The sequence below is a fragment of the Galendromus occidentalis genome, unplaced genomic scaffold, assembly GCF_000255335.2.
Source record: "Galendromus occidentalis unplaced genomic scaffold, Mocc_1.1 scf7180000077460, whole genome shotgun sequence".
NCBI lineage: Eukaryota > Metazoa > Arthropoda > Arachnida > Mesostigmata > Phytoseiidae > Galendromus > Galendromus occidentalis.
Window position 1 is genome coordinate 22,963 of NW_003805448.1, and position 109,945 is coordinate 132,907.

Genomic DNA, 109,945 nt, shown 5'->3' on the forward strand with positions numbered 1-109,945 from the left:
GCCAAGTGAATCAGCGCCAGACGGGAAGAATAAATAAGGTCCGCCGCTAAGTCCATCCGTCGATCCCCCGGCGACCGACCAGCCGGCGACTGGTTGGTTGGTTGGCTGGCTCGTTGACTGGCTAGCTTGCTCACGAGCTGGGTAAACCCGAGGAGACCCATTGAGTAACCGGGGTCACGGAGACGAGTATTGAACTTGGTTGTCATCAGAAAAAGCACCAAAAATAATATTCTTCACGAATGAAGACCTGTAATTCCGGAACAGCTCCCAGTCGAGTCACTTTATCTGTCGACGACGTATCCCGATCCCGAAGGATGGAATTCCCAGTCCGGAGTCTCGTGATGAGGTCGCTCGGAATCGAAGCGACGAACAGCCTTCATTTCATGTGTACACAGTTCGTTGTCCGATATGCGACCCAGTGGGGTGATCACGAAAGCTACACGCGAAAGACAACATTGACGTCGAGCAGGAGGCGTCGGTATAGGTGTTATAATCTGACAAACCATTTTGGTTCTTCATTTTCTTGGAACATCCGAATGATCTATCGCTTTAGCACGGCTTAACATGGCGGGAAAGCGCTATTCAAATTTTGCTGACCTTTGGTTGCGTCTTCGGTTGCCCCACGTCGTGGGCGTATCTTTTCATCCCGCAAATAATGGTGAGAAATTTTTCGATGTCTAAACACCCATCCGCTGCTGCTGCCCCTTCGGTCTGACTATCGTTGACGTGTGTCCCCTGACTTTGAACATTACCACAATAATTCTGACTGACTGAGCTTAGTACAATCACGGTTGAGCTATTATTATTCGAGGAAATTCACTGCTATTCGGCAGACTGCATTCGGATTGCACTGTGGCATTCTCTGCAGCCATTTGCGCTTGCTTCAATCTCTGCCAGAAACTTAACGGTTCTTTTTTCAGCGGCGTTTTTTCTGTCTTTCTTCTCAGATTTTTCGTTCGAACGATCAAAAGTACCGTCCCCCGCATACGTCACCCATTGAAGATTTCTGACCGATGGGTGCAACGGAAGAAAAATCGGGTAATCCGTATTTCGGAACTGCCCGTGAATCTTTTCACAGATACCGCCCGATTTAGAATGTCTCGTGGTACAATAGAAGTGCCTCGAGACTTCGATCAAACGACGATCGAGCCCACTGGCTGCCGAGTACCCGGTGCGCATCTCTGCACGACATCCTGCCGTCTGAGACGTCTTCCCCCATCACCCCCTACGAATATCATCGTTGGAGGGGGGCGCCCGAAATACACCCCCACAGGAGCACAAGGAGAAGGGGAGCGCGCACCTCCGGTAGAGGAGAACATTCAGATCCGTTTCGACAGAAGCCGGAGTTGCACGGAATCGATAACGTCCCAGCGCAAAGTAACCGCAGCTTGAATCGTTTGTAGGGGACACACAAAGAACATTCGACGCTTTGTGTCGACCGGCCTATACGATCCGAAACATCAATGACAGGACTCAAGTATTGAAGACAGCAGAATCCTTAGGAGATACTGCAGCAGTTCTGACCGTTCTACTCATCAAACTTTCTGACACTTCTCCGGAGCGTCCAGCCTCGCGACGCAAGGCTCACTGTCGTTTTTCCATTCAAAAATTCAGAAATCCGGACACCTTCGGAGAGAATTTGAGGGCTCACACGACGAGGCTGTTGCAGAAGTCCGAAGGCCCCCAGGAGGCGCCAATGGTGAAACGTCCCGAGTCCCGAGCCTATCTCGTCAACCTCTGAGGGAATTCACAACTCACGCACCGTGAACTCCCACGGAGTTCACACACACTTTGACCAATACAAAGTTGGTTTCAGGGCACTCACAAGGGATGGCGTGTTCCGAAGTACAGGTATCCGATCCTAAATCCAATAGGCTCAAAATGATGAATAAACACGTTCAAATCGAACAGAAATGTTTGCTAAGCCGTTTCCACAGAACACTCGTGTCCATGCACACGGACGCAGTTCATCAAGAATGTTCCCTCTGGACCGTTGGGGTCGCCGGTCGGCATTGGAAAGGGTCCGGCAGAGGAGCAACATTGCCCTCTCAACCCGCAGTCATCGTGCTTCTTGTGGGAAGGTTCTTGAATGATCCGGATTCTCTCTCAGCTCACATACAGCATGAAGCAGGCCCCTTCCGACGATTTTTCGGACTGCTATAGGTCGATAGATCTCTCGCGACTCAGAAGGGGTGAAATCCGTACGCTCACTTCAATCCCACCTCATTCGAACCACCTGCTTTAAAGAACCGCTCCTCTGGGTGGCGGGGCAAATGATGTCAAAGGTTTCCGTCGAAGACCGTTACACCGGGGAAAGGGTGGCTGACCGGTTTCCCTTTCTCGACAACACACGGTTCTGAGGCACGCGTGATTTTTCCGCGCGGAGATTCTGGATCGGATTGTTTCCAACACGTTCCGTTAAACTTCCGTTCGAGAACTCAAGGTCAATTCCTTGCTCGAGCTCGCGACTGCTAACGCCCCTCAAAGACATGGTCGGTCTCACAGAGATTCCTGCTGCGCTGCGAAGACCGGCACGGAATTGATCGCGTACTCGAGGAACATCCAGAAATCGTTTGAGGAATGGAATTTTTCCTCCGCCTCCTTTCAAAAACTGTTATTTCACCGCACGTCGCGGATAACTTATCCGAGGCGCATGCTCGTCTGCCGAATGCGGCGGTTCGTATCCATCTGCTCGATCATGACATTGGATAGTTCCATGGATAGGAGACAATCCTGAAAATTCATTACGATTTCTGTCGACGCGAGAGCGAAGGCCGATCGTCATCATCCAGCTTGTTTGTGGGGAACGATCTCCTTCTGGGAGTTGACGTCAGCTAGTCCAGGTAAATGCTCCGACCTATTCAATTGACTGATCGATTGGGGTTTCGATGCTTTTTCTCGAATGACGCTTAGCAGTCCAGAAATAATTCTGCCATTCTTGTGAAGAGGCCGTGCGAACAACCGATCCATCGATGACAGCGCCCATGATCATGATCTACGGTGACATCGACATGACGCCCGAACCACCTCTTCTCGCTGCTGCTGCTGCCGTCGCCGCCCGGCGTTCGACATGGCCGTCATGACCATAATAAAATCATCATTCCTTCCACTATCGTATGCGGGTGGTCAGATCACCTATATAATAGGGGAAGAAAAAGAAATTTCAAAAACGAACGATCTCAACTCAGTCAGTCACTGAGAAGATCGATATGCAAACGGCCCTGACCGCCTTCGCACTCTCAATCGCTGTCGTTGTCATCGGATCCGCGAACGAACGGAATCCGTTACGAGTGATTGGCCTGATTTTTACGGTGTTGTCGTCATCCCGCGCAGGAAATCATCGAGGCGGGCGGAGGTTTCTTCATGCACGCGAGATGATTGAATGGATGGAAAAATCTCTATCTCGGGTTTCGACTCGAACCTAATGCTTCTAATGAACATACCAAGTGTAGATTGCGACGTCGCGTCGGCTCTGGCGCCTTGGATCCGGTCGGAGATCGCGCGCGATACAAACGCCAAAGCCCGGGGTGTGGGTTCATCGCCATCACCGCAGAGGGAAAGCGTCAATCTGTTGCAGCATTCAACGATAAATTTAGAAAGACTCGCTCCGTGTACTGAAGCGTAAATTAAATGTACAGATCCATGCAGCAGATCTAGAAAAGGAAAACAGCAGAATGGGAAGCTTTTGTGATACCTAGCGTGGGTGAAAAATCGTACAAGCTATTCGTATAATTTTTTTCAAGATTCTCACTGAGCCGAAAGCATGTCCGATCGCAGTGCGAAGCATTTCGTAAACCTAAAGTTCACAGGCTTTCCTGTCACAATGGTCTGACCGGCAGCGAGAGAAAAACTCGAAGCGCTGAATCAGAACATCGAAGAAGAAATGTGCAAACAAAACGTATAGTGGAATCGCAGTCAGATTCGAAGGTCAAGTGGCAGCTTGTTGAATTGCAGGCTTTCCAAGATCTGTCCGTTCGTCCGTCCGAACATTGTCTCGGTGCATTGATCAAATCGAATCGACCATCCGTCCGGCCGCCATCATACCAGCCGTCATCACATCGGAGAATCGACGGAGGGCCGTTTATCGATGGCACCTTGACTTTTCTGAGCGGAGGAGCTTCATTTACGCCCAATCAAAACGAGCTAAACTGTTAAGCGAAGCTTCCAATGGAGGTTACGCGTCACAGCTCCGTCGCCGGTCGGAGTGGCAGCGGAGAAATCGGGAGATATCTCATCCTCCGGACGTCGACTTTGTGATTTTACGCTCCTCCATCTTCATGGAATGAATTCATTCATGAGAAAATTACTGTCAAAACCCTCCTGAGGCAATGAACATGTTCTGTCGTCCTGCGTGACCTTTCCCTTCAGCCGTTCCTTGCGTGCCATGGATTTCCAGCTCCGAAGCGCTTCGAGTGAATCTTGCTGAGCGATTGGAGATTGTAAACTCTGCAAGAATCGGGAACTGGACCGATGTACATCCGTGCTCTCCTCGGTTTGAGGCTCTTGTATTCTAGGGTTCGGGCCGGCTTCCGTGGATTAGGAGACTTCGCGGCGATCGCTTCGCACGAGACCCGACTCATTCTCTCGTCGTGAGCTCTGACTCGGCGTGGATGCTTCTAAACGTTACAATTCTCCTGACCACGTTTCCTGTTCAGGCCGAACTTTGTGTGGTGATAAAAGAATTGCATCCCAATTTACTCGCCTCGGCAGACCAATTGCTGGGCGCTCAGGACGAATTTCCTCAGTCTGAAGTAGCGCTTCATTCTTTCGTGACGAGCCACTTTTGACGAAAGCTTTTGGAAACATTGTCGCCTTATCAAATCTCTTTCATTTTCACGGCGGTCATCCCCGCCGCGGTGGATCTCGCTCCGCTGCCTCGAGTTGTAGGGACTCCCGACGCGACATATCCATCGGAAGCCCACCAGGAGGGCGGCATTCGAACTCCATGGATCATTGACCACGGGAGTACCTGCGATTTACGAAACTGCAAGAAATCTCTGTGTCCCTCTCTATGTTGTCAGCAGCGGCTCATTCCGCATGCGAACACAAGGGCGGAGACTAATTACAAGCAGAAACTTTTCTCGATCTCGAGGATTTTATAGTCTTATACTAGACGTAGGCCGCGCAAGGAAACGCTAATCCGTTTTTAATCGTCCATTATGTTAGTTTCCAGGGTTTGTCCACGATTCGTCCTTCAACTCTTCTCCGCGACTAAACCTCTCGATACGCATCAGCCGGGGTCACGGAACCGTTATTTTTTCTTCCCTTTTCAAATAGAAGACGATGTCCGACACCTATCTTAATACTTCATTACTTGCGTCATGATAATGTGTTTTCGCGTGAGCAGGTATCACTGCGCTCTCGTAGGCTCACCACCACTTCAGAGTCAAACTCCTTCTCCGGAGGCTTAGTGACGGCGGCAGCGGCTCGGCGTTCTTGGCAAGACCGTCAGGCGTCAAATTAGGAGACGACTGTAGTGATGCTTCCGAGCAACGGAGACTCATCCTTAATTCGCTTTTCTAGACACGTCACGGTCGAACACATGTGATAGATACCGCAATCTGACTCGATGGCGGTAGCCGCAAAAATGAACTTCCTCAAACAGTTTCTGGAGCCATTTCTGCGAAAATCAGTTTTTGCCTTCTATTTCGCCGGCGATGAGAAGCCGAACAATCCTCCGGAACGCATCTACCGGGGAATAAAGAGACAACTTCGGAGTCCAGAGAGCTTAGAGAGAATTCTGATCAACCACGCGAAGTCGTCTCAGATCGTCACCCAAGTCTTCTCGAACAGACCATTCTTAAACTTGCGTATGGGTCCCATAGAAAAATGTCAATCCGTCGGAATTCCTGTGCAAGAACAGAATGAGAGTGGAGGAAACGTCGTGGCTGCTTCGGTTGCCCCCGGCTCTCGTTAGGAAGCCCGTTCATCTTGGATGGCTCATCCTTGCCGTGTTTTAAGGCCAGAATTTGGTCACACAGAAGTGCAGGGACGTCGGAGCTACTACGACAGCTGCCGGGATGGATCTGCCGACAGGGCACTGTCACAATGGAAGACATTTTTAGTCATATTTCAGCCGGAAGGTATTTTGAACCTCGACTCCGCTGTACATGGTGAATTGCACATGCCTAAGACGATGCCTTCCTGGACCGTGGGTGCCATTGTTCAACTCGTACACCGTTCCCGAAGTTGTGTCTCGAAAGGAGCCCAGAAATTTCCATTTTCAGGGGATTCGAAGGCGATATCGTGTGAGACCGTGGAGTGGTCGAGAGTCGTCACTCATTGCCCGAGCTCGAAATTGACTGAACTCGATCATATGTGCATTCCGTATCTCACTCCTTAGCGGCTCTGCTCCGGGTCTGGTAGGGGACGGGTGGCCCGAACCCTGAACGCGGGCAGGAACGCATGTCGCTCGGAGGGATTCTTCGTCGAGTTCAGCACCGCGTCTCGAGTCGACGCAGAGGGCGTCGTGAGGATTTCGCGGATCGCGCGATAGGATTCTATGAACGAGAAAGCTAGCATTGATCCAAAGACTGTCAGCGTCGCCGGTGCTCGAATCGACCGAGACGCTGTGAGCATCAGCTGCTGCAACACCAGGAACCGCCCTTTGACCATAAGACCACGGCCACTAAAACTCGCATTCAAACTTAACGCTCTAAGTGCGAGGGGAGCGTTTATTTCTGATGGAGTTCCCACGTCGCCAGAAGGATGCCCGCCGACCGTCTTCGCGTCGGTGGCAAAACTCCACGGCGACCAAGCGATTGAGCGGCCGGTCGGTTCGTTTGACTTTCGGTTAGCCAAGGAATGCCCATAGCCCAATCGCAGTCCCGTCCACCAAGCCATTGTCTTCTCAGAAACGACGGAGACGACAACATCAGCGTCGACGGCGACGACTAAACGTCACAAGGATAGCTATACCCGAATCGTGACCGATCAGAGGTCCCATTCGCCATTACGGGCATCGAGGGACATTATGTAGCGCGGCGGCCACTTAGCCTTTGAATCAGGGTCCGGTTAGTGAGGTCTGGTGGTATTCACTGAATCTGGGGCCGAAACGGCCGCCACGTATTTTTCCATCGTACGTACAGCTGCCGAGATCGACGAAATCGTTCAGTCGACTGTTCTAGCGGCTCATCCAACGCGATGACTGATCGCTCGCAGATAAGCTGCAGCCCGGGTCGCGAAGACGTCGTTGACGAAATATGTCATTTCGTCGTTTCGTCTTAACCGTGAAGAAATTAAAGCGGTGAACTCTCGTTGTCGCGGACAATGGGCTAACAGTAGCGCTGGTCCAAATTTGCATCAAAAAAAGTGGACACAACACCAGATGAAGCGTCAAAACCGTCCGGGAGACAATGAGCATTTATAAACAGGAACTCACGGAGTTTGAGTGGTTCGAATGGAGGTAATTAGGTTTGTTCTTCGAGACGGTGGAATCGGGAGAAAAAAATTGTCTCGGTACCGGATGGGAGAACGATTCATAATAATTTGTCGCGGAGCCGCGGAAGAGCGAACCGTCCCGCGAACACCTGACCGCGGTGACGTCGGACTTTCGCTCAACGCCCGCGAGTCTGCGGGGAAGAGTCCATCCCCAAGAATAAACCCATGGATCGACCACATTGGACCCAGCTCGTTGAATCCCCGAGTAATCAGAGAATTTTTGAGACTTGCAGAATTTCTAGGCGCATCCCTGAAACCCATGACGACCCTGTATCCGCGAATTCATCTTGAGCTTGAAGGGTGTGCACCATTGTTGTCCTGTTCTGCATATTTCCATCATCAGAGAGGAGGAAACTTGTTCACAGGAAGGAAATTACTGTCGGAATGTTCACAATGATCAAGATGATGATCAAGACCGGTAGGCGCTGGTAAGAAAGATGTCACTACCATGTTGTCGGCGGGAAGAGGCCTCGCAGGAGCAAGGCCAATGCAACCGAATTGGAACGAGCAGCGACCACTGTAAAGGTTGTCCAGCTTGCACGTTGGTACTTTACTGGGATTGCGAGTTAAGACAGGCAATTGCGCTATGCGCGAAAGTACGTGATGTCTTTAAGGGAGATGACCGGCGCGAGGAGCTACGAGTACTCAATCTGTGCTTTAATTTCTGTGCGACCAAGCACGTTTCGCCGGGAAAGGCTCAAATTTTCTGACGAATGGAACCTCTAACATTGACTCAATGATGCTTTTTCGTGGGCTCCACGGCATCCGCAGGTCGCTATCCGGACGATCACATCAGCGAAGCGCGCCCCGCGAGTCTTCAGTCGAACATCGAACAGAGGAATCGTGTATGATCTCATGATTATCGGGGATGTGATTTCAGAGATCGTAGGCCGAAACGCGGCAGAATTTCTGCGGTGTTCTTGCGGAATTGCAAGAAGAAAGCTCCATGGTCGCTGTCAGTTGGGCTTCTGGGAAGGAGGGTGACGATGCATAAAAACAAAAGCTGTCCCATTAAAACGTCCGTTCGTTGTCGCTAGCTTGGTGACGATTCGCCCAAAAACCAACACTGATTCCTCCGAACTTGACAGAATGACTGACTTACTGCACGTGGACGTGGACGCCAACCACGGGACGCGGGACTCCTAGGCATTAAGGCTCGCCGAGCTTATATTATATTTACTTTTCATGAACTCAGAGCAGGTCAGATCATTCCCTAATTGTTGTTTGGTTCCTCTTGCGGGCATTGTCGTATCCATTGAGTGGATGAGAATCCAATCCTTGCTGTTGCGAAGATCGCTTCCTTCGCTCGATACTTCAGCGGCTGACGAAATGATTCAGCCTAGTCGCCGGAATCGGCTTTCTGGTGGGAAATCTCAATGCCCTAGAGCTCAATTGGAGCACTCTCTGGATTTTCCTGGAAAGAGTAACTCAACTCAAGACCCCAGGTGGGAGACCCCCGGATTACTCCTAAGGGGCAGCTGATCGGTTTCCTTACGTTCCGCTCCCGTAATAATGGAGAGCTAAGAACATCAGATGGTTCTTCCCCTGTGTTCCTTCCTTCTGAATCTCTGCCTCGTCAACGCGGCGTCGAATTCTCCAGCAGCCGGATTGGCTGAGTTCCAATTTCGCTACCAAAATTAGTAGCAATCATCTTCTGATGAGGGTCACTCGGGTCTTCGCGAAGTTTGGCAAGAGATGATAAAATCTACTGTCCCCGTCTCTTGCACTCCCGCATGCTCAGATGGATTCGGTGGTCTCTGCGGAGGACGCAACGCCAAGTTCGCCTGATTTCCGGTATTTTCTCGAATGGGAATCTAAGCGATGATTTCGTTTCTCTGATTCATTGGCCGTATGAATGTATAAGTGAGAAACGACGTTGTCGAGCTAGGGAGTTGAGTTCGGAATATTTCACTATATTTGCTGAAGACGCTTATAGAGGAACGATTTGTGGTGAAGCCTTACGAGAGATTTTCGCCGTTTTTTATAGAGTGACATTTTCTGTAAATAGCTGATCCATGATGATCCGGCCGCAGACTTACGTTTTCGGCGATTTCGCTTTCGGTTTTCGCATTCCATTGTTCGATTCCTCGCGTGGCTTTTCGATCCTGAATGTTCATGCTCAAGCAGAGAAAGCCGTCGGTTCATCCAACAATCAAGCAGACCACCAGTGAAGAGTGCCGCTCTGAATACAGTCGCAAATCACCATTTTGGAACGCGTTGTCGTACCTTCGGTGCTGGACAAAATCGTGTGTATTCAAGGAAAGAATGCAAAGCGGTCATTATCGTGCGACATCATTCTCACAACATGCGACCTTGTCAAGTCATCGCGATCAACAGTTCCTCGGTCACGCTCTTTCGGGGGAGTTCCAGCTTCCGGGAGTCCACCCCCCCCCTCCCATGAGAAAGAAAGTCTTCTCGACCGGCGAGACGCCGCGACCGTGACTCTGGAACGAAGACTGTCAACTGCCCGAGTTTCCCCGCGAAGCGACCAAGCTTGAGGAATCGGACTCCAGCCGTCGCTGACCGGGTGATAAGAGCGCTGACTTGGTGGAAAAGATTTCTTAGCCGCTCATCCTTGGAACGGGCGAGGTCGCTCGTTGCAAAGTCATTGCCGATCCCCCCCGTCTGAGTCACGACATGTACGAACGTACGCACGACTCGGGCATTGTACCTTTGGATTGGGTGGTAGGGTAAGGAAGCAGGCGGGGAGGCTGGCTACCGATGGATCGATTGGTTATTGCATCCAATGGATGGTTCGGGACGCGAATCAAGGAACCAATCGATCTACCCATCAGCCAAACGTTCGATCAATCGATGGCTGTGCCGTCTTTGTGTCTCGTAGGGCTCCCATGGGTTCGTTCCAAGTATGCTTGTCCACTGGCTACTAGCTTTATGGATTTCTCGGTATGATTGAATCTTAAAGGGCTAGCTGAACGATTCTCTGATGTTGATGATTGAAGATCTACGATAAATGATAGCATACAATTCCGTTTGACTCGGGAATCTCGTCGGAGCTACCGACCCACCCCTCAAGGTGGGTGGAGGGCGAGAGTCTCGTCGTTTCGCACTTCTATAATAGAATTGCAGAGCTCTTAATAGAATTCAACTGACTAATAAATCTCCTATTCCCCGTGGAAGTCCTCGGAGGATGGGTCAGAGAGCAGCGGCGGATTCCCGATCCGAATGTCATGAGCTCGGCCGGCGAGTAGGCTCCATTCGCGTCTCCAGAGCGATGGAAGCATCGGAATATTTTCAAGCTTGTGACACTCCCAAGACGCTTCAAGCCGAGCACGCGAGCCGACCGGGCATCTTTCCTATTCCCCAGAGTGACGACTGCGACAGGGACATTCCACAAGCCGCGGCCTACACCTATGCAACCGAGTAGCGACCTTCATGGAATTACTGGAATGGATCTGTACGAAATTTATGAAATTCTCTTCAAACAAATCAACGCTCGAACTGCGGGAAGACAATAGATCCAAGTGTTCTTACGCAAAACCTCAACCGATCGGCCGAAGCTCGGTCAAAGTCGCTAAGAAATTTCTCGTGCAAGGATTTGGGTGATCTGGTATCCCAATTTTTGACATTGGACGCAGAATCGGATTTTGGAATTGGGTTTCTCAAAGAGAATTTACCCCGGGGAACTGACACCGTGGAGAATGACCAGACAGGCATCTGTAGAGGAAAGGAGTATAATAGATGCTCGTTGATGCGATGAGGTGTATCAATGAGCCGAACGCTCAATCCAGAGACAAAAGCAGGTAAAATGATTTCTGCCCGATCCTTGATGGATGCATTCTCGGGAAATCACCGTTTCGAAAGCGTCCGACCCCATTAGAGGGAATCCGGAAATTTTGTGTGGGCGGCAGGGTATCGATAAAGCTCTCAAAAGTTTCTTTTGTTTTTCGTTGTGATCGCATTGTGATAGCGCGCGTACGGATACGGGGGGAAAGGTCGACCCAGGTCGAAGGTCTGCCTGCCTGCGAACTAATTGCATGCAAAGTGGGAGCGACGCCCACGAGGTTCAAACTTAGTGTGGTGGCAGAAGGAATTCTGGTGGCCGACCGATCGATCGGCTGCCCAGCGGGTCGTGAGTTCCAAACGTTGAGGTCGAATAACAGAGAGACAATGGGACATTTGAATCAATTGCTTTCTGTGGGGGGCTGCCGGCCGACCGATCGACCGCACGAGCGTCAGTCGACCCACCATAGACTATCCGGCGTCTCGCTCAGGGGCTGCCTGGCACTCGGCGGGAGACCAAAGTTTTTAGTTCGAATCGTCCGGAGCAGCTGTTCGCTTTGTGATCGATCCCGCCGAAGAATTGTACCTGTCGCCTCGCACGCTTTCCACGCCATCAACTTACGAGCAACGACGCTGACCGACAGTCGTTCCGTTCGCAGAAGAATTAGATCATCGCCGCGCGGACGCAGGGCTAGCCACCCGCCCATTTGCCCGCGCTTCTTCCCGTGATGATGGCTGCTTGATCCAAGGTTCTTTCTGATTCTGTTCCTTCAGCTCTGGCTCCTGTCGGTCATCAGAGAAGAGAAAAATGGTGGCACTGGAAGCGTTCGGTCCGAGTGGTTTCGTTCTCTCTGAGAAACTGATTCTCGGACAACCTTGTCGAATGACACCGAGTTTTTTTTGTTGTGGAAACAAATTATCCGCTCAATTCTTTGTCGACTCACTTACATTGCTCGTCACTTGTCCGCTCGCGCCTGTCTGTGACGGATCACGGGGGCAGGAATTTCTAGCGTGACTTAACACAAGTCCAATAATATGAGTGTTTCCGCTTTGACAAGCATTCGACAAACTTAGACAGATGGAAGAACCAGCACAGCATCCACATGTCAAAACCTGCTCACAATCCAGTCGCCAAACCGGCGGAAGATCCCTCACGGTCATCGTGGACTTGAATGAGGTTCTCTCATCCTCTCATCTACATATTCCGCGCGGATTCTGGATGTGAGGGGATTACCTGACATTTTTCTCGAGCTTCTATCGCAGAATCCAGGATTGATCGCGACTGGGAATCAACCCGCATCGAGCGATGCGAAGATTTGTGATTTTAGATCCTCCTCCTCCAGATGACTTTGAAACGGAATCCGGGAACTGTCGAAAGCTGCTGACAGGATATGTACATCGGTGCGCCGCGCCGTCGGTCTTGACAAGAGATTCCACTGACTGAGTGAGTCAATTGCTCACTCAACGAGCGGCTCAGACCGCGAACAGCCGATGAAGATGCTTACCGGGATGTTGAAGCCATAAAATTAAGAAATGCTCAGCTCTGACATTGAAGCCCGACTATGAGAAGTAGAAAATCTTCGCTCGGATTTACCCACCCCGAGTGGGAGGGGGACTCTGCCCGCTGAGTCGGCTCACGTTGTTCCCGCGGCAGCCCCGGCTCCATGGCAAACAAAGACAATGATAGCTGTGGTCGCTTCCACCCAAAAGTGTCCCGGGCAATCCATTAAAATATTGTTAATCCAATGATGAAATATCTCAGAGCATTTCCCGTCCTCAACTACGAACGCATGAGCCTCATCGGAAAATCCAGTTCGTCCCTGATGCACGCATGTTTCGAGATACACGGTCTAGCGCTTTATTTTCCTACGTTCGGAGCGCGCAAACGACGTGCACTTCTCGGCATCGCCCTCTCGCTGCGGGTTCCGTCCCAATTCGACCCTAGGTCTCCCAGAGGGGATCGGCAGTCCAGTCCAGCTTTCGCGCTCTGTTGCTCCCATCGGCAATCTCTGGAAAATTGTGGTCCCCTTCATCGGAAAGATAGATGGAAACATCACTCCGCTTCGGACCCGCGGGCATACTCACTGCGCGAATTTGATTGAGGAGCTTTCGTTCGTTTCGTGATTTTTCTCTTGTCCGCCGCCGCGGTCAAAGGTCCCCGCCGCGGACTCAGGAACCGCGGGAAGATTTTGCACGCTGACCACAGAAGCTCTTGAACATTTGCATCTGACTACTATTCGCCAGATAATGATCGGTTTATGCGGCACATCTCGGGCTGCCGTGCGCAGCCGTTTCCAATCAACTTCGTCGAGAAAGCGAAAATTGCCTTAGAGTGATCTTCGATTTTCTGTTCGGCACTCCTGATGTTTTTCTCGCGTCGGCATCGAGTTTCTCCTTGATCGGAGTTATTTTCCTCTGCGAATACAATCGGAGAGGCGTAGACAAAGTGAATCTGGAGTAGGATGGAATTGCCGTGATCGGAGTCTCCGGCCTCAATTTTTTCTATACTGGAAGTTTAACGATCCTGAGCAGTCGTTGGGAGGCTGTCTAGAATCTAGAGGAGGTCAGGTAGAATCCGGGACCGAAGTCCCTTGGAGTACGTGACTGTGTCCGACCAGGTCGAAATCAGAGCTGATTCTTGGGAGCGTTTACACATTCGGCTGCATCAGCGTGATCAACGTTGCCAATAAAGAGGAAAACGTCAGAATTTCTCTCCTGTTTTGGTTTGAGAAAAATTGAACTTCATTCTGTCGTGAGGTGTTCAGGCAGAAAGAGCACCGCCAAGCGTTTGTCTCTTGTTGAGGTCACACTGGTCATGTGCAACATTCTTGCAGCGAGCGATAGCAAATTTTGATTGTTCGATTCGATGAGGCCGATTCGCCTGTTCAGCAGGTCACCCGATTGGTCGATTCGTTCAAGGGGTATCGCGTTCACGACGACGACGACAGATTCTGCCAAAACCATTAACATTCATCATCACCGCTAGGTCGACCCCTCAACCATTTGCCGCTGACTCCGACAACGGCGTAAGAGCAAGCAGAAACGCTTAACATGCAGATATTGGAACTCGATTAGGTATCAAGCGTCCAAGGTTCTGAGAGGGATTTGAATGCGAAGCTTATCCTTCGTTTGTCGGCCCAATCATGGGAGATTCCCAGCTTACTCGCTATTCACGGTGTAGCTTCCCCTCCCGCGGGGCTATCACTGTGCATCGTCGGCCATGCGGAGCAACATCGGCAGGTCGATTCGTTCCTTCCGGGCGAGGACTCCCGCCGAGGCTTCTCTCTGGGAAGCGTCCGCTGAGGCATTCCGAAATATCCGGGCTCGATGCTCTCTAGGCGCTCTCTGAAGTGGAAATTCAAGTCAGAAGCGGGAGACGAGACCGGTCCCCTGATGGTGATGCGGAAGTCGAGGCGCAAGGATCATCGAGGCTGCACCAAAATCAGTCAATAAGCATACACCCGGAACATACACCCCTCGCTCGACATTTCTGCGTCGGTCGATGTCAAACAATTTCCAGGGACCGAACGGAAAAAGGACGGAACGTTCGTGACAACAATGTTCAATGGAGGCACGCAGGACTCAGCAGCCTCACCAATGAACCGGAGATATAACGACGATCTATGTGAGATCTCTCTGTCTTCGGACGACGTGGGAAGAACTAGGATAAGAATGCCGCAATTAGATCTATCCTTATTCGAGAGTCGGAAAATGAAAAGGCCCGGGATTTAGGAACTCCAATGATGAGGGACTACCCTGCATGGGCAGCGCTCAAACAGGTATTCGGATCCGACAGTCAAATTGGTCCTACCATTTGTTGAAAGTCTCCACAGTTGAAGAGCATGTAGGAGACGTTTTGAACCAAGATGTGAATTTATGCCTATCGTCACCGAAAACATATTCGTCGACCTATCAAGAACCATGTTTCCAGTTGATTTGCACAGGACCTGTCCTCATAAAGAGTTTTTCTCTGAAGAATTCACTCCATAGTCGCTGTTTCGTATTTATCATATTGAGAAGTTCCCTCAGCTATCGATGTAGGATCCCTATTCATGGATGAACGCTCTTGCTATTCCTGAACGCTTGCTTTTTCAGTTCGTCTTGAATTCCCGAGAATGGATCTGATCTGATCCCTTAGCCTCGGGAAAAATGACGAAAGCCAGGTCCTTCATCCGGATTGCACAACGCTCGAAAGCGGTCTGTCAGGCAAGCCGCGAGATGAGCCTCGTTATAGGATCCGGAATCGTAAAGAGGGCTCCGAGTTGACCCATGGAGTACCAAGCTCCCTTAAGTCTTCGTATACTCGAGGAGGTAGGCACCATCGGCGTTTCGCATCTCTCGAGCCGCCCCCTACCCGCAGCGGGCGGAGTCGGACATGGAGTACCGAGTCCCCGATTCCTATCCTGATACTTTGAAAAACGTCACGGAGAAGAAACGAATAGAGACTTGATGAATCACAGCGAGTATCCCCAGCCTTGAGGGCTTGCTCACGAGAACGGAGAAAAAACATCTTGCTACTGGTTGACGACCTAGCAGCACAGATATGTCGACTGGAGCACGATTGTGCAGTGCTGAATGCATGGATGATGGCTGGAAAAGGAACGAATGAATGGAGAATGTTTCCTTTCCAAGAACGAATTGTGTTGTGCTTTCAATGGAACTGTAATCAAATGCGTCCGGTCTGGGTTCCTGGTGGTAGCGGCGGCGGCGTACGTGACACCGTTTGAATCGAATTCACCCGAGATCCACAATTCATTATCAAAAGCTTCGGATATGTATCTATGGCCGTTCTCCTCCTCGAAAGCGCTGCGAGAAAAGATGACGTGGACACAAAATTCTGGAACGATTCTGAGAACTACATCGTCGCTCTACATTGCTCGCTTCCGAACAGCGTCTGACAAAACACGGGAGTTCAGTGGGAATAATGGAGTTCGGCAGTCGCCGACCGCGGATGTCAGTGGTGTAAATGTCCACCATCAGCTCGACTGTGCTTCGAAAAACAATGCTTCCTGCGACAAAATGATCGGTTGCGCATTGGAACCTTCCGAAAACCTCTCGACAGAAAACACTCGCGTTGATGATTCGTCCGAAATTCCTGTCATTCTGAACTGCAAACACGATTGTTGTTGACCTCGTCGCTATGAGATTCCCACACCCGCTACGGAAGAATTTCTAGAAGCGAAAATGAAAAATCAACTCTTAGGAAACCTAAAAACACTGGTCGGTGTCATTGTTTCTGCTCTGTTCTCATCCAGTCCCTCATGTTTCTCATTCGGTGAAAAGATGAATATTCTTCATCGGCGGACGGCGGACAGCTCTAACGGGAATGGAGCTCAAGGGCTTCCATCTCAGCAGAAGTTCGACACTGATTCAATACTTGTCGGCCTTTGAGTCATCATCATCATTGATGCTGCTTCTACTCCTCAACCAGAAAACGACTGATTCTTCTACCTCTAACGCGCGCGCGCGTCTCGGACGTCTTCGGTGGTCGCCTCTCGAAGTGTTGGCGGTGATATTGTTGCTGCCGCCACCGCCGCCACCACCTCCGCTACTACGACCGTTGTTGTTTCGATTCGTGATGTCGGTGAATGCGATGAAGACTTTCTAGCTGTCGGTGGTGACGAGGGGCTTGTGCTTACTGTATCGCCGCAGGTGGTACTGCTCTACCGAAAACAGTCTCAATTGTCATCTTAGTTTACGCTATTGTTGTTGAGGTATGCTGCCGCACTCGTTGATTTGACATAATTGCCACTCTGAAGGTTGTCCAGAATCAGAACATCTTCGGACTGGCACAACCACAACGCCGGAACGAGGTCACAATCAGGCATAACTTGAAACACGTCCGGAGCATTCCGTATCATCGCAGGACAGGAACCGCATCCTGCCGCCCCGCCACGGGGGCGAGAGGGGAGTTCTGGCTACATACCGCGCCTAGAATCATCCGATTCTGCTCCGGAATCGCGGCAGCTCATCCGAGCGAGAGAACTAAACCTCGAATGGGAGTTTCACGCTTTATTGACCCTCTTTAAGGAGCACGTGCTCCCGTCTTGAAATCGTCGTTGTTCGGCGTTTCAGCATTCAGCACCACGAGTGTTCGGGAGGTCATCGAATTGTCTGTGGTCACATCGCCGACGGCAGAGAAATAGGTGCGAACAAACTTGACATCGTTATAGGTAATTTGATGGTAAGTTGGGTCGCGTGGTGAAATGGTGCCCGAAATCTCTTCTGCTGCGACGGTGATAATCGAGTCACTGCCATCGCGTTTCTCCCCGCCGCGAGTCCGCTCATATTCGTGGTCACAGAGAAGAAGTTTGCACGCGAGCGATTCGAATCCATCTATTTTCGTCTGACATTACTGTCACTGCCGAAACAATCTGCATGCCTTAGCGAAGGTTAAATCGTAGGGGAAGAGTCGGTTTTCTGAGGGGACGCAGGCTACACAGGATTATTTTCTCTGCTCGGAACCGGTCGAAGAGGTCAGACCCGACTAAGTGTTCCTGTTCGATCCCGGGAACAATGAAAGTCACTCATCAGGAATTCCAATGACACCTTCGGCTCAAGCTTCAAAAAGAAGCCCTTCCCCGTCCACTGGCGTCACGGGGCTTCCGAATGTTCCTTATGGACGACGACTGCTGACTGAGTTTAATGGTCCCCTCGTTTTGTTAATCTCATCCAACGGATCCGATCCGGCTTCCTTTGTGAAGGGCAGCTACCGCACCGATCACTTCGTGTGCTAATGAGACAACGTGGGCATTGATGTCTACTGGAAACACTGCGCTTTCAATTTCCGTGGGACACGATTACGCAATCAGTTCCTGTTACGTGATGTACGGATCGGTTTCGCGGGACTGTTGAATTGTGTTTGAGTGACTCAGTTCGCGAGCGAACATCACAAAGCTTTGCTGATGACCGTGGTGACAACGGAGGCGGCGACGGCGTTAGCGCGTCGTTTGTTGTCAATTAACTGAATCAAATATGAGGATCCTAGAATCGCCAGGTTCGTTACGGGAGCGTGTTCATCCTGGAGCTGCGCAATTGCGGGTCGCCTCGGACGTGTGCTCGATTGCCCGAGCGGGGCAATGATAGAGTGGGGGAGGAGGAATCCTCCATTTTTCCCGTCTCCATTGACGTGTGCCGCAGGACCGAAATCTCCGATAGGATATCCTACATCCCACTCCGTTCCCTCATTCCCCGCCATGATTGGGATACCGTCCTGGAAGCGCTAGAGAAATTTTATCACTCCCAATAATTAGCCGAAGCAGCTCCAGAATAATTCATCTGCGCTGAGAGCGACACATATCTCGGCAGATGAGCGACGAGTCAGATATGAACTTCCTGTTACAGATTATCCGCGGCGAAGTATAGCTCTGCAAACAAAGATGCTCCATGCCATGGTGGGAATTTAAAAAACTGGATCCCGTCGCCGCTTAAATCAGAATGACAAATACACGGATGGAACGCGCAGTGTCGCCAACGTCGCAGTGTTGCTCATCTCGGCTTCCGTGTGGAACGTTTCAATCCTCGGCGTAATCTATTATTATCGATTCGGAGAATAGTCAGGATCTTGATAATTCCTATTTTCGAATTTTCGCATCTTGGTACGTCACCGTTATCCGATCGGTGACGATAAAACTGACTTACGAAATTCATGCGTCTGACCTGCGCAAGAATGTACAGATGGGGCCTGTGCTGCCTCTCAGTAAATGCGCGAAGAAGATCCACACGCGCCTCGATCCTATCGGCGCGGTGCAGCCTCCGATTAATATTTCACTTTAATGGGCTGCTCCTTCGCAAGATCGAGGACATCGGTCAAGCTGCCGCATCGGAATCTGGGGGGAACCCGATAGAGAGCACCTCTTTCCCGCCCCAGCTCATCGAATGCTCCGATCCCGGTCGCACTGGTAGGGGTAGTCAAGTCGAAAACCCTCAGGAATGATGCGAAGCGACTTACGTTGGAAGAAATTCACCGAGCGCTTGCGAGAAAACCTGTTCGTGGAGCGGTGTGAACCGAAAGAGTGCTACCCGACTCATGGGAGCTTTCGAGTCAGAAATTAGGGTTTATCGGAATTCGTTCCTCTCGGGTAGGCCTTGGGGCCCTCCAGGAATGAGACTGGAAGTCAGCAGAATGTTATTCTCATCACGGCTTGGCCGTTTGCATGACAATCACTGGAAAAAAAGCGTAACGATGCGATATACGTCACTCGGCGACCACAGCAGAAGCGACGATGGCCACAGTTCCAGCCAGCTAAGTGAGTAAAGATGCTTCTGACGTAACCGATTTCGGTACCACCGAAACCAGGCGGTTGGCCACGCATTCAGCTATCCAGCGGTTAACCGGTTAGCTTGGCCGCGAAGAACATAACAGCTCGTAATTAAGAAGAAAGTTTGACACAAAGTGCGAGCTCAGTCTTAAGGGCCAATGTCTTACGTCGGCGTCGGTGTACGCAACCGCGACCGTGTTCGCAGGCGAGGACTTCGGCAGTTTCGCTACGAACTTGTTTGATCCTTCCCTGTGTTCGTGCCCAAGTTTCGCCCTTCATACTTCTGGGGCTCTAGCAGTCTGATGTTTCCCGGACTCGATGAGATTGGTCCGAGCAAATCACGATTTCGGGAAAACCCGAAAGTCGTCCTTGTGCGTTCTCGTGGAGGGAGACCACTAAATTCCAGCGACGAACGTGATGCGGAGTCTTCTAGGGAGCGGCTCTCCGGAGATCGCCGGACAGGTTTGACTCAGTGCGGCTGAGTGGACGGGAGGAAGGAGATCGCTCCGGTCTGCTGAGCACCGCGTTGGAGCTGTGTGCTGATCTCACCACTTTCGGAATTCAATTACTGAAGAGGCGATGATGCAACGACGATGGTATCAAACGAGCTTTTCGAATGCTTCCTTCGGCGGTGCCTTTCTTCAAAGCGAAGGCTACAATGTGAACGTCCTCGCGGAAGATTGCAAAGAGTGGTCACCGATATGAGAAGAGATCAATTTTGATGCTTGCCTGGAGAGAAGAATAGGAATCGCGCTCAAAAAGCAGTCTTCGAAATGCCGCAGCGAGCGTTAGGTGTCACCAGATTTCACAAGTGATGTTCGATCTATCGACGGACGAACGAACAAACGATGGAAAAGATGTACGTTTAGTGAACGCCCAGTCGATAGAGCTATCGGCCTCACCGCGGTCAAAAGATGCTTGTTCCTCTCCGTTGCGCACCTCAGATGGCATCTGAAAGCTTTTCACTAAGTTTTCCCAACGCCCCGTTCGGGCGCTGTCTTCACCCACTGATCGGTTCCTGCAATGTTTTGCAGGCAGACCCTAAGGGACAAAAAGAAAACCCTTCAAACGGTACGCGTTTCGGGGTGACAGTCGCTTGGTGTTTCTCCCGACTATGTCCGAAGGATCGGATGTCATGGTCTTGCATTTTGGCACATAAGCTGGAAAGAATTTTCAGCCGGGAAAAGTCTGAGCGGGTCGCTGTCGTGGCTGCCGAGTTATGTCCGGGGCTCGTCGGTCCAACTAAGGATGCGTCCTCCGGAATGAAGGCGAACGATATTCCGGAGGATTATTAGGCGAGCTTCTGCTTGAAAGAGAAACAAAGGTGAACTCATAAGCTGCAATAGCCTCCCGAAGATCCCAATCAGAGAATTCTGTTCACGTTACGTATTAGCGATGCAAATGAAAATCTTCCCTCCGGATGAAGCAGAAAACCTCAGGCTCAGCATTTCACTTCGGTGCCGCAGTAAATTAATTTGCGGGAAACAGGCTCGCCGGGTCAAGGGGTCAAATCCAGCGGTAAGAAATTTCCGTTTTCTCCCACATTTCTCGTTCCGGTACCCGCGAAAAGTAACGGTCGGTTGCCGCCGAAGTGACCGGCTGCGCTACCACAGTTCACCGATCACAAAGCTTATCCGTCCCGGCTCATACAGAGCCTACATTGGGTCTCGGCGAGCCAATCGTCGGCGTGGAAGACAATATTCCGAAATAAACTTTGATTTGAGTGATCGAATGACGTCGTCTGGGATAGATCGTACCGGAGATAGCCTGAGATGAATTTATTAGGGTTCTGACCCTAGCGAGTTTGTATCTTCTTGGCTTCCCCCCGACTCCTCTCCTCTGGATCCCTCATCCGAGCATCCGAAGACATTCGATTTCGACGCAGCGAGGGCCGGGGCTGATGTTCATAGATATGCCTCTCAGGTGATTTTGATCGAACTAATGGAGTCCTCTATTGAGCACTAGTATGGAGTTGCTGGGATGCCTTCTTGCCGCCATATCGAGCCGAGGTGAAGGGAGTCCCGAAAACACCTCTCGGCTCGTTTGCTTGATCGTTAATCATGGGACCCGCAAGGCGGCCGTATGGACGTGAACTTGAACCGTTGTGCTGCAGATCGGATCCTCCCTCAATTTTGACCTTTTACAAACTATCAACCTGCTACGCAAGCGGTGAGCGTTGCGCGTCTCATCACTTTCTCCCGATTCTCCATTGATCCATCTCAGAATAATTCCCTCCCCTTTCCGAGTTTCTTCGACGAGAAAAAAAAAGAGAGTAGATAATTTGCGAACAGGCGAAAACCGTCATCACGAAACAGGAGTATGGAAATTCCAATTGAGGGTTCCACCGGTGCTTTCTCGAAAACCTAGACTTCGATCACTCCCCCTCGGGAATATTGCCGTAGCATCCGATTAAATCACATCAAGCGATAATTCTGCTGATGGAATCATGTCAACAGCATTCGGTAGAAATCGAGTCCATTCCATAATTTTTTTGAGGATTTCTCGCTTCGATTCGTCATTCAGCACCCTTGATCAATCGCTGTCTAGTTCCTTCCCGATTGTTTCTGTGTCAGAAATCTCCTTGCGCATTATTCACCCTTTCGGAAGACAAATGAGCTGTATTACCTCACAAAATGGCATCATTGAGAAACATCGTGGTGGTATGATCAAAGTTTCCCTACGACTACAGATCGAGTCGCTATTGTCGATACCGAACATTCCTCATAGGACACGAAACCAAGAGGCTTCCGAATTCCGCAAGAAAAAGCGAAGGTCAGCGAGTGTCGACGCGATAGATGCTTCCATGTACACAACGGCATTTAGAGAGGATTCAACCATTCGAAATTCCTCTCAGACTTCTTTTCATCGAATCTTTGGGATTTCTGACTAGACCGTACCAATCCTCTGTTGTGGAGTCACCCTGGATCGTTTGGAAGTTTTATGGGCGCATGAGCCACATTGAGAGAGCCCCCGTACGGGGAACCTCGGGAATCTCCATCATAGTGCCATAGAGTACTTTCCCTGGTGAGTGCCTCGCACGGTAGCCTCGGATCCTCGACAGCTCCTCTAGGTCTGTGCCGAGCTGTCGTGGGAGCAGCTCAGGGCGAGAGTTCGTCTATCTAGCTCCACCAACAATCTTTGTCACAATATCCTCAATCGCTGTGGAGTTGTTTCCTTTGAGATCGATCCTCTATTGTCCGGACATCTGATCCTCGACCGCCACTAGATGGACCCGTGTATTTCTTTCACCGAGAGACAGAGGCTCTCGTGAGAGTCGGTGAATCTGGTCGTTGACGGCTCGTGAGTCTTACTCTCTGCATGATTTCACGACCAAGCTATCCGAAAGCCTTCATTGCCTTTCTTGGCAGTTCTTCTGCGATGCACACCCCATCCTCGACCGGGCATATTCGCCCTGCTCCAGAGGAAGAAATTCTTTACGGGCGCGCGGAGCCTCCGTGAGGCTGTGGAGCAAGTGGATCAGATAGCAAGATCAACGACGCAGCTGATGTCCTGTGAGCCCAGGACCAAGGGTTCCGGGCAAATATCCATCTCATGATCATGGAATCGCGCAGACCACGACAGAAACTTCTCTGGTCAGCTGCGCCAGGATCGAATGCCGAGTGAAACCCCGGAATGAGGAAACGCCCGATTCGCATCGGGCTGCAGGCAGGGATCATCATTACCTCCGACTGTACTTCGCAAATCCGAAGCCGCCGCGCCGATAACTAGGACTTCGGATCGAGTTTCCCGATGCCTTTCTCTGCGTCTAGATTAATTGTGTTCACCCATGCAATCGGCCGGGGAGCATTCCGAGTCTATTTTGCAGAAGTTCCCTTCGAATCCCTTGTCCCGCTCTTGCGTCGGTCCGACAGGTGTCCGACTGTGATTCGGGGACTTCCCCACCGACATCATTTTGCCTGGCCCATATCGCTGCCTCCACCGGAGTGTTCCTGAATACTAATTAGAAGGCTCGTTGAAGGACATGGTATCGATTGCGAATTCCGGAGCGGAATGAATGGCCACTGCAACGAAATTGGGATCCCTTACGATGCGGAAGAAGGTCACGGTCATCGATAAGGGAACTTCGCTTTCCAGACGGGCTTCATGTGGCTCCCGTGGAAACGCTCCCGAATATAAATTATATCGGATGGATTCCTGGAGAAGTTTCCTCAACACTGAACTCCCAATCCCAATCGACTCCTCCACTCCTCCAGAACAGTGATCTCTGTGAAGGGACTATAGGCAAAGCGTTCAGAAAATATTCAGGGAGGAAGAATCGACATGGGCGCAAGACGCGGGGGAACTCCGGGGCTGCCTTCGAGCCATCCGGAAGGCCTCGCGGCATAAATTAAGTTAGTGATGGCTCAAAGTCAGGCTCTGCGATGCGCCTTGAGATGCTTCCAATGACTGATTTGGCTGATGGACCTTCTCACAATACGATGGATTCCTCAGATTTATGAAGGTCAGAAATATATTTGATGATTGTTTGATTGAAAATGGGCCGCTGCCATTGTTCGGCAGAGACAGAAGGATGCTGAGCCTTCTCCCAGAAGAAAACTCGTTCCATGCAGGTGTCTCCTATGCACAAAAAAGTGGAGCATCCACATTTCTGAAAGCTCCGATTTGCAGAGGGTGTCCTCTGAGTGGAGCCTGACAGCTGAGCAGGACTGGACTGACAGCGAGCTTAACATCTGAACCTGAATGATACCTCTCTCGTCCGTCTCGTCTCCGAACGAGTCCCTTGGATCTTCGCGAGAATATTCAGCACAAAGGCAGAGAACTCGGAAGATTCCGAAGGAGTTTTTCTTTCGAATCACAACGCATTAGAGCCTTCAAGCGCCCTCGGCATAGTCGCTCCCAACACGCATCGCTTGCCGGGAAAGCTGGGATAAAGTGAGCGCGTGGTACGACCCTCCAAGGTCTCGGAAAGTATGTTTCCTCTTTGTCCCGATAATGATATCGACTTCCGAGTATAATTAGTCATCCGTCATCCTCAAAAAAGTGCGGTTAAATCTGAGTGAGTGAGGTTCGGAGGAGCTCGATAATCGCGCCGGAACTTTCTGGGACGCGAATATTGCTGAATATTGACGGAAGAGAGGTCATGAAGTCGGAGCTTGCATGAATATTCATTTCGTCCACCGCTCTTTTTGTTGACTCTGATTAGTCGTAGCTGAAAGAAAGAAACTTCTTCTGCTTAACATTGCTTCACCGCTCCTCTGGCGATGGACGAAAGTACTCGTCAAGGTCTCGGCGCTGATCAACAACTGATTATGTTGATCGAACTGATCAGATAAAGGGATGAGAGCGAGTCTTTCAATCACACATGGCCCGTCGGAATGCTGACCACAGCAAACTTCGATCTAAAAGTCGACAAAAACTTATTAGAATCACTGGTCATCCGAAAGTCGGTCTTATCCCTGATGTATATATTGTGAGTGAACCTGCATGGGGCTGGGAAAAGAGAACAGAAGCGGAATTCTGCTATGATATATAGGTATCATTTGCCATACTGATTTATTTGTGAATCTTCTCTGATCCTGCGGGTTCATCATACCACGCTGAGATCCGCTTCGATAACTGCGTCGGACCGAGTGATTCATGCGGCTTCCAATGGCTGCACGCTAGAAAATCCCGTTCCACGTTGGGTCTCTTCTTTCGTCCTCTCTTTCGTGGCGTTCCATCATCTCACGGATCCATTCCATGTAGTGGGGCACATTCGAGAAGACATCAGGGAATCCCCGTTTCGCACATCCGGACCCGAAGGATGTCACTCCTGCCAAATACCACCGCCCATCCTGCAGACGACACATGAGAGGACCTCCGCTGTCCCCCTGTAATGTCGATTCGGATCAATTTTCGACAAATCAGTCGCTGATAGCTCTATTTACTTGCAACTAAATCACCCTCGGAGTATCATGCTGGAGAAACGGTGGCGGTTGCCCTGAGCTTACATGACATGTTCCTCTGCCGCCATCTAATGTTCCGGCGCACATGTGGTGTTTCTTGATCCCGATCTTGAATCTGGGTCGGTAGACAGAATCGCAGATTGTGCTCTCGAATACTCGGACGAACACTTCTTGCAGGACGTTCGACGCTTTGGCATCTGGAATCGATCGTTAGGATTCAGGCATAAGCTCTCTCAAGGATGTACCGCAGTTTTCGACAGAGCAATGAATTTCAAGTTCGCTGAGCTAAGAAAGCACTTCCAAAGCGGGGATGAGCTACTGACTACTATCGACTTTGCCCCAGCCGGTCGCCACACAAGTAAGACCCTGGAAGTCATCATCATCATTGGGGAGACAAACAGGTCGTATGTAATTCGTCCAGTTTGCCGGTGAGTCCAAACGAATCAGCGCGATGTCCTGGTCGTAACCCTTGTACCAAGGGAAGGGGTAGATATGCGAGACCTGCTTCAGCAAAAAGAATAACCGAAATTAGCGGAATCCGTCTCGATGTGCCCCCTCGATGTGGCGAGGGAGCTCCGAGTCTGCTTAACACAGATTAATAACAGATTCATCGAATGATTTAATTGATAGATAGATATATTTGTCCTTGGTTGACCTTGATGGTTGCCTCAGTTCCTTCTGTTGTTTTGATCCAGTAGTCTCCAAGACGGACAGTCCAGAATGTTGCCTGAGGTAGGGCGAACATTTGGCTGCAAGATGAGCAATTCCTGAACGTTGAGCTTCCGGTTACGAGGAAAGATTTTTATACAACGTATATGTACATATATCCGAGCTCGACGTCTCACTGCCGCTATTCAATGACGAATGTATTGGCGAAGCAAACGTTACGCGCCATATGCTTCTGCTATGATGGAGGAGTGCCCGATGTCTTTTTCCGAATCCAATCCTGGCTTGTCCGACGATTCGGGAGTTTCCGTCGATCGGAAGATTGACAAGATCCGGGACAGTTATGACTCCTTATGAATATCTTTCGAGCGTGAAATACCTAAGCGACATTTTCCCCTCCGTATCCTGTTCACAGTAGTTTCTTCAGATGAACAATTCGTCCCTTTTTGCAAAGCCCGTATGCCCTTCCTCTCGCCTCAAAACTCCGAGTTCGGCGGAATGTCCCGATTTCCGCGACGCGAGTGTTATTCAACGAACGAGATCGATATCTAAAGTTAGGACTGGAGGGTGGATATAAGCCTAATGAAAATCGCATCTGGCGTTAGGGAGTCTTACTTGACTATACAATGAGCAGCGGTTAAGATCCACCTGCGGTTGACGATGGCACCTCCACACCAGTGACCCAATTTCCCAGCGGTGGGATGCCGCAGTCGGATCGAGACCTGCCAGGGCCATTCGCCACGGTCTGCGTCGCGTCCTCCCACTATCCGGAAGTCCGGCTCATCGTCAGGGAATGCGCTCACACCACAGCCAGCTTTTTTAGAAAGACAAAGCCAATCACTCTCTGATATCTGGTGTGGTCGAATGAATTCTTAGCTCCGGCGTTTTGTGTTCCGCGTCCCGAACTTACCCCGAGGAGCTGGAATGTCCGTGTTCGATGGTTCATCTTCGGGCTGTGAATCAGAGGGCATTTCGGGCGGCATCGGCGTCGTACTCGAGAAATTTGCGGCGGTACTAGCAGTTGTCGAGAGCGGAATCGTTGTGTTCGCTAGTCCGACTGACGGCGCCCTGGTCGTACCAGGAGACACTGCAGCGATTCCGTCGGTCGTATTGGATGATGCTGCGTGCTCCACGGAAGCCGTCGAAACTTTTTTCACTGGCGAAACAGTGGTCGTTCCCACCGAGTCTCTTTGTATCGAGCCCGCGGTCGTTGCCGTCGAGGTTGTCTGGGACGTGATGTCCTTCGTCCGGGGGATTTCTGTGATCGTTGTTCTCGGAGGCGATGTAGGACGCTGCTTGAGATCGACGGGCTCCTCGGTCATCGGTCTCCAATCATCGTGAACTTCGTAGCCGACTCCATCGAATATAACTTCCTCACTGTCTATGAACACTTCCGAGCGCTGCCGGGAATCGCGCGCCGAAGTCTGGTGCACGTGAAGCAGGCAACACAATGATATGGCGAAAAATGACCTTTTCACTCTGAGTTTCATTTTCCCGTGCCTCTGAAAGTCAAAGCTTACTCCGCGCCAAAATTGCCGATTGCGCGGGCGCTATCGATAACGATGTAGGCTAGTTGGCCATCTTCTGACGCTCGTGGCTCCTTGTGTCAACTACGCCTTCATTATCAACACGCACGGCGAGGCAATCCGCGCGAAGCAGAAATTTTTCTGTAAAGCGTTACAGTGATCAAGTTCCGAAAAATTCGACTTCTCCAGCGAAGTACTTGTTAAGCTCAATGAGCATCCGGAACGAAACTATATGGAAATAGCCAGTCTGGTATATCGAGACAGCAGTCTCTTAGTACGATCTCATACGACGCGGCGTGACTTACAATTCTTGCCGGGACAACACAGCTCTTCGCAAAAAAACCGTCGGACGTCTTGTGGTGATGGAAATGCCTCAAAATTTGATCTGCAGTTCGGATATCAGGCCAAGACTCTTGGAGCCAGAATTTCGCGAACGGGAAGAAGGAGGCGAGAAGACGCTGAAGATCCCTTTCTTCTACGCGACATCGAAGTGAAACGTCTCCAAGCATGGGACGACACCACCCGACTGCTCGAAGCGTAGTGACTTCTGACTATGTAAATACTTTTACTTCGACATTTATTCGAGCTTTCGCTGTCTTGTGTTTTCCGTCGCCGTCAGTTGGGAGCTCATGCGGAAATACCTTTGTTCTGTTCGAATGTGGAACCCCTTCTCGAGTGGAATCAGAAGCGGGAGAATATCATCCTGAATGATAAGAGCAGCTCTGGAGGATCCGTGGGGGAAGTCCCCGCAACAGGGGGGCGAACAAAAAAGTTTTGTGAGAACTTTTCTCGTAAGCTATCTTCTCCCGATCAAACAGGAGTTCGTCTTCGAGTTCACCCGCTCTTTATTGACTAATCTCTAATAATGAAGCTGAACTCTTAGCTTCAACCTGCCCTCGAATACAGATTTACCCGAATCTAGGAGGAGCATCCAGTCAATTTTTGCGTATATTAGGTGGATGTGACTGCATCATTTACCTCAACATTCGGAGTACATATGTCAATGGGCAACAAGAAACCCTGCCCTCGAATATTATCCTAGACCCCCCCTATTGCCGCCGTCCGGCGCCTAGCAGCATGATATTTACAACTTGAGGCGAGGTGCGTCGCGCCGCGCTTTGCAATTTCCCTCGGAAGGAACACAGAGAGCACTCGTTGCCGCACACCTCCTTGACTTTCAACTGATCCCAGCAACTCACGATCAGTGCGTCTCGAAGTTCCTATGCTTCCTCCGCCTCAAATTCCGGCTCCTGGCGGTCTCCTTGTAATGTGTTGTCTCGAATGAGGTGGCTTGGAATAGCTCCTCGGGCGAGATCGACTGCCAGTGCTCGTAATCTTTGAACATTTCCGTTTCTGGAGCTTGAATAGGAGCCGCAACGGATTCGCCGTAAATCAGCTCGTCGTAGCAGCTTAAACTTTCGCCAGGCTTGATCTCCGTGACGTGATCAATGAATTGCAGACCTTCACTATTGCGGCAAATCTCGCTCAGCTCTGTTGCTTCTATAATCTTTTCGATGGGCTCGGGGCTCGCATCCGACTGACTGCTCGAGCAATTGACGTTTTCAGAATCGAGTGGCGGCTCCACAACCTCAACAGCGCTGCTGTCCGATTCGCAGCCTCCGCTATCGGTCGGGTCTTCGGAAATCAAATCTCGCTCGTCCATCATCTCGGTCTCTGGCTCTCCCTGCACTTCTGGCTGTCGATCCGCTCCTGTTTGCGCCTCTGAGTCAGGTCCCGACTCTTCTAGCGGCTGAGCCTGAGGTTCCGCCTCAGCCCCAGGTTGGGCGACATATTTTTCACCTAACATCCGCTTTATCTGAAAAATGATGGAAATATATCGAGAGTCGCTGATGACGCCCGCATTGCGGAGCGCGTTCATCGGAGGGCAAGCACCCCGAATGGGGAGGGATGAAGGGACTTATCGAGCTTATTCACCTTTGCCTCTTTCTCAAGGATTTTATCCTCAATTTGCTGAGACAGCTCAATAGCCCGTTGGTACTCGGCGAGCTCGTGTACCACGACGTTGAGAGCGTCCACCATCTTCTCTCTACCATAGGTTCTCAGAATACGCTCGGTATTGTTCAGGAAGGCTGCAATGTAGATAAGTGTCAAGCGTGTCCATGGCTGATCAGACTATTTCATCCCCCTTCTCGGTCCATCTTACCATCCCGGAGATTCTTGCGATTCCTCTTTGGACCCTCGAAGTTATTGTTCTGTCCAACACCATCCGAAACACGCTGCCCGGCCTGGTTCGGAAAGTCGCTAGGTATTCTGCAATTGGCAATGAGCTCACAGCCAGAGAGACATGGAAGTAATGAAACTCCTAGAGAGCTCTCTCGACACGAAGCGGATAAGGCTAATAAGCCGGAGCCAGTCGGGACCGTCCGTCTCACCTTCCGTTTTCCGAGCGGGTTTTCCGAGAACTGGATCTGGATATTATTTTGAAGATCATGAAGACAAAAACCAGAATCATGACCATAGTGTACACCGGCATGAAGACGTTGAACGTGGAGGGCGCTGGATCTTTGTGACGACCGCGCATACTGGGATTGGGGATGCTCCTCCCGTTCTCCGCCAGCCGGGCTGCCATCGCGCCTCTCGGGGGTCTCCAAGGTGGGAGACCGGCTGTATCGTCGTTGCGACTAGAAAAAGGGTATTTTTTAAGGCCTTCGCTCGATAAGTACGAGAATGCGTCGGAGAAAGTCACTGTCCAATACCATACTCACTTCAGAGCTGTCAGGAACATAGGATAGAAACATTTCGGCCATAGCACCGACAGGCAGATGACGACCGTGGCGAGGATAGCCACGGTCTTGCCGGTGGAGAGACCTTCGTTCGACATGGCGGTCTCGGACCTGCCGAAAAAACCGAGTGTGCGAAATTTCCCTTCTGTTCACCCATTGAAAGATCCCACAAGCATGCCGGGATTCTCTGAGATCGCGTTTCATTCTTTGAAACCGAGGTGGTTTTCAGGCGAATTCTCGGATGGAGCATGTTCGCCATCTATTGTTACTGAATCACAACGTGCTCGAACTCTGAAAAACCGTCGCGTCCAACTTTTCCGCAATGCTTCATGGCGCGAGGACTCACCGATTACTGTAGCGGAATTTAGAGGAAAATGAAACGCTCCGATGGGAGATATATCAGGATATCTCGGGTGTTCGAATCGACTGTGCGCGATGTTTACGTTCATCCTAGACGACTAAGATGGCGGAGTGGAGTCCTTTCGCTTCTCCTGTGGTCGTCTAGCTCCTGTGCTTCTTTCCGGTCCCCGATCCTCAAACGAGAAGCAGTCGCATAGTGCTACCAGGGCATGAGCCGATGGAGCGACCCATATTCAGATGCCACTGACAGGATCATGTCTTCGAGATATAGTGCTTCCACCGATCCGGCTGGTTTTGAGGAACTAACCAGATCTGACGATTGATTTCGGATCAAAAGTTTCGTCTAGAACCCCGACCTCAGTCTCTCTACTCGATGGGATCTGAAATTGTCCGAAGCAATAAATCAAAATTCGTCAAAACCGGTCACGCGTCGGTCTCCCGCATGAATTTCGCGTCGTATGAGCAGGAAGCTATGCTTAGCAAGCAATCCTGATATTTTTCGATCCTGCTGCTCGAGAAATGGTTTATCTTCCTCCAGAGGATTATATCAATCGGGAATGAAGACCGAGACATCTGATAAGGGAACAAAAATGCTGAGAAAAAAATCATCACTGAATCATCCATGGCTTCACATGATCAAAGTGGAGCAAAGGTAGAGTCTTGTGCAGCCTTCCGAGATTCCAGATGTGCTTCTTTTGGAAAATCGAATCGCAACATATATTTTTTTCCTCGTTCGCATCCGATACGTTCCTGCTGCCGCACGGCACATTCGTCACAGACTCGCGAACGCCATTCGACTATGATATTCATGAGTTGAAAAGACCCTATGGTTAAACCGAGCAGTTGGCAGCTCTACTCGTACTCCAAAAAGATATATCGCATAGGAGCATGTATTTCCCTATCCGACCGAGAGTGAATTTTGATGGGAAGCGAGGAAGCAGACTGAGATCCGGAGCTCACCATAAGATCTTCTCGGTATGGGCGGGGCAGGATCCCCATCTCATGCTTCCCCATGTTTCTCATGTTCTGTCCCGCCAACAGACGCAGATGCAGACACCTATAAGGTCTCCACATCCGTGAGGAGGGATTCCGCAGCTGACGCTCTCCAACGTCTGGCAGCTCATCGTCCCTCCATACTTTGAGGAATTTCGACATGTGTTCTGCTGTAGCAGTGATGTGCGGGAGGATGGTCCTACGCCCGCAAGTGTCCAGATCCGCCCAGAGCGACTCGATCCCTGATTAGGAGGTGAGTAACTGTCTCGAACTTGATCACAGAGTGGATCGAGGCAGGCGCAACTCGAACTCCGTCGCGGAGATCAAGCGAGAGCTCTGTGACGTTTGACTCGATTTAAACGAAAGTCAGGATCTAGCTTTCAAATCGACTGCCGGCAAGCTACCCTTGAATGATTCCCATCTTCGAGGTGAGACAGGGACGAATTTATCGTTTAATCTTGGAAGAATCGATGATCAGGCCAGGCATCTTCCCCTCTCCGCGAGAAGTACGCGAGATCGGTGACTGGCTCATATCTGGAAAGTCTCGCAGTGGCCGGAGGCAGACGATCGATTCTCGACCAGCATCTAGGACGGGCATGAACTATGGTGCCCACGTATTGTCCGGATCGCGGGATCATCGACCAGACTTAGACGGTCGGAGTCCTTGGTTCTTATCCATGGGTACAATCCACGAGAGAGTGAACGAATATAATGGATATACACCGTTGTGGTTGATTCCATGCCTCTTTTCTTGGAGCAGCACAATACTCCGAGACACTACTCCGCTGTGATTTCTGGGAAGCGTACTGCGAAATCGAAATTAGATTCGTCTATCCCAGCTCGACGGCGGGTGACATGCTCCATCGATTACGCCCATCGCCAGCCTTCTCCCTCTGTTAGGACTCCTAGGCTACGAACAATGCTGACATTATTCCATCTGGGTCAATCCCGGTGGAGATCGCTAAAAATGTCTGCTGTTCGCGATAGCTAATCACTTTTTATAGCACCCGCACGCCAATTCGCTGCGGAGAGTAGGGGCTCATCGACGCCAGAATCTCATAATTTTTCTTAGCTTGTAATAGCATGCCTCCTGCGAATCGAATCAGTCTTGACCGGGGAGTCGATCGCGTGACACGCATTTGTGACAGTTTAGAGGTATTGGGAAGTGTCGCGTGTCCGATCGTAGAAAAAGACCTTCCGGAGTGTCTTCGAGTCAGTCCATTCTATCGAGATGTTTGCTATCGTATCTCATTTAGAGCTCGGACTATCATGCACCCAAAAGAGCGGGAATATGCACTGAAAGCAGGTAAAATGAGCATTCAATATGGGCTTTTGCACCTAAACCAGGCGGACTGAGCTCTATGGCGTGGAAAACTAGCTCGAGCGACAGTTTTGCTCGGGGACTCTCGGAGCTAGGACTATGCCGTCGATCATAGGTTGGGTTGTGCTCGAGTGCCCGCATGTTGAAGGAACTTAAAACCGACGACACACAAAGACCCAAATCGTGCGGTTCGCCATCGAGGTTGGGCTGACCCTACCTGAGGTTCAGCGATGGCCATGATCGGGACTCGGACTAAGTAGAAGCAGACAGACACTCGAATAGGACTTCCTACTCTTTTTGACTTTGCTTCATGAGGAGAAATCTGGAAAATCCGAGAACGCTGGGGCTCTGCGCGAGCGGGAGTTCTCCGTTCTCCGGTGCCCCTATCAGACAGTCTTAGCGATGCGTTCGGGCGTCGCAATTAGGACTTTACACATGAAGCCTCGACGTATATGTACATTTTCAGCAGAGAAATACCCCTTCGATGCATATTCATGCAAGGCCCCTCTTCCTTCTTCTCTCAAATTTTTCCAATCATCTTCTCCTCTTCAATTTTTGTCCTTCACACTCCGAGCCTCTCCTCCGTTATGCCAAACCTCAGATCTTCACCCGATGCTCTTCGAGTCCCCCTTCCCGTTCTTCTTTCATTCACCCTTCATTTTCCCCGTTGTCTCCGTAGTCTTGATTCCTCTCCTTCTCCCGCTACCCCTTTTACCCTTCTAAGCCTTCCTCTACTTGCCTGACTGAGTCCTTTCCTGTCCCTCCTTACTTTTCTCGCTCAACCGCCTATCCGCCAGCCCCTGATTCTCTCGTCTTCCCGTTCCCTGTCTCGTAGCCTGATCTCTCTCTGTGTCTCTTCCCGCCCGGATCTCTGATCTTTTCCCGTTCCTATTCTTTCCCCGGTTCGAATCTTCTCCCGTTATTTTTCGTCTACTCTCGATTCCTCTTCTTCCTTCACTTTCTCTCTCCTCTTTCCCGTCTTCTCCTTTTTTCCAGGTCATTCCCTGCTCCCCCACACTTTGCCTGTATCTGTTATTTTCCTCTTTTCCCCTGTTTATTTTTCGTCCTCCCCCGCATTTACCTCGTTTCTCTTCTGCTCTCAGATGTCCGTATCCTACCATGGCTCCTGTTCCCATTCATCTTTCCATTCCTCTTATTTCTCATATCTCTCCCATTCACTCCCTACTCCCCTCCTCGCCTGCCGTGTCTCATGCTCATGATATTCTCGCAGCTTGCCTCCTCTCTCCCCGTTCTCATTACTCGCTGTCTCACATTTCCCGATTATTATTTCCTGCCTGTTCCCGCTCTCTTCCGCCAAATCTCTGTTTTTTTCCCGTTCCGATGATTTTCCACTCCTCCCTTCTATTTTACCGCCACTCTTTTTACCTCGTTTGTCCGTTTCACCCGTTCCTCTCCTGCTCTCGGATCTTCTCACATTTTTCCCATTCTTCCCAATTCCCATACACCCCCATCCTTTACCGACTCTCCCCCTCGCCTCCCAATCCTAATTATTTGATTATCGTTCCCGTCATCCATCTCATCTCCCACTTCAGGAGTCATTTCTGCGGGAAGATAGCTCGCTGGTTCGCCACTATATCCGTGGGGAGCGATCGAAGACGACTATGTGTAGCAAAACGGAAAATAAACGGATATCTCAGAGGAATCCCCGAGCTTCAAGGAGATATCCCTCCTTGAAGAATAATGAAACCCTCCCACAGCTGGGGCGGACAATTATGCCGGAATCCATAATTCGGCAGCTAATAGGGTCAGGCAGACACGAAGTGTACTTTATAGATAGACTAGCAGAGCCTGTCGCTTCTTCCCGGCGACCGAGCTCCTAGAAGCTCGCTCTCTGATGGTTATAGATTTTTACTGAATCGCGTTCGAATTAACGGTGTTCGCTTTCTTATTCGGCTTCACGATGCGCCTCACTCCTCGATGCTCGTCGAGCGCGCTTCTGGCGGCCTTGACGCGTGACACGACTGAGTGATCGCCTTTCGGGTGGCATCTCTACCAAATGGTTACCTGTCGAGCAGTCCCCCCCCTTAACAGCCAAATCTTCAATGAACCCTCACCTCTTCCTCGAGGAATACACAGGGTACAGAGGAACACCGATTCAAAAAGCTATGAATGCCGATATCACAACTCTAGTGTCTCATGCACTTTTCGGTGACCACAAATTCACCGCTCCCTTGACTCAGCTCGGAACAATGATGTGAGGTGAGGAGCGGGAAAATTGAACCACTTTTGAGGGAGGAGTACGCAGAATTAAGTCGTCAATGATCTTCCCCATACTGGTATCGCTGTGCTTGCGAAACTTCAGGGTGATCCTGCGTGTAGTAGCCTAATGAGGACGAACATACAGACGGGTTTTGACTTTTATATATAGAGAAGATAAAATCTTGCGGGAAGGAGCAAGCTCTACGCAATCATGGTGTCGCAGCGTCCAGAGAACTAACAAAATCCTCAGTCTCATCTTCTTCCTCCGTTGAGGTCGGGGCGCTTCTACCTGGGGTCCGGTGATGACCATGATCGAGACTCGGACTAAGTGAAAGCAAGCAGACACTTGAATGGGAATTCTTACTCCTATCGGGCTATGCGTCATGAGGGGAAATTCGAAAAATTCGAAAACGCTGGGGCTTTGCACAAGCGGGACTCCTCCGTCTCCCGTTGCCTCTATTAGACAGTCTCAGCCGCAAGAATCCGACGACGCGTCCGGGAAATTCACAAACCCCTCATTCCTGTTTTTTTCTCCGCCAGACCGAGCTGCGCGCCTCGAAGTTGGACCACGATCGTGTAGATTGGCGCTGGCATCGGACAACCGGCTCATGCTGCTCTTCGGGAAAACACCTCAAGCGGTAAGCAGCGATGAGCTAAGAGCGAACATCGTCCGTTTCACACTGACGAGCTGAGGGGGAGTGAATTCGACTGCTCCTTGTGTAGAGATGTCGGCGAGTTATTGCCGCGTGCTGGTCTTGCTGTCATGTGGATATATCTACGGTATATCAGACGCAGATTTTGAGATCCGCGTGCCGTGTGGCCCCTTCCTCAGAGTTGGACGTGATGCAGGACGCTCCGTTCAATTGAGAGGTCTCTACTACAATACTTCCATCTACGATCCAAACACCCAGGATTCCGTCGAAGCCTACCTCGGGATTCCTTTCGCTACGAAACCAGTCGGCAAAAATCGATTCAGAGAAGCCTCTCTGAGGCCCGTCCATACCTTGGGTGCGGAATTCGACGCCACGCAATGGAAAGCAGGTTGCATGCAGCAGCCCGGGCTCTTCACGAACGATAGTAATCTATTCAGCGAGGACTGTCTCTACCTGAACGTCTGGAAACGACGAGGGACGGAGAATGGCGATCTCAGACCCGTCGTATTCATCATTCATGGAGGCGGCTACGTCGCGGGAGACGGCCACGAGTTCGATTGGCGAGGACCCCAGATGGCTTTTTTCGAGGATCTCGTCGTTGTGAATCTCAATTATCGATTGGGAGTTTTCGGATTCCTGGATCTGGGTCTCCCGCACGCAGCGGGCCATCAGGGTCACTTGGACCAGGTGCTCGCTTTGCGCTGGGTCAAACAAAATATCCGATACTTCGGAGGGGATCCGGATCGAGTGACACTTTTCGGCGTCAGTGCTGGATCCTTCTCGATTTCGTGGCATCTACTGACGGGCTTGTCTGCGGGTCTGTTCCACGCGGCGGTCATCGATGCGGGAGTTCTGACCCTCACACATGCCGAAACTAAACGAGACCACATCTTGAGAGCACGCCAGATGGTGCAAGCGAGCGTTTGTCCGAACTTAAGAAATGACTCATCGAAGGATCAGCGTAGGGAAATCCTGGATTGCCTGATGGGAATGGACGCGAAGCGATTGGTCGAGCTCCAGAACGAATACGGTGTGAGTCAGACTTACACGTTCCGGCCCACCTTCAACAATGAAAAATATCTTCCACGGTCGCCTTCATGCATGACTAATGAGAAAGCCTTCGCCGTGAATGTCCCGATAATTATCGGCGATACCACCAATGAGGGTTTATTCCTCCTCTCCAAAAAAGTACATGGTCCTCTGCCAAGTTTTCAGAACTTCGAGCAAGTTCTGGAATGGGACATAAACATTTTAAGAGGTCACCATGCCGCCGATGCTGCTCAGTACGGTCCAGAGAACGAGACTATCAGAGATATCTACCATGGGAGGGACGGAAATCGAAGCTCCGCAGGGGAAACACTCTTCAACGAAGCTACTCAAATAATAGGCGATGCATTATTCGTGTGCCCGGTGATGAATTTCGCCAATCGCTACTCAACGGTTCAACCGAATGTCTACTTCTACCGTTGGCAACGCCTTCGGGTAGATGAGACCTTTCCAGGTGAGCGGGAAAAAGGTGCCTACCATGGCTTGATGTTCTATACGGGAGCCGGGGGTCAATATCTGTCTTTGTACGGGCAAATGGCCGATGCAGACAAACTTTACATACAGAAAACGATCAGAATGATTGCTGATTTCGCGTCCGATCCCGATGGGGCGCTAGAATTTAATGGGACGAGACTCGCACCACATCGGGCAGACGGCGCCGTGAACAACTTCGATGCTAAGGGTCTAGAAATTATCGCATCCCATCCGAAGGCCCGCACTTGTCGGACAGTTTGGCCAATATTTGCAACATCTGGATGCTCGAAATCTCCCTCTCCTGAAATAAATTAACTCCGAAACTGTGAACCCTCTCGAATTTGTGCTCCAATGATATCCATGGGAGCGACGCTCTCCTTTGAAAGAGGGAATATCGGAGAACAGTTTCTGCCAGCAAGATACTCGGGACGATTCTGCCGTACGGAATTCCGATTTCAATAGACAGTCAGTATTATTCGCCGTACTCGGGAAGGGGGAAAAAAGCATTCCGCCTCCAATATCCTGATTCTTCGAGGAGTCGGCCGGGAGTAATTTTCGTCCTAAGTCCTAGCGACCCTCGGAGTGCCTCAACGAGATTTTCCGTGGGAATCTGCGACGTCAGACTCGGCGTTGCATGGGTGACGAACAATAATTTCAAAAGAGCTGAGGAATCTTGAGCGACCGTATCTGACTGAGATCACTCAGTTAGTATTCAAGGGGTATATGACTTGATCATCCACTCCTTTCTCCCGTATCTCATAGGCTGACTCCTGCTCATGACCGGTTTGCGGATCACTTGATATCCGATTGGTGGTCAGGACTTGCGAGTTCTCCGGGACGATGTGCAGATGGCGCCAGCGGTCGCGGGAGATCCGCTGTGCCTCTCGATGGTTCCGAGCGGCACAGCGGATCGGCGAGTAGTCTGAGGAGTCTGCCAAAGAGACCGGCAGGCTTCTCCTGCACTCGGGAACGTGTACGAATCGGGATGCCCAACAATGGTCATCCTTTCAAAGAAGAGAGATTTGACATCTGACGCTGTGAACCCGATATGAATCCACTCTGGGCCTCTAGGGTTCTGACGGAATCGAAATACAGACAACAATCTTCAGCAGAGCTCGCTCCTAGAGGTCTGCGTAAATGTCAGATGCAGACCGGCCGTCTTCGAAGTTCTGCGATAGGCGATCGAAACCGCACGCTTGTCAGGAGCTCTCTGCCGTAGGCGCGCTGACACCTTCAGCGGGACCTCGCAGCAGTCTCTCGATTCTTCCCCTGCGAAAACCAAACGCGTTTATCGAACCCACATGAACATGATTCAATTTTTCCCCCTCATCCCCGTGAATAGTGCCTCCTGGAGGAAGGGCTTCGCTTAGGCTCATCGCACGGAGCCAGGAGGAGGACGATCCCAAATACTTCGTCCCATATGGAACGAGGGGAGTCTTGGAGCGCAGATCACGACTTGGCGCTAAACCGATCAGAGGAAATGAGAATGGGTGGGGTTGCGTCAGTGAAGATATCAAGGCGAATGTGGAGATTTCAGCTCATAATGGCCACCCGATGGGCTCTGGATCATTTTTGTCTGCCGCGAAATCTCGAATTCAAATTCACTGGCGAACGGAACAAGTAAGCCGACTTCCACTGCCGTGCAAAAAAAAAAGATCTCTGAGACTGTCGTCCCAAGCGAGGAGTTCTATCCGAGCCGCGGCGACTCGGAGTGGAAGACGAGACCGCAACTTATCGACAGCATTTCGACTATGCTCTGAGGGTTTTTATCCTGAAAATCTTCGTTGCAGATCACGAGGAATGTGATATCTTTTTTTGATCCTGGTGGCAGAATCGAGAATCTCTCGCGTAGCTGGATTGAATTGGAGAATTCTCGCTGACGGTCGATAGGATTCACAAATGACTTGTACAGACGAGCAGCGACTCGGGTTGATGCGTTCCGCCAACAGAAAGCTACGGCGCGAACCCAGCCGAATGCAGCGCACATGATTACTACGCCAGCCCATTCGGTGGCGAGAGTGGTAAAAGGGGAACGAATCGAGGCCAGCTGCATCGTCATTCGATTGGCCCAATTATTCCGGATATTAACCAGGAGCCTTTTTCCCGTGAAGACCAGACTACGTAATGAAGCTTTTCATCTCTTCGCTCCGACCGCGACTGCAACCAACATCAGCGCTGCTCACCTCGGCTTCGACACCCCTTACTCTCCTGAGCGGGTTATGATGTCTGACGTGAGCGTCAGGTCGGAACGATGCACCGAAAGAGAGGGTCGGCTTCTGAGTGATGGCCGATGATGATGATTGGTGCCGATCGGTGCGTGCAAATGCGAAACGGGTCTCAAATCGACCGGTTCGTGTTTTCATTCGAGCTCTGGAGCCGCTCTGATCAGTTTGCTTGCAGTGGGTTAGGGAGCCGAGTCGCGACTATCTGTCTACCTTCCTCGTGCCTCTCAAGCGGATCCTCTTCGTACGTACGTACACCTGCATCTTTGCTGTTGTCACGTGTAAAAACGAAGCTAGAGTTTACTTCAAACGACTTCAATGAGGACTTGGAACATCGGCTCCCCTGCAGCGACACGGCTTTCACTGGTGGAGAGCATTTCGATGTCGTTCTACTGCCACGCCGCCGTCGTCGGCGCCGAAAGCAAACTTCGGATCAACAAGATCACCAGCGGAAATAGTGATAAGGAGTTTGGAGTCTGTAGCGAGAGGAATGAATTTTCAAGGTGGTCAAGCGTACGACGCTGGCGCATCGGATGAGTTATCCGCGCTTTCGCACCAATTTCCTTCTTATTCGACCTCCGCTGGCGAAATCGGACTCTCAGTGGGGGGAGCTCGTGGTTTCAGAGAAGTGGATGGGGAGAGATTTGGTGGAGAAGTCAGGAGGCCTGAGGAGGAGAAAGCGACCGAAGATGAAAGACCAGCTGATCCGACCGAGTCATTCCTCCTCCGAACGCTTTTGAGGAACTGCAATCCGTGTTTTCACTACCGGGTCCGGACCTACGAGAGAAAACAATATCCTCCTAGCACTTTCTTCAATCTCTTCCGTGGTTGACGTGGGTCATTCTCGGGCAATTTCTAAGGATTTCCTTCACTCCACTGGAGGAGTCCGAAGCCTCTGCTGTGGAGAAGGGGAGTCGTCCATCTCTCCACGTGGTCAGACCGGCTTGCTTCCTGCTCGCTGGCGAAGTTTCTCGTGGATCGAGAATGAACGCTGTTAGAAAAATAAGAGGGGAAAAACGACGAGGGATCGGAGAGGCAACCGGGAGAGAGTGGAAAAGTAACGGAGAGCCGGCGAGCGGACCGACGCGACGGCTCCAGTAGGGAAAGTCGAAGAGGATTTTGAAGAATGCCGTGACGTGAATAAATCATTCGAAAGGAACCGCGTCGACCACGACGACGACAACGACGACGTTTCGGGGTTATCAATTTGAGAGGGCTCGAAGCGCCGATTGAGTGGGGGGAGCTGGTAAAGCTCCCGTTTCCCTCGGAAGAAGCCAAATGTGCCGGAGCAACTGCGGGTATTCTTGACAGGGGAGGTATCACAGGGAGGAACGGAGGGAGAGAGAGAGCGTAGGGTGGAAAAAGCATAAAAAATCGCAGGCTGCGAAAGTGAGAGCGTTCGATTGTGGCTTGAATCAAAACATCCATTCCGCTAAGCCCCGAAGAAGAAGGGAGATTTCAGAATGGGAACGAGGGAGTGAGGAAAAACACTTTCAACGGCCACCATAGAATTATCTTACTACTACCTGAGCACGTCGCTCACTGTTCTCGGATTCGGAAATTCTCGGGGCGGAGATCCAAGATCGGAATAACAAATAACCATCAGAATCCCAATGAGTTGAGAAGCGAATCCACACAGCTAACGAACACCGACGCGACGAGAGGCTCGAGAAACACGGACTGACGTGTGAGAGGTCACTTTCTTTTTATTCTTCGGCACACAGCCCGGCTCGCCACCTCTGACATTGCCAGCTCGACTCCGAATAAGATGACGAGATATCGTCGCCAATGCGCCCTTGTTCTCCGCTGATCGTGAATCCGTTTTCGAATGGGGGGGGGATTAACCCAAATTCATCATCATCGTGGACTCCTGGGCGGGCTGACGCGCTTCAAGAGGGAACCCGAAGGTCGCGCCGCACATAATTTGACATAATTTGTGGCGGCGTATCTGTTCGAAGTATATGCGTAGGCGATCTCCAGAAATACCCGCTCCGAAAGTATAGGATTTCGCCGGGTGTCGAAGCGTCGAGGGAGAGGAGGTTTTCAGTCTTGGAAAAAAAATGATCTTCTTCGTTAGCTCCAAGAAACAGCGCCCCGAACAGCCAGACGGGCAGATTCGAAAACAGTGGAACACCTCTCCCGAATTCCCCTTTACCTTGAGTGAAGTTCCACGACGCAAAGAATGGTCTCGGCCGGTGACGGACAAGGGAATATGAAATGTGAGGAACTGATTGAGTTTAGGCCCTCAGGGTTCGTGCCCCTCCTCAGAAAGAGAGACGGAGAAAAAAACCTGCAGGGGTGGAACATGCAGACAGATCTGACAAGCGAGAGCTTCCCTTCAAGACCACTCGCTCCTGATTGTAGTTCACTTCTTTGAGCAAAACTCCCGGACCTTGAGAAAAACGAGTGGCGCGCAGGGATCGGGAGCGGAGTCGGATGTTCACGCGGAGGAGAAGATTTTCTTGTAATTGGTATGTGAGTCCTGTCGTTTATTCTCCTCCATTTCGTGCTCCGAGTCGATCAAACGCGGATTCCACTGGAGCTGTTTATCGTTTCCGCCTCCCTGGAGTGACTGTGTCTTGTTTTGAATGAGTCCATACTCTCGCCATTCCTTAGGACGAGTCGTTCACTTCCGAAGAGGGAGCGGCTGGTCGGCTAGCGGCAGGCTGACAGGGTGGCGGGCGGGCGTCGCTCTGCAAGACTGCGAGCGGGGAAACGGCGGGTGAGCGGGTAGGCGGCGTGCCGGCTGCTTGGTCGAGTTGGGTGACAATTCCCCGGTGTGATACTTTTGTTTTAAGAGGTAATTTTAGGCCGAGCAGAGCTTGCCTTGTCTTCCCTAAGGACGCTCCTAATAAGGATTAATACAACTTGCCCCTGCAAGGCCCGTTGCGAGCTGCAGACCTCAACCTGAAAACCTGTCGGCTCCGTACGACAAGCGCGTGCGAACACGCTCACCTAGCCCATCGAAGTTTCTCAATATTCGTCCGGGGGAATTCCAAGGAGGTAGTGGACGACGCAGGCGGGCTACTTTCTTAGATATAGGAGATTCGGTCGAGAAACGCTCTGTTGTCTTCGTCATCGGCTCACGGACTTAAGCATCGGGGAGACTCCGTCGTACTGGGAGCCGGAGATTCGGACCGTGAGCCACCGTTTCGGAAATCGGGCGTTATCGGAATTTCCCTGTCAACTTACGAACTGAACCCTCACATTCCGAAAAGGAAACCGCATAGGCTCCCAGAGGTTTGCTTGAGCTTAATAATTAGCTCCCACGCGGAGGTCAGGAGGTCACTTTGGCAGCGATTCCTTGTCGCGGCGGCCGTCGAATCGCGAACGGATCTGGGGATCCTTCGCATGCGGGCGATGAATCGGAGCAAGCTGCTCGCCGAAGGAGATATCCGGAGCGACTCCTGGAGGCTTGCAGCGAGCTACCCGCATAGTTCGAATGACGTTCTTCCCTCTACGGATAGAGACACTCTAGGGGGGTGCATCACTGGCGATGACACTGCGGCTGGCTGGATTTCGATTCTCGGCGGCTCCATTGACTATCACACTATCACTACGTAGCGGTACTCGAGCGCTCACACGCGCGCGCGTGTACGAGCTTCCGGGACTTCCACGGAGTTTACGGCTCGACGGCTTCAGTGGACCATAACCCCGAACTTGAGGGTCTCTCCTGCAAATTCCTCCGTGATCCCGCGCTCCGGGAAGCGCTTCGGACGTGAGCATCGGTCGCCGCCGCCGCTCAAAAACGGCGACATAAACATGGAAAATATAGATTTGGCCTTGAGGGCATTGTGCTGAGTAACAGTTCCGGGCTCGAATCTCCTCCCAAGATGCTTGCTGCAGATATCGTCGAAGGTCCGTCCGGCGACAATGGCCGTATCGATTCAGGGTTCTGGCGGACATTCATTGTTGTTGACGCCACCCCCGTCGTTGATGTGCTCGGGTAGGGCTGGCTTGTTGTTATCTCGCCTGACGAACGAAGGATCCAGCCGCTGAATGACCGCACGAGAAGCTGTTGAGAGGGAAGAATGAAAGGAAAGACAAGACGCTGCTCCGGAGCCTTTTTGTTGGAACCTGATATTTTTGTGCGCGTCGTCGACGACAAAGATGGTGATAATGTCCTCTTCAAGGAGTCGTGGGGAGGGAGAACTCGCGTCGCTTTCCGTCGCCGAGATAAGTGACTCACATCGTTAACGAGTCATAAGCTGAGGGACTGTAACGTGGTCAGGCGAACGATTAAAGAGGAAATCGAAAGGAATGACGCATGGCAGATTTCTTTATTCGTGCTTTCGCTCTGATGACACGGGGAATTCGAGACGACCGGACGCAAGTCGCTCAGCATTCGGCTTGTTGCTGAGGGTTCGCAGGGCTGAAGGATACGCTTTTTTGGAGGGAGTCCGCGGGGGCGAGGTATCATATGGTTGGCCACTTTAAAAGCCATTACGCCCCGAAAGCCGGGGATCCGTTCGCGGGTCAATCTGTTAACCGGAAGTCGGGCCGGAGGTGATCATGAAGAAATATGATATGTAGCAGCCCCGCCGAATATCTTGAAACGAGGGTGTGCCACCGGCTCGTGACACCCGCTAGCTCTTGACGAGATGCATCGAGAATTTTCCGAATACGGATATTATATTCGAATTTCATTTGTTGTTCTCGTTAATAGTTTCAGAGCTCGAGTCTTCTCCTTCGGAGAAGTTTCGGGCGCAAGCCGGGAAAACTATTCAGCTCGTCGTTACCTTACCCTCGACAATTTTTCCGAACGTCCATTTCCGATCGCCGAAACGAGGACAACCTCGCCGTGAGTCGGACAGCGGATCGGACGTGGTAGATTGAGGACGGCGCGCGGCTGCCGTGGTATCTGGCACGAGGGACGATTGTGCTTTCAGATTTGCAAACACCATTTTCGGTTTGCCCACGTCGACTCGCGGGCTCGGTTGTTGTTGTGTGCCAAATGAAATTCTCCATCTGCCGATCGACCGACGTATGGATAGGCGGACAGGCAGGCAAGCTGGCCGACCGACCGGCTGGCTGGCTGGCTTGCGGGCAGACAGACAGACGTGCGAAGCGACGGACGGAGGATCGGGCAGACGTTTGAGCCGCGGAGACGGACATCGGAGCGATCGCATCAACTCCGATCGCATCCCTCCGCCTCGGGCAACATCAGAGGCGGATGCCATTCGACCTCACGCACGTTGGGATAATTATCCAAAATGATGATCTACAATAAATTCATCAACACCACGCTGGCGGCCTCCGGGCGAGGGTTCGGATCGCCATTTGACATACGCTAAAACGAATTAGGAAAATCGATTCTAAGGCTTGGTCTTAGGGCTTTCCAAAGGAATCTGGAGCGTCTAGGGAAAATTCCGATCGAGGCGGCCTCTCGACTTGTTGTTAGCGGTGTTATGTTTCCGAGTCGATTGTTGTCGTTTCTTTGTATCTCTCCGTCGCTGTTGGACGAAACATCGGGCCGACATTCTCCTGATGATCGGCCGCTCTTGAGGCATTTTGGTGAACTTCCCCTTGACCTGGCTTCGTTGCAATATCCTGTGTGTTCGCAGTACGGTAGATGACCACCCGTTCTGCCATGGGGGTGGGCGGTGGTCCAAGCGACTACGACGACGCAACGACGGCAGCCGGTGATGGTGGCGGCCGGGCGGGTGGTGGTGGCAGTGGTGGTGTTTACCTGGGTGACTCGGGAGATGTTATTAACTACCTTTACGAAGCTGAAGCACCAGTGACGGCGGCTGGCCGGACGGGCAGACTGACGGTGAGCTCGCCGGCCGCTCGGCGAGCTGTGTTTGTATGCCACACGGCGTCTCTGTTGCCTTTGATTTCCGTCCCGTCATGAGTTTGCAGCCGGGCATGCGGCAGCTTCTATGAGCACATTATTCGCTACGCCCTCATTCACTTCGGCCTTCTTCCCTCCTCTTGTCTTATGCGATGTTAGTTGTCGTTATGCGTCCTCGGAGATACGACGATGACAGTGCGTTGGTGGTCGAGCGCGATCGGTCTCATGGAGCGAGGAAGTCGGTGGCCGGCAAGGAACCGGGCCTGTGAGGAAATTAGGGAAATAATGTGACGCCGGAGCGCTCGGAGGACCGATCGCAGAGGTTCCTCGAATGAAGATGGAATCATGTACCGAGCCATCTGCGGCGGAGCTCGCAGCCCCGATCACGACGGAAACATGCCGTAGGCATCGAGTACATAATGTGGTGATCGGAATGGTCGAACAAATAATGTTGGCTCGAGCCGTATTCGACAGGATTCCAATCATGAGCACGGTGAGGAATGTGTGCGCGCCGAGCGAGACAAGGAAAACGAACACGTCGGATGGAAGTCGACCTGTGGCAGATGTATACGGTGGATGTGGGAGAAGCCAGCTGCAACCGACTGGATCTTGCTGTGGGGGGAAATGAACAAGCAACTTATTCGAATGGACTCGATTCATGGCATGCTGTTTAGCATCCGTGGGTTTAGTGTTGTTCGCTGCGAGAGCGCTCGTGCTATGCGTTCGCTCGCGTATCCGGTCCGATGGAGGACCGATTCAATTTCCAGCGGACACGCAACACGAAGCTTTATTTTTGACTCTGAAAAAAAGAAACGTGCGCTCCGACGGTAACGATCGAACTGCCAATCGATTTTTCCAGACCACTTCAGAGAGAAGTTGACTTCAATGAGAAAACAATCAATTACGCCTTTCCCGCTTGTTCCTCGTAGGACTGTGCGCTTCGTGTCAAATACTCCCGATTTTCCGCGCATCGGGAAAACTCGGAAATGATAGGAGGAACGCACGGAATTTCCCCGCTCCCTGCAGATTCGCAAGGAAATTATTCCTTCCCGGATAAAATCGCAACATTTCCGGAGGAAGCATCGGAAATGAGATGTGAAATTCATGGAAAGCACCCTCTGAGAGCTCGATTCAGTTCGCTCCATGCCGTAGTCTCGGTCTTGTCTGCTAAGCTATCGACCATCCGTGTCCGTGGATAGGGGGAACCCGGAAGGAGCCACAGATGGGCAGACGTGCCTGCGGACGGACGGACGGATGGATGAATGGAGTGATAGATGGATGCGTGAATGGTGGGTGGCGGCGGATGAATTTAAGAAAGAACGGCGCTGAGTGAGCGAACTAAGGTTGTCCTCCGCCGCCTTGGGGATTCGAAGTCCATTGTTATCCTGAGCCAATTAGCCACTGCCATGCGAGCTGCCGCACAAACCGCCGCAGTCTGTGCAGCTACCGGTACCGCGAGCGAGCAGCCACCACAAACGCCGCCGTGGTTGCAGCCACCGTCACCGCGGCTGCGGCCGCGAGAATCCTCTCCTCCGAGTCGGCTAACGCGGAGAGGAACAAGGAGGACGAGCGAGATTTTAATTTTGAACACATTGCATGTTCGCTTCTACGTAACTCACTACACGTCGCAAAATTAAAGTCTCACTCGTCTCAGAGCCGCCAGACATCGCTTGTTATGTCGCTTTCCTTCTTCCGTCTCGAGAACGCGTGGGCGTTCCGTATGAGGGAACGACAAAGATATCAACATCGGTTGATCGAGAAACCACCATCAATTCATTAAGAAGACGAGACTCATCTCGACGGATGAACATCATAGCGGTCATGGCTACGAGCTCTCGGTCGGGGAAAACCCCACAGAGGTAGGAATATCGAACCCCCCGGAATTCTCGCAGCTCTCGGAGAACTCGATTTGTTCCTTTGGGCTGTGGGCCGATTTTCGCGAGGGCAAGTCGAGGGCGCTTGTTGATTCTCTGGCGCTTTTAATCTCGCCGAACGAGCTCCGCTGGTAACCGCTGCATCACGACGGGAAAAGGGGGGGGGGCGGGCATCGGTCGGACGGATGGGCAGCAAACGAAAGTAGACCAGAACAGAAAGAAATCTCTGTTCATTTTTCATTGTCCTCTTCTCTGTCGCCGACGCTCCTCTGTTTGTTCATCGTCGTCTGGTGTTGTTTTTTTGCACGACCGAAGAAGCGACCAGGCGCTTGTTCGGTCGCTCACTCGCTCCCCCGCTCGGAGGAGAGACAGACCGAGCGACCGGACGGCCGACCGCTCGCCGAGGCGCCCGGCTCGCCTCATCGCGATGCATCTCTTTCGCAGATGAATGCTGATAGAGGGAAACCACTGCTAGCTACCGCGAATGAACATACAGAACGAGCGGGAATAAGCGTGCCGGGCGAAGTGACAATTTCGTCGGGGATCGCCGGGGAAAAGCTCCGCTCCCACGACCGCCGTGTCTCCGCGTCTCGCGGCTCGTCCCCGTCGTCGTCGCCCTCTGTCCCGTCTCGAAGGAGGCGCCGGCGAACAACAAGAGGTTTTCCCCATCCGCGATCCTCGTCACGAGCGGTCCACGATTTGCGCCCCCCACTAACTTCATATCATCTGATTAGAGCTCCACGGGAATCCGACGAGCGAGGTGCTTGGCTCGCGGATCGCTGCGTCGAGCCGACTTCATTTTCGACGATATATCTGGCGGAAGGACAAGCAACGCCAAGGTCACCGTGTCTGAGTCCCGGAACTCTCAACCCATTGAACTGGACCCAGATTCCTCTTCCCCAGTCGGGCTACGATAGATTCAGCGACACGAGAAGCGTCAAACTCGATGCGGAGCAACAGGAGAGCCCCCCAGGATGATGGCGAGAAAACCCCGTACGGACTCCAACGGCGCAGTAGGTCTTGTCGTCGACTGACAGCGAACGGTAGCTCTCCGGCAAATGTTGAGCTTGCTCCCTGAGTTCTTCTCCTCAGCATCGAATTTGCATAGCACGAAAAACAATCTTTGCAAAGTGGACACTGCCGCTGTAGAGTCCCCCTCATCCTCCCGGTCAGCCGGTCTACCGCCTTGGTCCGGTCCATTCGGACCCGCCGCGTTCTCCAAGCTCCGCGGCTTTACGGATCGTGCCCGGATGCATTCGGTCGCACTGCTTCTCATGGAGATTATGGATACTCCGGAGATTTTGAGCATACGTGAGAAAAACTACGCGGAAGGAGCAAGAAGTCGGTGGTGGCATCCCGCGGATCGAAGAGCGTCTCCAGTGTTCCATCACTCGACAATGGCGTTGGCACACGTTCCTTCAGGAGCGGCTTGGAGCATAACAGGCGGTCGGCCGTGGACCGCTTGCAAAGGATGCAGGTTTTGTTCTGAAACAATAGACAATGAAGAGTTAATGCGAGCGCGCCAGCAAGCGACCGACCGCCTGCCTGCTTGCCTACCTACCCGCTTCTCCGCCTCTTCATCCGTGGGTGTAAAAGGTAGTCGGTCGCCCGCTCTCTGCCGGTCTTCATGCCGGCCGACTCCCCGACAGTTTCGCTCTTCCCCCCGCTTCAGTTCGTTCGTCTCTTGGTTCGTCAGTCGGGAAGGAGTCTTTTCCTGGAGTCAAGCGAGTGGCTCTGAGCAACAAACGCCGGAAGTACGCCCTCAGTGCCTCCGAATGCGGAGGGAACTTTTAAAACATTCGTTTTCTTCCGCTCATATCAGTCGACTCGATCTCGACCTGGATGGACGTCAAGCAATAAGCACGACGCGATTAACACTATCTCGACGACGGATAAGATTTCGGCGTTTACGTGGGTTCGATCCCACCACCTCACCTCGTCTGTGAATCCATACGGGCTTGAAGAATGAGTGCCAATGGACAGTTTCGTCCATCACGATAGAAGTGTCGAGGACTCGATGGGAACAGAACATGCCCGCGGCTTGAAAACGCCGGGTGAACGCAGCGAACAGATGAACTGAATATCCGCAGAACTCGGTGCAGCGCAGACCCTCAAATTCGCTGTTCATAAAAGAAGGCTCGTAAATTTGACTTCCCGGTGATACTCAGAGAGCATATGAAAATATCGTGCAAGCCCAAGCAGGAGACGAATGTAATTTGGACGAAATCAAAGTTTATTCCTGCACGAGCCGAGGAGAGTCGGCATCCCGCCTATGAGGACACGGCGATCGTCAAAGTCGCGATTCCCGAGCGACCGTAGAAATGCAACAGCCGAAGCGTCAACACTGAAGCGGAGATCCGACTTTCACCACACAACGAACGCGACGAATCTCCGGGCTTGACCTTTTTCTCTCAAAGTTTCGAGTTCGCAGAGAGAGAGGGAACTCCGAGAATTTTTAGGTCGTAGCATTTCAATAATAGCCGAAGTCGGATGTTGACAGCCGACGCGGCTCTTCCACTCACTCAGCCGGTCGCAGTCTTCCGGCCTCGAGCGAACTCCGAGTTTCGGAAACACAAGTCGACTTCCAGGGAAGGCGTCACTCTTTCCGGTCTCTCTTTTCCTTTTTCCCGGACACCCTCCCCCCGCCCCACCTCGGTCTTGCCGTCCTCGTTTCTTCCGTCTCTCTCTCTCGCTCATTTCCTCTCGCTCTCATTCTGAAAGAATAAATCTTAGCTCAACTGGCAACGCATCATTCAGGCCACGTTCTTGCGGCAGAGCAAGAAGTTATCTAGCGTCTGGCAGACCGGTTCGCGGAACGGAAAGCGTTTCACTTTGCAATTCCAACCATTTAGGCTAACTCGCAACGCTAAAGCCACTTGAGTGGGGCAAGTTCCACGCGCCTGCCTGTTGAGCGCATGGGATCATGTAATGCCGCCGGCTCCAAACTCCGCGTTTAGATGTAATATGCTCGCACAACAATTGGGAATTAGAGCGTTCCGGGAGACGTGATGCTCAAGTTGTCGAGGTGCGCCAGACAGGCGTAACAGACTCGGCTAAAGCATCGAAAACTTGGATTTTTAAGGCGGTTTTCGAGCACGACGAAGTCTTTCCCATGTCCCCGGGCGCCCAGAGGAAAGGAGCACACATGCATGACAGCAAGCCGGCGCACTCTATAGTGCTACTACAAATGGAATGGGCCCTTCGTGACCCCTCATAAAGTGTCGTTGTTCTCAAACTCACTTGTCGCCTCCCTTCGGACGGCGGGCCGCCTCGCGTGCCTCCAGGAGTGTTCTGTATTTACTGCAGAGCTGAAAGTCCACGCTCAAGGTGGCGTCACTTTGGAGAGAACGAGCATCCGAGCTGACGCCGACCTGGATGCTGTCGTTTCGCGACGGAACCCGCGACGGAAGTCGCGCCGGAACCGAATTCTTGAAGAGCGACCGTGTCCATCGAGAGGGAGCTGTTTCGTTCATGTAGTCCCCTCCACTTACTCAAAAATTTCTCCATCGCGGACCGATCGCGGGGCCAGGTGGCTCGAGCGAGAGGTTTTGGTGTCTGCCGTGAATCCGGATATCCTGATTGGTCATCTCCGCGGAAAGGATAGAAAGATGGACCGACGCAGTTGGCACCATCACCTGCAGTGCCCGGGGAGATGTCTCCGTTTAGCGGAGGCGGCGGCGGCGACATTGGCAGTCATGACGTTAACGAGTTGGGACAAAGGTTCGTCCTCATATTTGGCATCTTGGGCAGACAGATCGTATCAAGAGCAGAAGAGCGCGGGAAGGAGCGACAAAAAGGGGCTGAGAGGAAGAATCCTCTTTGCGAAATGGACTCTGACTCATTCAGGTGGCGGGTGGGTGGATTCGCAGCCAGCCAGGTCGACATGAGCTGCGACTCTACGAAGCAAAAGGAAGAGGCGGGCGCACTAAAGGACTACAAATGTCTAATGTGTCCCTGATGTCCACACTAACGCTGTAAAGGCGAGTCGACTAGGGCAGTCGGTCAGTCAGTTTGTCCGACTCTCTGTCCACTGTGCGGGTTGTTGTCGCTGCCCCACCACTCCCTCCCCGTCCCTTTCTCATCGCTGCGGTCCGCTGCTGTGGGGGAGATCTATTCGATCGGAAATACCGAAATTCCGTCGGATTCCAGATCGGCAGTCCCACAGCCATGACGTCATACTCGTTCGAAGCGCTCGCCGAGCTCCCGCGCTTGCACATCGGCCTCTCTTCGCAGACGCGCAGCGTTTTTTCTGCCCCGAGATTCAGCTCGTAATTGAAATGGGGCGGGTCTTGACCCCCATCCCGTACGTGCGATGTATACGTGCCCTCGTCTGCGCGAGCAGATATTATGCGCTTGCGTCGAATGATTCGCGCAAAAGAAGCCGACTCCCATCTCCGTTGCAGCGAATCCTGCGAGTCTAGGTGTGTTTATAAGCGGGCTCCTCCAGCGCCGCTCGCGTCTCGGGGGAGTTGACGAGCCCCAAGAATTAATCGGGGTGACTCAATTAGTGCAAGTTATCCTACTCCGGGGACTCTCTTGAGCGGTAAGCTAACGAGCTATTTGCGAATAGCCCGCCCCCCCTCCCGTCTGAGAGAGAAGGACCGAACATAAGAAATGGAACAAGCCGGCGGACGAAATCAGGGGGACAAGATAAAGACCGGCGGACGTGTCATCATTCTGTGCCACATCCATTCAACTATCCGGGTATACAGCTGTCGGTCCGCGGCAGCCAATAAGTGAACCCGCTCTCCGGGTCCGAGAGTCGTGGAATGCGTTCCGCCAGGAGGACTTCAAGCCCGTGCTGGTCCGAAATCTACTCGTTCGATTTCTACGAGTGAGTGTCAGTCGGTGAGCTGAAGACGGCACACCACGGCCGTTCCGTCATTGTTACGCATTAGCTACGACGACATGAATATCGTGTCGCTTGACGTTCTTGCGAGCGCCCATCTCCGCGCAGCTATGGAATTCAATCGACGAGCCGGATCCGAGCCACGAGCACCCCGGCCGCGCAGTGCCCGATTATTATTCGGCGTAATGAAGACTCCGAACTCCTTCGAGTGGGCTGCGCGGAGAGCAACCTGACAAGCTCGCTTCAGAACCGAGTCGAGAGATGCGGCTCACGACCCACGCCGTAATAAAATCACCTCGATTACCAAAGCACTGCGGTTACAACTTCACGGACCACTGGTCCCGTGCTCGACAACTTGATCCGAACGCGAGGAAGGAATAACTTGTTGAACGAAAGCCTCTCGATTTTCGCCGAAATTCGCTCTCATTCCGTCGCCGAACTGCTCTTCCCCCGAGCGAGAACGTGAGCCATCGGACTCCTGGCCCATATACAGTACAGTACGATCGAATCGATCAGTTATCAGAACGAGGGAAAACGTCGAATCGAAAATGATCTGGCTCCATATTATTCGGCGGCATTACGAATTCGGTTTCCGTCAATCAAGTTCGGGAAGGTAGTCCAATTTTTCAGGAACAATCTACCCATTTGGATATTTGCATTTCGAGACAAGTCGCGGATTACGGGGCCGACCGAATCAAAAAAGCCTATTCGAATTATTCCGATTCAAATCGAGTCAGCGAGCGAACGCTTATTACGTAATGGATTCAACAAGTTCGCAGAGCAAACGTACATAGGCTTCATATGGATTACACCGATCTCGACAGCCTTGTCTCTGATCATCGATCCGGTCGACCGAACATCAGAAGAGGGGACGAACCCGCCGAAATTGAGAGATTCGACGTTACACAGAGACGACGCGGGTCCGGAGGGCGATTCGACCGTGAGGGGGTGGGGGGCGTCGACGACGACGGACTCGATGAGAAATAGGCCGGGCCGCAAGCGGTCAAAATGGCATCACTAGGTCGATATGCGGCTGTTGATCTGACCTTATGTACAATATAATCGATGATGGCCGATCACGATTGCACTGCTGATGAGAGAGGATAATGCGATGCACGCCAATTCATACATCTTACCATCATCGCTGGAGGCAAATCCGTCCAATGCCGACCGAACGTAATCCCTTCTAGGGAGGCAAGGGTGGAGGACCACACCCTTGTCGTCGCCGGAGCAACAGCGGACATATTGCAAAGACAAAGACGGATGTTCTACTTACTATTCGATACTTGCACGTATACTATAGACAATGACCATGCCAAACCGATAAATTATTCGCAGTGCCAGATGAACAAGGATACATCTGCCCCGTTGTTGCGTCCAGGACCGCATTCGAGAGCTGCGAATTATTTCTTCGGAGGAATCATCAGGAATCACGTATGCGCATTCGATGAAGCACGACTTGATGCCGTAAAGATTCACCCGAGGAACGTCGATTTCAGTCTCTCAGAAGCCGAGCGCTATCGCGATCCGGGTCCCGATGGGACGTAGAGGGGGGAGGGCCGATCCTATCGGCCACTCCGGATGACAGACTTTGATGAGGTTTAAATTGGTACTTGCGGGATTGACAAGGAACGCGACTCGTATCCGACGACCTCGGAACGAGAGTCGGCTGCTGCATTACCACAGAGTGTAAGCTGTGGCCGCCAAATCGAAACGTCGACGCCAGCAGGCGTACGCAAATCCAGTGCGTCATCCTTCCTGTTTTGATTCACGCCCGTCCGTCCATGTGTCAGTCAGTTTCATCTTTCTGGCACAGTTCATTGAAGATTGCAGACACGTGTCTTTCGCCTGTGCTGAACGTATCGAGCTCCTGCACATTGTCTAGACGCGGGGCTTTGCTTTCGCACGGCTCCGCGAGACTCCTTGACGGAATGGTGTGACTCCATCGATTCACGTGCTTAAGCTCTCGTGGCAGATACCTAAACGGTTGCTTTTGTGAGCACCGGACGCACCGCGAGCTTTCTAAAGGTCACGTAGTACGCGAATCGTCCAGCTCGGGTCTCCCGCTACCGTCTGGTGAGGTTGACGTCCGTTGTCTGCGGCAATAGCTGCGGAACGCGACGCAACTACAACAATGCGATGAGCGAGTAGCAGGTAATAATAATTAGCTCACGCGACGTCGATCGGTGACGGAACGTGGATGGCGTCGGAATAATTAAGTTATGAATGGATTCCTGCGTGATGTGAGAGTGTAATATTCTACGCATGTTGAACACTCAATGCCCCGTGACGCGACGGTCAGCCAATTGCTTTCACGCCTAGTTCCCCTCGTAGAGCTTATCGGAGCCTCTACGACATTATCTAGCTAGCGGTTCACCGTACCGTTCGGAGGGAGTCTTTTCGAGCTCAATAGACCGTGCTCTCGCGCGCCGGAAGCCGCGCGGTGTTGAGACTTCGGAGGATCTAGACAGAGCGTCGGGCTAGAGGCAAGACATTGACGCATTCGGTAGGCGACTGTTCAAGATGAGCTCATGAGTCGCTACCTCCGACTCACAACGCTGTCGAAACAGGTGACAAACAGAGGAAGCGCCTCCCGGGGTTCGACATTGGCAGGCTTCAGCTCCGATCAGTGGCTGAATGAAGCGAAGACGGCTGTCGACCCTTCAAGGAAGCATGATTTTAATTAAAATCGCTGTTTGCGACGACGACGCAAAGTCGCCAACCTGCGCCGTCAGGTGGTGGCTCAAAGGATGCTTGAGAATCCCCGCGCGCGTCTCTTTTGTTTAAGTGCACGCCGTTGTTGCACTTTTTCCTCCTCAAACACGGGCTATCATCCGCAGCCTGTGATTGACGTCCAGGTGAACTGGAGCTCACACAGATTTCCGACGCTGAGCCGTCGCTTGCCGCCGGACGGACGGGCGGGCGGGCAGACGGAGGATCGGCCAGCCCGCGACAGCGATCGGGATGGACTGTTCGGCGGCGCGATCGACGACAGATGCCGGAACGAGCTAGCTGACTTAATGAGTACAGAGTATCGCCGTCGGAGAAACTTCTCAAGTTTTTGAGATACCCAAACCCGGCAGCGACACTGGCAGACCGCAGCCACGTCGAAGATGCGGTACCGCGCCGCCAAACATGCAGTGAGTCCGAAACGAGAGCGGATGAGCGGTCGCGGAGGCGAGACGGGGGAAGCTCGCGAGAAAACGTCGCGGAGAACATGCGCCGAGGAAACCCGAGGAGTTCGGGCGAGCGCTTTCCCTTGACTCTGTCAGCTCATCTTGTTTCATGCGTTAGCTGCCCGGCTTTGTATCTGAGTCACCTCAGAGGCTGTTCTCCTCTCGATCTTGCTTGTCCTCGCGTCCCCCCCCCACTCTAGCGTCTTCCCTCGTGTGACGGTGAGCGGTGGAATAATGAAAACAAATATTCCCTCAAGAGTCCTTTTTGAAGAGTGCTCGCTCGCTGGTTCACTCATTGCTCGTCGCAGAGCACTCACTTATCATCGGAGTCACATAAGTATCGAATCATCGGATCGAAGCATCTTATCAACGGGCCCGTCCTCGCTTTATGTCTTTCCCCTTCCTCCCAACGAAAACGGTCCCCAACTTCTAGAGTGAGACTCGCTCAATCTCGCTAACTTTTTGAGAGGAGACATATTCTTCCCGGTCTTCGGGTCGCGATTCGTAGCGTGTCTCGGATCCCGTTCCCTCTTATTTTCCCGTCGATTCCGTTCGGTCCGTGATTGATATGGAGGACAAACCTTTGTGCGTTCCACCCGGACTGAGCTTCCCTCTCATCGGGAAAGCGCAGGCCCTGTATTGTGGTCGTAACTATTCGCAGGTTCGTATGTATTATACAAAGAGAGAGAGAGAATCGAGGGAGATCTGCAAGAACGATAGAGTGGGGATGCGGAGAGCTTCGGCGCGGTTGGAGGCGTTTTGGCGGAGCTCCCTCGACGCGGAATCCTGGTTCCGTGGTTCACCCGTGTGCCGGCTCACCCCACCCGAGCATCGCCGACCCACCTTGGACGGGCACATTTTCATCGCGGGTTCCCCGGAAGACCTTATCGCAGCCGTTTCCCTGATTCCGTTGATTTGTTACATCCCGCTCTCCATCCCTTTGTCGTATATCTCTCGTTCTCTTGACTATCCGAGCTTCGGAATATTTTGTGGTAATTTCCCGCTCGATTGCTCGCTGGCTGAAATACCCGCATTGGAGGTGAACTGTGCTTTCGTCTTGCGGGAATGCGGGTCACAACGCGAGCTCAGGGTCCGCATTCGAACGGGAGGAGATAGGAGCAAAAGGGGAACGGATTGGATCCGCGAGTATCCGTCTGTGCTCGCGCGAAAAGACGAACGTTCCACCTTTGAGCTCGTCGTTTTTGCTTCCACTTGGCCTCACACCCCCTAATTCCTACTTCTTTCCTGAGCCCAAACCGCCGTCGTCGGCCTCGTCGATTGAAGCCTGTGCAGCGGTTCAAAAACTAAAAACAAAATTTAAATCAGTCCCATCCTTGTTTCGGAGCAAGGTTCAGCCGAATTCGATCCCTTGTAGCCTGTTGCTCCGTTCATGCGGGTGGCGTTGTCTTGGATCCCGAGGTGCCGCTTGGAGCTTCCCCTCTCCAGGGAATGAATGAGTTGCGAATTCACTAGATCGGAGTTCTGCCTCTCGAGACGGGAGCTGAGCTTCGAAGCTCGGGTCCGGAATACTGTATTTAAAAATACGACCAAGTATTTGCGTACGCGCGAATTCACTTGCACATATTTCTGAGGGATGAGCATCTCGACCTTGGAGACGTGGTTTCTCGTATCCTGGTCGAGCGTGTCGATCTCGCGGGGCATGTTTCGAGTTCGATTTTCGTCTGCCGAGCATGCCGGCCGGCTCGTAGACGTCGACGACGATCTGCTTTTATGAGGGAGTAGCTTTGCTCTTCCACGCGCGTTGCCTCGCTCGGTATTATTCGCTGTTCCCGGTGTTTATCTAGAGGGTGTAATATGTATGGGTCAGCTCCGGTCAGATCAGGTCTCCAAGGGTCTCTGTTAGGTTAGTCGAATGAACGGACGCACGGACGAACATGGCTTATTGACCGGCAGTGAGGACGAGCAGCAGCGGCGGCAGCCACTGTCTGTTGGCGGGCAGACCGGCGAAAAAGCCGGCGCGCTCTTTGGAGGGGCCGGTCGTAAGATTAACTCCCCACGGATATAGCGGCAAACCGGCGGAAAGAGCGACGACGACGACAACAATGGCGGCGATGGGTGGCAGTGAGAGAGGTTAAGCCAATAAAGATTTGCATGCCTAATGCCTCGCCGGCGGTCTATTCAAAGCGCTTCTGAGCAGCGCCCTGGGGCAACTTTGCAAACTTGCACAATCGTTCCCCGTTTGAATACATAGAACATTGACAAGGTCGGCGAGACCGATCGTGTTTATAATACTCCGTGTTGATAATTCACTCGCGCCCGAAGTCAGGCGCCTCATTGTGGTCGAATCCGCTGATTCCGTGAGATATGCTCGGATGAGTGGAGGAAGGGGCAACGCCGCCGGGAGATTCCTCACCCGATGTGGCTGAAGCAGACCTCGATCGTCAAAGACAATGGGGACTCGGGAGGTGTTGCGCTGGAAACGGGAAAGAAGACGGGTGGTAAACTTCTGCACTTGAGCCCTCGACCCCAGTTTGGAGGCGATGATAAGCTACCTAGAGGTGCGCTGGTCCCCGGACCCGAGTCGTTGGCTCGGCCGGATCGAATCCGCTACGGAATTCGTTTAAAAACGTTCAAGCCTTCCCACCTCTCCTCTCAGAGAATGAGATTCGTGTTCTTTAACGATGTCCCATTGGAATCTCGAGACACAGCATGTTTTAGATTAGGTCGCCGGTGCCGAACGAAGCCAGTAGAGGTGTCTCCTCTCACAACGACAACCTTCCCGTGTGTCGAGATCCGAGACGTATAAATAGACGAAGCAAGCAAGAACAGTTAGATTCGTCTGGTGCCGCCGCCGCCGCTGGATTCTGAGTGGGTCTTGAGCGGAATTCCTCCAAGACGAGCGCGGGAGCATCTCTTGTTCCTTTGGCTGCGGCTGCAACGACCGCCAGCGCTACTACCGAAACTACTGCCACCGTCGCCGCAGCAAGCGCCCCTTCCTTTTGAAACGCCGGGCAGGCGGGAGGATGGTGTCTCTAAAATTTAAGGAATTCGCTTAGCCAGCTGACTAAGGTGCAGTTTTGTTCTTATTGCATGTTGTTGCTCCGTTCCTGTTACCGGGAACTGCCGCCGCCGCCGCTGCTGCTGCCTCTCGGCTGTCGGCTTCAGAAGCCCTCCTTCACAACCAGACAATGGAGTTATCCGAGAACCCTCGTGCGAGAGCGGACTTTGAGCCGTTCGCCTGTCTACACTTCTTCATGAAAGATTCTGGAGCAACAATCATTGCGTCACTTCGAGAGCATTTCGGAGCTATTCCACGAGTTTGTCACGCAAGATTAAATTTCGTTCCCTGCTGTGTTCGACTTGTCCGGGAGCTTCGGCTTTTTAATACTGTTTCGGTGTTCACTAATGCGCGAGCTTTCAGAAACATTAGCGCGACTTCCCCGGCGCTGATCGTGTGGGAGATTATCGCGGACGGAACGGAAACGCAAATGGACGTTCCGTGGGAGATCAGCGGTTCAGCACTCCGTACTACTGTCCGTTCCACCTCGTGGTCGTGTCGATGTGCTCACATTCGGTGTCATTGAGGTTGTTGAATTTCTGGCACTCATTCTCCCAATTCTCAGCGGCGAACTTTTTTTTCGATGGCCTTTCTCCCGCGTGATAACTCTTGTCTGGTCGGCTGATTCCTCGCCGCGGGAGCCGGGGCTTTCGGGCAGGCGCGCGATCTTCCTCGGACGTCGAGTCACAACTGAAAACTCCTTAAGAGAAGAAGACGCTTGAGTGAAAAAAGACTCCATGGGCAGATAATGTATGGAGATGAGCCGCTGATGACCGTGTTTCGTTCTGAAGGACCAAGATCGGTTTCGCTCCGCCACCGCTCCTCCTCCTCAGTCGCGAAAACCACCACCTCCCGCTCCCATCTGACCTCTCGACTCGCCCCTGAACCGCAGGACGGAGCGCGCCTTGGAAATACTCCGGACGACCTCAGAGACACTCACAGTGAAGACAGCGATGTCGAGAATTCTATCAGCATTCCCTCGCGATATGCCCTCTGACTCCACGTGAGTTTGAACGTTTGAGAAATTAAGCGACCGTCTGACGCAATGACTGAAACAGTGGGTTCGGCTGAAACTGCTCGAGTGGAAAAGAATTCGCTGTGTCATGGAGAGCTGTTGATGCAACTGGGACGATAACGCTAAGTATTCGTACGGATGCAGATGCGGACCGTCGAAACAGCCGCAGTTGTCACGTACATAGACAACGCAAGGGTCCGACGACTCGTTAACCTCGCTAACGGAAATCACGTCTTGTGCACAACGACCTTCTTCCTTCAAGAGCACATAGTCCTCTCATTTGTATAAATACCAACCGGCTGGCGCACGAGCGATCCGGGCGACTTGTTCTGCACTGCGTCGGAATCTCTTCTACGACGACCGGGACGATGACGACAGCGCGGCGGCGGCGACAGCATCAACGTCGAGCCCCGGCACCACACCTTGGGGTAGGCATAGCGAGATCTTATCGAGTTTTAAAGCGTCTCTGTGGGAGTGTCTCTAGCTGTCCCAAGCAGGCTCGCTCAGGGAGCTAGCGAAGCACCCTTGCTCTATATGAAACAATAACTCCTCGATGGTTGCAGACGACGTGCTAGGAATAAGAGAAGTCTCGGAAAGGAGGGAGAGGCCTCCGCTCAGAGTCGCATCAACCGATCTGCTATTGAGATCAGTTGTGAGCGGAGAGGCCTATGAATAAATGACAGCTTCAACAACAATAACGGCGACCGGAGCGACGCAAAGCCAATAAAGCAACACCAATTAAAGGAATTCCTCCCATGCGTCGACTTCCATGCCGATTCGAGTGGACTCCTCCGGAGTTCAGTTCGTGGGGTTTGCCAACTGCTCTCGGTTCTGAGGGTCACCCGGTCCTCCATCGTATCGTAGTTCCCTCCGCGCCGGATGCCGGTCGCTGTGGAAAAATTCCCGCCGCCACCCCCCCCTGGCTGCAGTCAATAAATGATTTTTTGATTAATGTTTTCACAGTCTCGACCGAAATGACACGTGTGTCTCGCTCGGAGCGTGACATCGACCTCTCGACAGTGGACGATCCGTCCACCGAGTTGATTGGGTGTGTTCGTGTGTTGTGGGAGATCGCTAAGAAAAACAAAACCGTTGAAAAAAGGATTAACTCAAGAGCAGTCCTGCGAGTGACACCAGTCAGTTCGAAGATAGGTAGTTTGCCTTCTTTTCCGAGTCCGCTCGCTGACGGCTCGAAACACGGGGGCACTCCCATGTTTTGTCCGGGACCAGGATCCACGTTTCTGTTGAACGAGGAAAAAATAGCGTTGTCAGGTGACAGCGTGATCGGGGACTTTTTACTTCTGTTCTTAGCCGGCTATGGGCGACTCGGAGTTTTATCGGTATCGCTCACATATACGCCGGGCAACAAGACTAGAACCTCGCATACGTGTCCTGATTCGTGCTCTCCCATACAATACCTGTTGTCGGCAGAGTCACGGCGCTGGTCACGCCCAGGCACGCGTTCGCATCTCCCTTCAACTGAAGCAATTAATCGTAAGCGTGATGCCGAACGCAATCTACACTACAATAGACGATGTTTAAAGAGTCATGACGATCCGAGCGTTCCAGAGGCATTTGGTCTCCTCGATCAAATCATTAATTCCGCTGAAAAAGAATTGTCGTAATTCAGTCGAATACTCGTAGCTCTCGCCCGGGCTTGCGAGTGGCCTTCTCGCATAATCGGGCAACATGTTCGAATCGGGACTGCGATCACTCACAGATAGATGAGGATTACGAGCGTTCTCATCGAATCGGTCTAATATCAATGCGAGCTCTTCCCTCCTCGGAGCAAAGTCGTTCCGTTGGCTTCGAATATTTGTTCTCCCCGTCTCGTCGCAAAACCGAACAGATAAGTCTATCGGACCGACGCCCACCCATTTTGCCCATTCGAGCAAAATATGGCCACGGTCGACTCCGAGACGATCCGACAGCAAAATTTTTGCAAAAAATAGCCGACGGCAGCCGAAACAGAGGAGATTCAGATCGGCGAGCGGGTGAGCTGCGGGGGTCTTCGAGGAAACTGCATTTCCTGGATGAAATCTCTCTCCGATACGCAACACGATCCCCGCGGTCGCATGTGGGACCTCAGTGTACGGGAACCAGATTATTTGGAGACTCGGTCGGTTGGCTCGTCGACAGCGCGGCGTTTGCAAATAAGCTCCTGTAACCTATTGTCTTCCTAATCCAGGGTTCGGCTACTTTTTTCTACGGAGACGCCGGAATCCTCGGACCGCTCCTGGATCTTCGGTGGATGGCTCTGCCCACAGCGACAGAATCGGATTGAGGTCGCGCGTCAAGTATTCGCCGCGCCGAAGTTTGTTAGGTATTTGATTAATAGACGCGCGCTCCGTAGAGCAGTATGCCGCGGCAATTTCTTGCTTCAGAAGTTTTTCTCGCCAGGTTTGTTTTCTATCGTCCGGATCTTCATCAATCTCCGAGAGTCGGCGACTTCCCTCTTCGGTGCATTGTCGACCGGTCTCCTTACTCACTTTGGGCGTTCCGTTGTGCTCTTCTCAGTCCTGGTAGCTCCGAGGTGGCATTGCGGCAAGTGAAGCAGCTTATGTTTGTCGGAGAAGAAGAATATTGCTTGATATAACCTCGGGATTTCAACGCTCGATCATTCGGTGAACCTCATCGAGAACAGCGCTCGCCGTAAGCGATTCAGAAGCTCGGGTCGCCGTTTCACGGAAGCGCCGCGAATTCCGGCTTCGTCCTAAGGACTCAATAACTACGATCCCCATGCCTCGAGCGGAGGCGCCGAGCGCTAAAATTTACTATTCCAAAGAGATTTCGATCGAGAATCGGAACAGCATCCTGCCTGTTTTTCTTTATAGGTAACACATATGTTGGGCTCAGCTCGATCGCACGACCATCCATAGGACGAATCCTGGGTATCACGACACGAATCGAGGACAGCAAGAAGTTCCCGTAGCGATATTGGCAGCGTTTTCGTTGAACGTCGCTCGCAGTGTGGTTTGTTGATCGGTCGGCAGTCGCTGCCTGAGTCGGTCCAGATATGAGCCTGGTCAGGTCGGGACGATATCGACTCGATAAGATCATTATGATAATATCGCTAGTCTTTGATGAATATGTATTCGAATTGAAATTTCGATCCCCTGTAGCTCTCCTGAACACGGCGTCATATTTGATCGCTAGTCGAGCTTCGCTTGAAGTCGTCGGAAATTTATGGCCGTGCTCGACTGGATGATCCGACGAGTGCGTCGCGCATCTTGATGCGAATCCAGGGAGCATTTTGCGGATCAACGATTGACGATTGCTTTCCTACTCGGGATGGACCCTCTTCAGAAACGCTCAGAGCTCGGCATACATCGAATCCCCTGTGAAAGTGTCGCTCCGCCGATTTTCATCAGGTAGCCATGAAAATGCTGCTGACAACGGTAAATCGGACAATCGGACTTGGTTCCTAGAAAGCCGTATTCCTGAGGTCACGCGATTTCCTAGGGGTAAGCAGTTGGAATCTGATTCACGGTAGATCGATGGATGACCGGAAATCAATCCTCTTGTCTTGGTGCTGCGGAACGCTCACGCCTTCGAAGTGGAGAAATTCATTCGCCTCGGCTTTCTGGAGAGTTATTCCGATTTCGTGCCGACTTACATATGTATCTCTTCCTCTCGAAATCCTTCTTTTGAGAAGAAGATCCTTGACACCAGGAAGTCTTTGCCGGAAGCAGTCTGGCGCGAGCCGGCGCTTCGATGATGAGATGTGGGGCGGATTAAAACGAGAGAGATGAAGAAGTCTCTCGTCCGCTGAAGCTCTCGGCGCTCCGCGGCGCCGTCTCGGTTAAACAGACGTTGCTCCGTCGTTCCGTTTACTCACTCCCTCACAGTTATACTCTCACGGAGAGTATCAGAGGGACCGGTATGCAAATCCATGCTCGAAATACAGCGCGAGAAGGACAAGGGATCTCGGGACTTGCCGCGGACTCCAGCTGTGAGAATGAAGCTCTGAACTGGTTGTTACCAAGCGGACCGCTAGCAGGTCTTTCCTGCGGCCAGGCATCCCGGTCGAGGAGCGTATTCGCGTAAGGGGAGGATCCTCGGATTACTCGAGCAGGAATATTGTTTCTGCTTAAAGATGTTCGGGAGGGAATCAGTAGAGTTTCCGACAGCGGGCCAGTAGCGTCGGAGGAAGGGTTTTTCGAAGCCGAGATTCTCTTCTGATCAGATGAGAGATCACCATCTTCTGTCGACAAATCATCTCGCGGCATACCGTTCGTTGTCTCCGCGCTCGATTCATTGACTTCTAGCGGAAGCCGTTCGGGGCGAGTCTGAGAGGAGTTTCAGAGTGAGGGTGATACAAAGATTGAGTTGCTCCCACTCGCTTGCTTGTATGCCTCTCCATCTGCGTTCGCGACGCCTGAGTGTTTTTTCTCAGACGTCGTGGTCGACCGCTTGTAGAGAAAAACGAGGAATGTTGTTTTCCTCCACCTCTGAGGAGGTTGCCCCGCGGGTCGTCCGCGCGCCGGTCGCTTGTTGTTCGTCTCTCGCCTCTGTGAACCCATCTGCGTATGCCATCCCCGTAATCCCTACCGTAGGGCCATATCTCCTTGTCGACACGAGCTGCCCTTGTTGTCGGTGCCGAAGAGTTTTGCCGCACACAAATCCCGCCGAACGGCCAGCATAGCACTCAGCCAACCGCTCTGTCAGCGGAACGGACAATACGCCTTGTCGGAGTCGCGTTTTCTCTCGCCTCTATCGGACGAAGCCATTACGTGAAATCACGATTCATTAGAATTTTGTTCTTTGTTCCGATACGCTTTTCCTGAGGGTGTCGCCCTCGAATATCTCGGGGCACCAGCTCGGGGCAGCGGAGAATTTCACGAGAAATTCCCGAGATGCGCCCGGCTATTCGAGCCACGGAAAAGTCACGAGCTATTAAAAGGCTCTCCGTCCCGAATAGGCATGGTTCGAATTCCGCCCTGACGCCAACAAGCTCATCACCTGGCTAATCATCACAGCAAGCCAATTATTCGCTTTCATTTCCTGTCACTCTTCGCAAACGAAGTCCGTCTGCCGAGGGTACGGGCGGCGGCGAACAGCTTCTCTTCGTCAAAGAAAGCCGCCCCCTCTGACTTTCCCGAAAACCTTTCCAATATCCACGCAGCGGAGGAACAAACGTTGAGCGGCGTCTATCACCAAACTCCGCGGCTGCTGCTCCTCTCGCCAGCGGAGATCTCAGAGATTTGTCAATACAGACGGCCTGACGACGCGACGTTGCCGTCTAATCGGTCGCGAGCACTAAGCCGAGGTCGAGCTTCGAACAAAGTCCGCTCACCGATGCAAAGAATCGGAGCGAGAATGAGTTTCGCTCCCGCGCAACAAATGGCTTCAAGTGAGCTGAAGAACAGGAAGGCACACTTCGGAAGTCTCCGACCCCCATTCCGTCGACTTGCTTCTCAACGTATACTTAGGCCACTGGCTAGCTATGAATATTAACTTAAGTGCTGGTCATCATGCCGAGCGGTCTCGTGACTGAGCGGAAATGTTCTGCGTAAGAACGCACCCTGTCGAGGCTGCTCCGGGTCGGATTTCTCCAGCAACCACCTATTGTGGCAACACGGCGCCTAAATTATACACTTAACAAAATACTCACTTTCTACCGAGACTATCATCCCGCTGCTAATTTTGGTAACTGGCCGAAGCTCGACGGAACGGAGAGCGAGTCGACGGTGACGTCGAATCTTTCGTTCACTGTTGCTTTCTTCTCGAGGAGGAATTCTCTCGGAACCGGAGAAAGTTCATCGGCTATTCTGAATCTCCGCTCGCGCGAACGATCCAAAATCATCAGATGCCCCATGCGGCTCAAATGAGTTCAACACGTTTTGCATCACCCGTCCGATCGATGGTCCTCTTTTCCTTAGCAAGGAATTGTAGGCTCGCGACAGGCTCTCGCAAATGTCGAACTCATGTTGTCGATGGCCCAGAAGTGACGCGAGAAGAGTGGAAGCGGAAATATGAAATACCTCGGGGAGAAATAAATATTCATTATGACTCCTCCTTGGAGATGTCTTTTTCTTCTTGTCCGCTCTCTCCTTGCTTGCCAGGCAAGCAGTCAACGGAGCGAGCGAGCGTGGCAGGCAGGCAGGCGGGTTTTACTCAGCCCCAATCTTCCCTTCGCTTGCTCGATAAGAGACGAACGATATTGAGCTAGGGCTTGGGTCGGCGAACACCATAAATTTCAATTGGGTCCTCCATACATGAATCGGCAGACACTTGTCGTCTTGCAGTACCGTCAGCATCGGCGGTGTCTGCGTCGAGACCAGCATCGCTACGAACAGCGTCAGCAGTCACGTAAATGCCTCTACGAGAATATGAAAATTTGTGATTCCGCAGAACGGGCCCCCGCACTTCTGGACATACTTACGATGACAGATGGCAGAGGGAAGACCTCCCATTGTCAACATGGGAGCCAGGATTTTCCCTGACAGAAACCGCGATTGACGCAGCATTGCAATATGTATCGTTTCTCGGACAGTCTATTTCCGGAATCTCAGAGAAGAGAGCATTTTCGAAAACGAAGGCGAATCGCACGCGGTCGCTCCCCACGCAGCGGGCCGGTTGGCTAGATCGATCCGTGATTGATTCTGCTCTTTGAATAAAACATGTTCACAAGTAAGAGCGGGCCGATCGATATTAAACGCTTTCTTTCCATCATTCGACGACAGCGGCGGCGGCAGTGGCAGCAGGAACTCGCTGCGGATATGAGAAAGAGTCGACGTCGCTCGACGGAAGGCTGAGCGAAGGTAAACCCTGTCGGGGTGTGTTCTCACCTCACCTCCGTACTCTTCCATCTCCCGGGCAGTCCCTCACTCCCTACCGGTCCCCTCCATTCTTTCAAATGTCGACAGCGCTGTTAGTCGCTTCTCGTTGATGCAACTCGAAGTATCGACACCTTCTTTCGAGTGTATGAAGGCAGCCATCGAAATGGCTCCCTCGCTCCTTCCGGCGCGGCCTTCCTCGGATTCGGCTCGAATATTATACATCCAGTCCCAGTACGTCTCGGAACTCGTCTACAGTTTTTTTTCCGGATGTTCCTGATTTTCCTATCACTTCCCGTCGAGGGAGGAATGATAAGAGCGAGGATAACCGCATCGTTAGGATTCTCCGCGAGGAATCTCCTGCAGGACTTCGATGGCTCGCGCGGAACCGCTGGCTGCGATATCACAAGCGCTTCCTTTGTTGCCGTCATTGGGAGCTGAATGAAAGCAACAATGCACGCTGGCTTTCTTCGCTAAAGAGCGGGTGAACTCAGTAATGTGCACAGCTGGAAAATTAGCAGGTGGAGTCAGCTTCGGTGTTGGGAAACGTGGGCTGACCGCACCGAAAGGCTCCCCGTGAGCCTTATCTTCACAGTCATTACAGAGCCTGTGCTGAGCTCTCACTGGAACAAGGGAGTCCGGTGCAAATATGAATCAGCCCGGCGTCTAGGCTGAACCGACAGCATCCTCTGAATTTCACTGCCAGGTCCCTAGCAGCCCCTAGCGGATTTTCTGCACCGATTCTCTGAAAGACCATACGCGAGTCGAATCTTTCTCCCCGAAATCTCTGATACGAAGGAAGTTCCATCTCCTTCCGCTCTCCCCGTCTATTTGAAGCGGCGACTTCATTCGGCTGCGACGTAAATTCCACAGTGAGTACTTGTTGCAGTGCTTGATTTTTGAGCCACGCCTCATTGTTGCCGATTGGAGACCGACTGACGATCGGCTGACTGGCGTCTGACACAAGCTTGACACACGCGTGTCTTCCCCAAAAGACGTCGAGTGTTGCCCTCGATATTGACATCACGCTCCGACCGCCTGAGTGAGTGGCTGACTAGTTGACTGACTAGTTGGCCGGCCGGCCGGCTGGCTGGCTGGCTCATAGAGTGCGTCGGGAAGAGACTGGAGCCGAATGATGTCAAGCGAGCTTCCTTGCGAGTTCCGCAGGCGACCGATGTCGGGTGGAGGGCCTCGCGGCCTCGCGAACGATGGCAAGGGGCCCGTGAGTGGACCAAGAAGTTTGATTAATATTTCACTACCACAAGCAGCAAAATCCTTTTTGCTGCTTCGGCAAGAGAACAGCGGCCACTGCTGCTCCGGCCGCGGGTGGAGTCGAATCCCTGTCGGTCGCTCGCTCACTCTCGTTCTTCATCCCTCCCGGTCGGTCGCTCATACGGGGCATTATTATTGGCCGCCTTCATTAAACAGAAGGCCACAGTCATAGGGAGGATGACAGCGGCGGGGCCGTCTGGCCGGTGGGGGAGAAGGGAGGGGGGTACCTTTAGAAAAGGTGAAATCATGAGCTAAGCGACAAGAGATGACAAATCGAACTCAACGGAATTCCCTTAATTCTTTTCCGTGCTCTCAGCTCCGGACGTTTCGGATTCTGCGGACCGGTCAAAGTCAAGAGAGTGATGAAGTGACGAGAGACCTCTGATTCTAAATTGAGAAGTGTTGAGATTCCCACGTAGACGAAAAAGGGGGATCTCGCTCTCCACTGCAATCGGTAGCTCTATGCTGGTCATTTCTCCACGTAATGCGGTTCCATCACGACGGGGTTCATTCGCCGCTAATGCTTCAGGTGACCGTACTGTTGAGCGTTCGAGTTTGACGATCCCGGTCGGCCAATCGCTTGACGAGTTGGATCGCTCGATTGTTGTTCCTCATGTGTTCTGCTCCCCTTCCCCCTTCTCCTAGTTCAGTATCGGCGCAGCATCACGGCCGCTGTGCTGTCGCTGCTGCTGTCGACAAACTGGATCGAGGACTTGCCATTCGATTGGTGGCTCTCGTGATACGCGACGACCTAGGAGCCACATTCGGCAGAAGCGGAGGCAGCCGATGGTGATGATGTTTGTATCAATTATTAGGGCGTGGCTCTCGCATGGATAGATAGGGATCAGGAAAGAGAGAGACCGGGCCCACAAATGAAGAGCGCAGTGCACAAGAGGAGGGAGCGCAATCGAACACAAGAACATCCCGCGACACCACTTGCCTTTTCTTGCCGCAGCTTTCATCGCCCCGGAGCTGATAGCTATTGTCGTATCCATTTGTCCTGTCAATGGACAGAGTCATAGATTTGTGCAGAGGTTTCCTCCTTCGCGTCCAGAGCTCTACTGAACAATGCCCGAAATCCGTCTCAGAATGCTTTTTTGGTCTCGCGCAAGAACTTCATCGCGCGACACCATCGAACGGGTTCCCCCGCACCCTCAAATCTCTGGAAGAGAATTTCCGAACTAGCCGACGAGTTATTGAGGACGAGCGGTATGAACGCTCGCTCTGTGTCAACACGAATCAATGAACCACTGCTTCCTCTAATAGTTCTGTTGCTCGTTTAGTTCTGATCAAAATGCAGCGATTTGACCTGGACTGTGCAGAGACGACTTGATTGCGCTGCCGGCATAATTCGGCGCAAACATCCAGGAAATTGCCAGGCGGACTACAAGCGATGCGTCTCTCGCGGCAGCCGAGCGCATGCGGTGACTACGTCGCGAGTGAGCGGCGAAAGCGACAAAAACGCGCGACGGACTGCCTGTTGTGTTCCGGATGGATTTCTCTGAGTTATCTGAGTGAGTAAGCGGGATCGACGAGGAAAGAGCTGGAGGGCGTCGGCGACCGTGTGGAAGCAGTTGCCGCGCACAGTTCGCCTCAATTAACAGCCGTCTCCGGCAGCAAATGCAGTTGCAACTTGCACAATCCAACTGCAGCATTAGCAGCGGCACAAACACGAAGTTGGTTGTTATGGGCGGGCGAGCGGGAAGCCGTTTGGCTTTTGCTGTTCGGTGCCATGGAGAGAGAATACACGCGGACCACACTGTTCCAGCAGACACTGGCGGCGAGCGCGCGGCGCAGACAGCGATCCGCTGAAGGCGGGGTGACGGGCGAAGAAGATGCAAGGGGGAACAATCTCTTCATGCTCGCAGTGTTTTCAGTCAGTTGTTCGGTTTTTCCCTCCTGGTCGTCCTCGACTCGGGCGCCTCTCACCCGTACTCGGTATTCCTTCCGTCGTCGTTTCAATTGCTGGCCCAGCTGCATCGCCACCAGCCGACCTCGAAGCATTAATCGGAGCGCCGGCGTGTAGATGGATGCATCGACGTGGTCCTGCAACTGGATCAGCTGCTGAGAAGACAACTGGCTCTGTAGCTGGGCGGAGTGTTTCTAGCGGCATCAGAACAATTAAAAGCCACTCGTGCAGCGCAAAAACTGAAATCTAGCATCGGATTCACTCCCGCCGCAGAACAGCGAGCGCTCAGTGATCTCGAACACGACGACGTATTTTTATGCCACATATCGCAGAAACAATCGGGAAAAACGCCGATCCGATTTGAGGGAATCCGGATAGTCCAGTGCCCGGACTGCTCGATTTTCGATCCGACGGGACTGAAAGCTAATGAAATGAACACGCTCAGGAGAGAAGGACAGGAAAACGCTCATGAGAATCCTTATCGTCGCCGGGGAAGAGTGCGCTGTTTCCTGCGACCAGCGGACGCTGGTCGGCGCCGGCGGGGAAAGATCCAGGGGGCCCGGTGCAAGTGTTTGTGCGTGGGGCCGAGTGAGTGTTCACCTAGGAGGAGGGATCTTTTGATCCACCGGAGGAAAAACGCCGAGAAAGAGACGTCGCAGCAGGAGCAATAGGAGATGACAAAGAAAGGCACCCGATGTAAAATCGAACGAATCGAAGAACAGCCGAGAAACGCGTTCACGTCTGTGCCGAAGGCGAGAAGCGAAAAACCTGTTGAACGTCGAACGTTTTGTGACTTGAAGGCTAACACTTCGTTCGGAGGATGGCTGGCAAACGGTTCGGGGAATCGTCGAAAAAGAGTCAGACAAATGTGACGACGGCTCTGTCTCGTTCCGGAATCACGCTGATCATCTCCGTCACATTATGATACATGATTCTACAATTTTCGGCGGATGGAGCATTTTTCACACGAACAGAAATCGAACACGTCTTCCATAATTCACGCAACCACTTCAGGACTTTTCGAGTGTATCGAAAACGATGAGAGGGTAATGAAATACACTTATTCTATTCCATCCGGACTTCACGTAAGGAAGTGTGAATCTGGGCCAGGAGGATCCCGGAGAGCTCCGGTGCTCCGAATAGCTGACAAAGAGGAAATCAAAGACCCAGCTCCATTTGCCTCCCGGCGTCTCCTGCGAGTCGGACGAAGCGCCGCTCCGGGTGGTGGATGGAATCAGTGTTCGAGACGGTGGAGGTGTTGGTCGGGCCAAGAACGAAAGAAATCACTCACTCTGAAAAAAAGAACAACGAGCTCGGGAACGAACTGTGAGAGTGACTGAGTGAGAAAAGTGAAAATTTGATTGAGTTTCTGCCCCCGGGAGCTGCGGGGGGCGACAGACGAGCGGCATCCATAGGTCACTCAACCGGGGATAGACGCATACTCGACCGGGATTGTCTCTTGGCGCCTTATGGGAGCAGGACATTTGTTCTTCACCATTCCAGGTCTCGATCGGGGGCGCGTTAGAGCGAATGGATGGAAAAACCTCGGGAAATTCATCACGAATTCCGACGGGTCCGAAGCTCGGTTCTTGGAACTTATTCCCGCCCCTGTTGAAAGTAAAGTCGATCCAAGCCTTGGATCCGGAGAGTGAATCATTCGCTGCAATAAAGAAATTCGCGAGACCACCAGTTGCTTTCATCGAGCAATCGGCAGCGTGCCGTCTCCTCCGACGCGAACGAACTCGCCGAGACGAACGACTGCACCAGAGATACGTCTGGACGAGCACGGACGAGGCGGGCAAGCGTGCCGACGACGCCGATGGACGGACGAACGAATGAACGGTGGAAGGAACAACGGGCTAAGAAACCTACGAACAGAACCGCCTACTTGTTTAGCCGGGGCTGAGCTTCGATACCGGCTGTCAGAGGCCGAGCGATCGGTCGGTCGGTCGACCCCCAAACAGCCAGCACAGTCGGCACAAACGTCTGGCATTGAATTCAACAATGACGCGCTCCGTCGAGCGCGACTACAAATTGCCCCCGGCTCGCCTACATTTTGCCTTTTATTCCGCCAGTGCTGTTTTGTAGCTTAAGCTCGAGCTCGTTCCTTCGTTTTTCCGCTCGCTCACCGAAACTTCGGGCGAGCGAGCGAGCGAACGCCTGGTCAGGCAGCGAGTCTGCGCTCGGCTTCTGGTGCCATCCGCCTACGAGAGCCACTCGGGCGAGAAATTTTGAAGAGCAAATTGTTTTTCAAGTGCTGTTGGAGCTGCCGCTGCTGTTGTTGTCGTAGCCGCCTTGTTGCTGCCGATGCCGCTCCCACCTACTTGTTTCCACTGTCTTTTCCGGGGTTGACCCTCTGTTTCAGCGATCGATCGAGCGAGCAACCGAACGGACGAGCTCGCCACTCAATCCCCAAAGTGTATACATATACGATGCCCAGCGTCGTGATGGGGCTGATCCATGAAGGCTCTGACCCTCTGAGCGGAGATATTTCTCCGAAAATTTTATATTCTCGTCTCAATTGAGAATTATTAGATGACATTTTCCCTCCTGAAGAGAGTTTACTCGAATATGCGGGCCAGTCGACGGAGTGGGCCAGTCGAGAGTGGTGCCCGACACGAAAGATTGTCGATCGGAGACCGATGGCTGGCTGAGACATGAATCTCTCGGTGGCTATCGATTGGCGTTCTTCTTTTGGGAGACAAAAGCGCTCGGGGGTCAAATTTTGAGGAGCTGTATGAGAGACCGCTGGATCCGCAGTAGAGAACATCGACCCGTAAGCACGCCCGTCAGCTCGTTCGTCTGGTCCGTCGGTCGGTCGGTCGGCTCGTTGGTTGGTTGGTTGGTGTGTTGGTTGGTTGGTTGAATGGTCGGCCAACCAGCCAACAACTGTCGGAGCGACCACGACCGACCGACCGACTGACATCGAAGAAGTGCTTCATGGAGAGAGCGATGGCCACTTAGCACAGTCGACATCCGCTCGGAGACTTCGATCCATTGACAAAAACCATCAAACCATCCATTTAAGGTTGAATGTTGTCAACGTCGCTCGGGTCGTCTGTGAAGGAATTCCGATGCCTCATGGTTCCGACTTGCGATTGTTCTTCCTAATCCTATTCGATTACGCTTGTGATGCCCCGTACTCAGAATCTATCTCCGACGAAATTCAAGCCCCTCTCCGGGTGCAGCCGGGGTCTCCACGATCGATAATCGATCAAAGCTCAGCGATGTTGGCGTTGCTCAACAACAGGTGGACGAACGGGAGGGAACCGTTTGCTGGGTCTCGCTTACCCAAGCGGCGATGCGAGAAAACGGAACGCATTTCCTCTCAAATCCCCTCTTCACCGAGAACAAGGAGGTACGTCATCTCCTGCCGCTGAACCACTTCTGGGACATGAGCGGGTCAGCTACGGAAAACGTAGGAAACGTCGCCGACGCCGCCCTTTCCGAACTATGTAGACCTTTAGAATTTCATGTGAATTTTCATCAAGTGTGACGCGGTGGTTTTTAGACAGGTCGCTGGCGTATGCAAATGATTTAACGAGCTTCGATATGGTAGCCGTGCCCTCTGACCCGCTTTCGAGTGAGCTATGCCCTGGAGGAAGGTGCAAGTACTGGCGGCGCTCGGCTTCATCACCTGCCTCCACCTGCCTCATTATAAATGGACACCTCTACCATCCAACCGGAGCCGCACAACCCTGAGTCAACGAAAGGGCCCTCCTGCCACCGCCGCCGCCTTCCTCCTAGCTCGCCATGAGCTCGAGCGAACGACCGACCGAGTGGCCTAGCGGCCGAGCCAGCGGCCGTCGCAGGTTACAGCAAATTATCCGACGTAGGCAATATGTTATGCTACCTCCCCTCTATCGCCTTCTCCCTGGCAATCTTTCCTATCGCTCCTTCTCGAAGCGAGCTTCCCCACTAATCGCCGGGTAGTGCTGAGCTTGTGGGTTATCCGTCATGATTGCGATGCAAACAGAAGTAGTTTTAGCCAAAGTGGAAGGGGGAAGAACAACGAGTTTGTCATCAGAACAGCCGTCAGGACAACGGAGCTCCATACCCCGCATCCTTGCCCGACACCACCGCGATCCTTGCCCGACACCACCGCGATCCGAGCAGGACTAGAATCTACTGCAATCAGCCGTAGTCCCACGTGTTTTCGCTATGGGAAAATTACTCCTGCAACGATTCTCGGGAGTAAGTGTCCCGCCGGGTAGCTCCGTCGCGCAGACAACTCGACTTCTCGATACAACGACAGATAGGCAACTCACGAAGGGACCGCGCTTGGCCTTTTCCTGAGTGCGGCGGGAGCGAGCTCGAATCGATTCTGTTCTCAATAATTCACTCTGCCAGCCCGTCAGTCAGTCCGTCCGTCTGTCAGTCAATCTGTACGTCGGCCTAGTGGATGGTGGGAACAACGACGGCGACTTTCACGACTCGTCGACCACCGTCATCGTTTTGTTCAGCAACTTTGCCACGAATTAAAATTACAAGACACAAAACTGCCCATCACAACCCCATACAGCGCCAGATATTTATGGGCTACGAAACTATCAGTTGCTAGTCAGAGCTCCACTGCCCGAACTGCAGTCTGTCGGGGGGCGAGAGGGGGGCTTTTGTGGACCTTCATGAGCCTCTCATTCATTTTTCAACTTCCGTTCCGTGGACAGCTCCCCCCGATGCTCCTCCTCGATGAGGTCTCATCTCTCCGGGACGAACGTCTTTCGTCTGATGACCGGACGGGCTGGAGACTATTTTGTTTTCGGAAAATCTTGGTAAACTCATTCGATTGGTGATGGGCCAGTGTCAGTAGAACATCCAGGGAATCCTATGATGAGGTCAAGGCGCCTCGCGGTCTGACCGAGAACAAACTGTCAGGTGGAGTTTTGCATAGCTATCTCGTATTGCATCTGCTGATTTATGCAAAGAGCGAATCTCATTGTATCTGTTATGAGACCTGTTCCGAGCATAACTCAAAATTATTGCCCCGTGTAACTAGAAGGTCTTCCAGGAGAGAAGATAGCGCGCCTGTCGGGAATGTTCGCCGAGGGGGACGTCGGGAAGTTTCCGCTCCAATTTTGTTCGGATCGATCGGAGCGAGGATTTCGCGTGAACATACGTCGTTCGTACTTGCCGCATTGCGTCGATGAACGGAGACAGCAGTGGCGGTGGCAGCTTTCGCAGCGAGCAGCATGTGGCTCCAACTTAAATTGACTGGAAGCGCGGAGTGCCCGCGACCGCTCTGTAACAGAGCAAGCCTATCGCTTGTCGGCAGGGTTTCACGGGTGAAGGAGTTTGTCCCTTTATGAGCTAGCTAGATTACCATTGAGGCAAAGGAGCACCGGAAGCAACACTGAGCCCGCTTGGCGATGTGGTCACTAAAAGTCGAACGGATTCTCGAGGCTGTCTTCTGTCTTTTGTGAATTCGCGCTAGCTCAGTGACACTGGGGTCCGACGGGAACTCCGGGAATTTCGAGCGCGACGAAACGCCGGATTCGTTCCAAATGTTATCGCCCCACTGAAAATCCGCTCTCGACACCCGGCAATGAACGCAAGATTGGGAAGAGACGCCTCGCGTGAACTGCGACGATTCTCGAGCGTCTTCGTTGTCCGAGGCGACATCGAATTCTAGAGATTCGAGAGGTCGCCCGATGAGAGCCCGCAGGGTGAGCCTGCCTGAGGCCTCATCGGAATCGAAATCTCCGTGATCTCAGTGTCTTCGCCGAGTTTGCCTGTGAAAATATGAAGTACTTTCCATGAGTGACAGTTCCTAACGAAGACGTCCCGGGGAAGCCAAACGCAAGCCTAATCCTCTTAGAGGGAAACCACAGGCTACACCAGCGGCCGCCGGCCCGACCACGCCGCAAAGCTCCCTCGTCCTTCGCCACCGACTCCTCTCTTTTTATGCCCCTCGTTCCCCGTTCCGTCCCCTTCGCTCATATCGAGATTCTTCCAAAGGCCATTCCGCCAAAAAAAACTCCCCTCAACAGAGATTGCACTCGTGATGACGAAAGCGACCGCAAGCGACGTTGTCTTTTTCCCTGATGAAAAACTTCGGAGCCTCATCCACTATTGCGATGATCGCGCCACAACCCGCGAACCCAACCCGCTAGCGATCGCGTTCTCTATTTAAAGGAGGAAATCGAATCTGGACATTTCCCGGGATCTTCGTCTATTCTAGAGACTCCCCAGAACACCAGAAACAGATCGAAGCGAGCCTCTGGGAGACCGGTACGATTCTCGGAGTACTATGAATTATCCCTCGCTAGGATGTCTTCATAGACGTGGATGATGGACTGCTTTCCGGCAAGCGGCGGGAGAGCAAGGGAGGTAGTGGACTCCGCGCCGTGAGCGCGTGTCGCTCGGAAAGTCGGACCCAGCAACGTGCAGTCGCCGAGTCGGCTCGTTCACCAACCTGCTTGCCAGCTACTAGTAGAGGCTATCTATTGCATTTGAACGTGCGGTCACGGGCTCAATGAAGCCTTCGCTATGACCACTTCCCTAAGCGGACGAGCGGCCGACCCAGCGGCCGACCGAGCAGCCGGTGCGCTAGTCACTTGGTTGGGCTAGTCGTCCCGCGACTCCCTTCATTGGTCAGCATGCCCATCCTGACTTGCCCTGCTAGAGCCACCCCGGTGGCTCGTCGCTTCGCTCTCAAAGTCCCTCAGGACCTATCGTCCTTATCCTACTTGTAGACCAAGCCGCCTCCGAGCCACCGACTGGTCGTCGAGGTGGTCGTACGATTCCGCCGCCGACGCTAGCGGTGGTATCTGTGGCGGAGGACTCGTTGCCCGGTGGCCTCCTCTGGAAGAAGCTCCTCAACGAGGACGGTGCTGGCGCGGCGGCGGCCTGGTACCGGCCTCCATGGCGAAATTGTTCACTAGAGGGTTGAAGCCCCGAGGGAAACAACGAGAGCCGTTCAGGTAGATAGCCCACTCAAGAAAAACGCATTTTAAACGCGACTCCCCCGAAAACACTGCCCGTCCGAGCGCTCGCTTTGTCGACGGCCATCTGGAAACAGAGCTGTCTCGGGTTCTTTATCTTCATCCTGGAAGTCGAGAAGGTGTTGTAAGCGGATCTTACCTTGTTGACACGAGTTTCGCTGGTTCTCCGTGAGGTTGCTCCGCTTTTCAGCAACCAGCGTGTGGGGCGGGGCTTGAGCTCTATGTCTTGGGTTGCAAACACTCGGTATTATAGAGTGATTGATGTCTCCTGATCTATGGTGATTCTGCATTCCCCGTGGGTTGCTCCCCCCTTCATTCCCACCGATCCAGAGGAATCGACCGGTTTTCTTCGGAGGCTCAGGGCTGTTCGAGGCTCGATGGAAATCCGTTGTGGCCGAGGGACGTTTCGATATTGATAGGACTCGTCAATTTTCGTACTTAGGTACTCGATTCTCCTTTTAGTTCGCTCGAGGAGGGAATCGCAGAATAATTGTAGTCACGAAGGCAGAGGCCGATGGACATTGTTCGATTTCTCGCGAATACGAGGCTATGAGGTAGATGGACCGAGAGATCCACGCACGGATCCGCAGATAGATGGACGACTCGGCCACGTACTAACTAGAGTATTAAAATGTGATAAACGTGACTTCTGTTGCACAGAGTCGCTCTCACCCTCCGAGTCCGGTCATCTCTCCGTGCAGCGAGTGACTCAACAACGTAGAGGATCACTCGGAGATCGGACTGTTCCTCTCGACAATATCCCGTTGCCGTCCGTTCAGGAAGAGTGTGCGATCAGGTGACCCGATAGCGAAAGTTCCGAAGATTTGGGATCTTCGACTCGATCACGAGTGAAACATCGACCGGAAAACCGCGGGGCGCTGATCGGGCGAGTCGGAATCATCGGGACAATTCTAAGGAGCCGTTGAAGGGTCGCCGCCGCTCGGACTGGATGGACTGATGAAAGACGGGAATCGTGGCTGGACGGAGCGGGCAGACTCGGAGAGAACGAAAGATAGGGAAGTCACTCACTAAGTCAGTCAGTCAGTCAGTAACTTCCCTCCTCTTGTGGTGGAACAAAAAGATTAATTTTGACTTGCTGGCTGCTTTCGAATAATGAATGGCAAGCGGCGGCGCCGTGCGCTTGTCTCGTGGTGCGTTTCTTTGCTTTTCCTTCTTGTCGTCCTCCTTTTCTGGCTCGGTCTCAGCCGCTCCTTTCCTTTCCTGGAGCAGCAGCTGCGCAGCCTGGAGAAATCGGAGGCACGGAGAAAGACAGACGGGGAAGGAGGCAGTGACGTTTAGTGGCCTTTAAGATAGATGGGTTTTCTCCGTTTTTTCGCGGGCTCGCTGTGCGCTCCGTCCGCGCGCTCGCATACGGACCCAGGAAGAGGTGGGGAGAGACACAACGACATCCTGTGCGAAAGCACTCGTCTCGGACTTCGAATTGTTGCAGGGATTTCTCTGAGGTATCACGTGCCGTGAATCGGATTTCAATCACTCCCGCTAGCTCCCTCTTAGCGATAGCTAATTCGATTGGCTTTGATCCGCGTTCCAGCGACTGGAAGCCGATTCCCACGTTTCATTCTGCGAGAGAGAGAAATGGCCTGATTTTCTTGTCGAGGCGTTAAAGAAACAACGTTCTCCGGACATGGTCGGTGCGTGCTTCATCGTGACGCCTATCGAGTTATCGATCTTAGCCGACGAATGATTTCGAATGTGATCCGTCCCGTGTTTCGAGACATCTCACCGTCTCGTGATCAGCGGTCTCACTAGAAAACAATTCCTTCGTGCTGGAAAACGTACCTACGTGGTCAGCCCCTGACGGGGACTCTTCGGAACCGCTTTCAGAAAAGTCGAAGAGCTTCCGTTCTTCACCCACGGCGCCGGCGTATAGGCTTCCTCGGTCTTGATTTTCTCGTTCGGACGTCTGTAGGGCTTCTAATGGTTCCCGCGTCCTCGTTCTCTTCGACTCGCTCCCCGCAAGGGCAAATCAATCTCGGAGGGTTTTCTGACAACTCGTCAAGCGGGCCGTGGTCAAAATCTGAAAGTGGAGCCTCCCGGGGAGCCGCATGCGAGGGCCGGATCCTATCATTCGGAACTCGATGGACAAGACGGACCGAATAAAGGCGTCCAATAAGCATGACCTCCGGTGACGATGAGTCCGGAGGGGAGCGGTCTCACACGGCTCTGATTCCGGGGGAACAGAGCGGGAATCATCGTCATAGTCGGCGTTGTCGTGGAGGCGTAGGATCGAAGTCGAAACGAGTTTGCTCTCAATTTCGATGGTAATGACATTTACTCCAGAGAGTTCAGGAGATTATCGCGCCGAGTTACCCCATTCTCAGTGTCGGGCTCTGCCCCCTCCCTCGCTCGCTCGTTCGCTCCCGCGAGCGAATTCCACGCAGGAGCTCCTCGTCGGACCGAGAGGAGACGGCGAAGCGGACAGGAGCGGAAACGATTCAATGTCTGTCGAGGGAGACTGGAGCTTAACCCCGAGCTCGGGAGGGGAATTGATTTCGTGTCTTGAGCAGAATCGCGTATACTTGGAAATCACACTCGGAAGTTGACTCCAGTTTTCCGCAATTTTTGACTGTATCGGAAAGGCTCTAATTTTTCCCTTCAAGAGATAGAGCTATTAGTCCCCGTCGGACACGGGGGAACAATGCTTTAGTCGCTGCCTCCACATCGAGCTCCAGGATAGCGAATATTCTCGCGGAGCGAGCCAGGCAACCTACGTAGACGTATCGCGGGAGGCTCATCGCGAGTAGGTCGGTTCGAAGGCGTACCCAAGAGCCGCGGCTGTGCGGACTCCTCGGATCTTCGATCCTCCGGGATTTTCTTTTTCTTCGTCTCAGTTAAGCTTTAGGTGAAGAAAGCCTCGAGAATCAACCACTCAGCCCGTCTGCCTGGCTGCTCACCGGCTGCTCGGTTAGACAACGAACTAACCAAGCAATTAAGCAGTCTCGCATACACAAAAGCAGACCCACAGAAAAACGGAGTGACGCTCCCCTCTGTTTTCGGATAAGGAAGTCTGCCCCGTCCGCTATCTGCTCGAGGCGAGCTCTTCTTGATTATCTCACCTTCATTCTTGCGGAGCTCTCGCGGCTCTCAGTGTTCCTTCCGAGGAATTCAGGCTGTTGGACATTGACTATGAGCAATCATGGAGGGGATTCGACGGCACTTGACCGGTACCGAGTTGGGAGAAGTTGAGGAATTCAAAGGAAAAAGAAGGGGAGCGCAACCTGAGCTGAGTTTTCCGATGAATCCCAGCGTAACCTTTACATTCCTAGTATTTTCTCCTGTATCGTCAGCGTTTCCCTTATTTTGCTCGTGGTTGCACCTAGGTATATTCAGTCCGGGGCTCTCACCCGCGGATTCACTCGCTGACGGTGTTGGTCATGGAAACCTCCTGGACGCAGACAAACAGCTCCTGGACAATCGACGGAGCGCTAGAGAGGCGTTCGGCCTTATTTCGAGCAGTCGGGCTTTGTCTCGTCATGGCGTGAACCCATCTCTTCCTCAAAACGATCCATTCTTTGTTTGCATTCGCAGACAAAAGTTCAGGAAGACACTATGTGCGTGGTCAGTGACGGAACGCGCCAAATCACGCCACGATTTCGCAGTTTGTACTTCGAGCCACGGAAGGAGGAGGATGTTCCGCGTTCTCTGGCTGCGCTGCAGCTTTTGACTGGGTGGCAGGTCTACAGGCGAGACACGTTTTCTCTTTTAAAATAAGCATTAGTGTGTCTCTCTTTGCGAGGTTGCCGTAACCCGGCGGCCGGTCGGCAGCCGAGCTACCTACCTATCCACCTACCGAGTCTCCGGAGATCACTAAAAACCTTTAGGCTTTTAAGTCGTATGAGCTCAGTACCAAATACCAAAGCGAATACCGAGCTTCCCCGAGCACGGTAACATTTCTGAGCCCGCTCCGCGGGAGCCCTCCCTGCTTGCAGCGTACAAGAATTTATTTATCACAAGTGCTCACACATATACATGAGACATGAAGGATCTCCCGTCGTCGTCAAGGGCTACGAAAGCCGATTCGCGAGTCGGCGCAGCCATTCGGATTGATGGTTGATTATTTCAAGTGCGAGAGGCTCGAGAACTCAAGTCCTAGGTATAGACGAGGGCAAAGGATCATTTGCAAAGCTGACTCGCTTCACCCGGGTGAGGTTATCAAATGAAACACACAGTCGTGCGCCTTCCCAGGGGTCGCAAGCGAGAAATCTCACTCGAATCGGTCTGGATCAGCTCCGATAGTGATGCACTATTAATGCCTCGCAGACTCAGGAGTCGGGGCTGCTGCTGCTGCTATATCTGTGCCACCCACATTTGTTTGCACTGTTTTCCCGGTCGAGTTTGTCGGGACAATTTGTGAGGAGTAGACAGCGAGCTCAGTTAATACGCTACGATAGGTTCCTCTCTCCGAGGCTAATGAATAAAAGTGCGAAGAAATCACAGCATCCTGGAGTAGTCGAAGATTTGCAACTGTGTAACTGCTCCAGTCCATATGTCCCTCATGAATCGTTGTCATAGCTATCCAGCGTGCTTCGAAGGATGAAATCTTATGCTACCGACCAATGGCCAAGCTGACAATGTTTGTGAGCGAATGTTTGTAACCAGAGCTGGACGGATGAAATACCACATCCGTACGATTCTCGCTTCAGACGGAAATGGTAACGCGTGAACGCGTCTTTTGATATTGAAGCGCCATCCGATATGGCTCCCTTTCTTTTACGCAACTTTGAATGAAAAGTGTTTCATGTTTCTTCCCGTGGAGCTCGAGTTCGGTCAAGCGTCGTATTCATCCTCCGAACATTCAGCTACATTCAGATCTTCACAATGTAGAGCTGATGGAATGCACCGCCATCCTCACCCCACCCCACTCCACCTGCTTCCAACCGCGAAAAAAACATGTAAGCCCTCCCTTTGAGAGTTTCACAGCGACAAGGTGTAAGAGGTGAACTCAGGCTGCCGGTACGACAGTCTTCGGGAAATACTGCATTGAATGTATCTTCCCTGCCGCTAAAAGTGATTTCATCGAGTCCGCGATGGGTAACGAGGATCTGTCTCCGATTAGCGTCGTGCAGCGTGATAGATATCAACGACTGGTCGAGAGGAAATCGTCCACGGAACAGAATTAGGTAAGCGCACATCCCGAGCTATGTTTCGCGGAGGGAATCGGGAAGAAGGGAGACGAGTGGAATTTCCGAATGCTTATTTTAATTCCGAGCCCTATTTGTCGCTAGACAGACGGCAGTCGTCTGAGCAGGGGTCGTGACTCCGGGCGGCGGGAAGCCTCTGATGAAATGACTTGGCGTGCACCTCCCCCATAGATCATTGCGGTGCTATTTTTCCTTATAAATCGCTAACATCTCCCCACTGTCCGTGGCTGTGGGCGATGTGGAGTCGACCGCGCGCTGTGATTATATAAAAGTCGCTTACGCCCAACCCAGCAGAGCCACATATTCGCGAAGTGCCGCTGTCGAATGTTCCCAAGCGGCTTCTGCGAGAATTCACCCCAAATGCCTACCGATAGATAGACGACGCTACAAGAGAGAGCAGACTCTCAGTTTCTCTAAAGGAAAATACTTTTGTTCTGTTTCGAAATAAACATCGATTTCGTCTATGGATTTATTAATTTATAACGATCCGTCCCAATGCATTGAGTTTTCCGCTAGACTATCTCGTCTCTTCCCGTATCTCGGAATTCGCAGAGATCTGTTCTGCCTAGTCGGTGTGTCCCCTCAGTCAGTGTCTCCTGAGGGGTCTCAGCTCCGAGACGAGTATTGCTCACAGGTTCCCGGGAGTCCGAGGTGTGACTCACCACTTATCGACAACGAGGAGAAGAGCACAAACTCCTCAACGAGTTGAAATTCTACCTTCGTTCGTCTGTTTTCGATCAGCGGGACTTGTGTCATCAGTGTCGAGCATCCCTCGGAAATTCTATCGGAATAAAACAAGTCCTTTAACAATAAAAGAACAAGTCCTTCTTGTACCACTGATGATTCGCCGCTTCGATGGATTGTCGGAATTCCGATGAGAAGTGAAATCGAGTCTGTACATTTACATTAGAAATTCGAACTTAGATCCTGCTTCTGTCCCTGCCAAATCTCAACGAGCTCGCTTCGGATTCGGGAAGCTTGTCTTGGTTCCAAAGAGACTTCCACAACGAAAAATAGGGTCCTGCAGAGTGGCGGTACAGAATCTCTGAGCTCACCGTCTGGATCCTACGTCGGAAGCGGTTGGATGACCCTCGAGGCAGATGGATCAACGTCTCGTGGCGGTCGTCTTCAAGTCAGAGAAATAAGGCAAGTTGTTGATAAACATGTACAGAGCTAAATAGCTTGGATCGCCTCCGCCTTGCCGGTGCCATTTCATCGATGTTATCTTGTAGCATCTCGATCGGCGATCTCTCTCGTAGGACACGAACGACCTCAACTCCGGATGTCTGTCGTCACCGCTACGCTCCATAATCAGAGGCGGAAAAGTTCGTCTTACAACTAATTATTATTTCTCTGATCCTCATGGCTCCCGACATGCGTATCCCTCCTTCCTCAGAACATCTTTTATATTACACTCGTCGGCCACCCGAGCAGGGATACGCTGGATACGATTCCTGGCCGGGAATCGCCCCGCCGACCCATTCCTGACCTGCCATACCGCCTCATTCCTATAAATACTCGCTCTGAACTCATCAGAATGAGTCTTGCCATGGATTTCATTTCTGAATAGTGATTTCAACGCACATATATAATATATATATACTGTAAGAATGTAAAACTTCACAGGATGATAACCTAGTACCGCGCGAGTTCCGTCGACGCCCTGGAGTTACAGTACCAAAGACAGTTTGAGTTGAGCTGGGTATCTGCTTCCTCCGGACTTCCGTGATAGTAGGAATTCTTCTCCATTTGTCCCAAGTTCGAAATTTCCTACCTAAGTACCGTATTTAATGTTTATGTACACCTCCGGGACCAACGTGTCGATAACCTCACTTGCTCCATGATCTCGCTTCCAAAAATCAAATGGCACACCACGTTGTCGGCTCAAAACTTGTGCTCCGTTCGTCACACTGTAAACCGACGACACCAGCAGCGAGCAATCTCGTGCGAGGTTCATGGAGACGACATCACTTACTGGACCCCGTCCGTCAGTCTGATCCTCTGTCGGTGAGTCGGTCGGTCAGCCTGTCGCTTCGTCCGCTCGTCCGTGGCCTCTCACTAGCCGCGAAATTCCCTGCTGCTGCTGCTGTTGGGTGTTCTGATGAAAAGGGCCATCATCGTCTACTTCCTGTTGAGTTTCCGCCACTTCCCGACCGTCTAGCTCCCTGGATCGCCGATTCGGCGGCACGGTGGCCGTCCGGCTACTCCGACGGGAGGAGTTCAGTAACGATATCACAGACCGACGACGATGCCGCTTGAGTTCCAACTCCCATCGCCAGTTGGCTTAAATTTGGCGTTGATCGGAGGGGAAGCATTACAATGCATCTGATAGAATATGCATCATTTGTCGAAGGAAGCAAGCCCACAGGATCAAGTGGGCGTTCGTCGACGCTGCAAGGAACACGAAACGGTGACAGCACGCTCCTGAAAGCGTGCACGCTCGCTGCCCCTCTTTCCGTCAGGCACCAAAGTCCACCATTCCGATACAATTTGGATATCTACCATCGATGCTGGACTAATGCATTGATTCCGATCCTGACACAGAATGACTACGGTTCTGGGGGAATGGGAATACAGGGTACGACTTACGTCTGAGCCATGAAGTACCAGCTGACTTCAGATGAAGCCCGGAGACATATTTGTTGGCCTCGTAGGCAAACGCATCGCTGCTTTGAGTGACTTCTCTCGAAATCGTGGCGGTGCATTTCAGTTTGAGTTCATCGTTGGGGAAATGGTTTGGCTGAAGGCGGATTCTGAGGTTCAAGATGCTGCCTCCTGAGCGAGGGATAGAATAGGAGAGAAATTAGGAAATCCTATGAGCGGCCCCATCTGATGAGTTTCCTTTCACTGCAAGCTGCTTTCACTCACCGTTGAACTTCCTCAAGTTTTCCGGACGAGCTTCCTTATCGTTGATGTACCATTGGAGCGTGACTATCTTGTCGACTTCTCCTAACGTGCAGTTGAGATTGGCCTCGTCGCCCACGTCGTAGCGATCTTTCGGAGCGTGGATCATCGGCGTGACGCGGGGTTCTCCTGCAGATTCTGCGAGAGTTACGGAATATTGGCCCTCTAACATATCGTCGTATACGTCTTTTACTAAACGGGAGGGTGCGGGCTGCTTATGTCGAATTAGCTCTAAATCCAAAGCTCCGCCAGATATCGTCGGGTCGCGCGTAAGCCCAGCAGAAGAAGTAGATGGGGGCATGCGAGGAACAAACGAGAAACGAAGCGAGCGACGATCGCGAGCCCCACGACAACAACCGTGAGAAGCTCCCTTCGGCGTCGCGAATTCTTGCGGGTAGAAAACTATGGCTCTTGCCCTCCCATTCAAACGTTGCTAACCTGTCGGTCGATCTCTCTTGTTGGTTGTCCTCTTCGGCAGGTAGCGGTCCCCCATCACTAGCTCCTCCGAGAATCGGCCCTCGGTTTGAAGCGTGTATGCCATGCACCTGGAAAGCGTTTGCGTCAGATCGCCAGGAAAAGACGTCCTCATCATGAGCCAGGGTTCGCGAGGCTGTAAGGACTCACTTGAGCTCAAGGCGGCCTCGTGCGACGTCGGTTTGCCTCACGGTGAACTGTATGTTAGAGCTCATGGACTGCAACCCGTTGTCGTGACGCATCGCTCCCGAATGTAATATTTGGTGCAATCCGGAAGGCTGCCAAAAATAATTTTTTTGATCTCCAACCTGTTTCTGCTTACTCGACGACAGATATGAAAACATCGAGCTTCTGCCTTGACGATTTTCGCCGATGTAATCTCACGATCCTTCGGTCGTAGCCCAAACCGTTCGATGCTCCAGGAATCTCAGAGGTAGACTGCTCGCTTCGCTCGGCGCAGGAGCTTTCCGCTATTTTCGACGCTCCCGTAGGAGCTGTCGTCTACTCACCGTTTGATTATTGATGAACCAACGCAACATCGCTCGCGGTCTGGAGGGTCTTGAGTAACACGTGGCGTTGACAACGTCGCCGACGTGGTAACTATTTGACAAGCCCTGTATGACGGGTCCTTCCTCGGGGAGCACTGTACCACGAAAAACAGCGTCTGAGCTCAAGATGTGCTTCTAAAGCTCTCATTCTCATGGCGGCTTCCGCTCATTAGCGAATAATATTCGCTCCAGAATGGCGTTTACGCCGGCAACCAAAATTTTGACAATTCTCCGTCACAAGGACTGCAACAGAAGAGCTGCGAGTGCCAGTTCTTCGACAAGTCCCGGGCGCAGCGATTCTGACAAGAGATTCCGCCGGCGGTGATAATTCCCACCCAACGGGAGCTATACGCGCTCATCCGACGGCTCCCTTTCCGGTCAACGTACTTACGAATAATATTTTCTGACATTGGAGACTCACCGTAAATCCGCATTTCCTTCTCTCCGCGAACGGTCTGGTATGCGGGACCTTCGGTCGAGACCTCGCAGCCATAAACGCCTTCGGAGTTTATGTCGGTGCGCGCTAAATACACTGTATTCTTCGTCGACCTCGTGGGCTACGGAGGAAAGAAACGGACACGGTTAGCGGGAGCGTCAAGCTCTCGGCTCACGTCGCGACGCGTCGCCAAGGAAGTGTAACTTTTCGGCGTCGAACGACTCCTCGACGAATCTGCGGATGAGGAACGCGAGACGAGTGTGGCTCATCGGGAACCAAGGACCCCTGGGCGCGTCACCATCCGGTGCCCTCCAAATGTGGGGCAGATCACGGTAACGTTTAAATGTCACTTGGCCATGTGAGTCATTATCGATAGAATACGAACATAGCTTCATCTGATACATCGACGGCCGGTTTCATTACAGCGACAACATTGCTCCACCTACGCTCTGACTGTTCACGGTTCCCGAAGGCGAAGCAGCTCTACCACTGGATAATAATGGGGATAAAGGAAGGGGCGCTTGCGTCTACGTGGAGTGACGTGGCCGGACGACCCGGTCGCTGGGGTACAATAAAGTTAACATTTTGAAATACACAGAAGGCTTCATTTGAAGCCGGGCGTCGTTCGTTATTGCCTTAAACTTCGTGATGTTCCGACAAATTGCCGTTCGCCCACCACGCCAACTGTGGGCTCGTCGTTCACTGATCGAGCTGCTTCCAGACGATAGAGCCCGCCACTCAAAGTTCGCAGAGCCTTGCTCTCCAAGTTCGACTCGAACAATTCAGCGGACGAGTTTTGCTCTCGCCGAGTAGTACCCACCGCGCATTTTCCGTACGGACGATCGAGTCGATGCCGAAAGACTCGCGATTCCAGATCCAAGCTTTCTCGTCAGACGAGCATTGCAGAGAGATGATTCAGAATCGTATCCGGGGATCAAGATTCCAGGTAGGCGATACCAGCACTAGATTTCCCCCCCAGGATCAGAATGGTCCGCTGGATCTGCCTTCATTGACAGGGTTTCGCGGGACGTTTCCAAAACTCATCTAAATAGATACGCATTCGAATTCACGGCGTTTATGTAATTCTGCTGGGCGGGAGCTTCGGAATGATTCAGAACGGCGCTCCACAGAGACCGTCGCGAACTTTGATCCTCAGGGGGTCGAGGGTCCAGTCGGCGGGCGGGCGGGCGGGCTGGGTGACCGCCAGGTTGACAGCGTATTATGATTCGACGAATACCGCTCACTATTGCCCCAGCCGCTGCCTGACGTGCAATTATCCCTTGACTTGCTGCACACGTTCTCGAGCGTGTTTGAAATACTTTGCGAACAGAAGAGGGCACCAGTTCCGCTTTCGCTAGCTCTTGCCTCGATACTATGTACATTGGGGAGGATGAGAGTGGTGCAATGCTTCGAAGGTAAGCGAGCCAAGGCTCAAGAGAGCAGCCGTGGCTTCGGAGTATTCAAAAACTCCCACGCTCCGAGTGATTTTACTTCCGAATCACCTCATCTTGATCCGATGAGGTATTCTTCTTCCCCCCTCATCAACGAGGATGGGGAAAAGAGTCCAAGGGAGACTTTTTCGAATCATGAGAATTCAGGGACGTTTCGTTATCTCTGGCGCCGTCAAAAGATCAGCAGCTGATTTTCTCGAGGTCGGCAGGTCTCTCTTCTCCTTGTCTGATCTAGAACCCTAATTCATCCAGATCATGCCGGAAATTCCTCTGTCAGAGGTGAGGAGCATGCTTTCGGAACTCGCCCATAAGTCATGACTAATGACCGAATTCATACCACCTACAGATGGCGGCATACCGAGTCGAATTGTTGCTCTTATCAATCATCCAGAAGGTGCTGGAATTTCGAGACGGAGCCGGCAGCAGCGGACTCTGAGCAGCACTGATTCGCTGTGACGTCCCGACAACATGTATCCATTGCTCTCGTCCTCGTTAGTCGAGCCGGAGGATAATAAGCTTCATGAATAATGCAATACGAGTAAGCGCGACCAGTTGGTTCAGTGAGTGCAAGCGGCCACCAGCTCATGACTGTCGACACCGTCCCTGGCGTCGGGCGGGAGCATTATCCCGGTGATGATGATGATTATAATAATCATCATCGTCGTGATCGTCGCAGTCGTCCATGTGGCTCGAAAGCAGTCCGCGTGAGAGATGAAAGAGTCAAATTCATGAAGTTGATCGCAAAGAGCGCGAAGGGGATCAAGCGTGCAGCATCAATCTTGACCAGCTGCCGTCTACCATTAGACTGAGCCTCATTGCTCTTTTACAGTGGAGAGCTGCTCGGAAGAAGTCGGAGGCACCAGCCGCGGCAGGGACATACATTGTCTCAAATGGCTTCTTAATATGAAAAAGATGATCTTTATCGGGGGCATGGGACGACGCAGGAGGGCGTCGTGGATGAAGATCCACCTGACCCTGCGTCGGTCCGATCTAGCTTCCCGGGTCTCCTCCTTAGCCGCTCGGCTTCCCAATACTCTGGTACGAAAATCTGGCGCGCGAGCAAATGCGCGCTCGACGGGCGGGCGTTCGGACGGTCGGTCGGCTGGCCGAGGGCAAGGGCGGGCTGGCGGAGGACGGGGCGTGCGGGGCGAGCCCGGGGGCAGAGGGTGTGTCGTATTGTCCGTCACGTGCTGGGTGGAGTTCCCACATTCAAAAATAAGCTACTGAAGGGCCCTGGGGAGTCTCTAGGGGACTACGCGCACAGCCACCAACGATCGAGCTGGCAGCCCACTCAGCCCCTGTATGAGAGAAGACCAACCCGCGCTCCTGAGAGAAGCAGTTCGAGGGGCAGAAACTGACTGGATAGCTCGGGAGACCGTCACAACTACAGCGGTGAGCTAATAAATTCATTAAAATAAGAGAAGAAAAGCTTGACAACATACGACCAAAGACACGGTTCGAGCACTAGTAAAGGAATGAGGGCGTGTTCTCCATCATCTGGAGGAGGGAGAGAAAATAGTGACGAGTCTCTCAAATTCTCGCCTGCTCAGTGTCAGCAGATGCCAACGCGCCGTCCGCGGAATCGGCTTTCTCGTCAGCTCATTAAATGAGACCAATATTCGCACCGTAGAGTTTTTCTCTATCTCAACACGATCATGATGGAGGTCTGCTCTCCCCTGATCGTAGCCCTTCACCACTACCCTCGCCTTCTGAGGTTTTTGCCTCAGTCTAAACATAGACCCAATGGATAACGGGAGATTAGCGCATGGATTCAGGAATCGAGGACGCTATTACTGATTGACGAAGCAGAGGTCACGACAAGGCCGAACATCGGTTTGACGAGAAAGAAGACATGCACCGCAGGGATGGGAACAGCAACGGCACCATCACCTGCAAGGCCAGAGATCCCAAACAAAGAACGGACGAAATGAAGGGGACCGGAAAATTTTTAAGTAAACGTGAGGCGGCCAGTTCTCTCTCTGTCATCCCTTGATCCTGAATCCTACGCGGCTCGTTGTCTGTGTCGCTGGCGATAATGATTACAGTCACTGTCGACGGCAGATGAAAAGACGAAAGAAGAAATAATTTACGAACAACCATCCATGCCCCGAGCGTCACCAACGGCGCCGGGTGGGGACACCGGCTCCGCCGACAGCATGAGCCGCGGTCGTCCGAGATCACAGCGTGCAGCTTAGAGGATTTCTCCAAGACGAACAAAACGCAATTGAGCTGCTGCTGCTGGAGAACTACCTCAAGAATCTATCGAGCCCACCGCTGAGCTCCATATCCTCCCGGTGCCCTCCCTCGACAACCCGACGCCGGAATTATCGGCCGATTGCAAGCTTTCCCCATGCAAATATGCGGGGTTTCCAAGTAGGCATCTGACAGTGTCAACTGGAGTAACGGCTAGAATAACAAGAGAGGTGTGTCTCGATTTTTCTGGAATCGGAGCGATGGTCCGACGACTGCTAGTTCGCGATGGTAGTCGCATGTCCGGAATCTCTCCCTTCTATTGCGTCGGTGAGCCTTGCGTTACGACACGTTGGCTCAAATATTCAAGCATATTCTCTCGGGTACTCACGTCAACAAACATTCCCGGCAGTTCATACACCTGTCCCGGCATAGGATCTGACGGGAGATATCTGAAGAATTCGATGTTATTCTTGTACCATTTCACTGAGTACAGGGTTTCGCTGTCGAGGTCATATTCGCACAGGAGTCGCACGGCGTCCCCGCTCTGAACGGATCCTGGCACGTGTAGAGCTGTCAATTTCAATCCTGAAAGAGGAGAAGGTCAACTCATGAGAGAAATATCTGGGAGCGGCGGCCTCGCGATGAGGATCGAAGCTCCGATCGCACGTGTATACTGCCTCGATTAGAAGACTTCTCCAGGAAGTCTCTTATCTTATGGCCTTGAGAATATCAGTTCGAGAGTTTCCATCGATGAGAATGACGTGACCTAGCGAATGTCTTCTCGGGAACTCTGCCCGATGTACGACGATGAGACGAATTCACAGCATCTCTCTCGACTCTAGATTACCACCCAGACGTCGCAGAGCTCGTTGAAGAAAGAAAAATGAGAAAACGTTTCGTTGAGCCGCGTCTTGGGAGCTCCTCTTTTGCAGACGGTGTTGTCTCCTGTCATTGTCAAGAGAAGCTCGTGCGTTCGCGTGTGTTCGTCGAGAGACTACAACAGTACAAAAAGATCCTGAGTGAAGCATAGACTGACTCGGCGATCGTGCTGAGCCCCTCGAAATTCGCAATGCCCGCATGATGTGCGAGAGAACGACATCGTATTTCAGGTGTTGTTCTACTGCGTCGACTTTTTGCCGAACGCTCCATCAGCCCTTGATCGGCGAGCTACTCGATGACGAAGGCGGTCTAAAGTCGTCGGTCTACCTTCTCCGCTGTAGGGCGTACAGCAGACGAACGTGCAGGCGAACGAGCGGCTCTTAAACAATGTTTCCTTATTAGCCTCGGTCACGCCAGTATGTGCGCCTACCCTTCGAACTTCATCTGCACGAATTAAATATGTTCGACGAACAGCAAATGGAACGAGCGAGCCAATCCGGTCGTCTTTGATATTTTGAGAAAATTCCCTTAAGCTCAGTCGGTTTCGTCTTTGGAGGAAAGTCTGTGATACCAAGCTAATATGACGTCCATGCCCCCCACCACAATCTCGGGATTCCGGAAGATCGATTCGCCGTTGTTAAGAAGTTACCTTAATCGTCGATAATACGAATATTTCCAATTATTGGAAGTAGGCGCCGAGAGGATACAAGACACAATTTCGTGAACAAGCCTGATGGAGACCCCCGGTGTAGGATGTGTGCATTCACCACATCGTTTTGGGATCCGGCAGCTCCTATTAAAAGCAGTCGTAGTTATCTTTTGAGTCAACAGTGACTCCGCCCTCACCACCCTGGATCCGGCACCTGCCCTACTACCTTTGTTCTCTTGTCCGTCGCCGCTTCTAATATACAGCACGGCCACCCCCACCGCAGCCACAATGAGCCAGAGACAGCGGGATCGCTGACCAGCGATTCCGACCACCCCCGACGGAAAGACATGGCGGGCGAGCCGCTGCTTGGACTGGCACCCACCCCACCTGGCTGGGTGGCGCCTCTGCCAGGAGTGCGGTGTTTCTCTTCATCAAACAAGTTGTACACTTTCTCTTTTTGATGGCACATTAGAGAGTGCTTGCCAATGAAATGATGATCGCCTGTACCGTGCGCTGGTGATCAGAGAATGCACCCGGCTCTCTGGACAGAAACCAAGAGCTCGTTCATTGTGCTGCAATCATTCGGAACAAGGCTGACGTCCCGAAGCCATTCGACCCAAAGCGTGCAATGACTGTAAGAATAATGGCAGTGATCCGATATTCTGGTGACTCACTTCATCAATATGGGTTGGAACCCGAGCTCCCTCGAGCCTATTTATTCCCTGTCCCATATATGAAGCTCCAGAAGCCTGTGATGATCTGGCCTGGAAGACTTGCTGTCCTCGCTGTCAGGCTCAAGTTCTCCGGCTGTGTGTCATTGAATCCATCCGCGAGACTTCTGAGCAGCATCAGAATCTCCACGCACTTGAGCTCGTCTCGTTGACACCCCGCGCGAGAGATCCGCAGCTGGGCTCTCACGACGCGGGACGAGAATCGCCAACGATGGAAACGCAGCGATTTTGAAAGCTCGCTACGAGACTCAATGCTCATTCGGGATCAGGTCTTGGCGTAACAAGAGAAAAAATGAGGCACCGACATAATCGAATTAGCTCTCGATTTGCGTTGTCGATGGCCATCGTACGCAAATAGATGTGATTCGTGTTCCACAACAGTCGAACGACTACCGAAACCTACTTTGGGCGTGGTTTCCATGGCGTGATTGAGGGCTCTCCTTTGACTCTGACCACGACATTCTCGGCCCCGTTCTCCGCGGGCACTCACACACCAAGAGAGACTGCGCTCCATCCATCTACTTATCGAGACGATACGCCGGAATGCCGCGAGACTGTCACACTGTCTAGCCAACGGACATCTATGCCCGATGATTGCGGGGTTCGATTATCCTCCGCAGGGGTCTGTCGCCGCGAAGAGGAATGACCGTCGACTGACGTAAACGTTCTGAGGCTGAGGAATTTCGAGAATCACCAGACAAATTCAGCGATCCTGCGGATCGATAGTCTCTGTCGTGGGATCGGGAACCGGATATCTTCAATAACATTGGCGGATCTTGAATCTAGCGGCTTATCTCAGTCGTAGGATTCGACGTTACCCGATGCAAGCAAAAGTTGTCGAACTCAAGGATCGACCCAAGCCGCATCGGGTCTCCTCTCCATACTTATCGACAAGGACTCGGCATCTCCTTGCTTGTCTCAGGACATCGGGAAGGAAGCGAAACGACTCTCGAAGAACATCAAACCCAAACATCAAATCAATGTCGTGCCCTAATCGTCTGGCGATTATTTTTTAACGGAATCGCGCTTCGGGGTAGAAATGGACCCGATGTGATGACGGTTCTCATCCGCCACAGCGGTCAAGTGGTCTACGGAGTGCACTAACTCGGAACAATGGAGCGCTTTAGAGCTCCCCGCGGACTTCAACTCAGTGGCCACAAGTCTCGAAGGTCCTGCAGTGGATACGAAACGGGGCACCGAGTGCGTGCAAACTCCGACTGCCGACTTTCTGAACGAATGGGATTCGAGAACGATTTTTTTTCCAGCCGGTGAGTGAGACGCCCCATGTCTTTCTAGCTTTCATCGACAAGACATGTCATGCAGAAAGACATGATTTCCCTCTGTCGACATGTGTCATGTTGTTCTTGAGCATGTCTGATTTATCGACTATTCCGCCGAGTCCTTCCCTTTATGGTCTAGTCTAGGGGACGAATCCCCCCTCCAAAATGCCGCCGATCGAGGACGAACGAGAGAAATCTAGAACTTCGGTGTCAACTGTTTCGATTCGGCACTGATTTTCTTTCCGGGAGTCAAATAAATGGCCTCGTCTGATATATCTCTCGCTCTCCGAATGTGTTCGGCTTACCGTTTATCCGAGCCGCTTGCGCGGCCAAGAGGACCGCGATAAGAGCAGAGCTAGTCCATGGCGTCGAACAAGTTCCGGAAGGCATGTTGACGCTGAGATTTATCCACGTGGGTAGTTGCTTGTTGACAGCGGAACGCACAAATTTCAGCGACACGAGTCACAATTCTCACTTTTGAACACCGTCCGGCGGCACCTCTCGGAAATCAGCAAGGCGGGTCTGTTTCGGAAAACGCACGTGCTGCTCCTTTCAACCAAGAGAGGATGGCCCCGTTTTCCGGTAGCCACCAAATATCGTTGACGTAGGCAGGTCTCGTTCGGCTCGATTCAACACGGTCTCCACACGCACACCGAAGGGTCTGAAGCCCATTGGCCTCAAAACATGACGGGAAAACCAAGTCCCGCCTCCAGGAGAGGGGCCTGAAGGAGAACCGCCCGTTCGGAGGGAGAAGGTAACGCAAGGACGTCCACTATAAAGGTGAGCAATGAGATCTCACGAATTTTCGGTGTTGAACGTTATCGAGAGCGCTTCCCTGAAGCCTAATATTTGTAGAGAAGCTGTTGCTCCGAAAAATCTGCAAACATGATGCTGATCGTGACGTCGCTCGACTGGCTAGCGACATGAGGAGGCTATCGAGGAACTCGATGGGAACGAATCCCCTACGCAGTATCGATTCTCCTCGAGCTTGCAAGTCTCTCGTGATTCTATGCTATCGACTCACTCTAATCCAAGTGGATTCCGACAGTCTGACCAGCCAACTCCTAATCATCAGCATTCAAGAAGGATGCGAAGACTCCGTTGCACTCGGAAGAGCTGATTGTGGATACGGAGAGCGATGCGGTAAATGAGTCCCCGGTCGGACAATAACGGGATCCTTCTGCTGCTACTCCCGATTCCCTGTTGGAGTATTCACGACGAATGACGGAAGGGGCTCCCTCGCCGCGTCATTGGAGCGCGGAGTGGAGTCGGGCTCAAGCGTCAGATCATTTTCCTCAGAAGAGCTCTCGCACGATCGATACCCGAGCAGAGGGCATGGTCTCTGTCACTCGCAGTATGGAAGCAGCTCTGAAGTCGAGCAGATGAGGAGCTATTCCTACCTCAGCTCTGCTCATCTCCGATATCATGACGTCAATGATGGAGCCCTATTGAACTGGTCCACAGAAGGAGCTCTCTGAACGCAGATTCGCAGGACCTCGAGCGCACTTCGAAGGGGCCGGAATTTGTTATATATGTATGTTGCTTGCTCTTGCAAAGAGCTGTCAATCATGATTCATTCAAGATATATTTATCAAGTTTCCAAGTAGATTGACTGGATGCCTATGTCTGCGTTGCTTCCCTGAGGCAGAGTCACAGAACTCGTCGAATGAGTTCTCACCGTGGCGCCTCGCTCACTGCTCAGAATTATGATGCATGTCCAAGATCGTGATACCGTTATTGCTCGTTTGTCACGCATGAAGAAGAGCTGTCATCCTTAGTACGTAGAGCGGAGCCCTCACTCGAATTTATGTTCTTACCTTCCTATGCAGTTACTAGTCTTACAGGATCCCGATAGCCGAGAAGCATCAACCGACTCCCATAGTGTTATTTTGGTTTGTCCCCATGTTTATCGTGGACATCGATGGACTTCTTGGATCACAAACGTTGTTCCTTCCATTGGAGTCACCGAGCGGCATCATCCACTGCATACCTAAGTTCTTGGTTCGACTCTCCATCTTCAGATGACGCGACTCTCCACTCCAAGCGGCGGCTTCTGTATTAAAACTTGAACGACGAAGGTCACCCATCTGCGTTCGCGAGAGTCATGATTTCCTGTCGACACTAGGATCGCTGAGGGACCATTTTGTATTCACCTATACTGCGATCGAGAGTTCCTCAGGCCATGCTTCACTGTGAGTGATAATTGACGGATTCCGGCTTCACCATGCTTGGAGTCTGGATCCAGGAGCTTCGGAGCGCCCCCGCCCCCTTCCGATCCTATTCCTCTAGTAATTTAAAGCTGAAATCTATTCCCTGCATATTCTCGGACGAACTCTCTCTCATAGATCCCATCATTCTCGGCGTCTCCCGCGATCGACGCTTGAACCCCTCTCGGGGAAGCACTGTCTTGAGCCTTCCTCAAACATTCTGGGGGGGATAAGGCAGATCTTCCTCCGATTTCTCGGATGTTTCTCAAACCGATGCACCTTTGAGCCTTCTACGAGCTCACCGATTGCGAGATGAACGAAATGAGTCGAGTCGAGTGAGACCTCCTGGTTGAACAAGGTATCTATACCGACTGAGAATCTCCTGCAGCTCGAGGAAGTCTTCTGTCAAAATAGACTACCTAAGTCCCGCTGCTCGCCTGAAACGTATTCAGGACACATTGAACGGATCTGAAAGTACCTACAACATCGATTGCTGCGAATACGAATTATCAAGGAGTCCGGATTTACAGAGAGTCGAGATCAGAGAAAAGACCGAGAAGCCGAATCTGCGAGCCGCCATTAGCTCCCCCTACGTATGTTTTTCCGGACTCGAAAAGTCTGCCGCCGATATGGGGTCTCGTTCCGCGACTGGCTGAGACTCATCGGAATCTCAATCTTCAGGGGACCTCCCGATCGGCCAACCATGGGACACTGGGCGAATCCTCCGAAAGGGACCTCATTGATCATTATCTGAGCGATCGAATTCGGATTCCGCTGCTCTCGAGCCTTGGAGATCCTGCCATGCTATTTCTTTGATACCGATAAGGATATTTGCGGCAACTCGATGAAATGAAGTAGCTGAAGGGTTGAGCGAGACAGAAAAGAGGCTACAAGAGGCGCAGCAAAGGAGATTGTGTTCCGTCATACGTATGTGTATGTACATCCATGAAGATAGTCGGATTTCCATGGGACAACGGATCTTCAGCCAGGGAACGTCGCTTCATACTCGAGACAGATTCGAGGCTTCTCGCACAATTTATCGGAGAGCCGCGCGTTTGGGGAGGATCCTTCACCCTCCTTGTTCTCCCTGTGCCGCTATCATCTGTGATGACCGAAACTCTGAGTCTTCCGCACCAGACAGAAAAGGCGAGAAACATTTTTTAAAATTAACATTGTTTATTGTCTCTTATCGTCCATCCTTACACCATGCATCCTTCCATTTCCTTCCGTATTCTTTCCCCGGGAGTTGTGTCATGTTCATTTCCGATCAGTTCTCGCGAGATGATGATTCTCGTCGACATGGAATTTCTGAGCTGCGGTTCCTTCCCTTCTCGCTCCTCATCCTTTTATCACTCAATGACTTAGAAATTGCAAACGTCTGGTCTGTATATCCTAGATAGGCTCATTCACTTCGATGAGGACGAGGTGCTCTGAGTGAGTCCGTGAAACCTTCGCGTCGCTTTATCCGTTCCAATTTTACGAATTGCATTCACAAAACACGTGGGGAAATTCTTGAGTTCAACAGCTTTTCCGGTAGTCTTTCTCTCTACACTCGTGACAGCGACTCGAATTTTAGGTCAATCCTTCCTTCTGATCCAATTTCTCTCAGTCTCTCATACGTTCAAACCATTATCGCAGACGAGGGAACTAAATGGGAGGAATATTCGCAAATTATATAAAACCTACTACGATCCTTAAATACATAACTAAGAGATTACAGAAGGGAAAAGATCCAAAGTAGCTCCTACACGTTCTACTTGGCAAAATCTGCTCCTTCGACTCTCAGCGAAATTCCGATCCGCATCCAGGGAACTCACACTGCACTGGGCACAACTGATGAAATCCATGCTCCATCTCTATCGGCTGCTGATAGGTTGTCCACAAAAAATGGACGCGAAACTGGAGTCATGATCTCTCATTTTAAAGCTTCCTCTTTCATTGGGAGTGGGCGTCGCAATGCGACCATTCAAAGCTTGTGTCAATAGGGACAAATTGCACTGAACCCGACCGCGCAGAAGGAATATTGCACCAAAAAGCTGTCTATAAGCCCGCGCTCTCGGAATCCGTCCTACAAGAATCATCGAGGTTCTTCCCATGATGCTCGCATAATTTCGATTTCGCAGACGTGGAGTTCGCCGAGGGAGATCTTTATCGCATGAGGAGGCGAGACTCGGTGCCCCAGCTCGAAGCTTCTTTTGCAGCGACCGGGCCTTCCTCCGGGGATCTCGACCTGATTTGAGACCGTAAACTCGAATTCTACATTTATTCCCCACGTCACGTTTCGCTCAATATCCAGTCTCGCTCACCGATGTCCTAATCCGTTTCTGAAACTCGTCTCGTCTTGGTCATGGGGAGTCCTCCGTCCTCCTCTTCGGATCGACTGTTCTGTCCTTCATCACCGGATTTCTACAATCAATCAAACGGTTCCAAGGAGCCTGCTTTCCGAAGGCATGACCGTATCTTCGACTCGCCAACCGAGCCATTTCAATCAGAGGAACTATCTCAGCACATGGAGTGCTGCCGATAGATTTCCGATGGTTCCGAATCACCTTTGAGTGGATCGGTTCGCAATCACTGATCATGGGAGGAGCCAGGCCAGAATTCGCACGAGATTCCGGGCTAGCAGAAAGAGTATTGGCCAAGAAAATCTCACCGGCTGTCAAGCGTGATGAATCGATTCACCACTATATCGGTCAGACCCGCCCTCAGATATCTCCTATGAGAGTTGTCATGTTGTGAAGAAGAGCATCGTGGTGAGGTGATACACTCCGTTCTCCGTACTTTACCCTCGACAGAATATCTAGGAAGTGTTGAGAGCTTTCTCTGAATAAATCCGACTCCATGTTCCGCAAACCCCTTGAATCAGTCGGCGCGGTCGTCCCTTTTCTTGCTCACAGTGGACAGCGGTCGGATTATTGTCACATTGCTGAAGATGCAATCGCTCTCTTCATGATTAAATATTTGCTAGTAGTCCATTCTATTTCAACAAAACAACGCATTAAACTCAACCAATATAAACTCAATAACCTGATTCTGCTGGATGGTTTCCATTGCGATGTTGGAGCTACTCCGATCGGCGGATGAGAGTAGCGTTGGTCCGAACACGATCGCGAGGTTTTGGATGTGCATCCGGTTACTGGAACTGTATTCTTTGACTCGGAGAAGGTGCTCAAGCAGAAACCGCAGCGTATCTCGATTGACTGGCGGCAGTTCCTTGAGAATGTTCTCGAATGTTTTCAATTTGATCTGACGCTCCTTAATCTGAGTTGCCTGAAGGAGCCGATCGAAGAGGTTGAAAGGTATGAGGGGCTCCTTCATTTCACGGAAGAACATCTTCAGTGCTCCTGTGAGTACGTGCACGTCTTCCTCTCTTTCGAGAGCGCTGTAATCGTCGATGTTGATGCTGAATCGAACTTTCTGAACCTGGGAGAGATTTCCCGAAGCTCGGTAGATGCCATCTGCCCGCATGTCCTTGTTCTCGATGGCGTCGATGCATCGAACGACGAATTTTGGCACCGTGCTGCGCTCCCGGTTACACAATGCGGCTAAGCTGCAGCCGAACACCGGTTCATCCTTCATAATTCCTGTGAATAGCATGAGATCGAGCGTCAGCGCACAGTGACTCGACCGGGTTACCCGGAGCGTGTCGGATTATGGGGTTTTCCATCATACGATTTGTAATAAGTATCTTGGCGGGCACTATGCATCACGTTTTCAGAGCCCCAATCTCCTATAGGGTACATGAGCTCACGATGCGGTATCACAGATCCTCTCCCGCGCGAATGGGAAAAGAGGTCCTTCCCTTGATTTCCGATCGACTCGGGAAAGAAAACGAACTTGCCTTTCTCTCTGAGCATTTCGGGAGTCGGCCTCCTCAAGAAAAACATCTTCAACCTGTCACCGATTCTTCGCTTGCGTTCGTTGGGACTCAGTGTGACGAGATCTGTCGTGGAACCTTTCTCAGATCCAGTTGCTTCTTGGAGTGCCGGGCCCCCTGAGATCGACCCCAAGCCCCCGCTTGATCCTACCGGCAACGTGTTTGACGGCCTAAGCAGTTTGATGGATTTAGATCGCAAAACTTTCTTGGACCGCTTCAACGTGTCTTTGGTTAGGGTACCTGTGGGGGAATGAGAAGTGTTCGGAGAAAGAGCTTCGAATCGATTTGCAGGGGGAGGACCGGACAGAGAGGGTAAAATATGCCGAGGGGAATCGGAGGAAATCTCGGGGACAAACTGCTCACCGACAGAGAAGTCCCTCGTGGTCGTTGAACATGCAGCACCACCGGGTGCTCTGCCTTGCGGCGTCCTAGCCTTGAGGATCTCGCCCGAGATGTCGTAGCCAAGCGGGAGATGGATGATGCATCCCTTGATGGACTCAAACCACTCCTTAGAAGTCAGGACATTATCATCTTGGAAGAGCATCTTCTGCCCTTGGACTGTGGAAACTTGGAAACAATTTTTTCTCTTCGACTTTTCGGGACACCACTCGATTAAAGCTCCGGGAAGAGCGAGTCGACTTTGGGCGCCTTCTCCTGGCGTGGGCTGCTGCCCGCTCTGAGCGTCTTTGTACACGAAGAGATTCTTCGACGTCAGGACCAGAAAGCAGCTAACCCAGTTCTTCTTCTGAACTTTCTTGCCCGCTTTCACCAGATCGGCTTTGTTCAATGTGCCCTAGAAAGGAAGAATCGGCATCTCAGCGTTCGGAATGTACTCAGGGGCGCACGGGAAGCCACGGACGATCATCTGACCGATAATCGGGAGTGCTAGAGCGATTGCACGGTGATCGAGCCTCACCTGTCGTTTGACCGTTTCCTCGATATCTCCAATGTTTGTGAGTTTCTGCACGTTGAGTACTTGCGTCCCTTGACCAGAAGGTAATCCATGGATGATGTCGACCGACTTAGATCTCCAATCGAGGTCCGACAAAATCATCGACCGAGTCTTAAGAGAACGCAGCGAATTCTGCAAGAGACACTCGCGTTCATTCTGGGATGTGGCGGCTTCACACGAACGAGCGTCACTCTTGCGATCGCTGAAAGCCCGCCGAAGTCTCGTCCACATTGTGGCTATCACGGATCAAATGAAGGATCGCAAAACTATCGTTTCTCCTCGCATTCCGCTTTGCACCACACTCCCGCGGACGGTCCCGGTGTGTACATGGTCTGGATTTTATCACGAGAAGCATCCACAACGAAAGATCTCAGAGAATTGGATTGGCATGCTCTCACAAATTCAACCGGTAACGTCATCGCACCGACTGGGACTGCGATATCAATCGGTACGCTCACAGGGTCCGGCCCGACATTTTACCGTGACGCCATGTAAACGACGAGTGTATTGCTTGTGGTCCAATCGGTGACTCAGAGTCGAACATGGGACAGGCATCGAAGGTTTTGACAGAGCAGAGGACCGCTACAATTCAAAATGGGAGAACGAACCGCGAGGAAATCCTCCCTTGGAGTGAGAACGGTCTCCACCTTATCCTCGAGGATCCCGCTCGGATTAAGTCTACGGCTGACAATAGGATCGAAAATATTTTGTTATTCCTTCGACGGGTATTTAGCATTCCGCTGACCAGCTGACTGACTCATCGGTCGCATAGCCGAGTCGGGAAGTGTCACTAATTTGAAATTACTTTGATATCTGTGACGGAGTGATGGAGGCACAGATTGATAGCGCTGCGAGCATGCATTCGAACACGTATGGCGGCACCGTGTAATGATGGACCACTGTTTTCCTTGTTGATTCGATGCGCGAATCAGAATAATGCGGGTAATCCGCGTAACCGGGTCAAAACAGTTTTTTATTCCGCTGACCACGGAGCACAAGCGGAAGGTTACGGAGTGAATTCGTCGTTCCGAAGCTACCAGTGGTATACTGTAGTCCAGGACAGATTAATTTGGTAGTAGACGACAAGCGTGAGGAGTACGGAATTCGGGAACCATGCCAAATCTAGAACAGTTATCTTACTGGAGCAAGTAGCTCTCCACGAGGATTCCTGCTAAAGACGGCACTTACTTGGGGAGTATTATCATCTGCAGTCCTCTGCTTGCTCCTGTTTGCCTCGGCAGCTATATTCGAATTGCTAAGGCTTGAGGTGACTGCTACCAGCTTCGGACCGGCGTTCTTCGGTGCCCCACCGGACGGCAAAGTTTTCGTTCTCAGTATCGACGTCTGTTCCGCTTCGTTAGAATGCCGCAGTACTGTTTTTGAACAATCGTCATCCAAGTTTTTCTGAAGGAGAGTTGAACAAAAAAATTATTCTTCGCCCGATGCTCCAGGTCTGGCGAGGACGTTCCACATCGAGAGCCGCATACGAAGCCTTTTGTCTTCGAGAACATTGCTCTAGGAGGGGATTGAATTCTTCGCTCCCATCTTCCTTCCGGATAGATAGGAGCGGCATGGACAAAGGTAACAGCTATCCCTCTGGACTCCGGGCCCGGGAGCAAGCACAGCTTCTTTCCACTGTTTTCCAAGAGCTGAAATAGTTCGGAGGATCCGCAACTGATCCGAATCGAGGAGTCCACTTAATCGATGACGCATGATCTCTCCACGTACGACACGGTACGTTCTACCCGATGATCGAAACGATTGGCTCCGATCGAGCAGTTCTTTCGCGAACAAAAAGACAGGCGAGCTTTACTACTCGAGGTCTTCCAAAGCAATAAGCGAGTATAGACACAGAATGCGACGACGAAACTCCAGAAAGAAACGAGAGACGACTCGACAAGAATCCGAAATCAGGGAGTTGCCTCTTCCAAGATTTCTACAAGCATAGTCGAAGCAGAGTATACAGCACATGAACGTCGTGCTGAGGTCATAACTCGCCTTTCGTCGCTGCGGAGGTCGCGGCGCCACCTTGTAACACAAATTAAGAATGCCCGTTAATTAGACTGAATGTTCGCGTCTATCTCCGTTCCGAAACAATGCCAAGAACGATTCTCGGCGCCGCCGCGCCTGAAGGGTGAGCGTGGAGCGTTTCGAACCAATCGAGAATCTTTCTCGAAAGCATTTGCTCCTCAGTCTCATATTCCAATAATGATGCTCTTGTTGTTTTCACTTAATTATTAGGCTCAAGTTCGCCCCGTTTGCCGCCAAGCACCGAGAGAAGAACGGCGATTCCGCAAGCAGCATGTTCTCTGATCATTCTGCCCGCCCTGGATGCTTCTCCATCTGAGATTGCAGAAGGAAAATCCTTCGGAAGAGCTGAACTGCGAACACTCTAGAGGGCGGGCGACGGGGCGGGAGCTTCGATCCGATCAATATATACAGTCGCCACGGTGTTCAAACTTGACCGACTTCGGAGTTCTCAGAAGGCTTCTCTAGCCGGGTCGACGTTGCGATTTCTGTGTGTTTTTCTGACTACTTCTGTACGTTCTGACAAATGCAAACCTTTTGTCTTTGAGGAGGTAATGGGACCACTTTCGGAAGCTCCCACGCTGTTCTTTGGGTTCCCTCTTGATAGAAGTATATTCTTCCGTCGCTGTCGTAACTGCTGCACCATTTTTCTTCGTTAAGATCGTTGACGAAATACATCGATCCACTTATGTCGTCGTAAACCTGCGGAAAGAATTCCCGTATTGTCAGGGATCCCCATCATCTCTCGACAACTATCCTTCGGACGAATCGTGGTCGGGAGAATCAGGAACCTGAACGGATCCCTCCCCGCCGGAACGTAGTCAGATCGCCCCACTTAATCACGACAAGGGTGACATCTCTCAATTCGTCCTGGCACTGATTTCTAGCAGCGAACCGAACGCGAACTCGTGAATAATTTACCACAAAGGAACTTCCAACACATGAGGCTCGGAGGAAGCACCCCCCGCAAATCACTCAGGAGTTCGCTATAGGATCAAAGAGCAGGGCGAACAACTCGCGGTCTACTCAGAATCGACCGATCTGGAGACTGAAGACAGCGCCGTCGATCGTATCGGCTTATAAGGATGGCCGGCCTTCTCCGTTGATGCATCGCTTTAGCTGAAGGCAGATAGCGGATGACCGGCGGATGTGGACAAATTAGCGTGGACCACGGCTTAGGCTACTAAGCGTGCGAGGCTCCCGGTCCATCCCGATTCGAGGCGTTCACGAGGTCACGGAACGGAAATCAGTAGCTCATACCGAAGCAGCGCCACGCTCTAGTAACGCTCATTGTCAAGAGACCCACTGACTCAGTGGCTATTTTTCGCAGTCCTCCGGAAAATCGAGCCGGTGCTTGAAATTCAGTCAAATGTTTCCAAGACCCCGGGCGGTCTAACAGACGAACTTTCACAACAGCATAGACCCGAGCTGTGCGGGCTATCGCGTTCATTCAGGGTCTTTAAAAAGCGCTATTAGACATTCGGTCACCCAAATTCGTGTCCATCTAACGGGCGCGGGGGGAATGAAAGCATCGGGGATCGTTTATTTTTCTCAAGATGAAGTCTAACACTTCTGCGAATGAGCTTGATTTCCTTTCTGGGCTTTCACGGTATATAAGCCCGTTAAACGCCTCATATTGGTTTTCACGCAAGAAAAACCCGAGTTCTCCGTTCACAATCCCGTTTCGACCCCTCCCCAGATACTAACCTTGCTCCAGCCCGGCACCGACATCTCAGTGGGACTGGGAGGTGGTGACGGCATGCCCTCCATCGAGCTGTCCAAACCCTCGACCGAATCCACAGACTGTGTGAGTCGTTGACTAGAATACTTCCTCCGGGTTCTCGGAGGTTTCCATGAGTGTTCTCCCGTTACATAATTATAGTAGTAGGGACGACCGCCTTCGGAGCGATATTCGCCCCAATGATCTGAGAGATATCTGAAAGACGGTTGGGTTTTCTCAGCAAGAACCTAGATGAAAAACACCAATCTCTAGGCTTCCGCGCAATTTCTGAGCGAAGCATAGCTCTGGAGCGACACAATGAGAGCATGCCGAATCCTTGGACCTTTTTCGCTCACCTGACGGGATCTTCGTTCGGAGACGGAAACGGTGGCGTCGTTGTTAAGGTATAATCAAGCCCTGCGTGATTTCCTCCGTGACGTCCATCCGGAGACGGAGGCTGAGGTATGTTTGCGTAAATCGGTTGTCCTTCACTGCGTGGCCTCGTCGACGAAGACACGACCGCGGAACGAGGAGCCGACCGAGGAGGCAACTGGATAGGGTTGAATTGGAAGCCAGTCGGAGAGCTCGAAACCAGATCGGTTTCATCTCCGTCGTCGAGATCAGATCTGCGACCGTGAAGAGAACAATGATTACTCAAGTGCAATCAGTCCCGACTCATTGCGAATTTCCAGTCCTGGGAGACCGCTCGAGTCACATAGAGTTTCCGAACACCGTACACTGAGAGGCACGCCCGGCCACCGGCCGGAACTCCGGCTCTGGCCGACATAGCTTGCTTACGTCGGACGGTCTCGTTTCCCAAACACGTTACGACAAAATATTTACTTTCACCGCTGATCTCCACAATACAACGAGGAAGGCATCCTCGTGAATCGCTTCGCAATCGAACTGGTTGACGACGAAACGATGAGCGCGTGATAGACGACCGATTTGCGAACGAGTTTAGCCTGCCATAATCCTCGCCGCCAGATTCGACGGTAAAATAGGCAACCAGCAGACACGAATAATTATCCATCTGTTTCGGTCCCGGTCGGAGACCCACTCGCAGCCATCGATTCCCCCGGAGTTTCCGAGACTTTCCCAGATCAGGGGAGAGTGACACGTGGAAGATGGCGAATGACATCGAAGCTGGGAACCAGCCGGAAACCGACCGGGAACCGTGTCTTGTGCACGTATCGTCATCGATTGTGTGTTCCACAAGTGACTCACCCAGTCTGCTGGTTTTCGATGAGAGAATCCTCGTCGCTCCGGGGCTCGCTGTCCTCATCAAGCAGTTCTCCCATTTTCTCTCGTCGATGCCGTAATGCCTCGTCGAGAGACATCCGGAATCTCCGTTCGAGTGCCTGGCCGAAACCGGGACCCGGACTCGGGCTGCTGTCCACATCGAGATCGTTGTCGTCTGCTGGGTGCACCTTCAAAATTAACTAGAATCATTAGTCGTCCGATCGTCGCTCCAATCCCCAAATAGGGAATACGAAAGCAGAACAGGATGGCCAATAAATCATACGGAACATTATCCGTTTTCCTCCGGGGAGAACACAGACAGAGGAACAGGTTCGGGCCGTGCGATTCTCAGCGAACTAGCTTGATGAGCAGGCGACCGCCCCGGCGCAGCGGGAGCCTTCCCCTTCTCATCGACAGCGGAGGAAAATAGAGATCTCTCCTCCCTCTTCACCTCGAAGTTCTTCGGCTCCGGAATGGATGATGCAAATGAAAAATCGCCAAACATACGCGGTATTTGGAAGTCAAGCAGAAGCAAGCTACACCCAAAAAGCAGGCATTCGGCAAAGATGTCACAAACAAAAGCAGGCACAGTCATCGTTTCCTTTCAACCATTTTCTGTTTTACTTTCTTTCCGACTTTATCGGCGTTGCGTCCGGGAACACGGATCGAAACCAGGTCTGAAACCCGCCCAACACCGTGTTCCCAGCGAGCACTAACCTCTAGACTAGCTTGAGCAAACAGCGTGTTTGGCGGACTTGAATGCGAGTGCTTGACTCCTGCCCTGTCTTGCACCCCCACGTCCTTAGTTTGTTGCTGGTGCTGTTGTGGCTTTTTCTGTTGTTGTTGTTGCTGTTGTTGTTTTATCACATCGGTTTGACTTGATTTGCCTCGAGTTTGTTGAAGCTTCAGGGAACTCCTCGGAGGTGGTTGTGGATGTTGGTGGGGATAATCTCTTTCGAGCGGCTCCGGAGGGGTGTCGTCGTCGAGGGTATCCTTCGAGCCCTTCGAATGGTCTCCCTCCTGGGAACTCTTCGGCGATTCCAACGACGACGCTCTCCGCTCAAGAGAATCCTGTCTCGAATAGTCCAGCTGCAAGCAGCATTCCCGAGTCATTCTCTCACTCGAGCTCACACTCCTTCCTCACGACTTCACTATCCATCCACCCGTGCCCTTCGAATAACGATCCTCATCATCGTGGTCACAATCCAAGCACCGAGCACAACTCGTATCGGGCACAGATCCCATCCACGACACCCTTCGACCTGACTGATATCAGGTCACTCGCGGGTTTTTCAATTCCGTAAACGAGTCGGCTCCTCGGAACTCGGACGGATCCGCCTCCAGCCGAGCACGGCAAGCGATTCCCTCAGCGATCGCTCAGATTCAACTCCTCTCGAGACACTCGGACGCGGTTGCGCTCCGAGGAGAGCTCGAAACTCGATCAGAAACTTCGGTGCGTGAGTGACGTTTCGGCTAAGCTGCCGCTGCTGATCCACACAGCCGGCTGGCCGACTCGCTAGCGGTCGCCGGTCGACGTCGGCGACGTCGTCCGCGAAACATTCGGGAAAGAGGAATGCACGGCAAGGGATCATCAGTACCAGCCCGTTAGCTAACGGATCTTTCTGCCAAGGACTGATTCTGGCTGGCTTGCTCGCTAGCTTGCTGGGCGGCTGGGCTGCCGGGCTGCCGGGCTGCCGGCAAACCCACTGTATCTCATTAACCACAAGTGGGAAAACGACACTCATCCGCCCGACAAGCGGAGCAACGAAGCCAAAACAAACTTATCAGATGGTAGCGACAGATGAGATTCGCTTCTTTGTTTCGTTGCCGTTGCATGTCTGGCTTTATATTTCAGACAAGTGAAAAAATTTCGCAACTCCCCAACGACCCTCAGAGAAGGGTGACGACTCCAGGTCTTTTGTCACGTCGCATAACGAAAGGGACAGCAGGGATACTCGATTCCTGAATGGGACTCCACTATTTAATAGACCCCGGATCCTTGATTGCATTTCAATATGCTGCGCATGACGAGACGAGTGATCCGAAACGGAAACGGCGGCGGCAGTCTCCCGACAGAATTTCTTTCCTGCCCCGTCCCAGCTAAATCCACGTGTCGAGGGCTCAATAGAAGACTACTCCGGACAATACTCAAAAAGATGTTCCAAGAGCTGTTTATTGTAAGGGGAATTATGTTGCAAGAAGTCGACTTGCTCGGCTGCCCGGCGAATGGAGCTACGGGACATCCTGCCTGCCTGCCTCTCTGCCCGCTTCCCTGAGCCACTCGACTGGAGCCTTCATTCTGGATGCGTCGGCTTCGCTCCGCTCCAGGTCAGCGCACCTCGACTTGCCGCCTTCACTCCGAGCAGCAGTCAGAAGCGGATCGATGAAACGAAACGCGCCCAGCGCTGCATCTGCAGCCGCTGTCAGTGGTGGTCGTTCCCAGTCTTCAGCAAAGCGACGTCATCGAGGGGGATTTCTCCTACCGGAAGGGCTCAGACCGAAGTCGCGATGATTCAAAGCACATCCCCTTCCCGCTCATCCACCCACACGCCGCCGGATGTCCCCGGTCCCTGTATCCAGCCAAGTGCTTGGCTGTCATCCTTTCTCGTGACACATAAGAAAACGTTTAGTACCTAAAGCATAGAAACATCATCAACACCGACTGAGTTTGTACCGAATGACTTTCGGTTTTCACAATAATTTCTCTCGGTAATCCACTAATGAAGGAGACGGAACGAACGGCTTTCTCACAGGAGGAAGACTTCTCCGGGCGGTCAAGCCGTTCGTTGAGGCGTAGTCCCCGATGAATGCGACGAGCTCAGATCACAACGATCATCATCATTGGAAAAGATATCCATTAGACACCGAGATCGAGGGGAAAACTCGTGGGTAGCAATCATTTGTTCGCTTTCCTTCCCTCTCTACGGAAACGACATCGATTCACGAGACACGAAGTGACATTGATACGCAGCATCAATCATGGCCGAATCGATCATTCACCAATAATGGCTCGACCGACGACAATGCTGACAGTTCCACAGGGATGAGATACTTTTCAAGCGGCTTTGGAATGTGCGGGCTCTAACGCTACGCGTATGGGACACATGGTGAGACGTCTACAGAAGGGACCCATCGATTTCAACAGCATGATCGTGTCTTCTACGCTGAAGCTAGGTGCGCTTAGAGGTTAGCGATCGTCGAGCATCCGATCGATCGACCGACCGATGATTAGGGATTCTGTTAACTGAGGGTTTCGTCGAATTCGCCAATCTTAGGCGGCCGTTGTACTCACCTCGAGATAGGCAGGTGGCGCGAACATGATTTTCCCGTCGTGGCAGCGACGGACCTTCCACCAGTCCTCGGAGTGAAATTCGAGCACTTCGAGGCTTTCTCCTTTGCTGAGTCGCACGGTATCCATCATACCGGGTTTTTGTTCGAGGTCGTAGCTCGTATCCACCATGACTCGGGCGTACATTCTCGGACCTTTGACCTCGTCGTCCGAGCGCTCCATTTTTTTTCTTCCGACGTTTTCAACTCCCGGTCCCTCGGATCCTCAATTCCGGGGGACTTGAGGAGTTACATTTTTTCTGACGAGACCATGGTGCGCGCAGGATGAGGAACAATCACGCACCGTCTGGAAAGGAAGAAAAGACATTTATGATTGAATTCATGTCGAGGAGTCGCCCCGATCCCACAAGGAAGAAGGACTGCCGGGAAGCATGCTCTGTATTCAGGCGCGAATGTCAATTTCTGGCATATTCCGGTGTCGCCCCCGAGACGTTTGTGCGTGGGGGTGGGTACAGGTGGAGAGGGACTCTGCTGAGAATTTCGAGTAAGCGAAGTCGTCATTCACCCCTAACACCCCTATCCGAATATCTACTCTGAATTTCAGAAATATCTCAGCCCCATAGGAGATGCACATCTTGGCCCCAGCGCTGAACTCAGTCTCGTTGGTAGTCGTGACCCCCTCCCACTTGAAAGACTTGGTCAGAAGTCCGCCGGCGTCCTCCCAGCTGCTGACAAAGCTGATGAAGAACTCTCTTCTCTGAACGAAAGAAAACTTCGTGATCGTTATTGCCGTCGCCGTCCAGCAGGTCCACCGTCGTCAATTCATGCGAATGGTCATCGCTGGTGCGGTGGCCTGGCTGTTCGTCCACAAAGTTTCTCGCTCGCCGGGTCGTCGAGTCGGAGTTCTAAAAGGGGTACCGCAAGCAAGGACTATAGGCTTTATTGAAAACCGAAACGATATCCGACGCGGACGTGACCGTAAGATGTCAGGACGTTTCGGATTTGATGTCTCCGAACAAACAGCGTCCAAGCGGTTGAGCTAAAAAGATTGTTTCCCACCGACGACGGGAGAGACAACAACTGTTTCTTGTCGTGTGATCTGTGTTGGTGTATTGTTTCGATGATGCGGATTTTTTTTATTGAATCACTCTCTTGGAATCGAGGAGCGAAGCTCGGGGATGAAACCGTCGTTGGCGACGACGTTTCCACAAGGGTTTATCTTGCATTTCGTCTTCCCTAGACAGCTCGCTTAGTATCAATGAGAGGAACATCGGTTGGCTACTCAAGCAGTGCGTTGACTTCGCTTCTCTATTCTCTTGATCTTTTTTCCGCCCGCCTCACATAGCCGAGTCAAGCCTCTCAACTAGCTCGCATCCGATCCGGTTAGCCGTCTGCAGCTTTCTATAAATCACCGACCGTGTCTTCAGTACTTTCAGCAACATCTTCGGCAGGAGGCAGCGTGTGTGCAAACAAACGAGGACGCCGCCGTTTATTCCCGCATATGTATGAATGACGGAAAAAGTAGGGAACTCCAGAGCTTCGTCAAGCAGTTTTGATCGAGCACAGTCACGTTGGATATGCCTTGATGCGCTGGCTTTCGGAGCGACACGAGCGATCGCGACTTCCCTCAACAAATAAAAACATCCAATCGCATGCAATTGCTGACACTGGCCGATCCCCATGCGGCGTCAACTCGCCAAAGACATTGGCCGACGATCAGCA

At 52.1% G+C, this 109,945-nt stretch overlaps 5 protein-coding genes across 5 annotated transcripts; 1 reads left to right on the forward strand and 4 right to left on the reverse strand.

The window, feature by feature from the left end:
* Positions 1-25,063: 25,063 nt before the first annotated feature.
* Positions 25,064-27,504, reverse strand: LOC100899889 (testisin-like). The gene is made up of 6 exons (XM_029111687.1): positions 26,925-27,504; positions 26,630-26,828; positions 26,004-26,115; positions 25,672-25,849; positions 25,394-25,545; positions 25,064-25,273 (listed from the first exon to the last, which is right to left on the reverse strand). Exons 1-6 carry the CDS (start codon positions 27,502-27,504, stop codon positions 25,064-25,066), a joined length of 1,431 nt encoding a protein of 476 aa, XP_028967520.1.
* A 1,237-nt stretch (positions 27,505-28,741) lies between these two features.
* RIC-3 (RIC3 acetylcholine receptor chaperone) lies at positions 28,742-30,391 on the reverse strand. Its single transcript, XM_029111688.1, has 5 exons — positions 30,267-30,391; positions 29,934-30,182; positions 29,705-29,811; positions 29,476-29,630; positions 28,742-29,356 (listed from the first exon to the last, which is right to left on the reverse strand). The coding sequence occupies exons 1-5, from the start codon at positions 30,380-30,382 to the stop codon at positions 28,742-28,744; spliced, it is 1,242 nt and encodes a 413-aa protein (XP_028967521.1). The 5' UTR covers positions 30,383-30,391.
* A 5,512-nt stretch (positions 30,392-35,903) lies between these two features.
* Positions 35,904-37,667, forward strand: LOC100900172 (carboxylesterase 5A-like). The gene has a single exon (XM_003744141.1). It carries the CDS (start codon positions 35,904-35,906, stop codon positions 37,665-37,667), a length of 1,764 nt encoding a protein of 587 aa, XP_003744189.1.
* Positions 37,668-48,629: 10,962 nt separating this feature from the next.
* Positions 48,630-89,956, reverse strand: LOC100900311 (uncharacterized; the record flags this gene model as incomplete). Its single annotated transcript, XM_029111689.1, has 8 exons — positions 48,630-48,727; positions 83,954-84,139; positions 84,233-84,397; positions 84,707-84,813; positions 84,893-85,020; positions 85,252-85,385; positions 85,712-85,847; positions 89,759-89,956. Coding segments are annotated over 8 exons (1,152 nt in total), but the record flags the coding sequence as incomplete, so codon positions are not given.
* An 8,107-nt stretch (positions 89,957-98,063) lies between these two features.
* LOC100900455 (rho GTPase-activating protein 12) lies at positions 98,064-108,446 on the reverse strand. Its single transcript, XM_029111690.1, has 13 exons — positions 108,228-108,446; positions 105,653-106,051; positions 104,921-105,123; positions 104,050-104,319; positions 103,681-103,909; positions 102,508-102,675; positions 101,944-101,973; positions 101,130-101,349; positions 100,828-100,844; positions 99,910-100,137; positions 99,357-99,786; positions 98,958-99,233; positions 98,064-98,700 (listed from the first exon to the last, which is right to left on the reverse strand). Exons 1-13 carry the CDS (start codon positions 108,444-108,446, stop codon positions 98,099-98,101), a joined length of 3,291 nt encoding a protein of 1,096 aa, XP_028967523.1. The 3' UTR covers positions 98,064-98,098.
* Positions 108,447-109,945: the final 1,499 nt, after the last annotated feature.

Excerpts from the sequence above, each read along its gene's own strand:
- LOC100899889 (XM_029111687.1), bottom strand. The coding sequence starts at position 27,504 with ATGAAACTCAGAGTGAAAAGGTCATTTTTCGCCATATCATTGTGTTGC. Across the intron at positions 26,829-26,924 it reads GGACATTCCAGCTCCTCGGG|CTGGCTGTGGTGTGAGCGCA; the intron begins GTAAGTTCGGGA and ends TTTCTAAAAAAG. Across the intron at positions 25,274-25,393 it reads GCGGCAGAGGAACATGTCAT|GGGGACAGCGGAGGTCCTCT; the intron begins GTAAGCTCAGGG and ends TCGACATTACAG.
- LOC100900455 (XM_029111690.1), bottom strand. The coding sequence starts at position 108,446 with ATGGAGCGCTCGGACGACGAGGTCAAAGGTCCGAGAATGTACGCCCGA. Across the intron at positions 102,676-103,680 it reads CGGTGCCGGGCTGGAGCAAG|GTTTACGACGACATAAGTGG; the intron begins GTTAGTATCTGG and ends TTCTTTCCGCAG. Across the intron at positions 101,350-101,943 it reads GACCTCCGCAGCGACGAAAG|AAAAACTTGGATGACGATTG; the intron begins GCGAGTTATGAC and ends ACTCTCCTTCAG.
- LOC100900172 (XM_003744141.1), top strand. The coding sequence starts at position 35,904 with ATGTCGGCGAGTTATTGCCGCGTGCTGGTCTTGCTGTCATGTGGATAT.
- RIC-3 (XM_029111688.1), bottom strand. The coding sequence starts at position 30,382 with ATGTCGAACGAAGGTCTCTCCACCGGCAAGACCGTGGCTATCCTCGCC. Across the intron at positions 30,183-30,266 it reads ATGTTCCTGACAGCTCTGAA|TCGCAACGACGATACAGCCG; the intron begins GTGAGTATGGTA and ends CCCTTTTTCTAG. Across the intron at positions 29,631-29,704 it reads TCGCAAGAATCTCCGGGATG|CCTTCCTGAACAATACCGAG; the intron begins GTAAGATGGACC and ends TCTACATTGCAG.